Source organism: Grus americana, chromosome 3 (assembly GCF_028858705.1).
Source record: "Grus americana isolate bGruAme1 chromosome 3, bGruAme1.mat, whole genome shotgun sequence".
Taxonomy (NCBI): domain Eukaryota; kingdom Metazoa; phylum Chordata; class Aves; order Gruiformes; family Gruidae; genus Grus; species Grus americana.
Genome location: NC_072854.1, coordinates 100,783,324 through 100,893,395, shown reverse-complemented (window position 1 = coordinate 100,893,395; position 110,072 = coordinate 100,783,324). Strand labels below are relative to the sequence as shown.

General features: G+C 46.5%; 3 protein-coding genes and 1 long non-coding RNA gene across 12 annotated transcripts; 2 read left to right on the top strand and 2 right to left on the bottom strand.

Annotated features, from left to right (window-relative positions):
* The first annotated feature begins 5,754 nt into the window (after positions 1 to 5,754).
* Positions 5,755 to 8,616, top strand: LOC129205284 (uncharacterized). The gene is made up of 4 exons (XR_008576676.1): positions 5,755 to 6,002; positions 6,500 to 6,668; positions 7,673 to 8,213; positions 8,385 to 8,616. It is a non-coding gene; the product is annotated as an uncharacterized LOC129205284 (long non-coding RNA).
* A 37,219-nt stretch (positions 8,617 to 45,835) lies between these two features.
* On the top strand, positions 45,836 to 70,260 carry RD3 (RD3 regulator of GUCY2D). 2 transcript variants are annotated; one of them, XR_008576290.1, is made up of 4 exons: positions 45,836 to 45,965; positions 56,761 to 57,070; positions 64,823 to 65,902; positions 69,156 to 70,260. XR_008576290.1 is itself a non-coding variant. In XM_054819543.1 (3 exons), exons 2-3 carry the CDS (start codon positions 56,775 to 56,777, stop codon positions 65,118 to 65,120), a joined length of 594 nt encoding a protein of 197 aa, XP_054675518.1. In that variant the 5' UTR covers positions 45,836 to 45,965; positions 56,761 to 56,774; the 3' UTR covers positions 65,121 to 67,357. The 2 variants fall into 2 exon arrangements, 1 of the variants encoding a protein (XP_054675518.1); XM_054819543.1 differs by lacking the exon at positions 69,156 to 70,260 and having other exon boundaries at positions 64,823 to 67,357.
* A 4,531-nt stretch (positions 70,261 to 74,791) lies between these two features.
* On the bottom strand, positions 74,792 to 83,068 carry LOC129204142 (NKAP family protein CG6066-like). The gene is made up of 7 exons (XM_054819544.1): positions 82,946 to 83,068; positions 82,275 to 82,346; positions 81,920 to 82,051; positions 78,621 to 78,673; positions 77,912 to 77,995; positions 77,584 to 77,676; positions 74,792 to 76,095 (listed from the first exon to the last, which is right to left on the bottom strand). Exons 2-7 carry the CDS (start codon positions 82,342 to 82,344, stop codon positions 76,045 to 76,047), a joined length of 483 nt encoding a protein of 160 aa, XP_054675519.1. The 5' UTR covers positions 82,345 to 82,346; positions 82,946 to 83,068; the 3' UTR covers positions 74,792 to 76,044.
* Positions 83,069 to 84,301: 1,233 nt separating this feature from the next.
* Positions 84,302 to 109,202, bottom strand: TRAF5 (TNF receptor associated factor 5). 8 transcript variants are annotated; one of them, XM_054819536.1, is made up of 13 exons: positions 108,908 to 109,202; positions 101,850 to 101,996; positions 95,523 to 95,671; positions 94,784 to 95,159; positions 93,584 to 93,641; positions 92,228 to 92,329; positions 91,498 to 91,662; positions 91,110 to 91,187; positions 90,656 to 90,730; positions 90,286 to 90,378; positions 89,218 to 89,358; positions 88,413 to 88,581; positions 84,302 to 87,896 (listed from the first exon to the last, which is right to left on the bottom strand). In XM_054819536.1, exons 4-13 carry the CDS (start codon positions 94,996 to 94,998, stop codon positions 87,319 to 87,321), a joined length of 1,674 nt encoding a protein of 557 aa, XP_054675511.1. In that variant the 5' UTR covers positions 94,999 to 95,159; positions 95,523 to 95,671; positions 101,850 to 101,996; positions 108,908 to 109,202; the 3' UTR covers positions 84,302 to 87,318. The 8 variants fall into 8 exon arrangements, with proteins under 8 accessions (XP_054675511.1, XP_054675510.1, XP_054675514.1 ...); XM_054819535.1 differs by lacking the exon at positions 108,908 to 109,202 and adding an exon at positions 102,293 to 102,825; XM_054819539.1 differs by lacking the exon at positions 108,908 to 109,202 and adding an exon at positions 102,293 to 102,825 and having other exon boundaries at positions 95,523 to 95,667.
* Positions 109,203 to 110,072: the final 870 nt, after the last annotated feature.

Below are 110,072 nucleotides of genomic sequence, written 5' to 3'. Positions count from 1 at the left end.
CGAAGTACCAGGCTTAGCACACTGCTGTAAAAATGGCACAGAAAACCAGGTAACAGTAGTTTTGTGTCACACCTGAGCATATAAGAAGCAGCCTATATTAAGAGACTGCAGCTTGGCAAAAGTAATGTCTTGGCACAGAAGCTTTGTTGCTGGCAGTGGTTAACATCCTGATAGAGCAGTGTTTCACCAAGTGACTTAAGGTAAAATCAAATGCAGAGAGCCCTTATGCAATATGGAGTTCCCCTGTCGAAACAGCGGTTTTGAGAAAAGAAGTCATTGGTCTGGGCTAGGACAAGAATTGCTTAAACAAGATAAACAAGGGTGGACTGCTGCCATCTTTCCCTTCCCCTTTATCTCTAAACCTTAACCTTAAATTACAAATCTGAGGTTAGTAGAGTGCAGTGCACCTGCAACTACTGAAACCAGCTACATTTTAATAGATCTTCTTTATTTCAGTGATTATGAAGGTTCGAAAGTTCCTCTAGGTAACAGGAATATTACTATGCTTTTAAAGTTCAAATGCAAGTATTTTTTTAATATTAGTTAGAATGTTTTCAAATTAAATAATTAATTCTCCCGAAAAAGCGTTTCATAACCAACAAGAAAATGATTTACTAATTCTGTATCCTTGTTTCTAATCCAAGTAGTACACGCAACATAGAAATAAATTTCATTTTCACAAACCTGTCCAATTTTTGCAAGCATGGTATTTTTTAAATATCAGCTAGAAAGAAAGGAGGTCTCAGTCATAAAATCTGAGCAAACTACACAATCTCAGTAGCAGGTCACTCACCACTAACAAGTACTTTAGCACTGTGTAGAACTCTGAGCGGCTGTAGAACATGTTGCGAGAGCAGGGACCGCAGCAATAAAATAGGGTGGAAAAAGCTTTGCTTGAGCTCACAAAGAAGAAACTACTTCAGTGGTACGTAACAAAAGTTCTAAGCTGCATTTTTCCTTGTATTATACATAGTGTCCTGCAAAACTAACCCTTCAAGATACTGGTTAGGTGATGATGACTTTATTCCAGAAATACCAGATTAGGTCCTGTCCTGTGCAATGGCTTATCCTAACAGTGAAAGTATGGTAGGGAAGAGTGGAGAGCATGAAAGATGCGTTTCTGGACTGTACATCGCTCAGCTACTCCTTGGAATACATCTATTCCTTCTTTTAAATAATGTGAAAGCGTGTTTAGGATTTTACCCAAATCTGATCATCCTGGTTTTCAAACAACTTTGTTGTGACAGGTTCTTTTGGAAGGAGAGTCTCTTAACTAAACTGGCTTCAGAGTGCCTTGCCACGACAAAGCCTTTGGGTGCCACGTGCTGGCTGGTTGGGCCAGTGACACTGTATTTTCCTGTGCTCAGTAAGAATAAAAGACTCTGAACCAAGACACGTACTGAATGGAGAGTGTTAAAGACCTGGAAATATGGAAGAATGTGCTGAAGATGAGGCTAAATTAATTCTCAACACCTTTAGCCTTTGTTAAGAAAGAAGGGGGTTTTTTTCTGTAAATGTGATTAATCCCAAACAGAGCTGCTCATATTTAGAGGAAGAAAAGCTTAAGATTCACTGAAATTTCACCACGGCACTTTTTGGTAGGTCTAAGCTGTTTACTAAGTACATTGGGTAGGATGGTAGTGGTTGTTACAGAAGCCCTTAGAGCATGTTTTCCATCTCCTAGCATCTGTGATGAGTAGATTACAAATATAAGAGCCTGCCCTGGTACAGTGTTGGGAACTCTGACAGAGGTGAAAAGCGCTCTCTGTTCATAGCGCACATGGGGCTCTGACCCCGTCACACTTTTCATCCATCAAATGTCGCTAGATAGTGTTTAAAGAAATATGAAGTACTCTCTGAGACGAGAAAGTGTGACAGCTTACTTTACAGCGGTCTCATTTGTCTCCATATGGACTTCAGTTTCGCCAAAAAACTAACATTTCAGTTTTAGGATGACCTCAGAAATAGGGATGGGAGGCGGCTTGTAGAAATCTCCTGGGCATCCTGCAGGACTTACAGCCGTGCTAGGGAAGGAAGCCATCCTCCCTTCGACAGCACCCCGAGCAGACCCAACCTGAGCGATGGAAAACCAGCGGTCCTCGTGGGAGAAGCCCAGATTGCTGCTGCTGAAACTCCTGTTGCAAAACACCCACCTAACGACAAATGCACATACAGGGCTGTCCCTCAACGTTTAAAACTCTCCGTGTAGGAAAGGCCTCCAAATCAAGGCGGTGTATGGCGTAGGTGTAAGGGAGCGATGGGCTGGTGGAAACGGCACTGGCAGTGATGTAGCAACTCCGATACTGGGCTACCAGTCTGATTGTTCCTGGGATTAACGCCGCTGCCGAGTTTAGATCTGACAAACGAATCTTGAAACTCAGTTTATGCAGAAATGACTCCTTGGTTACTTCTTTCCTTGTGCAGGTGGCTTTTCTAGGTTGTCAGCTTTTCCCACGATGACTTCTAGGCACTGCTTGGGCAGGGGTTGTCCCCTCCCAGCATAGCACCGAGCACACAGGGGGGTATCCTCCAGGCAGGGCTGCTGGGTGCTTCCTAATCCGGTAATGGGGAAAAACACCCACCACGAGAGTTTGCAGCGCTCCGCTAAATAAGTAATAGATACTAAAGTCTCCGGGACCTTGGAATGACATGCACTCTGACTTTTCGTGCAATGCTATAAAGTGTTTAGGTAAAAGGTTAAAACTATACTTACTCTAAAATAAACTATAGTGTAACGCGGCGGCAGAAAGACAGAATTAGTACTGCTTCCTTCTTTAATAGGAGTCAAGCTGAGACAGATAAGGAGAGTTTATAATTGTTTTCTGTTTAGTTTTTTTCCTTTCCCACTTTGCATGACTTCTTGTTAGAAGGCTGGAAACAGACTTCTGTTAACTTTTGGTTATTAAAAAAAGCAAAGAGCAGTCTTGGAAAGAAATTGGGGTCTGAGAACACAGCAGGGTAATGGGAAACTTAATAAATATCCTGTTGTTATAACATCTGTCATTTTAGCATTAACAAGCTCATGACTTTAGCTGTTGTATGATCACAGCTCCATGCTGCAGATTAAGGGAAAGGCTGTTAGACCTTTCAAGTAAAAGATTTCTGCACGGCAGGATGCTTTAACCTCTTGTATCCTGAAGCTATTTAGCTAAAGCCGCCTGAAAGTGATATTGAGACAGACTTCTATGTGGGTCAATTAGGAGGGACACGGAAGCAGTTAGGCTCAAGGGTTTTCCTCATTTTGTTCTCTTTGATGTCCAGAAGAGCCAGAAGAAAAAAAAACAAACCCAAAACCAAAATGATGGGGGTTGGGCTTTGTTTATATTTTATTTTATTTTATTTTACTTTGATTTGGCCATACTTTGGTTCTCTTTAAGAGAGGAGATTTAAGAGACTGTCTTATTAAATGGATAAACATCACTGAGCAAAACTACGGTAGATGTCCATTGCTTTTAAGGCAGTAAATGTATACAGACTGCAAACACCGAGCGGTATTTTGGTTCATTTAAAACAGGCCTATGTAAGGACCAGAACAACTGTACAAATACTGAACTCCATACAGCATCTCTCACCACCTGTTTCTGTGATTTCTTTAGCCTGTTGACTCATATTTTTCTTTTCTGGAAGCTAAGGAAAATGCCTGCCACGCTGAAAATGCTCCTGATTTGGTTTTAATCTCGGACGAAGTTCATCCAAAACAGTTCCATGGTGATAATGTTTCTGACTTCTTTATTTTTTGCTTTTATGTGTCAGGTGGTGAAATGAGAGCCCTCCACGAGCTGTATGCAGCCCGTGCTGCAAAGATACAACAAACATCGCTCCCCCAGTACGCGGCTTCTTACGCAGGGAGGAGCAGAGGGGCTGAAAGAAGGAGGTTGTCCTGGTGCTCAGGAGAAGTCCGTAGCACGTCGGGTGCAGGCAAGAGCTGTGGTTTTAGTTGTCCTCCCTTGTTGTCCTCCCTCAGGGTGAGGAAGCGCTGCATCCAGCTCACAGCTGCCTCCGGGACCCGTGTCAGTCTACAGAAGTATCGGTGGACCACATCTCCCAGAATGAATGTAAGGACAAACCACCTTGTTCATATCCTGCTTAGATGATTCTGAAAAGCCCAGAGGCATCCGTTCGTGCTCCCAAATCCCTGCGTACTTTAGGAGCCTACATCCCAAGTAATTTTTCGTAGACTTTAGACTCCATAACTCATGTTTGGCATGTTAAGGCTCCTTAAAGTATGTTTCTTTGCTTTAAGCAGAACTGAGATTGTCTTGGAAATGCTACTATTCTTTTTTGGGGAAAAAACTCTTAGGAAGGAATAAGGTCAAGTGTACAGCAGAGATGCTATCTCGTGTGGCATGGCTGGAAAGCACAGACGGGGCACTGGGGCACACAAAGCCCTTGCTCAGGTCATTAATAAGCAGCTGGTTTACTTTGTGCGCTTTCAATTTCTCTTCCTTTTAGTGAAATTAAAGCAAGAGCAGCATACTACATCCTCCTCCCAAATTTTGAAAATACCAGCACAAATATTTCAGTAGCTGGTGGTGGTTTCGCTGTAGTGACAGACTCTGGGGAGACCTTTTTTTTTTGTAAAATAGTTTAACTTCCTAAAATATTTTTTTAAAAAACTGATTCTAAAACATTTTTCGTTTTTAAAAACTTTTCCCTTTTGTAAGTGAAATTACAAGTTCAAATTTTCACAATGTTTTGAGTAGAACAAAACATTTGGACCCCGGTAGCTTTTGCTAAAGACATTCAGAGCTGCTAACATCTAGAAAATCACTTATTTGCACGGGGCTAATTAGAACCCATCGAAGAATGAGAGAAACGAATCCCAACAATGCAGTTCCACAGTAGCGCTAAGATCTTGCAATTAAACTGTGCTGTAGGATTATGCATATTAGCACATGAATTACTCTTTAAATGATAAATGTTGAACCAAATAATGATCTACAGCTTCTGGGAAGGGATAATCAGTGAGGTTAGGCTGGCGAAACACAATGCTTTTCTTTTGCAAAATACAAATAGAAGTACAGCTTGCTGAAAACACAACAAATTGTTCCCCACGACTGAATTGCCAGGTTAAGCCACATTTCTTCTTTTTGAAATATGGGTGGCACGTTATGCTTTCTTCCCTTTAAAACCAGGCAAAATTAGAATAATCAAAACCTTGAGGAACGCCTACCAGATTTCCAGAGACTGACTGCAAAAACCTACGAAGGTGCTAATTTACGTCCTTCTCGCTCCAGCAAAGAGGGTGCTGGGAAGATCAGAGGCCGGCTGCGTGGCAGGGAGGGTGGCTGCGTGGGGATGTTGCTCTCCGTTTGACACCAGCATGGGCAAATGCAGCCTTGCTGCTGTGCCTGGGCTTGTGGGAGCCGGCTGCCTCCAGAGGGTCTGCACCTCTGCAATCCTCGTGCATGGCTGCGCTCACCATGCACCTCTGCAATCCCCGTGCATGGCTGTGCTCACCGTGCATGGCTGCAGGCCTTGTGCGTGGCTGCAGTCCTTGTGGATGGCTGCAAACCTCTTGCACGGCCGCGATACTTATGCACAGCTGCAATGCCTGTGCACGGCCGTGCTGGGGTGGCCCTGGGCAAGTGCAAGGGGATTGATTACAGGGGCTTGGCCGCTGGCGCGGGGGAAGCCCCACACTTATCTCCCAAAGCAGCCCGGCACCACCCTACCTCTCCCCTGGGCAGCAGGGCAGCCTGGGGACTGCTGCGCTTGGGCTTGAGCAGGGCCGGCCAGCAGCGGTGCGACACTTTGCCGGCCTCCACGTACAGCAGCAATTTACTGAGCCCTCCACCATCGCTCACTCGCCCAGGAAGTTTTAGCCCAGCTGCCTGCCCTGTGCCAGTGACCCCCAGGGGCATTGCCCACAGGATCAGTCCCGCTTTCTCCTGCTGGTGGGTCCCTGTCCAGAGCTGCCCCACAACCACCCCAAAAGACGCCAGCACCCTCCGATGCCGCTCCTCCTGAGCGCAGCCCACAGTGGAAACCAGAGCAAGGAGGTTTGTGGCAAATGGAGCGACAGCGAGGCTTGCTGCAGGGCCGCTGTACAACCCCAATGATGTGAGCGATTGCCCTCGCGCTATAAAATGCAATTTGTCAAAATGAAACCGCTCCGGCCGCAGGCACCCGACCGCAGCGTCTGAGCAGCGCTGGAATTGCCACCACCACAAGAAAACGGGCGGCCACCATTAGCAGGGAAATTCATCTTTTATCAGAGCCACAACGGGCTGTTAGCTTTTAACCAGGTTTTAGGGGTGGGAAACAGCTTTCCTGTTGGGCAAACCCTAACAAGGAAATAACTGGCTCCAAACATCCAGGGGCGGCGGGGAGTTCAGAGCAGAGTTAGCTCTGAACTCCGCAGCTTGAGCTCCTTGGTACAATGCAGCCGGCTCCTGCGCGTGGAGGAGCCGGTGGCGGAGCTGCAGGGAGCTGCCCTTATTTATTTGTTCCTACCGCACAGGCTGAGACAAGGACTGTGTTTTATGTTCCTCTGCAGGAAGGTGATAAAGTGCCTGGGAGCTGCTGAAAACCATTCACCAATAAATTCAAAGGGAAAGGCCATTTCTTGTGCCTTGGAAGGAGAGCTGAGGGATGCTGGAAGCAGAGAAGACCGAAACGGCGCATGGTGCGGCAGTGTGGCGGGAGGCACCGGAGCAATTTTTCTGGTTCGTTTCATTGCTTGGTTGGGTTTTTTTTTTCCCATCAATGATTTTTACTCCGCCTGTGGCTAGGCAATCAATATCTCTTTGCCACCAATAAATATTCCAGGCTTTTAAATGATGATGTATTCCAGGGTGAAACAAATTAAGTGTATGGTTGCTGCCCTCTTGTACTCAAACTAATTCTGTGGGTCTAAATGGAAACTCGGAGAGAGATTCCTGAACTGGATTCTCTGGTGCAGCAGATCTGAACAGGGGGAAAAACATCAGGTCTGGCTTCAGCTTGTCACTGATCCCTCTTCTTTCTTTCATTGAGCCAAAGCAGAGATTGGGGCGAGCTGTGTGAGCAGCTTCGCAGGCTGAATCCTTTGGGGAGATGCACGTGGCTGAGCGTCGGCCTGCCCAGAGCACCGCAGTGCCCGTGTTTCCCTTGGCAGAAGTCTGCGGAGCTGGGTATGGGTTCAACCACCTGGCCTGCCAAGCATAGACCGGGCTGAGCGGCACTGGCCGAAACGCCCGCGCCCCAGGGTGCCACACCAGCAGGGACTTCAGCTTTGATCTGTTGGTGCGGTGGCCGGTTAGGGACCATCCCTGAGGACCTGCTATTAAAAGCAACCCTTCCCTTCAATATCCATCCCAGGGAGCTGGGTGGGAACCTATCTGGAGTCCCCAAAAGTCTGCTGTGGCTGTGACAGCAACCGATCCCATCCCCACGTGTCCGAAGGACAGCAGATTGGCTTACTTTAGCACTGGGGAAGCAAGCTGGTTTGCTTCTTAAGTGGAGTTGGATGATTTGGTGCAAATAAATTGTTCTAGGATGTATTATTCTCTTTGGTTTCTCATGGTGTTTTGCTGGGGTGGTAGAGGGTTTGTGTAACGACTGCTGCTGTGTTTCTCTCGCAGTGTCACTGCTGCTTGAACCTTACAGCAGAGAAACTTTATGGGACAGTCCAGGAAATATTTGACTCTGTATCCCAACTTCTGCTACAACAAGAGCTATTGCTTTGCAGGATTAAGACAACTGCGGAAGACAGAGAGCAAAGACACTGGGCACCTTTGCTGGGAGCAGATATTGCATCATAAAACACAGCCAGCCCAGAGCAGGCGGACGCCTCACGTCGGTGACCAGCAGCCCCACTCGCTTGTCCCCCACACCCGTCACTGCCAGGTCGTGGCCTCCTGGGTGGGGGACGGGGATCCCCATGCAGGGTCGTCATTCTCTCCCCCTTCTTCTTCGGGGGGGAGGGTGCTGCTGTTTTAATAGTGGCCATAGTGTACTACCTGTGCATTAATCCTCATTAGCTTGTACGTGCATGCTGGGCCTTGGCATTTGCCATCAAGAAAATTAAGTCCTCCCAGTTTCAGGTCACCCTGTCCTGGTTTTGTACCAAAGCTTTTCATATCAACAGCCATTTCATTTCAATAAGCTAATAATAACCCCTGCAAAGCCTGTATATCAGCAAAAGGCTCTCCACAGCTGCAACTGTCAGCAAAACAGGAGCTAACGCTGCAGAAGGGCGAGTGCTGAGGAAGTCCGAGCCCTTGTCTGTGGTGAGTCTCAAGCAGCGTTCGCCAAGCCAGGCCCATCACGGGGCTTCGGCTCTGTCCTAGCCCCCCTCCGTCATGCTTGTGGTTGAGTTATCGCTTGGGAGAGGAGGGAGCAGTGCAAGACCAGGCTCCACAAATAATTACCAAAGTCTTTACTCATCCTTTCTCTCTAAGGAGAAGCCCCTGGACGCCAAAGGAGGCCAGAGGAATGCTTCGGGTCTTCCACTGCAACGGGAACCAGCTCCGAAAAAAATCTTCATTGGTGTCTGTCGGGAATATTTGGAGCACCAGGGCTGAGCCTGCTGCTTCTCATAGAAATCAGCAGGAATTTTGTTGCATGCTTCTCTGGCCCAACTCTGCTCCCATGGCTGGCAACTCCTGCTGAAGAAAAGCGGGGTTTGCTGCGGAAGGTATTTGAAGTGGAGGGTGCTGGGGAAGGGGCCGGCTGCCTGCTGGGAGGTGCTTTGGCCTGAGTGCCCCTGTAGCCCTGAGGCCTGATGTTCATTCTTCTCTCCCTTGGGTTTTGCCCAAGGTAGCCTGCAGGTTTGCCACTGGCCAGTGTGCAGTGCATGCAACGTGGGGCCCCGGGGCTGGGGATGAACTGGGGAGATAAGCTATCTGTGAGCATAAATGTGCCTTTAGCCTTGCACGCCTTGTAGGAAAAAGGAGAATTTCTGAAAAGGAGGACATGCTGAGAGAGGGGCTGGACAGTGCATGCCTTGTTTCTCACCCTCTTTCCAGCAGCACCCACTGCTGAGTCCTTTTGGAGGCAGGCTACAGAATGAAAGCCCTGTCAGAGCCAGTGCGATAGTCCCTAGGTGACAAAAATACAGGGATTTATGAACTGATGAACATGGGATACTTCTGACCCTGTGCAAATAGAAGAAATACCCTGCTTAGGGGCTAAGCCCTGAGATCTTCTAATGACCAGGGCACTTGTGGCTTTTTTCTTGCAGCTTCTGTATCTGGGTGCCCTGATATTCATCCATGTGCTGCAAGATTTGAAACACGTATCCTCAAGCCAGTGTGCTGTTCAAGAAGTAGTAATATGGGCAATTTTTCAATCCTCTAGCACAGTTTGGAGCATAACTCTCATGGGCTGCAGTGAAACTTCCAGGCAGGCAAGGTGGCTGAGCCAGTGGAGGTGTTGCAAGGTGCTGCTGAGCGCTGCCGCCGCAGCAAACCCCATGAGCAGCCAATGACTCAGGTCTCTGCTGTATTCCCTAGCGAAATGCTGACAGATCTGGTGTCTTTGTATTAATCACTGCAAACCCAGCTCTCCACTGTTAGTATCTTCCCAGGGTTTTGTGTATCTTGGCGTGTTTAGATAACCAAACGATTTTTTGAGTGCTCTGCTGAGGAAAAACACTGGTAGCAGACTCCTAGGAGGCAGCACCATGGGCTGAGTAAAAACCACGGAGCCGTTCTGTGTTACACTCGTTGCAAAGGGAAAAACCCGGGACCACTGCGCTGTTGCCATACACTGCGCCGTATTTCAAAATGAGCCTGACATGGATGGGCAAGCAGATCCTCAGCTGAGCAGAGTCTGTTTCCACTGTGCCCTGCAGTTTCTGTGAGCTCGGTGGCCTGCACAATGTGCTGATAAACGAGCAGCGTTCCCGCTAATTTAGCGTAATAACGCTCAGTACCTCCCTGAGAGGCTGTAAGGAATGAGCTGCATCTACTGCAGCCCAGGGGAGCTGCATCCTCCTCCTCGCCCCGCTGCCATTTCTGTGGTACCTTTTATGTCAGGTCCGAGATGGAGAGAAGCACCTGAGCACCGGGGATTTTATACCGCACGTGTTACTCCGCGAACCCCAGTCTTCACGGCTCCCTCTTTGGCCAGGGTGCTTTTAGGTCAGGTATGTAGCTCTGCCCACAGCCTGTACACCTACCTCAAGGTCTAACTTGCTGCGCTGCCTACTGCTTTTATTTGCACAAGTTTTCAAAAGTGTCACAGTGGCCAAACTTGATGGGTTGCCTGCCTGAAGTAGCTGGATGATCAGCTGAAGTGTTTATTTGGGCGTATCGTGTCCTAATATTTTAATTGCTGAGTTGAGCCTGCAAACTGTTTTGGGGAACTCTCTTTGGTATTCCCTGTTCCTGAAGTGAAAACCCCTTTGTCCGTACATTTCTTGCTTTCCTATATAAAGGAAGACAAGATTTTATGTTTGAATAAGTAGAATGTAAAGCACTATCCAGCAGGTCAGTTTAATGTGGGGCTGCTTTCTGCTGATGGGCAAGAACACACTTCTGTTTGTTTTTCTTCAGTTTTTGTGATATTCTTTTTCTGTGAAAAATGAGCACTGCCAAGAAGAGATGAAACTATGGCTTAGCTATGAAAGGAAAATACAGAAGGCTGACAATCCAGGAAAAATACCCTGCAAATACAGAGCTGTTTTTCGGGCTGATTTCCCCGAGCTGTGTGGTCGCTGGGGTGCTCACAGCCAGGCTCGTGGTTTCCTTAAAAGGCGCCCACACAGATTTCGTTTCCCTGCAACCCGCGTGCATGACCCTATGGTATTTCTGGCAAGTCCCCGTCACGTGCCTGCCAGCAGCTGCCAGCACGAAACATGACGGTCGGATGTGCCGCCAGCCTGGGGAGCCTGAAGTGTTCCTAAAGCACAAGCCTATGGATATTGAGGAAACAGTCAGGAAGCATCATCCCAGAAAACAGTCTTCAACAGAGCTAGACTCAGAGTTGGCATTTCTCTCCTCTCCCAAAGTCACCAGATGCAATTGCAGGTGCTGATGGGCTACCTGGCGTCGCCTGGCACAGAGCTGGAATGAGACGGGGACCCGGCGCTGCCATTGAGCTAGCGGCGGCATGCCAGGTATCTCCTCTTCTCCTGCTGCCAGAGAGGCGGGTAATTACCGTATCCATTTTAGAAATGAAGAAACTAACGCATGCATAGGCGGAAGGGTTGAGTTTTAAGAATATGTGGGTGTCTGAGATGCAAATGCTTTGGGAAACACCACGTCGCGCCTGATTTGCATCTCTAGGCATCTAAATACTTGTACCGATCTGACCCAGAGGGCCGCGTGTGAGGGCACAGGGAGCATGAGCAGTGGCACAGGGTGAGCTCCCTTGCTCCCTCGCTGGGGATTCCTCGCTCCTCACGGTGCCTGGGCCAGTCACTCCCCTGCCTTTGGACCCATTCCAAGGACAAGTGCTCCTGGGTTCCCCGGAATGGTAGCGATGATGGGGTGGGATGGGACAGGATGGAAGGGAATGGTTTCCCTCTTCACCCTGCAAGAGCAGCCCACATTGGCAGCCTCACTGATCCTCCCAGCTCCTCCTCCATGCTAGCTTTTTTATTTCAAATAGAAATCTATTTCAAAACTCAGCAGATTTATTTTGCTTCAGGAGTAGGAAACCTGTTGGTTTTGCCTGGCTGAATATTGCCCCAGCCCAGGCTGGATGCTGCGTGTCACCTGCCAGGCGCCGTCAATGCTCCTGGGCAGGAGGCAGAGCCGATGCCCCACGCTCGCCTCTCCCTGTCCCTGCAGGACTTTGGACGCTCCTCTTTATGATGATGACAGGGATGTTGAAAGCTATCGCCCAAGTTGAACTGCGAAAGAGTGAGGGAGATTACCTCAGTGGAAAAATAGATATAATTATCTGTAATACGCTCAGTAACTGTGTATGCAATCATTTCCTCCTGAAGACCTTGGTGCACTTGAGAAGAGAAGCTTCCTGGTTTCTGTGCAAAGAGTGTCGTCATGATTTATCATCAATGAACCATCCTGTTCCTAACCTTCGTTTTCCAGTTTTCGGTACACCTGTGGGATCATTTGCTCTAGAAAAAGAGCCAGAGTCCAGCTCAGATTTTTTGGGGAGCTTTGAGGGACAATTTTGTTAAAGATCAAGAAGTACATTTTCAGCTGCAGCCAAAGGCTTTTCCTTTCTTTCTGAGTCTAATCAGTGGGTTTCCTAGCTTTGTCATAGCTCTGAAGTCCACCTGCAGGCATCTGCTCGCCTGTTTCTGTTGAAGTGTGGTCCTGCCATTTCCCCAGAGGGCATCTAGATGGGCGGCTGGACCTGGCCCTCCCTTAGCATGGCCTTTCCACGTGCTTTCCCACTTTCGGTTTCTTCCATATGAGCAAACAAACAAAAGTCTTTGCTCCCAGGGCAGGGACTTAGCTTTATCCTCATGTGACAGGAAATGTAAAGTTGAAAAATGTTGAGTTTTTTTCCAAAGTCTTTACCATAATGGTGATAAAAAAAATCTAATTCGCTTCCCTGTGTGGCATGACCTTAGTACAATATTTGAATGAGGGTACCCTTTCACCCATGGCCACTTGCACTGGTCTGCTTTTTAAGGTCCAAAATGCAAGCCCTTTTTTCACAAGTAATAATAAGATGCTTTATTTAAAAAAAAACAACAACAACAACAACAACAAAAAAACCCACCCAAACCAAAACCTGAAGAAAAAAAATTCCTTTTCAGGAAAAAAGTAAGAAAACAAGTATGTGAGCAATATGATAGAAAACCACAGCCTTTTTGTGGGGTAGGTTTCTGCAGCTGAAATGCCAAATTCTGTATCAGTCTGAACTACTGCCGATCATCACTTAAACAAAAATATTTGTTTATTTCCGCAGCTGACTCCAGTTATTTTACACCCCTCCCCTGTAACTGGCAGGGGACTAACAGCAGTAGGAGCCCAGGAGGAGGCAGGTTTGGGGAAGAGGCACGAATGTCACGATAGCAGTGCCATAGGTGTCTGAGAAACAGCGTGCAGAAGAAACAAGAGCAGCCGGCACTGCTGCAAACGCCTGATCGCATGAGACTGGTAATGTGGGAGCCTCACACCAGCACAGGGAGTAAAATAAAAGGCCTCCCTGGTGAAAGTGGGAATCGTTAGAGGCTGACGTTCAACAGGGCGGTGGGATCAATGGGGGAGCTCTTGAGAAACGTGTGCTGTGACCTCTGACATTTCATCCCTTATCAGGTTTGAGTCAGTGTCTTTTGCAGCACAGTTATACAGTGAGACAAGGTGGGTTTGGTGACAATAAGTTTTTTATTCTAGTGGCCTTGGTTTTGGTTGAATGTCTTGGCTTGGACCTTTTGCTATTGCTAATATGTGTGCTGAGGAACGACACTGCAATGCTAAGAAGATGCCAATTAGAAAATCTGTGAGGTCATCTCACACCACCTTTTCCAAGCTCTTTGCCTAGGCTTCTCCAACCTCTAAAAACAAATTACAAATATGCTTAAATACTTACTCCCTGGGGCATGGGCCGTTTTGAAGGCTACCTGTCCTGCAGGAGCCAGAGCCCGTGCTGCAGGGCTTCAGCGTCACTTTGGGAGGGTTCAGGGGAATGGGCATTTACCTCTCGGTTCACAGTGGCTGTTATACAGAGGTGGCTGGGCAGGATGAACTGTGCCCTGGGGACACCCCGCGAGCCTTGGCTGGGGGTGCCCCTCGCATCTCTCAGGTCCCCGCTGCAGGCTAGAGGCCACAATGGGGCTGGAGGTGGCATGGTGGCCTGTGCGGAAAGGTTGCCCTGGCCACAGAGAAGGGGTGCCCTAGGTGCACATCGCTTCCTGGAAGTTTTTGGCACTGGCCCCTTGCTGTCTTAATCCCTTCCTTCCTGTCACTGGTAAAGCTCCTGCACTGAGAGTAGAGAGTGCTGCTCCTTCTCTCACCACCTCCCTCAGCAGCCTCTCCTTTCCTGTAACTGTTCTTGTCTTTGGGAAGCCTCCACCCTCCCCCACCCCTGATATTTAGCTGTATTTCCCTCTTACCTTTCATGTCCATTGTTGCTTCTTGTTGTCTTCTCTTTTTTGCTTTGCCTTGTTTGGAGCCTCTCTGCATGGACAGAGGGGCAGAGCTAGCATCTTCCCTCTTCTTCGCCTAGGACACGGCTCACATCATACATTTCCTTCAGTTCCTGGATGAATTTACTGTCAGACCATAGCACAACTGGGTGAAAACCCACACTCCAAGAGCAGTTATGTATAGCTCAGCATTAGACTCTCATAAATTTACTCGCTTTCAGGGTTTTCCTTAAAAAGTTAGTGATAGAGCAGTGAATACGCTACTTGTGGGTGCTTGGGGTTGGAAGAAGTTGTAACTCCCTTCTCAGGAGGAAAGACAAGCACAGGCTGAAACACCTAAGCTGCAATCAGTGGCAGAACATCACTCCAGGAAGCATCATGGCTCCTCAACGGGTGTTGGCTTTCTAAGGCACCGCACATACTCTGCCAGAGTAATTAGTAGTGATCTGAATCAGACATCGCTATGTACATGTCTGTCTACAATGGTGACATGTTTCGTCATACATCTGCAGTCAACAGCAGGTTTGAGGTGGATACACTGCCTAGCCCACAGTAATCGCCTGCCTTGTGCTCATTGTCACCCAGTGCGGGAGGTGTTTGTCCCAACGATCGGTCCTTCGGGTTCCTGCTCGGGGCAAAGCTTGGCCGCTCGTGGTGAGCACCGGTCTCTGTGGCTGAGCACTCCCAAAGCTGAGATCGCCCTTCATTTGTCTGCCTGGTATCTGCAAGAGGTCCTTGCTGTTTGCAGGGAGACAGTTGCTTTGCACAGGTCCTCGTGTTGTCTCCATGTCACTCTGGGAGTCCCAGGCTTGCTGGGGGCAGGGAATGAGAAGGGAAGGACAAAGCTGGGGGGAGATGCGCTTGGTTTAGCTGGGACAAGTCAGGCATTGCCTCTACCAAAGGAAAGAGCAGGTTTTGATCCCACTGTGTTTTATATTTGTTCTGAAGGAAAAAAATGAGTAGTTTATTGGTTGCAACACGGACATTTCACTCTCAGCCCAGTGGCTAGGTAAACACCTCCCAGTCAAACCCTTAAGTTTACCATAAGAAAGCTGGAAAATAGGGGATATAGTATTGCTCTTTCACCAAAAAATATTAATAACATGGACTCTGCCTTTTCTCTGACTACCCTGTAAAATGCCACCTATCAGGCTGTGGCATAGGTGTAAGTGTAGCAACAGTCGGTCAGGTCTAGACACCACCTCTTGCTCCGAGGGGCCAGGCTGAGGTCATGTCTCCATTCATTTTATTTTATTAATTTGTTTTTTAATTCTTTGCTTTCACAAAAGGCCTGTAATACATGATGGAAGGAGGGGAAAAATTAACCACTGAGCTTTCATGGCTTCTTTCTTGCTGTCTGCAAGAGCCTTTTGGAAGCCAGGAAGGTGCCACGAGGGATGCGGGTGTCCCTTGCCCCTTTGCAGTGCCAGCTGGGAACCATCCCAGGTGGAGAGCACCCATGGGTGGATCAGTGGCCCAGGGCTACCCAGCTGTGGAGGCCACCAGCAGTGGGGCCGGCGGGGAAGCCGGCATCCTTTGGCTCTTCCTTCACCTGGGGGACAAAAGGGAAACACCTCGGCAGGGAAGCACAAAATGGCGGCGGGGGAAAGGAAAGCATGCAAGGTGAAAAGGCTTATGCATCCTCAGGAGGAGAGAAAGGTGGGAAAGGCAGAGCAAGGAGACATGGGGAAATGTGAGGAGGAGGGGCTGGCACAAGGCGGAGGGGAAGGGTGAAAGGCCTCCTTTCCCAGAAGGGAGCTATGGAGATGCCAGCGCTGTGGAGCCAGCAGTTGGGGCAGGACGAGGGGTGTGGGTGAGAGGGAGGGAGACGCAGACCGGCGGTACCTGTTTTGTGCTGCTTCACCCGTGACTGCTCGTGCAACTCTTCAGACCTGCCTTTGTGCTTCATTTTTTTAATCAGCCCGCAGGATCTCAATGTAAACTCGCTCGTCTTACCCCAGCTAGGGCCAGCGCTCCTGTCTCTGTGCCCTCTGTGCCAGCCATGCTCTGTTTCCTTCCCCAGAAAGCTCACTTCCCTCTGCCAGCCCACGATGGTCGTCCACAGCAGAAGCATCCATCGGCTCCATCCAGGCAGCCTCTCCCCACCTCACCCCCTTCGGATGAAATGTGGGCACCTGCAGACAATGGTGTGATTTAGATCAGCCTCTGATACGGTCATGTTTCTCAGATGTCTGTGGCTTTCCAGATGCTTCTAGGAGAAGGACAAACATGTGCTCTGTGCCCGATGGAGCTTCCTGAGCCTTGGACAGAGTGAATGGTTTGCTACAAAGCGGCATATGACAATCCTGTCCTCGGTGGTGCCTTGGGTTGGTAGTTTTTTCTAGACTTGAAGCTTTGAGACATGGTATAGCAGTACAAAATGACGTGTGTGCTTGTGGTATATGTATCTGAAGCAAACGAGGATATCAGAAAGGAGGACTAGATGTCCTCATTTTCTGGAAGGGAGCTATCATTTGATGGAGGATCAGACAATCTCCTTTGAAACAGTACTAGTTTTCAGGGGAAGTATCGGATTTATGTTGGTTTGGTGTCTTGTTCTCTGTTGCATGTTCCTAGCAGGGACTGTGCTTGCCTGCAGTGCTGGTAGATCAAATTTATTCACATACCTCCTGTCTTGTGTTTCAGCTGCTTTGGCAGCTCTCTAACTCCCGGTCATGGTGGGACACCGCTGCGGGTGGGACATGCAGGGAGCATAACAAGGAATTTCACAGGCGTAGTGTCTCCCAGGACAGAGGATGGGGATGTCTAGGCACTGGGAAAAGGCAGTCAGCGGGAAGATGGCAGTGTCCCTTGTGTGAGCCAGGAAGGCTTCTGGCTCTGTCCGACCTCCAGGAGCCACACTGGGGATGATGGGCTGGGGGTCCCTGGTCCCCAGCCAGCTGAGGCCTCACCTTTTCACATCATGGAGCATCACTTGTGAGCGAGACCACAACAGCTGACCAGCTAATGGTCTCCTGCAGCCCCATGGGCACCCAGCCCCGTATGGAGAGTGGTGCCCATAGGCAGCTGAGACACCTGCTTACCAGGCAGGGAGCATTGCTCTGCCACAATGTCCCGAGCTGTAGCTTTCTTCAGCAAAATCACAGGAAATCACTTTTCTCTACCAAATATGGCCTTGTGAGCCCAGGGAGATGTGATGCTGGCAGGTGTCCTGCCCTGTTCCCAGGCTGCCTGGCCGCCAGGATGACTGCCATGGGGGTGATAACCCACCTTGTCTCTCAAGGGTGGCTCAGATTACAGCCAAAGAAAAGATGTTTTTGTCTGCTCCGCTGGTCTCCAGACCCAACACTTGTATGTGACATGTTGTCTGCTAGGTACTCCCATGTGACTCATGACCACAAAAGTAATAAAAAAACTAATGGGGAAGCTGGCCTAGAGGGTATTACTTGCTTGCTGTTATTGTCCGGGACTGGTGACTGTTGCTGAAGACCTTCTACTCTATAATTACAGCCCAACCTCAGCAGGTCTGCCAGTCCGTACGGCGCTGCTGAGTGGCGTGTGTGCCTCTTGCTTCCATGAGTGTGGCTCCAGATGATAATTACATACACAGGATGAGGACAGGATAGAAATCCAGTTGGGGGGATAAGGAGAACCTGCTCCGTCCCACCACGCGATTACATGCAAGAGCCCAGAATTGTCTGAAGAGAGAACAGTTGAGATACCATCAGCTACTCCTGTTATTACACCCCAGAATTCATCAAGGGCTGAAGACAAAGAGCTGGTTAATTATTTATGACATATGCATAAAAGGGGAAGGCAGGAACACGCAAAGGGCCATTTCATCATTTTTCAGCCTAGCGAGGCTGTTTGGTTCATAGTAACCAGCTCGTCTTCTTTTAAGTCTAATTTTGAAATTTGCCAACAAACTCTTCCCTTCTGGCAACTGTCAGGCCAGTGGTAAACTCAGATTTCTGCTCTGCTTGCTTAATTGGTACCTCTGAACCCGGGGTTTATTTTGCCTGCCTGCTTCAGCTTGTCTCAGGCCTTAATTGCGAGGTCTCTGGGGGAGGACTCGTTATGTATAACGGGCTAACGTTTTTCAAACGGCACAGCTTTTCCCTTTGGAAGAAGCTGATTCATCAGCGCGGAAACATTTTGCACAATGGTCTTGACTTCGCTTAAATTTCCAGTTAAAAGAATGATCAAAGTGCCTCATTTCGATATGGCCAAAAGCGTTTCCACTTGTCTCATGTTGCAGTGTGGCGCACTGGACCTACCTGCAGAGTCAGGGGCTGTGCTTCCCCAGAGGACGTGGGGGATTGTGCCCGTGAGTGGGCATGGGTGCTGCGGCCACTGTGGCGGCACAGTCCCGCGTTGCATCTGACACTGTGTGAAACCCCTCTTACCTTCAGCAAGGTTGGGAGCTGATGGGAACAGTGCTGAGCTTCAGGCCAGTCTCCCGCACTTCTCAGAGGTCCAGCTCAACCGTGGCCTTCTCCTGGGGACCCATCATGTGGCCCTCAGGCACCCTTTCCATCACGTGAGGTGTGTCCACAGGCCGGTAAAACGCATGTCTGCATGTTTTCCTCTGCTCAGGAACAGCTCTTGCTTTGCCTTCGAGCATTTTCCAGCAAGACTGAAGCACCTCCATCCTAGCGAAGGAGTGGTGTGTCTGACTGTGGATTCCTCTCTCCATCAATTAATTGTTGTGCTCTTGACCGTACCCCCTTTCTCAGACCCATTCCTCAAGAGCACTTTCATTGCAGTGTAACAGGAAGTTTTTAATGAGCACATTGTTGTTGGGATTCATAGAGCAAGGCTTTGTGCTGCTTCTGAAGAAAGTACATTTGGTAGAGATTATTTTTCTGGAATAATTTCAGTGGGCACATGGAGAGGAAGCTGAGCATGTCCCCACAGCAGTTTCCTTTCAGTATGAAGCTGCCAGAAGGGCTGGAGCCAAGGCCGGCCTGGCCCCACCATCTGAGAGTGCTTCAGGAGGGGCTCGTGGCCGAGCGGGTCAGAGAGGCTGACCTTTCCACCAGCAGAGACAGCAGCTTGCAAACAGTGCTCCCCGGTCCTCATTCCAAAGCGGTCAGCTCTGCCGTCCTCCCTGAGCACCCAGGAAGGGTGCCAGTATGTCACCATTGGGTTTCCCTTTGTGCAGCATGCTTTGGGGTTTTTTTAAGCAGTTCCAGCTATGGCCTCGTGGGCGGGTAAGGTGAGCGGCGTGCTGTGAGATGCAGAACTGAACATGATTTCAGATGGAGGCTGGGGTTGCAAACCACGCTATGAATTCAGCGGTAATCATCAAAGACTGCTAGCTTGCAGAGAGGAGCCAGCTCATTCCCACCTATCTGTAGCTACTGAGAAAACAGCTAGGGGAGAAAAAGTGAATTTTCAGTATGGCAGACACCACAGCATGGAACCGGGTCAGGGAGTCTTCCCTCCCAGGTCAGCCTGAGCAGAGGTTGTTTGGAACCAAACACTGCTGCATGTGTGATGGCTTTTTGCCTAGCGTGCGTGTTGGACACATCGGTTGGGAGTCCAAGTAAAAATAACCAGAGGTGAAGGAGTAGGAGATACAACATCCTCCTCATCCTTGGTGGCATCCTGTTTGTCTGAGGCCTGAAGAGATGGCTCAAGCCTCCTGCATACCTGATGAGTGGTTAATTTGACAAAATTGGAATTGGAGCCTGAATGTTTAAGCGACCCAAAAGCCAAAATCATGTCACCTGTTATTTCAGGAAGTCATGGGTTGAACAGCTGAACTTATGTGAACCTTCTCCTCAGCAGGGGATTTTGGCATGAAACCATAATATTTAAAATTTGGTGACTTACCAGCAGTTTGCTTCAGAAAGATCTATCCTGTCCTTAATTATGATCCTTAGATCCAGGACTTTTATTTTGTTTAGGTGAACAAATGTTGTGAAATGCCTTTGTGAATCAAATCTAATCAAGTCAGTATTCTCCAGCTGGAGCCTGGAAACCTGCCCAGAGTGCGTGGCAGGGGAGGACGGTGAGAGAGGCAAGGACTGATGACAACCTGCCAGAGGAGAGCTGAAAAAGGTGGAGCAGTGAACTGGCCCTAGCAGACAAGGAGATTTCCGCGCTTTTCTTCTCTAAAATGCCTGAACTCGAGGACACACTGGGTGTGTGAGTTTACACCAGCGAGCCCGAGGCAGTTTCAATTTATGCAACTGCTGTTTGCTCAGCAGATGAGAGGCCCAGCTCTCTCTGATGTTCAGAGAACAGACTCTTCTGTAGCTCTCTCCAGCATTCAGATGGGCATCTGCCCAATGCCAGGTGTGGATGCGTTTTGCATTTTTCCAAGCAATGTTTTTGAGGGGGCTTGAAAATCAGCATCCAAGGACCCCATAGAGACTTAGGACAAAGAAACAATTAGGATTCAAAGGACAGAGTGAGCAGAAGGAAGGGATGTGTTCCTGAGTTTTCATTCTGGATGTGTGATGGTGATTCACCTTCAGGGTTGGGGTGACGCATACCAAGGGGTCTTGGGCGCAGGGCTATGCAGCCTTGTCAGCCTCAGTGCTCTGACAGGGATTGCTGGTACGGTTGCAGTAGCATCTGGAAGGAGGACTGTCCTTCAGGGTCTCAGTGCATCCCCAGGCCTTTCCAGAGTGATCCGCAACAGCACATGAGCACACAGCAACATTTCTGGTCACTTTGGGGAAAACCTGGGATCCCAATCTCTGCAGAAGTTTGTGTCTGCAGTGTGGTGCAGCTCCACAGCTGTGTCATGTGCCGGCAGCATCTGCAAGCACCGGTGGGCTCGTTGGAGACGCTGGCAGTCCTGGCCCATCGCTCACACGGGGCAGGCTGGCCACAGAGGGAGCTGCGGCTACAAACTGGCAATTTGGGATGTGCTGATGTATCTATTCTATACTGATCTGCACAGCTGGAGCGACCAGCTCGACTTGACATATGCTGATCTGAGAGGCAGAGAGGAGTCCTCTTGTCTTCCCATGTCTCCTCATGGGAGTCTGTGGTGCTGGCACTACAGCGCTGTTCAGCATCAGCACTTACCACATGCTTATTAATGGGGAAATTAGGAGAAAGGTACTCAGCACGTCAGCTGTCACCGCCAGGCCGACAGCCTTCAGGAAATGCCTCGGTTCACAAAATTGAATGAGAAGACTGCATCAGCTCACCCCTCCTTCCCAGCAGACAAACAAATGGGTGCATCCTCTGGGTGAGCATTGTATCCACACGCTGTGTTGACGTGTCGTGCTGCACAGGGGTCTCAAGTCTTTTGGGGAGGGCAAGGAGCCAGAGCCCAGCAGTGTATGAGGCTGGAGAAGAACCATTGCTCTTCAGTATCGAATCCAAAGAGCTTGATGTGACCCAGAGCAGAATGTAGGACAGTCTTGCATCAGGCCCAAAGTACACACCTGCCTTTTAAAAACAATCAGCAAGTTGGATCACAGTGCAGCGCGGCAGCCTGAATGGGGATACAAACAGTATGACTGGTATTTATCATCGGGACTGTAATTATGCCTGCAGGTCCCATGCTGCCTGGGCCCCAGTGTGGTAAGGGTTGTACGAGATATGATAAAAGATCATCCCTGGCCTGAAGAAATTAGAATCTCATTTAAAACATCCCAGGAGGGCGAGCCAAATGGGGATGGTGTAAGGGATTGAGGTTGGGATAAAGCGGGGTGAGTTTGATTACAGATAAGGCTGCTTCCCGGAGGCTGCTGCTGAGCTGGGAGGGTTTGCTGGTACCTTTGCCGTGTGAAGTCGGCCTCGTGGAAATGGGCACGCGGGGTACAGAGGCAAGACATGGTGGCGTTACAGACTTTGACTCGAGGAGGAGGGAGGTGGGCTGCAGATATATATATGTGTGTGTGTGTGTGTACATACATATAAATACATATATATTCGGAGGGGGAGGAAGGCAAATGCTCCTTTTCTCAAGGCTGGTGGAGGATGAGGGCACACCGAGTCCTCTGCAAATAGCCGAGACCACTGTCCCCGGTTCAGCAGCACTCCCGCTCGTCGTGTGTCCCCGGCGCTCCCCTGGGCCAGCAGCACAGCTCCCCTTTGCCGGGGCGGGAGGCGACCGCCGGGTGCGGCGGGGCCGGTGCCGGTGCCGGTGCCCGCCGCGCGGTGTCACTGCCGGCCAGGCGGCCGCCGCAGCGGAGCCGGGGTGCGGGGAGGGGGGGTACGGGCTTGTAGCCCCCGGGGAGCCGGCAGAGCCCCTTCTCTCTCCCGCCTCTTAACCCCTGAAAATCCCGCGGGCGGGCGGACGCTCCGAGGGAACTCCCGGGAAGGAGCAAGCCGGAGGTTTGAACACCGGGAGGACGGCAGGCGCCCCTCACCCTTCCCGTGCCGCCCCGCCGGGTTGGAGCCAGCAGAAGTGATGAGCTGAGCCGGGAACAACCCCTGTCCCCGCCGGGGGCTGGCAGGCAGGAGAAGCCCCCCTCGATACTGCTCGGAGTGGGGCCCAGGCGGCCCGAGGAGACCAGCCAGAAGTGACTAATCCGAGCTTGGGGTAAAGCTCGGCTGAGTGCAAATGATCACTCTTTGATTTATTAGTCGTATTATTGATTTTTCACTTGTGCCTCAGCGCGGGCTTTAGCGCAGCTTCCAGCTGCTCCACAGGCCCCTACAGCCGCCGCCGCCTCACCTGCCCGCCGCAGCGTCCCCGTGCAGGAGGCGCTGCAAAGCTCGGGCCTCGCGTTTCTCTCGGTGCAGGCACATCGGGCATTCCTCGCCTTGCCGGCTGGTAATTAGTCACGCCGGACATGCTAAAAAATAATCATTTAAAACCCCCCACAACTTTCTGGTTACAGGCAGGGCTTTCACACTACCAGAAAGGAGTGGAGGACAGTTAATACTATTTTGGCATGTGCCGGATCCTCTTCTTTGGGTGGGGGAGGCTGAATTCTGCAGCCCCCAGGCTGAACACACTTTCCCCCACGTTTTACTTTAAAAAACAGTCCTCTGCAGGCTGCAGATTTGGCGAGCTCTGTTTGGGAATCTAGCCGCAGGGAGAAGGGAGGTCTCTCAATCTCCTGGCAATCTCCGTGAGCGTGGTATTAACCCGTTCACCGAGGAAAGCCGACTTTCCCCTTCTTGCCAGAAGCCTGTTCAGCAGGGCTGCTGCAGCTGAGTCCTTCCTCCTAACAAGCAGACATATCCGAGCCAGTAACCTTGCTCTCACAACGTACAAAGGGCAGCATTTAACCATGCTACATTTTCAAGCAATCTTAACTTAATTCTCCCTTGAGCAGATTTTAACAGCTTTCTCTGCTTCCTCTGGCTTCAGAATTTGCTTTGATAATTCGAGAGCCTGAGATTTCATATGTTTCTTTATGATGCCTGAAATTTCCTACAGAAATCCATTTTCTCCTCCAGTTTGACCAAGTTACCAGATCTAATGTGAGATGACAGGCAAGAATTTCATACAGCGGGGCATACACTGAACAACAGTGTCTCTGCAGGCTCCTGCCCTCTAATACAACTCACTCGAGGTAGCTTTGGAAGGAAAACCCCAGTATTTCCTGGGCACACTTAATCTCCAGCACCCCTGTATCATTTGTATTTCTGTGCACAAGTATTTTGGCATATATATTCAAAGCCCTTTGCAAGCAGTAGATCCCCGTCTTTGGGGGGCTGGGGGTGGCAGGTAATCAACCTGTAACTGATATTTGCTGTGGGTGCTGGTATGGCCAGCAGTCCCCCAGAGAGCAAAACACATGAGCAGCAAACCTCCTTCCTTCCTTAAGCTTCCTATTCCTCCATTCACTGGTCTTTTGCTCTTTAGGGGAATTTCTCAGTTTAAAATTCTCCCCCCTAGATGCAGGTATGTCTCAGTGTGAGTGATATGAGCTGCAGCAATACAGGCTGCTCTCATTGCCTCCATGCAAGGTCTCTCTTTGTTGTTCTCCCTGAGTACCACCATAGAATTATGGAATTCTGTGATAGTCTTGCTTTTGGGTTAAAAAAAAAAAAAATTCTAGCACTCATCTTTCTAGAAAGAAGCTTCACAACATAACTGGAGCACACCCAAGAGGCTGAAAATCAGAAGAGAAATGAAAATATCCCACATTCGATTTTATGTTAAAGCTGGCAATTTTGAAAGCACATTTTATGTGCAGGGGTGGGAAATGAGTGGATTTTGGAGTTGGAAATAGCTGTCTCAGTGCAGGTGGAAGTATTTGCTTCCACCACATGTCTAATGCAGAACTGGCCCGTGCATAAAACTATAGAGTAAATGATGGCTGCCAAGACTTGGCAGGACTGTTCTCATCTAAATTAGTTTTAGAGACATCTGGGTCCAGAGATGCAAGCTGGTGCTATCCTGGTTGTGCATTATGCCACCAAACCATCTCATGCAAAGCTCCCTTCCCACAGGTGGGTATTAACAAGCATCACTTGTTTCCGTGCTTGCTGGTGCCTTTCTTCGCTCCATCCTCTTCACCAGCTGTCAGTTTGCCAGATGATTTCTGAATGTGGCAGGTGGATGCAATTTCCCTTCCACCTTTGCAGCAGCTCACACAGATCCCACTTACTGCCCTTTTGGAAATACAGAATTAGGTGCTGGTGGGTAAAGTCCTGTGGAGCAGCAACGATTTTGAGGGGGTGGAGGATCTGCCTCCCAGAGCACAGCTTATGGATGCTTGAGGCCAGTGCCAGACCCCCGGCACTCAGGAGACTTCATGTGGCCCCTGGTGAGGGTGGTACCTCTGTCACCAGTCAACTTGGGCCTAAGCAGCACCACCCTGAGCATGGGACTGTCTGATGCCAAGGGGAAGGCTGAGCTGAGCAGGAAGAAACTTTCTGGAAACAAGGACCTGGCAGGGCTCCTTCTGCCTGGAGGAAGGTAGTGAGCAATTCACGAACGGTGGGTTTCTGTGGCATGAAGGGAGTAACGCAGCATCTGGAGAAAACATAAGCTGTGCAGTCATTTTAGCTGTGTTAATGCATATGGTCCTGCTTGTTTGAGGTATTTAGGAGATGAACAAATTCCTGCACTCCCACAGATAAATTAAATGATGCTGTGTACAACAAATATTTTATAACAAGTTTATTAAAGGCTGGAGAAGGCTTAGGCTGCTGTGAACAAAGATGTGGGCAGAGATGTGGATTGATTTGAATACATCTACATGATATTTTTGTGTATAGGGGTATTTTAAACCAGCTTTACAATTGGCAAAGTTGCCTTAAGTTGAAAAAAGAAGTCAGACTGGATACAAGGAAATGCTTTTTTCTCCTGTGACGACAGCTGAGCACTGGAGCAGGTTGCCTAGAGAGGTTGTGCAGCCTGTGTTCTCAGAAGTTCTCAAGACCCAGCTGTATAAAGCCCTGAGCAACCCGGTCTGGCCTCATCGCTGACCCTGCTGTGAGCAGGAGGTTGGGCTGAGACCTCCTGAGGTCCCTTCCAGCCTGAATTATCCCCAATCCGGCCTCCATTCCTGGAAGGATTGGGCTTTGCCATGCAGCCGCAGCTCCAATGGTCTCTGTGCGCACACCCACGCAGACACGAGCTCACGCAGACATGAGCTAACCCCTTCCCTCCCCCCCTCCTTCCCTGAGCAGCTGGTATTTTGTTGGTGGGTGATGTCATCCCATTTGCTTACTTAAGAGAGGCATCATTAGCCAGTAAGTAATTTATGTAATGCTGTTGCTAGTGCAAATTAAGATAGAGCCAGGTTAAGCAGGCCAGTGGCAAGGAGGGCACGCTGTGCATGGTGGGCTACAGAGAAAATTGCTGCAGGAGGCTAGCGGGCTGGATTACAGCAGATCAGAGGATTGTGGAATGCTGCATTTTCTTGCTATTCCTCATGCTCTGCACGGTAGAGGAGCTATGGGAGAGGGTTTTCAGTCTGTTGCCATAAGGGAGCTCGGTAAAGGCGTGATCCCTGGCAGTGCCCTTTACCCAAAAAGACCTGCCTTTGGAGATCAAATGCAGGCTCAGCTTTAAAAAAAAAAAAAAAAAAAGTTAAAAAAATCAATCACTGTTGTAAGATCACTTTTTCTCTCTGCCTGTTTAGCTTTCTGTACCAAACACCGGAGCTACCAAGGTGCCGTAGCAGCTAAGGACTACAGGTGGGGGGACCTACAGACCTCACGGCAACAGCTGAAGCTGCTCTGCAGACAAGAGGGAAAACTTGAAAGGCAAAGCTCAGGAAAAAAGGAAAGTTGCTGCTTGGAGGTTGTTTGAGCAGTAGATGCACCCTGGTGTTTTCTTCTCCACTCATGTACTGTTACTGCTTATACTCCAGCAGCACTTAGAAATGACAGCGCTGTTATGGAGCAGAATAGTGCACGACAGAGTATTTGCCACCAATGGCCTATCTCGGACCAACCAGAAAAGATGGCTAATGGAAGGGCAGCAGCTAGAGAGGGCTGCCCAGGGGACACAGCACCCTAAAGCACCTGTCTCCTGGCCATACCATACACCTCACCTGTGGAGTTGTGTGTCAGACTCTGGACTCTCCTAACCTCTGATGGAATTTGAGCATAGAGGGCTTACACCTGTCATAGGTCAGAGTCTGACCCTCCCCACCTCATGTAATTGAGCAGATGATGTTCCTGCCCAGCTTAGCCTATGCAACACTGATTTGCTCATGTTGCTATTGAAGGTCTGGTTTGGATGAGTACACAGGGCTAGGTGATCAAGAAGGAAAAGAAATGCAAAGATACAGCCCTTTGGTAAGCAGGATAATAATTGTTACTCACTGGCTCACTAACAAGGATCTTGCCACTGTAAAAGAATAACTGTTATTGAACAACATTCTAAGAACACCATTCCTTGTAAGGAAGGAGACCAGACTCATGGAAAAGGAAAATGTGAACCACGTGAACACTATTGATTTTCAGAGTTTTAAAATGTTATCAGGAGAGCTGTCAACATATCTTAGGTGACTGGAGAGAGGCGGGGGACAGCTTCCACTGGGATTCAGGGCAGCACAGTCTGTTCTGCTGATTGGAGACCCCTTGGTGGGAATCTGGCAGCCATGAGTGCGGGCTGAAGGCCTGACAAGTGCTACCGGTGCGAGCTGCAAGCCAGCAGAGCACTGCTGGGCATGCAGCTGGGCTGCAGGGTGCTCTGAGATGGATGTGACATGTTGGTCCCTCCTGCCAAAGCAGTGGGTGCTGCGGGAGCTAAGCTGCAAGCCCTGCGAAGAGGAATTGCAGTGGTCAAGCCTGTGTCATGAGTGCGTGTATTTCTGCTGAGAGACCCTGATGGGATCTAACGAAGGGATAATAGGAGACGAATACCTTTGAATTGTGTGAGCTTTCTCGGGCTTTCCTGGGAAATGAGGGGCTGAAAGGGCTGTGGAGGCTTGCCCTCTGCATCCACCTCCGCCTTATCCCTGCCAAGAGGCAGCTGGTGAGGAAAGAGGGGATCTTCATCCTGCCAGCATCTGCCACGCACTAAGTGTTTGCTATAACTGGGGCCAAGGACAAAGGATCCCCCGTTCAGCTGGGAGATTCCTGTTCCCAATGTAAATCACAGCGCAAGAGATACACAGCTGGTTATTAACCTAACCTTAAACCCCACCTTCAGCCTGACGTGGGCATGACCCCTACTAGCAGTTCTGTTTGTGCATTTGATCACAAGTTCATTTACCACTGGGGACTGATGCTGTCGCCTGAGCCTTTTGGGCACGGTTCCAATCAAAAGGGGAGCGCACCTTCATCCCCCAAGGCAGACCCCACCAAGAGTGTGATGCCCTCCCCTCTGTGAAGAGGATGGGCTTAGGACCTGGAAAGGACTCACCTTTTGCACTGATCCTGGCTGACGAACGCCATCCGCACCCTGCAGCACTGCCTGTTTTGGGAATCCAGGCTCTGTCCTTGGGGCCATCTGGCCAGGGAGAGCTGCTGTACCCCGAGGGCTGCAGACCAGTGTGTTCAGCCAAGCAGAGGGTGACTGAAACTGCGTGGAGGTAAAAAGTAAAATTATTTGTTACCACACAAACCTAAGTAAATGCACAGTTGTTGTACTACGTATTGTTTTCAAGGAAAGCTATTCTTATAATCACATTCACTGACAATTAAAAGTTTATATATGGAAATCTAGCTAAAGATACATATGCTACTTCTTGATTATAATGACAAATTGGAAAAAGAAAAAGTAGTTCTCTTTGTTCTGCCTCCCTTACCTGAAGTAAGAACCTGGTTAAATCAGTTAACTATTATCCTACACTTCAGAATAATGCTGCTAAAAATGAAACATAAAATTAGCCTGTCATTTTTCTGCTGCTCACTTGAGATTCGAGCTGTCCTTCTGCAAAGCTTTTAATTTCCACTAAGATACCTTGCGGTGGGTGTGTGGGATTTCAGCAGCAGCAGTGATCGACCCCAAACTGATCCAGCCCTTGCCTCCTTCCAGCACGCCCTGCCTGCTTACCGATCACAAAGACCCTCTTGTAGCAAATCTGGCTAGGAGCCCAGCCCCGCTCTCCTGCCTGTGGGTCCTAGCTGTGCTCCATGGGATGTCCAGCCCTTCCCTGCTGTGCCATGGTCACTCCATGGCCCCGGCATGGACAAGTGGGGCTGGTGGCCTGCCCCATCACAGTCTCCCACATCGCCCAGAGAACCGAGGTGGCCGCATGGCTGCCCTGCTGTGTGCTGGCGTAGGGAAACAGAGGGCTGCTCGGGGGGCTTTCCTGGAGCTTTGTGAGGCCCATGGGACCCTGCTGTGATCCTTGGTAGCGAGCCAGGGGAGGAGTCCAGATGTGAGCAAGAGCGATCTCCTCTCCTTCAGGGCAAGCCTCCGGTGCTGCGATGAAGCTGGCCTTGGTTCAGATGGCACAGAGAGCCCTGGCAGGAGCCCAGGCATCTGCACGAGATGGCCAGAGTGAGAAAGACAGATGGGCTGATGGTCTTGGCACATGCCGTAAGAAACCATCCTACTCTGGCGAAAGGGAGAGGTGCAGGTCAGCTCCAAGGCAGTACCACCCCCCTGACACCAGCGAGAGCCCCTCCGGAGACAGTGCTGGGATTTCTGCCGCAGGCAGAGACTCCTGTCAGATCTTGCAGCACATCACAGGTTACGAGTGTGCGTTATCTAATGGGTGGGAGGCAGCACTAGTTGGGTAGTAATACGCATTCTCATTTGGTTTGGCTATTTTGGTGCTGGAGAAAATTTTTTCTCTACTGGATCATGAAGAGGCCCGCACTGCTCCCATCTGTTCGAATAGTCAGTGTCTTTGATCAGTCGGCCAGGGAAACCGGCTAAACTCCCTCTGAGATTCTGCTCCTTTGGTGGTTTGCTTGTCACGAGCTTCTCAGTTTTATCTTTGAACAGCCAGGATCAAATGGAGAATTTTTAAAAGGCTGAGGAGAGTCTAGAAGTGCATTTGTTTCTAGTTTTAGCTGGAGGACTCCGTGCGTGTGCTGGCGAGCGCACAGCCGATGCACGAGCTCTGCCCAAAGCCAGCCGAAGCACTTCGCCCGATAGAAATTCTCAGTCTTATTTCTTCCATCCACAGGCTGCCATTCTGATTTTTCAGGTGGTCCCTCTGCTGAATGCTAATTTTAGGATTTCACCAGTAGTTTCTAGACCGAACTTGGCCTTGCTTTTCCTCCCCGGGTTGAAATGTCTATACATCACATCACTAGGACCAAAAAATATGTGCCAGTTGAAAACAGTTATTAGCCATAGCACAGTCTCCAAGTAGTCCTTGTGTGCAAGTTTTCATGCCAGGTTGAAGCAGGCATCATCCAGCATTAATAGCGGTGACCGTTCCTAAGGACAGACCTAAGGCAAAGCCGATCAGTATTTGCCATCACATCAACTCCTTCCAGACCACCAGTGCTTGAGGACATGACATTAGTAACCTGGTACAGACATGTTCAGGCACAGGTGGTGCCCGGGGATGAAATCTGAGTTCAGTTGTTCCTAGCAGTTCCGGTTAAATAGCTGTTACAGGCTCGAAGGTAACTGTGAACCGGGGTTTTTCCCAGTGGGGGAAATGGGCCGTGGGAGGAAGGGATGTCCTGGTGCGTACACTTCCCGCATTCAGAATGAGCAGTAGAAAATTTGAAACAGCTGAAAGTTTGTCCATGGTGCAGGGAGTGCATGGTCTAGCAGTAAAACCGCCTTGCTTCTAGTAATGCAGTTTCTGTTCCTGTTCATTTAAATGCTGCTGTGTGCCTTCTGTGCTTCTGACAGGGAGTGCTGGCCAGGGCCAAATCCTTCCTCCAGCTCTGTGCACCGGCTCACTTTTGACCTGTAATATTTGGTAAGCTTTTTTTTCAGCAGAAACTGTCAATCATGTTAAGCAATGTGGAGGTCATATGCTACTGACAGGCAGAGATCATCAAGATTTGGGACTGGTTTGCTTATTGTCACCTCTAACCCGAGATGCATCAGGAAAGGCTGCTCGCTCCTGGGCCCTGCCTGCTTCCTACGTAGGAAGAGATGTCAGCACTCCTGGCAGCTCACCTCTGCGTGCAGACATCAGCCCACACTTGATCCCAAACTCCCTTGGAGTGTAGGGAGCTTGGCTCCTCTGGTTTGATAGCTATTTTCCTTTCAAAGGCAGCGGTGACTCTAGTTGAAAGGGCACCGGTGTCTAAAATACACACACCCCCTTCCTTGAAAATACAGTTTTTAACTTTCTCAGAGAGCCTTGAAACTTCTGTTTAGAGTCACAGGAAGCAAAAGCAGCAATGTTAGGAATGAATGAATGGAAAGTGCCTCACTCACTGCTGAAGTTCATCTGTGCTCAGCGCTGTCATGCCTGGGATTCACCGGCCAGCCCATTGCGAGCCTTTGGGGTGAGCAGTGACTCATCCCCCTCATTCTGCTTTTTACACCTCCACACATCTGCCCATGTTTTTAAAGTTACACTCCAGTGAGAATAACAGTTCGTTTACTCGGTCAAGGCAACATTACCGGTGCCTCAAAGAGCTCTGCATGGTCCTGCTATTGGTGAACGGCACCGGCATTTTCCCGTAATGTGAAACTGTTTTGACATGCTGTCCAAAATATTATAAAGAAATAAATGGAGGGGTTTTGTCAACACTTGTGGTTTGACACAATTTGCATCCCTGTGGCTTGCAGGTTGCTGACCCCCTCTCCGACCAGCCCATACTGTATCCTGTTACTCTGCAGCACCGGGATCTGCGGTATTATGGAACCACCTCTCCCAGAAAAAACCTTTGGGAGGAGGGACTTTGTGAGATGCTGGAGGAAGAGAGACATTTCCTTTACATTTCCGTGGGCTAATGATTGTGACTTCCAGGTGACAGCTCCCTCCCAAAGGCCAGGAGGATACAGGACAGCTTTGTGTTAACTCGTGCGCCAGAGCAGAAACGTGCCAGCTTGGTCCCACAGGGATCCTTGCTGGAGGGATGCAGGTAAGTCCCGCCATGTCAGTGGTCCCCTCGCTGACCCTGGTGGGCTGGTGCTGGGCTGTCCTGTCTGCCAGGCCACAGATGCAGCTGTGCCCGGGAGCTGCTTTCCACACAGTTTCATTGGTTTAAGTCAAGCTCTTAATATGAAGCTGGGCGAGGCTGCTGGCTCCAGCGCAGTTTCAGCTGTCTGTAGCAGAGATGAGGTCTCCTCGCAGGACCGGCGCCTGGTGTAACTTCCTTGCAACCAGCGTGCAGAGTGAAAAGAGGGTTTGGCTTTCCACAACCATTTTTCTGAAGTGACCCACACACTCGCTTGGGGCAATGCCTGAGTAGATGCCTAATCTAAAAGCTGTTATTAAGCCAACAGGAGCACTGAGTTTTTAACTTTAAAGATATCAGACCATCTTATAGTTGAGCATCTTTTACTTCAGAGTCAGTAGCTTCCTCTTTATAAGTTACTTAATTGCACACTTATTAAAACCAGATGTCTGTGACCCTTATATTTTGCCCCCTTCAAGGTGACTGCTAAATACATGTTTAAAACCCCCCAGGTGTGTGTCTACAGGTTTGTGCAAGGCAGGGCAAGCGGGAGTGAGAGCTGCTAATAGAGGACAGCAGGACCTCTTGATTTCCTGCTCTTTCTATTGCTTTCAGATACTGCCATGCAGTGCAATCTGCAGCGATGAGACTCCACTCTATCTTTGTCATTTCAATTTCTTTCTTTTTTTGCTGACCTGAAAGACTAATTCCCTGCCTCTGTGCCTTGCTGTCATTCAATTCCTGCAGCACAACTTCCTGCAGTGCCTGGAATATAGTTTACCCAGTGACATGAGGTCTTATTCCTCAGCCCAAAGCCTAACCTAGAGGACAGCTTAATTTACATAATCAGCTCCCAAAATTGTTGTGTGTGGAATTCCCTTTCCTAGACACGTCATCATTAAATCATCCCAAACAATGCAAAGAGGGCACACAAACGTTTTCCTGCTATTACAGAAGAATCAGCCGTTACGGATTCCAGGACTTCATATTTCTCAGGCACGAGGTAAGCAACATGCTGGGCGCCAGCTGCGCACAAACTGTCATCTCTCACATCACACATCGCTTGCTGCGCACTGGTTGACCTCTGCCAAAACATTATCCCAGCAGTCACGCCACATTTGGCGGCGTAAGAGGTGCCAGTGCCCTCAGCCAAGCAGAAGACCGTAGCATTGCATCTGCTACGTGCAGGCTCAGAGCAGTGGCCAGATCCTTGGCTGCCATAAATTGTTAGGGTTGTGCTAACCTCGAAGGAGCTACCTGCATTTGCAGTGCATAATCACCATTTAGGAATCTGGGCCATTAATGGGGCAGATGGTCTTAATCCTCTTCTTACTGGATAGTTGTGCATATCACAAGTAAGACTTATTGGACTGTTACGAGCAATCAGCAGAGACCTCAAGGACTAAGTGTCCGTGGAAACTGAACGATTGCCGCCTCCGCAGCTGGTCCCTCCCAGCCAGGTTGGAGCAGATGGCAGGCGAGAAGCTCTCCGTATGGTATGTGTTCGGTCACTGAAAAGATGACCAGTCCTCAGGACAATTACAGCTTCCATAAAGAATAAATAAACCACCCACTGAGCTGAATAATAGCTCCAATAGCTGGGAAACACCTTAAAGAATAAATGTGCAGGTAAATGGTGTCATAGAGCCATCTGAATCAGGGTGCTGAAACTCCTGTGAGAGTTGACCAGCATGTTTCTGCTGAAAACAGCATTCCTCGCTGGCGTTAAGATTTTATTACAGTTGGTATCATAACTCAAAACCACATTTATCTGTCTTTGTCAAGCACCAGTATGGCATGACGGGGGAAAAAATAGAAGTGCTGTTGTACAAGCTCAGAGAACACTTTAGCTTACCACAACCCAATCTTTTTTTTTTTCTTCTTTCCCTTGTGGTACTGCCTCAGCCATTTTTGAGTGCTGGCCCTGCTGCTTTATAAAGTGTCATGGTGCCCACCACCACCTTCCAGCTTTCTCTTGTTAGCATACAAGGAACATCAGTTCAACGCCAAGGGTCGGGCCCCATGGGTCAGTGTGACTTTTTTTTTTTTTTTTTGGCCACTTTCTGTGGCCCTTTTCAAATTCATAGCAAAGCCTTTCAGTAGAGTTAATGAATTATTCTGCAGAGGCCAGGCAGTTTCTGGAACGCTGGACTCAGACATCACAGAACTAATCCTTCTGTAGACCTGTCACTGAAAACACACCAGCGTTTCTCCCCTTCAGCTTCCTTGCATTTCAGCTGCTGGTACAGGACCGGGTTCATTGTGGCTGAGCTGTTTTATGAATCATGGCAAGCCACTCCTTGCAGACATGATAATCATTCTAATCTTCTATCAGTATCTCCCAAGGCATCAGGAATGTGCTGGATAAATATTTGCAGCAAAAAAAGAGACCTCAACTCCCTGTGGCTGAGTTAAAATCTGACCTTCTGCTTTGAGCTCATCTCCAGTCAAAAGCTTGAGTGTGACAGGCACAGGTGATTTGTTCAGAGCAGGGCTGAAACAAGAGTAAAGAGAGGGTGAAGGATTCCCAAGCCAGCGTCTGCTCTGATGTACGCATGGGTTAGATCCCATGCTGGTGTGACCAGAGTGAAGTCAACACAACTGTGGTGGTATACCTTAAGCTGAATATCAAGTCCTTCAGGGTAATAGTTACTGAACTGTAGCCATCAGAAGTGTACATCATCAAAAGGAAAAAAAAAACCCTGAGACATTAAGTCACCAGGTCTGCTGTTTGACCTTCTAGAGTGGGACTCAGTCTCCCTCACATGCACCCATGCTCTCTTTCATGATAGCATACCAACTGCTGCTGCACTGTTTATTTTAGCCTATCTGCTCCTCCATAATCACTAGGTCAGCAACAAGATGTTAAGAAGACCTTTGCTCCACCTGCTCCTTCTGTACAGGGCAGTGCAGCCCTTTGCAAAATGGAGCAGCTTCACAGCTGTGCGGGACCCATCATTCCTGTGAGGTGGCCAGTCAGCATGGGCACCAGGGTCTGGCCCCAGAGCCTCTCCACACCATGTTTCATATGAGGATGTAGGGCTGAACTCTGAGGAGGAACCAGAGTCATCCGTGTCGTAACTCAGCACAGATCCCAAGGTCGTCATGGTCTGTCTCCAGGTTACCGGGAGGCCTTTAATGAGTCTTATGTTGTGAAAGACCAAGATGGAGGAAGACAGAACAACTGAGGAGCAGTGTCCCCATAGAGGCACTGAAGAGGTTGGGGCTGATATTTCTATACATCAAGACTGTTACTTTGTGATGGCAATATATTCACAAGCACATCAGAAAATCAAGGCAAAGTAGGCAGTGCCAAGGCTCTTTTCTCTGGCCTAGCTGTCCCAACAGATGCAGGGACCGGCTGGGGGGCCTGGCCAGGGAGATGTGCTCATGCCCCTGGGCTGCAGAGGGAGGCCAGTGCCACAAGCTGTGGTGTGCACATTCAGGGGCATGTACCCCTAAGGAAGACACACCCCTGCAAGGAGGCAGGCCGCCAGCCACTGAGCACCATAACCCAAGAAGTCAATCTGCTGCTGCCAAAGTGCAGCCTACTCCTCAGAGCCAGCATCCCGCACATTTGTGCAGCACCTTCACAGCCCACCACCAGCAGAATGGTTTGCTTTCTGGTGGGACCTAGCAGCAGCAGAAGGGAAAGCTAAGGTGGCAGTCTGACCCTCTGCTTTGAATGTTGTAGCTTGTTTGCCACTAAAAGCTTACTCTAGAAGTTACATTTTGCCTCAGCATTACATTTCTGTGTGCACCTGCCTATTAAAAGCACTCAGACCGTCAAAGCAAGCTGGTCACTGCCCACAGGAAGCTCTGCTGGACTCTGCTGACAAAACGAAGACAACACGAGCTGCCAGGCATGGACAACACACCGTACAGTTGTGTCCTCCTTGCTAACAGACAATTCCACTTTAGCAATAAGAAGCGGAAAGTGGAACAGGTCTTTGGTTTTGCGTTTTAGTTTTTGTCAGTAATTTTCCAAGGGAATCTCTAGTTCTGCTACCTGCTGTTAAAACAGGTCCTCAGAGGCAGCAGCACCTAGCCTGCCCTCTTCAAGAGAGTAGCCTGGCCATTCAGGTTTCTGTTTCATCTTTTGCTGGCACTGGAGGCTTGTCTGCATGATAAAAATAAGACAGCATTGAATATTACAGAATATATTATTTGAGAGAATTGGGAAAAAGCAGTCTCACAGCAGAATGCGAGTGTCCTTGCAGTAGCTGCTCTCAAATGAGACAGTCTCTTCCTCCTGGTAGGCAAGCTCTGAGCATGCTACCATTTCACAGTAATATCAGTACTCTGGAAAGAAAGGGCACTTTCATTTGTAAACCACTCCTTTCCAGCTCAGCCATGAGTTGAGAAAGTAACTGGTGTGAATTTAGCGCCGGCACCACTTGCGGACTGTCAGCCTTTGGGAAGCAGAGCTGCAGCATCCAACTCCAAACAGGCAGAGCCGTGGGAGAAGCTGTGCAGGTTTGCATGCCCACTGACACGAAGGACCTCCATCCCCTCCGAGGGGCTGGGCCCCGGCTCGAGAGTGCAGCTCAGTCCCCATGTCCAGCTCCACACCTGGCCTTTCTCTCCAGACCTGGAAATGCGAGCGCTGGAAATGGGGGGTGCAGAGAGCCACCCTCTCAGAGACTGGACCGGGAACAATACCCACCGTTGCACTTCAAAACTCTTTTTCAAGTCCATGGAGAGGCCAAGTGAGTACGGTAGGACAGACTGCCTTTTTACAGAGAATTAATTGAAGGCAATGTTGAACGGAGATGTTCAGTATTTTTTTGCTAACTTCCATGAGGGAATGGCTTGTCTTTTCTTGATATAAGGGGGTGGACAGCTTTTGCATATGAAAAGAACTTCTTGCTTCTACATTTTTCTCTCCAGACTGCCTCTGCTCTTGCTTGCAGAGCTGCCTGATCACCCAGTCCTCAGATTTTCAGCAGCTCCAGTCCCTTTATTTTCAACAAATGATCCCACCTACTAAACTAGTGTTTTTCACATTGGGCCTAAGGAACTGAGATCCCCCATGTCCTGGGATTTCCTGGTAGGTAAGGGACACAGGGAGCTCAGTGCCTCGCAAAATTAGGTCCTGCATATTCTGAATTTTCTTGCTGAGACACTAATCATAGAAAAGAAACAAAATTCTGTGGTACAGTGACTGCAATTTGCCTGGCTCATCTGCAAGGAGGAAATCTTCGATAAAGTCTGTATTCATTCCCATTTGTCCCTTCAAGTTCATGCAGATAATCCAGGATCGAATCTTCCTCTGAATTTGCAAACAGGTTATAGCTTCAGCTTGGGAGGACATGTACTATGTACTTTGGAGGCTTTGTGTGTGTATATATATATATGTGTGTGTGTGTGTCTAAATGGGTGGCCTGGGAGTTACGGTTGGCCCTGACTGCCTTTGTCTCACAAAAAGGCAGTGCTTTGGGGGGCATATTTCTCTGCTTTTGCAATGCCGTGCATTATGTCATTCCTCAAGCTAAGAATAGTTAGCCTTCATCTTGATGGCTGTTGAAACAGCATGGACCAGAACAGCAAATCTTAGTAATATGCAGGCCAAATCCTGCTCTCGGCAGCAGAGGCTTCTGTGCAACAATTTAAAAGTTAATGATGCACTAGGGACACTGTGGTGTAGATGAAGTACCATAACAAAGAAGTGCTGGTTGAAAAACCACTCTCAGAGCTCTCTCTGGTTCCTTTATCTCAGCATAGGAGGTAATTTCAAATAAGGTCTCACAGGGATATGCTATGAGCCTGGCTCTACTGGATATTTTTATTAGTGTCCAGTGGGACTGACTGGAGAATATATTTATATCATTTTGCAATGACCTTCTTGCCAGAAAGGACTGAAAAGACCTGGACTGAGGGCCTGAGTTAAAAATTATCTGGACTAACAGAGAAAATGGCCCAGAATGAAATTCAGTAATGATGAAGGTGCAATGATATATTTAGGAATGTACAACTACACAAGTGGCAGAAGTACTGCAAAGTAAGACCCAGGGGTCACAGCAGGCCATGAGATAAATACAAGTCACAGGTATGCTACTGTGGCAGCTCTTCTCCCCACCTCCTTGGTATAAGATGAGGATGAATCAGGTTAATTTGTGTGAAGGAGAACTTATGCTAGACATGAAGAAAAACGTTGTTACTGTGAAACTTGTGAAGCACAGCTAGTAGCCAAGGGAGGCCACAGGATCCTTGCCATTGTGGGTTTAAGAATAGATCAGACGAAGACCTGTCAGGGATGGCTGCTGTGTACTTCATGCTGCCCCAGCACCGGCGGTGGGTGAGGTGGGTGAGGTGACCTCCCTGGCCCCTGCAGCACTGTGCATGCTCAAGTCTGGGTCGCAAGTGCCTCGTGGCTTCTCCAGCAAAGTCCTTCCCCATGCTGGGGCCAGCCGATGATCCGGAGCTGCGAAGGGGGTACGCTGGGGAGGTGACACTGCTGCTGGGGGACCTGGGGAGGCCACCGGCACCAGCCGCTGCTGCTGGGAGGAGGCTTTGCCACCAGTGGCGGCCACCTGCAACACCTGAGCTTCCACGGCACAGGGATAGGCAAGTCAGCACCGTTTTGTTGGTTCCTCTTTGCTGTTTCACCGCTAGGCTTGGAGCTGGCCCTACTGTCATTTGGCAGCAAAGTGGACCTTATACTTAAATCCTTATTTGAAGGAATACACTTTCACCACACAAATAGTCCCTGAACGTCAGTGGGCAGCAAGATTACGGCCTGGAGGGACAGGATTCTTATTCTGCACAAATTGTGGGACAATTGCGCAAACTTGCTGAATTTCTCCATGTGGAAGAAGAGGTCATGAGAGGGTATTTCAGCCACCATGTGCCTGTAAGGTCCTATGTGGACTTTACAAAAAGAAAAGAGAAAGTGACAGTCTTGTTGCCGTATGTTAAGAAGAGACAAAAGAGCACTGACCAGGCTTTGAGAAAATAATTTAAGAGGATTGGATTTTGAAGCACTCATGTACACTTTGAACAACTCCTTCTCTGCTAAAATCCAAGATTATTTCATAAAGTTGCCAAGCAACACAGAGGCCATAGATTGTAAGACTATATAATCCAGCAACCTGCTTATTAAAAACGAAAACAGGATCTGAAGGACAGATCAGGAAAATCTTGCTTTTCTGAGCCTCTGCTGGGTTTCTTGTCCTTCTGCTCCTTCCACACACAGGCCCCCCATATTCCTTCCTTGCTTCATTTTCTGTATTGGGAAGGAGGAAAGAACAATGTGGTTAAAGAGACAACAAAAAACTATAACAAGAGGCAAAACTAAGTGTGCCAGCATCTCAGTAAATAAGGAAACACCAGTTAAGTTCGACATTAGCAATGCAGTTTGTATTTGAGCATTTCCAAATAGATCTTGATAAACGCAGCCCAGCTCTGCACCATTTACACACCCCCCCTTTGCCAAAAGGAACAAAGGTAGTTGCTGTAATGCTCACAGGAGAGGAAAAGGGGGAAACAGAGATGGATTTAATGGTATGCTTTTTGTCATTTTTTTACTATTTTTGGTTCTACTCTCTGAGGGAGCCAGTGAGTGAAAGGCTTTAAAGCAGCAGCCTGGCAATACTGTGTAATTGCTGGGGAAATGCATATCTTGTGTGTGTAGAGGGGTGGCAGGGACCTGTGCGTAGTTCCCACCGTGCTACTCCTTCATTTCTGCTCTGCAGACTAAGCCCTAGGAGCCCCTTCCTCTACATTCTGCATCACGCTCACTGTTTCCCTGTGTCACTGCCAAGTAATAATCGGGATACTCTCTTCTTTTTTGAAAATACAGATATTTTAAATATTGTTTTTCATAAACAGGTTGTTGGAAAAGTTGTTAGCCTCAGAAATGCAGTTAATCTTCGGACAAATAGACTTTAAATGGTGCGCTGTTGTCTAGCAACTATACTATAAACAGCCCTCCATTTGTCTTCTGTGGGTAATCACTGATTTCTCAGGGATTAAAGCTTAAGTAACACTCCAATCTAGGTGCGTGCATCAGACCACGGCGTATTACAGCAGATTACTCCTCCTAGTATACAGCTTGCTTAACCATTTAGAATCACAACAGAAAACCGATGGCTGCAATGATAAGAAAATGAGCACTAGCTTGTCAAATAATTAATATTTTGAGTTATGATGTGGAACATTTTACTGGCAGGCTCAAAAGGATTTCTATCATACAGAAGGGTGGGGTGGCAGATAAGCATGAAATTAGAAGATCTCATCTAGGCTGAGCCTGAGTTATTTCGGATATATCTTGATAGCTGCTGTCCGACAGCCTCTGCATGTTCTGTTGCATTTGCTGCCTCATGCCGCAGGTATGGAGTTTTACCTTCCAGTGGTGCGCAGGACCGTGACACAGTGAGATACTACAACTCACTTGTGGGCACAGAGGCTCAGGACTGATTGAACGGACTCTGTAGGTGTTGTGAATACAGTTTACTAGATGCATTTGCTTCCATAGATCACCGTCTGCTTAAGAGACTGAAAACATGTGCTATTGCTAAATCACTGCGTTTAACACCTTTCCCAGTGAAGCTCCCCTGCGGCACGTGCTGTCTTTGGCTGCTGATAGTCTCTGCGTAGTGCTGGGTGATGGATGAATGGGGTGGCCTGGTGCTGGCCGTAAGGAAAGAGCAATTGTTAGGTTGAATTTAAATGAAATTAAAAAAAAATTACAAAAATCACAGGCTCTAGATTTAGAACAAATCTCAGCATTTGTGGGATTAGAGTTTCAAATGTTGACCTCCCACACTGAAAGAAGTATGGGTCTGTGGGTGGGTAATGCTACATATCTTATGGAAAACGGGCGTTTAACTGAAGAAATTATGTTCAAGATATTTTTCTTAAGATTTACCTTAAGAATTCACATTTTAAAGAGAACAAGTTCGATATGACCTGAAAAATCAAACTCATGCTGGGGTTCCCCAGTTACCCACCCTCCCCTTGGAATCCTACTTTAATGGCTCGTTGGTGACCCACAAGCAGCAGCTGAAATCTCCCCTTGCCCCTGCAACACTCAGGCTCTCCAGGCTTTAAATGCGCAGTCAGGAGGCAGTATAGGCAACGCGCTCACTTAGTGTGTCAAAACCTTGTGTGCAGGAATGGGTAAGTTGCTGTGACTGCCCCCCACTTTTTCCAGCCCAGCTGAACCAGAGTGGCTCTTGCAGCTTCTGCGGCAGTGGACCCCTCCGTCTGCAGGCTCAAGTGGAGAAAGCATGGGGAAAACAGGGAGCAGCTTCCCTGAAGGGAAAGATCTTCCAGGGCCAAGCCAGTGTGAGGGTTGCAGTATGCCAGCTTTTGTTTCCAGCTGTGCCAAAAGGCATTTGGAGCTTATGGCCAGTGTTTAAGTTGGTGGAGCAGTGCAAGGAGCACCCCAAATGCTGGGTCGAAACCTACTTAGATACCAGTGCTTTCCAGGCGCTGTGTGAGTGATCTGGGAAAGAATCTGTGGATATAAATGATATCCCAGGGAATGTGGGCTTAATTCAAATGCCCACAGGGTGCTGCCCTCTGAAACACCACCATTTCAGAAACCTTTGTTTGTAGGCAGTTGTTGGCAATGGAGAAGGGGTGATCCTACTTCCATAACTGTGGGATGTAGGCTTTAACGTTTTAGGATATAGTGACAGGGAGATTTTGTACTCTGCATCTTTTGTTAAGTGTTTAAAAGAAGCATCTGTTGGACCCACTGAGGATACAGGCATCCTCCAGAGCTCGCTCTGCCTTGGAGTGGGAAGAGTTGGCAGAGCTTTCTTTGGGAGGCACTACACAAACAGTGTGGTCCCACCGGGACTTGTTTGAGTTTTCAGTTCTTGCCTCCGGAGGATCCTCCCGCTGTTGTGTCCTCCAGTCTCAAATCTCCAAAGCAGTTTCATAGGTATCCTTGTCTTCTTTCTTCCTACAGATCTCTCCTGAAGGGGATGTGTCTGATAAAGTTAGTATTTCTTTTATAATGCATCCCATAAACTTTCAATGGTACAATTAGGTTATACACTGTATGGATCAACAATTAGATTCCCTATATGCTCTGTATGTGTATTAAAAGAAACTACAGCATTATTATCTCCCTCCCTCCCCCCCTTTTTTTTAATTCCCTTCCAAATCAGCTCAAATCCCTCCATTGATTTCAGTAGATTCTGGAACAAACTCGAAGTATGGACAAAGCCTTGGTCCTGTTGAATTTAATGGCAAAACTCCTGTTGTACTGAATTTTGGACAGTAAGAAATTCATTTTTGGATGAAAGAGAACAAACAATTCAAAGCCCGCTGGGACTAATGAAAATTTGTCAATCGCTCTCAGTTAGATTTGCATCAAACAGTGTAAGAGAAAATAACACGTATTTAGGTAAGACAGAGGCAAAACCCCTGCAAATATGGTGTGAAAGCAGTTATGTCTCTAGTACCAGAGGAATTTTCATCACATAATGAACATTGATGCTTAAAAAATTATTACCCCTGTAAAGGTGACATTATGGACTGTGTCAACTTTTGAGGCGTGGTCATTTTAAAAGCCAACAACCTTGATAATGTCTGTTGGAGATTATTGTTTGTTAATAGTGTACATTAGGAATCAAGCAATCATAGAGAGTGCAATTAAGCGCATAATCACAGATATTGTTGACGTGTCTACTTTTAGGCTCCATGGCATTTTTTTTGCATATCCCCCCCTGCAGCCTAGTGTCTTCAATTAATTTATCATGACCATCTGTGTTGTAATTTTTGCTGCTCAGCTTGCCTTTCTACATCTGTTTTTTGGCCGAATATTTCATGACACTTCATCATTTTCACTCATAGAGCTAAAAATACGGAACTAATATTTGCTCAGTTAAGTTGCTCAGTTAAGATTATCAGCAATTAAACAGACCACTACACTTCTGCTAAATGACCCTTTATAATGGAGACCAGAAAGGCAAGAAGGAAGCACCAGCATTATAAAAACTGTGTATCAGGTTTTCTGGTGCTGCTTACCAGAGGTAAAACCATCGGTGGTTCTGCCAGCTGCTACGGTGCACGCTCTGAATCCCCAGCTTACAGGATGTTTCAGAGAGAAGGGGGTGTTGTCATGGCTGGAGGGTTATTTGATTACTGTGCTGTGGATAATCTCCACGAGTATAAGTGTTTTTGAGGGCCGTAGCCACCTACAGTCACCGCGTCAGGGTTAAGGATGCTCTGAAGTACACAAAGATCCGCGTACATCCAGCCTCTCTCCACTGACTACAGTATATCATCAGAAGGAATAAGCAGTTAAAGCTGACTGCACTGGGTGGGCAACACATGCAACAAAGAAGAAAGATTTGTAGGTTTTTACTTCCTAGTGCCATTGAGGTTAGGGGTATAGTGCTCCTAGTAGGTAACTCATTCCACCTCCCTACAGTGAAGCAAACAATTTGTATTGCTTTCCCAGAGTCCTTTGAAATGTTCAGCTTGGGGGCTCATCCACAATAAATATTTGGCCATGACACAAATCTTTTATCTGAAGTCACTGCTTCTACCTAATTTTCTTTCCTTAAATTTCTTCCTCTAGTTAATACTCATTTTAAGCAATCTTTTTCCACTCCTGGCATTGTAGCACCTTGTGATTCTGTTTTCTACGGCTTCAGGATCTCCAGGTTTTAGTAAACCATAGCAACTGTCATCTTCTAAAAGAAGGAAGGAGAGCAAAAAATCAACGTCAGAGCCTACTCAGATACAGTAAAACAGGCCTATCACTCAGGAGCTTGTATAAGGTGACAGGAGAAAGGCTGTTCACTTTAGCAAGAGCTATCCTTGCAAGAACATTATGGTACGTTTATCTGAAGACAGAAGTCCTTGATGACGTACAACCCTCTCGTAATAGACTTATCTGACAGGTTTTCCTGAGAAAGACCTGTATACCATGTTCTTCATCCAGCTGTGCCCTGGAACACAATATCCAAGTATCTTTGTCCTTCACTGACCCAGGATACTATTTTCTGAGTTAACTTTTTTTTTTAAACCTTCTGGATGGGTCCTCATCTGATGGCATACCTCTCAGGTAAGGTCACACCTGCAGCAGCTGAGGTATCTGCACCCATGACCCAGCAATAGCATGTGGAGGGAGAAAGGGGAAGCTTCACAGTGAGAGGGGAGAGAAAGAGAAATTTGCTGGAAGAGATACGGTACCATTGCCAGTTTTTCTCAAATGAGCCTCAGCTACGAAAAGGCTGGGGACTGCTGCTAAAGACTGAATGAACTTTCTCTTTTTCGCTCATAGTGCACTTCTGTGTGGGTGGGCTGACTGGATTTGAAGTAAACAGCAGGAAGAAGATCTTCCCAGTGAATGAAGAACTGCTTTGCTGAGAGAAAACAAGCACTACAAAAATATGACAAATAGCTCTGGAAGCAGCACTTTTCTAAGCAAGGTTTTAAGCCTATGAAAAAGGCAACGTTCCCTCTGTGAGCCCTGTTACATTCATTGACACACTTCAACAACTTAGCCAAAAAACAGCAGGCCCAGTATAACCCTACCACATTATACTTGCTTTTTGACAATGATTAAGTGAGATTATTTGCTTGTGGCTGGACCCATGCAGAAGATAGCGGCAGCATGATTGCTACCGATTGAAGAAGTCCACCTTTAGCGCCAGTGTCAGAAGTCTGTGACTGACACTGAAAAACGAAGGCTCTGCAGCTAACAATCACAGGGGCTGCAGCAGGGGTGTAAGTAATGTGCTCAGGTGAGTCAGGGCAGCATCTGATAAATCATAAAAAACCAGCAGTCCCAAAGGGGCAGCACTACAAATGACAATATGGTGAAACTTGATTGTCATGGCATGTCCTGGAAAATGTATTGCTGAGTGAAGCTTTACTCCATCTATGTTACTGGAGTGCTGCTACTAAGCAACTGATGATTTGACTGCTGACTGATCAGGTAAGTCATATCAGCACAACAGTATAAAAGCCCTTGGTTTCAACTGCTAAATAAGGTATAGGGGAGATGAATGATTTTACCATTGTGAGGCTTATATATCGGCAAATAAATGCTCCTGAAGATATTCCCCAGTCATCAGTGTCTCTGACTCATGGCAGGAATTGCCCAGGAATTCACTGCATTGAAAATATAACAACTCATTTACCTAGTACCTAAGTATGGGGTCTGTTCTGCATTAGTCAGAGTTGATGACTTTTGAAATGGTCTTTAGCCATGTAAGATGACTTTTAATTAAAATTCAACAATCCCGTGCTGAGCAGAGCATACCCATGATGTTATAAACCTCTGCAAACTGGGCAGTATGCTCGGTTGGAGCTGAAGCTCAGGACAGACACGTAATCCTCCACAAATAATTAGAGCAGAAAATGCTTCTAATCTCTTTGTTAGTCTGGTTGTGTTATTTGATCTAATAATAAACTAGACTTTAAAAAAAAACCCTCCTCATACATTTTAATTTAGACTGCAATGGGCATCTTTCAACCTGTAATTGTTCAGCTGGCCTGTTTTGAAATGTAGCTTCCTCCTTCTCTCTGTTTTGATTTATGCATGTACTGTACAGACGTACATGGTCTAAACCACCACTGTCCTCTGGCTGTCTGCGTACTGCATCACTACCAAGGCGTCAGAATGTGGGCCCTAACTGATGAAAGCTTTTCAGCAGGGACTCGGTGGACTTTACACACACACAGACACACTTAGGTTTCACACGTGCTTGAGTGGTGTCACCAGTCTGGCCGTAGCTCTGTGACCCTCTGGTGCAGCTTGACTCCCCTTGGACTCAGTGGGGGTTTGGCCAACGACACCGGGGGTGTCTCTGCGCATTTTCGCACTGTGGGAAGAGGCAGGGCGAGGAGCCATCAAGGGCACGAGGCTGGGACCGCGAGCGCGGCCCCGTCCCCTGACAGGAGGTGCTCCGCGAGGTGCGGGGGCCTGCTCCCTCACCGCCCACAGCCCCGTGGAATCGCCTGTCTCTCAGGTGGTCTGCAGGCCAGTTTTCACTGCTTTTCATGTCACTCACCTCTTACCAAATACAATCACTTCTCAGGATTTCCAGAATCCAGGCATCCCTCGCAACTCCTGGTGCTGCTTGTAACTGGCTTAATTCTCAGATGAAGTGCTACCCTCTGACCTGTCCTTCACCTTCGCGACCGCACAGCTCTCCCTCCTCGTCCTCTTCACCTCCTCCACACCCTTCCAGCTCCCATGCCAACCCCTCATCCTCCTTATCCTTCCAAACCCGGTGAAATCTGTGTGACTTCTGTGACTGAATCTCCTTGGACAGCTGTATCTATTACTGAAGGCCCTGGCGAGAAACAAAATAAATAGATCCATTTATTTATCCGTTATTTATTAGTGCAAATTTACTCTATAGAGGTAAATCCCTGCGGAGGGGCCGACGCCGTCCCGGGGCCGGGGCCGGGGCCGGGGCCGGGGCCGGGGCCGAGCGGACGCCCCGGCGGAGCGCACCGCCTCTGGCCAAATCGGTTTAGCGTAGTCGCTATGGCAACAGCGGCTGCCGGCGGGGGAGCGGCGGGCGCGCCTCCGCCCGACTGAAACCGGCGGCAGCGGCGGTTCCGCTCAACTTCGGCGAAGGGGCGGTGTTGAGGCGGCGCTGCCCCGGAGCGGCGCGGCCGCTCGCCTCAGCGTCGGCACGGGAGCGAGTGGCCCGCGGTAAGGAGGAGGGAACACTGCCGGCGACGGGCGGGGTGCTGTGGCCGTGGTGGTGCCCGGCGGGACGGAGGGGGTGCCAAGCGGAGGGGACAGCTGTGTTTCCCGGCCCTTTCCGCGAAGTGTCCGGAGTTGGGCTGCCCTCCGGGCAGTTTCTGTGTTTGCCGCTGGTGTGGTTATCGCTGCCCGGCCCGAGACGCTCCTGTGAGGGAGCGGCGGCCGCCTGCTTCCCGCTCTCCGCCGGGGCAGCGCCGTTAGAGCCAACGGCCACCCGGGGCCCCGGGCCGTGAGGCGCGGAGCTGGGGTGGGTGACGGCTGGGAGCTGGAGGTGCGGGGCGAAGGGAGTAACGCAGCGACCCTGCTTTAACGGCTTTAGAAAGGCGGAATTCCGTGAACTGCGTTCGTTTCTTCAAAGTGTCGGCTCCACTCGCTGCAGATTAGAAAACCCCACAAAGTTCTCAGGTTTTGGAGGGATTTTTAAACAGGTACCAAAGTCTGCCTAAGCCGAGAGGTGTTAGCTTCTTGGCGCTAGCTGTATCTTCCAGAGGTACTGGACCAAGCCCTAATGGCTTAAAAGCACTGCTGTAAGCCCAGCTGTTATCCCTCGTCATCAGAGCTAATCCATACCCCAATGTGGGTTTAAGCTTGCTGTGCTGGTTTAGAGGGCTTGACTTCAAGCCACATCCTCTATCTGGTGCCCTCTTTGCTCACCCTGGGTCCATCTGTCTGCACAAGCAGCAGGAGCGCAGCTGCCAAAGGTGAGGTGGGATGGGTGGCAGGGCCGGGGGCCGGGGTGCTCTGACAGCTTTCCCAGGCTGGGCTCGGACACAGTACCGCGGGGCTGCCTGCGTGGATTAGCGCTGGGCAACTGGTTACGTAAAGAACAGGCAGTCGAGGAGGAAAGCATGGTTTATGCTGTCTTATGCTTATGCCACTCCTGTTTAAGATCTCTCAGATTAGACACCTGCCCTGCTAAGTGTCTTCCGTGTGGAAGTCTGATGTGTAGTAACCCTGGTGTCATACCACTAAGGTCAGTCGGATAGCTTTGGAGTTATGGCTGTGTAACTGAGGATAGACTACACTGCACATTTCTTAATGCTAACACATTAATTAAAATCTGTCTCAAGACAGAGCTCTTCACCGCTTATATGGCTGCTCTCTGTGGATGGGCTGTAGGTGGGTCATACCTTCCTATTGCAGGAAGAAAAGCATGAGCTTTCCCTTTCTCTGCTGGTTGCTCCCTATGCTGTATGTGATCTCTACAAAGAGAGGCTTAAGTTTTCAAAGTGTAAACTTAGCATTCTTCTTCTGGGTGCTAATTTTAAAACAAAAGAGGTGTGAGTTGTGTGCATTTTTAAGTAATTCCTGTCACAAGGACCAAACTTTAACACTAGTCTTAGTATTTTCCAGTACAGGGAAAACTCCCACACAGGTTAATATTTTTGCAGTGAATTGAGACAGAGTAAGACTTGGGGATTTCTGGTAAATATTCTTTCTGATAGATACTGTAACCAAGGTTCAGAACTGAATACAAATGTACAGGTGTTTATTAAAATGTATTCTTACCTTATGATGCAATGAGTTACTCCTGCTTTCACAGCAGAATCAGTCCTCGGTCTGGATGGAGTACGTACATCTCACCCACCCATTTTCACAGCACTTAGTCTGGTCTATGCCACAACATATGAATAAGAAAATAATCTTCAGTAGATCTAGCAACAGGTGAAATATGCTTTCGGGTCTGAGTTTCAAGCTCTTATTTTATATAATTCTATAGATATAAATATCTGCCGTGAATGAGAGTATTAGAAACTCCAGTTTGTGATATTACTGCCTCCTTAATAACGTTGTGTAGTTACAATGACAGCAGAATAGGGAAAGATGAGCTGGGGATCTCTCCAAGTTTTAATTCTGAAAACCTTTTGTGTTGGAGATTTCCATCAGATGCTATTGCTGCTTTATTGCAGCAATACTTGTTTTGTGGTTTGAGTAGTTTTAATAACAGGAAAGCTATGTGTCTGTGTTACCTTCCAAACTCTCATTTACATGGCTGAATGAATAGTGAGGAATACTTCAGGTCCCTCTGTCCTGACTGGAAACCTGACTTTGTAGTCTGCGGAGATCAAAGTAAGATATGGAACTGAAGGTGTGTTTGATCCACCACAGCAAGATAGCTGTATCTGAGCAAAATATAGGAGTTTTAATAACAAGTTAGGCAAACAGAGCAAATCAGTGTGTTTTAACTTCCTGGCTTCAGTAGGTTTGGATAACAGTCCAGTATAAGTTGTGTATGATAGAGTGGTTTTGTGGTTGCTATTAGAAAAAATTGTTTAAAGCAGGAGTGGGAATTTGGCATGAAAATAGTCCTGTTTCTCAGCAGATGGAAATCATTTGCTCTGATAAGTAGACAAACTGTAAAATGTTACTCTGCTTCATAAGCAGATTTGAGTGACACCCACCCTTTTGCTTCTGCAGATAACACAAAGATTATCTTCTATAGAGAGTCCCAGCCATTAGTAGAGCTCTAGGCTATTGGTCCCTTCCTTCACTTTTTCTTTAAGATCTGTAGACTGGATTTTCATCTGGAGTTAATCAATACAGCTCTTCTACTTCAGTGAGGCAAATCTGTTTTATATTAGTGCAGCTCATGAAGCTGCACCAGTTAGATTAGCTACCTTTTCTCCTTATGTTTTGGCTAGCGATTGAGAAATACCTTTCTCATTCATACCTGAGCTTGGAGCTCAGTTCATGCTGAATTCATGTTTCTTTACCCCTCTTGCAATCAAAGTGCAGATGTAAAATTCATCAGATAGACTTGTTTTCTAAAAGGTTGAAGCTCTAAGAATGTATTACAAGCTGCACAAATGTTGGGGAGGTGAAAGCAGTATTTTTTGTGTGTTCTCAATTTTAAAGAGTTTCATTACAAAAAATCTTTTGAGGGCTACTACCTGTAGAAAATGTGATATACCCAGGTATACCATAACCGTTGCGGCATTTTCAGAAAGCCACTCAAGCTTTCCTTTGGTAGAAATGGTACCGCTTTTGTTTCTCTCTTGTCTTGCAGCGCCATGTGATACGCTCTGACTGTCCTCCTGTTATGCTACCTAGTGGCAATTTTTACAGTCGTGCACATTCACAAATGGCTTAAGTGGCTTGTAACTCTCTGTGGCAATTACACCAGACAAAGAGACAGCCCATTTCTATAATACTGAGAACGCAAAATCTGCTGGAGAAAAACTAATGCCAAAATTAGACTGTATGCCAAGTGACAGCATGGCTGTCGTGTTTTTGAGAGCACTTGTCATTCAGAAGCAGACCCGGGCAGCAGCAGGAGCTGTCAGCCTGCAGCAGGCTGGTCGGACTGTGAGCACCGCCCTGCTAGGGGCAGACAGGCGCTACCTGGCACGCAAGGGCCTGCTGGGTGCCGCAGTGCCCTGTCATGGTTAGCTCATTCTCAGACACTGCTGTGAGGCTCTTTTTGCTCTCCTTAATGAAGGAGAAGCCACGAAGACTTGGCAATAAATAATGTTTCATTTAAAGTGTTGTCTTGATCCCCACACTTCCGTTATTCAAAACTCCTTGCTACTTGTAACAGGGTCATGTCCCTGGATACATTTTAACCACTGTAACTTTTTTTTTTTTTTTGGAGGGGGAGGATGCCAGAAATAGCTGCTGTCCATCACAGCAAGAGAATTGGTATGCTCAAAGCAAAACACAGGTTCTCTGCTGTGGTCTGTAAGCAGACCCCTGAGTGTCCCCAAGAGTCCTCTCTATTCTGCAGGTCAGAATAAGGAATACTACTGTATTAATATCATGGCATTTGCATTGCTTTTAAGTTTCTTGATTGAAAAGCTCTATCTACTGCTTTTTCAGCATTAATGTTCTTGTAGCAACTTTGGGAGATAGATGTGGGCTCTCAGGCTGAGGTTCTCATAACTTTCACTGAGATTACAATTGCATGGCAAGTAGCTGTAAACACCATAGACTTCCATGTCACTAAACAAGAAGACAGATTCCAGACAGATAAGAAGTAGGGTTCTTCGGGCCCTGGTGAGGTAAAAGTCTCCGTACGGAGAGGATAATGGTAAGTAACTCTGCAGAAAAGCGGTGGAGAACAGGGATTCTTTTACAAAGCTACGATGGACTATATAAATAAAATTAGGAAGGTGTTGGCAGCAGTTTCTTAATTAGAACTCGCTAAGATTCTTTGTTTGGAACAAAATTAAAATATCTTTATCACAGGAGAAATAGAATTTGGGTTCATCTATGATGCTGTTGCTACTTAATGCTACTTCATGCAGATATAGCTAGCAGCGTAGCCATGATCGCAAATTCTTCCTGAGAAGCTGGTGAAACGTTGCATCAGTTAGCACATACAGACTTCTGAGATGGGTGTAGCCAAACCAGCTTTAATCTACCTATGAGTTGCAGTCCAGGGAGATACTAGATACCCTTTGCTATCCAAAGGACACTGAACTTTTCTAGATAATGTAATCCAAACTTAAATTATTTTTTTAATTTGCTTCTTTAGTTAATATGCTCTGCAGTTTCACATCATCTGTTTTCCCCATGACTGCATGTCTTTTTAAAAAGTACAACTATGAGTACAATTTGAGGATGGAGCTTGTCCCACTTCTTTTAGAAATAATTTTCCTTGTTTGTAACCCTCTGATCTGGCACATGTGGAAAAATGTTGGGTGAGTATCTTGCATGAACAAATTCTCTCTGCTGACTGTAGTAGTAAGAAACCATCACCCACAAGAAGGGAAGGCAGGCATTTCCCAGCTCCTCAGTCCAGTTTGTCAGTAAGCTTTGCCTGGATGACAACGGATTTCCTGGGACTCTATCTATAGCCAGTTGAATGACAAGATTTCCATTGACACCACTGGACTTTGGATTAGGCTCCTACTCATCCAGCCCCCTAAGACTTTTCTCCTTCTGCTCTGACACAACTACCATACCCCTAGGACTACTGAGAGTCACTAAGGATTGTCAGTAGTGCTCCCGAACTGACAGACTGTGAAAGCAAAGGCAAACCACAGGAGACTTGTCAAACTGAGGACATACCTTTATAGAGACTTCAGCTGTATTCTTGGGATTTTTTGATTTGTTGGCATTTTTTTGTTTTGGTTTGGTTTTGTGGGGGTTTTTGGTTGTTTTCTGTTTTTTCATAAATGCACATTTCTCACCTTCTGCCTATTCCTTTCCTGTCCTGGAGGGCGTTGGAAGCTGGGAATGAGGAAAAGGGTCAATGGAAAGGGAATTTTTTTATTCTCAGAAGTTCATCTTCTGCAAGGCAAACAGGTCCTGCTGATTGACTCATGGTTTACCATAAAGCAGCCCTGCTGTAACAAGCAAGTGGTGATCTAACCTGCAAGAGCCTGAAGGAGACTGATGTCTGTCGGGTTATACAAACAGTCTCCAGTTGGCCAAAGAACAGCCAGGGAGCAAGCTATGGAAACATATACCCTTTGTTAGTAAAAGAGCTAGGAAAGGCTGAAATCCTGTTTTAGGAAGGTGAAAAATCAAATAATGCATGTGGACTTTAATACTTCTGATGATTCTTTGGTGCATTCTCTGGAGCAAGAAGAGGAAATCACATGGATAAATATGGGGAGATGAGGTGAAATTGTACAGAACGTGCTGTGAGGAAAGAATGGAGAAAGCTGTAAAGTACGTGAGAAGGAGAAAAATGCAGGAATTGCTGACGATATGGAGAACAAAAATGAGACTGGGAGAGAGGCAAAAAGCTCCTTTAGAACTAAAGCTAACAGGAGACTTTTACATGAAAAAGTCTCAGGAACAATCACTAAAAATTGAAGAAACCCCTCACAGGCTGTGTGAGAGAGAGAAAGCGAGGTATTCCAGACTTTAAGTTTGCTAAATTATGCTTAAAACCTTGTGAGGTGGTTGGTCAGACTTGCAGTCAACAGTGTGAGGGGAAAGTTTGCCTTCTAGAGAAAGGTCTAGGGTCAATGAGGCAAAAGTCTTGAAACCCAGAACTGTTTCCAAAGTGGAACTTATGTAAACCATGCTGAAATTTTGCTTAAGTAACACCAGAGTAGTTCATCAACTGGATTAATGTCAGCTCCCAGGATAGCCTCTGACAGGGAACCAGAAAATGGACTAATTGTACAACATAAAGATCTGTATTCAGATCTCTTTCTCTTTCTTTTAATAATTTTAATATGAATGCTTGCAAAGCCTAAATTTGTCCTTTTCCCCAATAAGAAGGTCAGACTGAAACTTTTGCCTTCCTTTAGTTGCCCACATCCTGCTGATAGTCTTTGAATCTTTCCTAATAGGAAAGCCATTTTGAGTCATTTAATGATTAGCCTGCATGTGAACTTTAAATTAAAACCAGCAGCAACAATTAATGGAGCCCACAGTATCTTCTGCAGGCTGCAGAGACCAGTAGTGGGAAGAGTGGTAGCTTGTCAAGCCTGCTAAATAGAGATGGCCAGTTTCCAGCTCTCAAAAGCAGGAGATGATGGATGAGAGATGGGGAAGGAAACAATCTCATACAAACAAGACTCCCTTAGGAACAGCCAGCACAAGCTGCCAGTGAACATGAAATGCTCGGATAGGATTTTCCTTCATTTGAGAACAGGCCATTTAAACTGCAGATGAGGTGCCTTCCTTACTTTATAATCTTCTCATGTGGAAGTGGATTTTTCAGGTAACTTAAGGAAGACAAATGGAAGTCCTGTTCAGTGGTATCTATGTTCCCATGTCAAAAGCAAATCTGCCTGTTACCAGCGTTTTATGAAAGCTCCGGGATAGTGCAAAGCCTGGTTTCAGCAGGCCTTGCTCAGACAAGGCATCCAAAATATTTTTCTGATTGTCCTCTGCAATACTAGTTCTAGGCAAAACGGTTCTCCTCATGCAGAACTATTTGCTTTGAGGGAGACCTGTGAGATAAAAACATAAAGGCAGTAAGAACAGCCCAGGACCATGTAAAAGCCAGGGCAGGTCAAATGAGAGCCCAGGTCTCCTTGCCGCCTTTCCCTGTTCTGACCACTAAATTCCCTTCTTGCTCCTCTGGTGAGCTGGGAATAGCTGGAAGGATGGACATTCCTCAGCTTTACACTTATACTGCTTTATACTGATTTACCCTAATGCCACTGAAGTCAGCAGAGTTAAACCAATGTGAAACCAGGTCATAGCCAGAATAAAAGCCAAGTAAGCTAACCCTTTGCTGGTACAATACAGAAGGGCATGCTCACCTTCATCGGGTAAAGGCACAAATGGAGATAGCAATGATACCTTAATTGGTCAGATACCTGTAAAAGCTTGTGAAAAATTGCTATTGTCCCTCAAGCTGAAAAGAAACAGGAGACTTTTAAATCTGTTACAACAGTCCGTGGTCTGTTCTGCTACTCACTTTTGCTAGCAGAGTGTTCACCTATATGATACATAAGGGGTGGTAAGACTAAGGAAAAGGTCTTAAGTTTTAAGGATCTTCATCCTTAATAATGTGTAATGGTGAGTGGAAGGCCACCATGTAGCAAGATCCAGGTACATGTGAGGATGGTGGAATTATGGTGTTGAAGCTCTCAGCACATCAATTCCAGCCTGAGTTCATTCAAACGTCTTGGGCAAGTAAGTCAGTAGCAGGCAGCCAGAGCGCTGTGTGGTGATTTGAGAGCTGTTAGCTGGAGTCACCCTGGCGATGAAAGCAAATGAAAGGACCTGCTGCTCCTCCTCCTCCAGAGCACAGAAGTGAGATAGGAGCAGGATTACTTCCAGCAGCTGCTGACTATGGCTGCTGTCATAACGATAATCATAGCTGATACTCCAGGGCGAAAACAGTCACTACAGCGATCCCTCATGTATAAGCACTGTAAACTAGCAAAGGTGTTAATGTTTATATGGTCTCAGAAGACTACCTGTGGCCTTACACACCTAGGTAGCTAGATCTGTGTCCTGTGGAAGTATTCAGTCCTTCTATATCTTCCTTCTGAAGAAACTGGTATCATTTACTGGGAGAGGTAGGATGTAGGACTAGAGAAACTAGTTCTTTGATGCAGTTTGGCAAACTTCCTGATTCTAGAAAAGCCTAAGCATTAGACCCTGAAATTGTTTTGAACCTGGGGCACTGTACAGACTATCCAGGTTTTTGGAGCATTTTCCTTTAATGGTGTGATATATTGACATATGAACATTTTTGAAAGAGAACAAGGCTACGTTATGGCAAGTGATAAAGGCATGAAAGCAACTGAAGCACCCTTCTCGCCTCTTGCAGACGGTGACGGTTTTCCAGGCAGAATCCTATGGACCATTGCTCTTCTAGGGACTCTGGGAGCTCATGGCTCTTGGCTCTAGTGGGAGCACTAGTTATGAGCTTCTGGGCATTTGCACGGACACTAGAGGCTCTAGGCCTCAATATGGCAGCTTAAATCAAAAGCATATTTTTCTCCCTTTTATGTTTGTCTTCATGTCTGTGTCTCAGTAGTGAGGACTTGTTCAGGCCCTGCAGATTCAGGCTCTTTAATCCATTGCCCCCATGTTAACTTTTGATGCCATGTCCTGATTGGGCTACTGCCAGGAGTAGCCTTTTGGTAATCCCAGCTGCAACCATTATTTGGGCCACCCCTTCTCCCTGGGGGCTAATGGAAGGGAGCAACAAGGCACGTAAGCATGCTGTGTGAAGAAACAGATGCTGTTTTGCTCCTGTTCAGGTCCCTAGTGCCTGCTTTGGACTCCATTGTGTTTAAATACAATAGTTAATAACTTTGTTCCATGCATTGTCCTCTTGAAGTGAAGGGATTGGCTCAGTGGGGAGTTAATTCTGTCTTTTGCTGAGCTGATTGGTGCAGTTTGGTCTGCCTTCTACGTGCTGGGTAACTCCTCTACAGCAGCAACCTCTCACTTAGAGGTAGTTACAGTTTAAACCTTGGTATGCTGCTACTTCCCTTGCAGCTCAGCCTCAGTTCCCTTGGTGCTGACAGTAGCACCTAAGGTGTACTCTTCCCACATAGCTGATAGCTGAACTTCAGCTTGTAGATGGTGTAGCCTCTCCTCCTGCATGCAACAACACATTTGCTAAATAATGGTCAAAGCTCTGCCTGGCCTTGTAGTGAATGCAGCTATTGCTCCTGCCAATATGACCTAAGTATGTGTGAGCTCTACCACCTGTGTTACAGCAGCAGCAAACCTACCCAGGTGTATAGGGTTTGCATGGCCAGGTTTTGATAACAGGGGGGCTACAGGGGCAGCTTTTGTAGGAAGCTACTAGAAGTTTCCCCTGTGTCTGTCAGAGCCAATCCAGCTGGCTCCAAGATGGACCCGCTGCTGGCCAAGGCTGAGCCCATCAGTGATGGTGGTAGTGCCTCTGGGATAACAGATTTAAGAAGGGGGGGGGGGTGGGTGGGGAAAGGAGCAATTTGCAGCCAGAGAGAGGAGTGAGAATACAGGAAAGGAACAATTCTGCAGACACCAAGGTCAGTGAAGAAGGAAGGGGAGGAGGTGCTCCAAGTGCCAGAGCAGAGATCCCCCTGGAGAAGACCATGGTGAGGCAGGCTGTCCCCCTACAGCCCATGGAGGATGATGGTGGAGCAGATATCAACCTGCAGCCCATGGAGGACCCCACGCTGGAGCAGGTGGATACACCTGAAGGAGGCTGGGACCCCATGGGAAGCCCATGCTGGAGCAGGCTCATGGCAGGACCTGTGGCCCTTGTGGAGAGAGGTGCCTAGGCTGTAGCAGGTTTGCTGGCAGGACTTGTGACCCCATGGGAGACCCACGATGGAGCAGTCTGGTCCTGAAGGACTGCACCCTGTGGAAGGGACCCACACTGGAGCAGTTTGGTGAAGGACTGCAGCCTGTGGGAAGGACTCATGTTGGAGAAGTTGGTGGAGGACTGTCTCCTGTGGAAGGGACCCCATGCTGGAGCAGGGGAAGAGTGCGAGTTGTGAGACAATGTGTGATGGACTGACCGCAACCCTCATTCCCCATCCCCCTGTGCTGCTGGTGGGGAGGAGGTAGAGAAATCAGGAGTGAAGTTGAGCCCAGGAAGAAGGGAGGGGTGGGGAGAAGGTCGTTTAAGATTTGATTTTATTTCTTATTATCTTACTCTGATTTTGACTGGTAATAAACTAAACTAGTTTCCCCAAGATGAGTCTGTTTTGCATGTGATGGTAATTGACGAGTGATCTCCCTGTCCTTATCTCGACCCATGAGCCTTTTGTTATATTTTTCTCCCCTCCCTGTCCCAGCTGAGGAGGCAAAGTGACAGAGTGGCTTTGGTGGGCACCCAGCCTCCAGCCAGGGTCAGCCCACTGCACCAGGTCGCCTATCCTGTCCTCCTCCCTGAGGATCTCCTGCTGGCTGGAATGTTGCTACCAGCAATAGTTTGACTCCATGTGCTGAGTTTTTGCACGTAGGGTTGCTGCAAGGTGTGCCCTCCCATGAGGGTTCAGACAGGCAAGTCCTAGCCCCAGCTCTTCTGTGTGGGCAGGAGAACGCTTCCCCAGCCTAACCTGGAGGGATCAAGGTATCCTTATAACTTGACTTCAGACATACGACCTGTGACTGTCATTTTAATTACGTGGTGACTGCAAGTTCAAGGGAAACTGTGCCTCTTCACGCTTTGTCTCGCCCTCTGCACAAGTTGGCTGCTATGGGTGAGATTTCTCAAGGTGCTCAGCACCAGTTAGTTCTTAGTGACTGATCCAGTAGCACTTTTAGGTGCTACTCGAGGGGTGTGTGTGGGAGAATGTTCTCAGCTGAGGTGTGTTGATGATGGTGCTGTTCTTTTTTTTTCTCCCTCCCTCCCCTCAACCCACTCCCAATGAAGGCACACAGAGCACTATGTCACTGGCATCCTGGTTCAGGTGGAATGAGCCCCCAAACCGCGTTTCCCAGAGGAACCCCACAGAAATGGTGGTTGAGACGCTAATGATGGAGCTGAGCTGGCAGACCAAGCAGGCAGAGAAGCAGCAGCGAGAGCGGGAGAATGAGTATCGCAAGATCAAGACTGGGGTGGACTACGGCTGGCTGGTTAGCTATCCAAAGCAGAGCTATGATATCAGCCCAGGAGAACGGCTGCAGCTGGAGGATATGTGTACCAAAATACATCCTTCCTACTGTGGGCCTGTCATACTCAGGTACAGTAAAAGATCTTGATAGTACAGACCTTTCCTTTTCCCCCCCTCTATGATATGTGAGGAAGGAATGAGAGTTGTTAGGACCAACAGAACCAGAACTCGGCATCCTGTATCATAAGTCATGTTGGGACAGTGTCTTTGTGGAAGAAGGGAAATCTAATGTTTTGCATCATTTTAACATGGTATCCTTTCCTCCAAAACGTTACTAAATGCCATTTCCCTCTGAGACTGGCTTGAGTACTTTATGCTCCTGAGCAGCCAGAGCAGCTTTGTCTTGCCTGATAAACAGTTACCATGTCAGTATTGTGATGGCTTTTGCTTCAGTCTTTAGAATTTCAGAATAATTGAGGCTTAAGGGGACCTCTGGAGGTCTGTGCTTCAACCTCCTACTTGGAGTACAGCCAACTTCAAAGTTGATCAGGTTGCTCAGAGCCTTGTGCTGTCCATTGTTGAATATCTCAGAGTGAATATTGCACAGCCTCTGAACAACCTGATTTGGTGTTTATCCACTCTTATTGGAGCCTTCCTTCCTTGATTTAAGCTGCCCAGCAGGTCTGTTGAGGCATGTGACCCCAGTACCCAGACTAGCCAAAAGGTGCTATTGTGTTTTTCAGCCTGTGAGCCAGGTATTCCCAGAGAAAGGAGGGATTGCATGCTTCTCCTTCCCCTACCCGCCCTCCACACACTTGACATGGAGTAGGATGCAGGTGGGGCATGTAGCTGGCTTGAACAGCTAGGTAGTGTTTCTGCCTTCTGCAGATGTAGATGTAGATGTAGACACAGCCTCTTGGACTTGCTGTTGAGCCTTTCAAGTGTTAAGACATAGGATTGCTGCTTGCCAGCTGAGTAACCTGTAAGAATGCCTTCAAAAATAGATCCAAGCCTGCTGTAGCATGCAAACTGGAAGGGAGGGAGGTGACTCTTCCTTTGGGGGGGTCTTCTAAGTTAAACCCTCTTGCTTAGCACAGTGCAGGTGAGTGTGACCAGTGACTCTGAAGCCTACCTTAGCAAAAGCAAAGTTGTGAAATGGGCTTTTATAATCCACTTCCCTTCTTTCAACACATTTTTCAGCTGGGATTAGCAAGAAGACAGTCCTGGCAGGCCATGTACAATGGGGTGCTCAGCACCCTGCAGTCCCTCACTGCAAATGCTAGCACCTGTTTTCCCTTGAACAAATGAATCTACAGCTCCTGAACTACAACCATAAGAGGGCTGGAAATAGCTGGTCTTACAGTGGGGGTGGCCAGGAAAGGTTGCCAAAGCTACCTCTCTAGTTCCCATCTTGCCTGAGGCTGAACCTTGGAAGCAAGCTGGCGCAGGGCTTTGGCTTTTGCAAAGGTTGCCATGGTGGCAGAATCAGAGATTTGGGATCATTCAATGGCAGAGTTCTCTCCAGTGGAAGTTTGCTGGGAACAGCACCTGCCTTAATGTAACTCTGAGCTATACTGTAAACAAGGCACTACAGACCCCTTGGGGTTCAGAGTTATTTTCACCATCCCCAGGGCTGCTGAGCAAGGCCTGTCTGGCAAACAGGTTATTTCCATGAGAGCAGGTTTCAGTTGCTGGAGGTGGGAGGGGCCCCAAGGTTCATCCTCTCCGAAAAGAGTATTAAGCTGAGCCATATAGCAACTTGCTGCTGCTCTGCTTTTTTTTTTTTTTTTTTTTTTGCCTTTTAAACTGAGATCACACACGATGTGTGATTTCAGTGCAACTTGTAGTACTTGTTAGCTGTTGTTCAGGATTCAGGATATTGTTGACAGTAGATAAACATACTCGGCAACATTGGTGGGCTCTATGTGGGCATAATTGAAAAAGGATAAAACCATCCTCTTAAAAATTGTCTTATAAATTGCTATTATAGCCTACAATAAATTGTATTACAGTATGATTCAAGAACTGGCATGTTTTGGTTGTTCCATACTATGCAGTTTGCATGGTTAGCAGAGCCACATTAAAAAATTGAGGCTTGCATAACCTTTGTTGGTTCAATTTTGTGACTGAGAAGGGAATGTCATAGCCATGAAAATGACAGAATTGGATTGGGTCAAAGGTCTGTTTGATCTGATGTGCAATCTGTATGTGAGACGGTGGCCAGTAGCATCAGTGTAAGGAAAAGAGACAAGAAAAATGTAAGCAAATACAACAGTATGGGCAATTACAGTATCTTGTATATAGCCTCCAACTTACAGTGCCTTGTAACTTGGAGACTTTTGGAGCCAGAAGTGATCCTTCTGTCCATAATTGCTCTACAAGGCTTTTTCTTTCAGTAGGTTGTGGGGTTTTGCTTTTCTTTTTTGAATTCATGTAAACTTCTAGCATTTGTGGCACCCCATGGCAGAGTTCTACATCTGAACTACAACTCTGCTGTAGAAAACTGTATTTTGCTTGTCTCAAACTAACGTATAGTAGTTTTATTCGATAATCCCTTCTTGTGTTGGAAATGTGAACAGTTGACCCCTCTTCTACCTTCTAACTGAGAGCCCTGTGGTTCAGAAATCTTCATTGCTGACGTGGAAACAATGGAAAAGAATGGGGCTTGCCATGCTAGGACCTGCAAATGTACAGGAGAAATAAGGACAATGCAATCTAGCTAAAAGACAGTCAAAATGGTGTAACTTTTCCTCTCAGAAGGTGAGATAACATGGAAACTTCCCCAAAATTGCACAAGATGAGTATAACAGAAATTCAACTGAAACCTTCACATTTCCAGTGAAGTACTTTAATCGCATTGCACTCCTCATGTTTCCTCTTGAATACCCTGTGAGTTTCTAATATGTAGTAACTGTTAGAAAAAACTTCCACCAAAAAACCCCCTGTGATCTTGCATTTGGAAATTCAAATGCAGAGCACGCACCTTGCTGAAGCCCTTGGTTCTGTCTGAAATATTAAGCTTGTTCCTTCTCCTTCCATCTTACACATCTGAAAAGCTGAAGTCCTTTTTGATGTACTCGGCAAGCACGTAATGCTTAAATAACACAAGTAGCATGCATCTTGCAAGACCGCAGAGTTTGTTTTGTTTGTCATGCAAGGTCTCCTTCTTTGTGAGATTCTAAGCTCAGAGTCAAAGCCAGAACAAAACATTTTTGTAAGAGTTGTCAGAGATGTCACTTTAGTCTCCAAAGGTCTAAATGATTATCCAAATTGTCCTTTTTTTGTGGCTACAGTCGCATCTGTTGAGAGGCAGAGTTTCTCTAGATTTGTTTCTTTAGATGTAAAGGAGGCTGGAAAGGAGCACTGCTTAAACAGGAGGGGTTTTCTTCAGATCCTGTTTTGTATTTTTCTATTGGTCAATAGAAACTTTTGAGTCTCTTGAAATTTTTGAAGGATTCAAGTACACTGCAAATACCATCAGATATCTGGAGACTGATTCACCTCATATAAATAAAGCCACTGCATTCAGGTGTAACTTAGCTCTAGGTTACTGAGCTGGAGACCACTGACTATATTTAGAATTAAATCCTGGAGCCAACTGAAGGAAATGACAGTGATTTTGGTGAGGCCCTTAATACCAAACTGCCACAGTTAAACTGAATGAGTAGACTAGTAGCTTGCCAATACAGAATGCTAGATTTTTGCCATCTTTACTCAGAGCTTTAGCTCTAATCAGAGCTAGTTATGGTCTGTTTAATTTTTTTTTGTTTCAGCAAAAGTGAAACAGTGGGTGTCTGTCCTCCTCTGCACAGAGAGAAACAAACAAAAAACCCTAATATGGAAATGTAAACCTGCATTTTGGTGATCTGAGATGTTATTAATACCACAGGCTAAGGACTGTAATTTTCTAAGGATTGTGTGTAGCTGAATTGGACTTCCTAGTGTAGCTTGAATATAAGACAAATTACTAAAATCAGAAATTATTTAAAATTATGAACTTAAGTTTGACGTGATGTGACATGAGCGTTGCAGTTAGTGTAAATGCCATAGTCCTTTGGGAATCAAGTAGCCTTCTCTAGCAAAGATAGTCATGGCTTTACAATATAACCAGAATCCCTGCTCAAAATAGAGATTCAGGAGTCAGCAGTTAATTATTAGCACTAAGCACCCCACGTTTTCTTCAAATGACTAAATCTACTTAGAGCTCCCAGTTCAGACAGGCACTCAGGAATACACTGAACTATAAGCATATTGTTTAAGTCCACGGACTTCCATTGGATTTAACAGGTCTTTAAAGTTCAGGATGTACTTAGGAAACCTACTGAACTGAGGACCTACAGAATAACATAGGCAGGTGACAGCACTTTAAAAAAAAGCAGTGCCAGTATGAGCCAAGTGCAGCCAGATTCTTAAAATCTAATGGCTGTATGAGGAAATGAAAGGGTCACAATTTAAAGAACAAATTTGTTTGAACTGTGATTAAAACACAGCCTGGACTGGGAAATGTGCTTGTCCCTATATGTGCATATACATGCTCCCCAGGCTTCTGTGCTGGCTCACGGTGAGTTTTATTGACAGTCATGTCTAAGACTGGGTGACTTGCATAATATATTACATGTTAGCTACCAGTAGTATCATAACTTATTTCACAACTAAGACAAATAGGTATACTTTTCTGATGAGTAAGGAAACCCTGTTGAGGATTTCTAGATATGGTTGTGCAGTTGCCTAGTTTGAAACCATTCCATGAAAACTGTAAGGGTGTTAACCTGTGCTAGAAGATAGGTGAGCCTTGTGTAATTTTGTGTGCTTAATTCCACTGAGCAGCTTTGTGTGGAGTTTGTTTCCCAGGATACAACCCCATATTCCTTGATTCCTGTTTTTATATGTTGTGTGTTTTGTGCAGAGAGCAGACTGCTGGATCATCCAGCATATCTAGAAGGGGGCCTGCAAGAAAGCTGGAGAGGGACTGTTTACAAGGGCATGTAGTGATAGGACAAGGGGTAATGGCTTTAGGCTGACAGAGGGTAGATTTAGATTAGATATTAGGAAGAAATTTTTCACTATGAGGGTGGTGAGGCACTGGAACAGGTTGCCCAGAGAGGTTGTGGATGCCCCCTCCCTGGAAGTGCTCAAGGCCAGGTTGGATGGGGCTTTGGGCAACGTGGTCTAGTGGAGGGTGTCCCTGCCCATGGCAGGGGGGTTGGAACTAGATGGTCTTTGAGATTCCTTCCAACCCAAACCACCCTATGATTCTGTGATTCCATGATATCAACTGGCTTTCATTGATAGCTTGGGAAGATGGCTTCAATTATGTGTAGGTGGCTGCAGCAAACCATCTATTTTCTGACACACAGACTGGTTTAACTAGACCTCAGCCCCTGATAATCTGTCCATCCTTTCTGCTGAGAAATATTTGTGGCATGCACACCTTTTGGATTTCATACATGGGCTGTCCCTTAGACATGCTGATACTGAAGTTACGTGAGGATTAATAAAGGGGCAAAGTTAGTTCATCCTACTGGGGGAGAGGAAAGGCTCCCCTTTCCCTTCTCTATCTGAATGAGAGGGCTTTTCTTTGGGTGATTGGCAGACAGTCTGTTGGATTGCTTTCTCTTTATTTCTTACACCTACTAAAATCCATATGAAGTAATTTTTGTGTTCGTCCTGCAAAGTCAGAGGTAAATCTTTAACAGCAAAAGCAGAGTTCACAGAACAATTCTTGCTGCCATGGCTAAGGAGAATGCAAACAGGCAGATAACTATGAAGGTTGAAAATTACACTGATTTTAGAAAACTTTCGGCTAGATTGGTTGGGAGTGTTCCTAGCATTAGAGCTCTGTGCTCAGGGGGAAATTTGCCATCATACCACTTATTTTTCCCTCTTGTTCCCACAGCCAGTCACTGGTCCAGCAACAGCCTGACACATGCTGCTACCTGCTCTGGAGCCACAATGCAGCAGTATGACACACAGCCTCTAAAACTGGACACACTGATGAGGCATTTTGGGTGCAGAATTGCCAATACAAAAGAAGAGGATGTACTGATAGAGAGAGAGATATATATAAAGTATGCCAACATCTCTCTTTAAAATACACATGGAGATAAAAGAACAGAATGACTCATTCAGTTCACCTCTGCAATAAAAGTCCTTTGAAGGTGCTTTCCCTGGTATAATAAGTAATGTTGTGAAGACTTGGGTTTCAGTGGACTCATCTGTCTATGCTTCTGACTAGGATAAAGGGAAAAGCGTATTTATTGTGAAAACTGTATTTTTGGCTGACAACTGAAGGGCCCCTCAGAAGGCAGAAAGGATGTTTGCAACGGACAACAAATCTGTCACCACTGTTATGTGCTAACCCTCAGCAAGACCTAGTCTCTTAGAGGCTCTGCACAATTCAGTTTAGCATCATTGTGTATGTACTTATGTACCAGTGTGAACTGCAGTGCCTCAGAAGCTTTTTGCACGCAAATGTTCAAAATTTATATTTTTTGTGGGGGTGGGGGAAGGAGATTAGGAATTCATTCAAAGCAACTGAAATGGTTAAGGAACATCTTGGTGACTTTGGTAGGTTTTGTGCCAAACTCCTCTAGCTTGACCCTGAAAGGGACTGGTGCTTCTGCTGATACTGAGTTCCCTCAGCATGAGGTACTGGTGTCTCCGCAGCTGTACACGTAGCTGCCAATACTTGTTGTGAGAGAAGCACACTGAAATATCTGGGATATAGCATAATGTTAAGATATATGTCCAAACCAGGTCTCCACAGTGAATCAAAAGGCATAAATGTACAAAGACTCTTTTTTGGTTTACCTCTGGTTTTCTTTCTGTCCTTATTATCTTGGGTACCATTTGGTACACCATTAAGCAGTGCAATTCCATGGTGCGCTAAACTCCTTGTTACATTCCTAGGGCTTATCAAAAAAACAAGAGGCAGGATCTTATTATATCAGCTTCTGCTGTATTAGGCTTATTTAAATGCAATCCTACTGTTTTCCATCCTCGTTCAGTACTGTTGGAGAAAAATATCAAATGCTTACAGACCTTAGACGCTTTAGCTTTCATTAAGTATAACTGCCTGGATTTTAGTGAAGTACTCTTTTAGCTCTGTGTCTGCTTGTAGATATAACTTTTATGTTAAGGACTGAATATTTATTAGAAGAGTAGCCATATTACCATCCGTCATAAACGCATACTATTACAGAACAACTAGAATATCGGTGTGACCAGTGAGTGAGCCTGGGGAGTGGATCCCACATTCTCCAGGCTGGGGACCAAATCACCCAACAAGTTGTCAGGAATGGTATGTTCTCTTCCCGGCCCAGCCAGTGGGACTTTTGTTTGTCTAGTGGCCAATGGGTAATGCTATGGGGAATGAGAACTGGAAACAGGAGAAAGTCTAGTGGGACTTTCCCTGGTTTATCCTCAGCTTCTGGTAAGCAGCAGTTCAGGAACTACTTGAGCAAGGATTTGCATTTGGACAATCACGTATAATCAGCAGTGATGGGGACATTTTCCACAAACTTGTCTAATCATTTTGTTTCTTAAGCTATTGATAGCACTGAGTTCTGATTTAATAGGTGGTGTGTGAAAAGAGCACTTCCTTTGGTTTCAAACTTGCCACCTTCCAGCTTTGTTTGGTGTTCCCTATTATTTCTTGTGCTTATGAGAAATGGTGATTCATTGCTTCCTTACATTCTCTGGCTTGCTTGTGATTTTAGAGACCTTGAGCATATCTTCATGGCTCCTCCCTGTTGTTGTTCCCTTCAGTCCAGGGAGTCCCATTTTGCAGGAAAGTGCAAGTTCCAAGCCTCACACAGTGACTTGGCAGCAATCCCTAATTTGATGTTTTTAATCAAAGCTGTGCCTTGACTGTACTTTCAGATTCCGGCAACTTGTTGCTGAATATGAACCAGAAGTGCAGGAAGTATCCCGGCTCTTCCGCTCTGTCCTGCAGGAAGCTGCTGAGAAGATCAAAGAGGAGGAAGAGGCCAAGAAGCTTGCCAGGCAATGGAACACAAAGAACAAAACCAGCCTCTCCTTAACAACGTTTAAATCCCGGTCCAGGATTTCCCCATTCATCAGTGACATCAAGACCATCTCTGAAGATGTGGAACGGGGCACCCAGCCCACCAGGAGGGTTTGGAGCATGCCAGAATTTCGGAATACCAAGGATTACTGACTCTATACTGAACAAGGTTTTTAGAGTGATCTTTCAAAATCCCAGTTAACCCTTTTCTAGCTCTACTGTTTCTTCTTTGCTCCAGCTCTCTCTTCCTGCCTGTCTCTCTCTTGGAAGCTGTGTCCATAGTAACTGCTGCTGATGCCCATGGTGTGTGACACAATTTATTACCAAACATGTTAGCCTTTCCTTTAATTTAGTAGTTATTCAGTAACCTTAAGGGGAAGGCTCACTTACTGTCTTATTTTTATTACTGCTTTCTTGTGGAAAATGAATTACTTTTGTGATGTCTGTCTTCTCCCTTTCCCCTCCTAGCCTGGATGCAGTTTTTGGCCCAAGCTAGTGAGAGCTGCTGTCTGGACCAATTTTGCTGAAAGCAAGACAGCCACTTACATGAATAAGGCTTGCAGGATCAGGCCTGTGAGTTAAAGCTAGTATCTGATTTGGAACTGAACTTCCTTTTGCAACTAATAACCTTCCTCAGTGCTAGAAGAAACTTTACAGGTAACCTCAGCACTGTTCTTGATCAGCTTTTTGCTGACAATTAGCGATCAAACCTAAATAGAAACAGACTCAAGCTTTTTGTGATGAAAGACCAATATTATTCCACAGCAACCAGCTTATGCATGCTCAGGTGTCTTGGGTATTTTCTCTTTTGTGCAGGCAGAACCCCCTGAAATTTGCACCTGCAGAGTAGATGATAGAAATTTAACAACCTGCTGTTGTTATACAGGCGGATACATCAGTGCTGTTCTTGGTCCTCAGTGTTCTGTGTTGCTGAGGTAAGTGTTCCACCCTGCATCCCAATAATATGTCAGTGGGCTGAAATTAATGTTTATGGCTAAGCCTGAAAGAGGACCGAAGTATCATATCAATGTACAGGGAAGGGTGAAAGAAATCAGCATTTATCTGCAGGGCTCTCTGTACAGCTGCAATAGTTGAGATAATTTTAAGAAGCTGCTGCTGTGAGTGACTGAAGGGCTCTGGTAGATGAAGATCTGTGCCCTCAGTCTTCTCTCATGAGTGCTCACAAGAGAGTTTTCCAGTATCACAGGCTGCTGGCCAGTGAGTTGACATTATTACAAGTTTCTTTAATGCAAACTGAGTAGCTTATAGGCCAGCATGGTTCTGCTGAGACCCTGAAGAAACAGGAAAAGGCTGCTGAGGAAAAGCTACTGGGGCTCTAACTCAGCATCTGTATGGAGAACTGTCACCAGCAAAGATGACAATGGCATGCTGTAAAAAATCATGGGTCCTGCAGAGAAGCCAAGGATTCTTTGTGGTGACTGCTTAGGATGCTTTGTGGTGACTAACAGGAGATGGGGATTTCCCTCTATGACTGGCTTTTGGGGAATCATCCCAGTGGGGTACAGCCTCCTGAAGGACCCTGTAGCTTTGTTGTTCTTTTGCCTGTTTCCCACTCTTCTCCCTGGGGATCTTTGCAGCAGCACATGGGTACTACAGCCAAGATAAAACCCTTTGAAGCTGTGCCAACTCTGGGAAGAATTCCAACATGTGAAATCTATCCTAGAGTAGAAATGTGCAGTTTCTTCCAGAGATGGGGGAGGGCAGCATAAAAAAAAAATCAAGATCAAACCCTTAAGAGCTCTCCAAGACACTGGGATTCTGGCTCTTCCTCTCTCCCCTTTGGGCTATCTAAGATTGAACACAAGGCTTTCTTACTAGCACCAGGCTGTAGTTTCTAGTCCCTTGATAAACTCTGTTGCCAGCAACCCTCCTAGGGACAGAAAGCAGAAGCTCACTTTTAATTAAAAACTCAGGGCTTCCAATTACAGCTTCCAGTTTGGGATGGGCTATTTCAACTCTAGGTCCATGAGAGAGAGTTTAAAGCCTTCCGACAATCAGCTTGGTGTTTTTTAGCTGTATGTCCTTGTGAAGTAATGTGATTGTGTATATGAAGTAAAAACAAAGGCTTGACTTAGCATAGCCTTAGCTGTCTAGAAGATGTGGGATCTCTAGCAAGGGATCACAATTTGTAGAAAAATTCTCATTTGGAAAAGAGTTAACTATCTTTTTTTATATTTGCAAGCCACTTGTATGGCACTGAAGGCTGAGATGGGTTAATGAATTTCATGCTACAGCTCTGTAGTCATTTTACTTGCACTCACATTCTATTTTGACACTTTCAGTATTGACTGTATTGATGCAGTATTTGACGGACTGCTGGGAGAGATGGGACATTCTGACACACTGACATAAAGCTCTTTGTTACAGTACAGTGTCTGTAGTGTGTTCAGTGTTTCTTAAGGAGAATCAGGAGTAACTAGCTTCCCTATCCCCATGTACAAAGCCAAGGAACTCACATGAAGGGTATTCACCCTATCACAGCAGCCTGTGATCATACTGTGTCCTTCATTAACAGCCTCCAGCTAGCAGATACCATTCTCATTTAACAGCCAGGAAAGGGAGACAAATCTGCCCTTTGGTCAAAGCCACACATGGTATGGAGGCCAGGCTGTGGCAGTGCCTGCAACAGCTGTTGTGCCTCAGCTTACCTAGAAATTCTACTTCCACAATAAAATGTAATCCAAACTTTTAAACAGTATCATTCTCTCAGTACCTCTTCTGCAAGTTACATTGGGCTCACAGTAGCATCTGACGATAAGGGGATATTCAGATACCAAGCTATGAGGTTTCTATTCTTACTATATGCTAATACTCTTAAAGGTATATTAGTAGTATCATGTTTGCCTGTAGCCAGCTGCTTGGAGACTGACTGTGACCTTCTGTGTTGTGTGTACACCAGCAGGTACTGAAGTAGAGCTAGGGAGGTGGTTAGGATGCAGAACTGCTGCACTGTTCTTGGGGTGCTCATTTTTCTTGGGAATGCTGTAGACTGAACCACATGGTCACAGCAAGTGTCAACAACTACCCACCCATGTTTGCCTTGTCCCAATTCCACATTTTGTGTGGCTAAATTAGCCCTTTAGTTAAAATCAGGAGCATGCAACTCCTGATAGCACAGTAGGTTGGGACAATGGTCCATGGTGCTGGGCAGGCACACTAGATTTCTTCTGGATGAAGCTAACTCAAATGATCCACTGCAGCTGGTTCACAGACCATAAAGCTGGACTAATGCTGGTCTGAATTAAACCGTCATGACACTTGCACGGTGTGAACGACAGATCCTCACTGATAACCTGTCTGACACTACAGCCCTGTTCCTCCTGGGCTGCACTATTTGCTAGCACAGAAAAAGACCCAAACAGCCAGCAAACCAAAACATTTCTACACAGCTCTGATGAGGCTCTCTGATCTGTTAGCCCCTCCTGAGAACTAGTCCAGTGTCTCAATTTTTTAAGAAGAATAAAAAGTGAAATAGCAGCACATCATCATTAACAAACAAACAAGTAAACTGAGTAAGATTCATTCTAAATCCTCAACCATTCTCTTAAAACTGAGCAAGGAGATTTTGGTAGCAGCCCAGAGCATTGCTGTTGCCCCACTGCTGATAGTGTTATGCTGTCCAAAGGACACTTTCATACCCAGGAAAAAAAGCAGTCCTAGACTTACTATACACTCTAACAAGTAATGGCAACACCTCTATGGCAACTTGGCTTCAAGGGGCTAACACTCCTCAGAGTTGCTACTCACCCACAAGAGACTGTGCAGCCCTGCTTCTATGGCTTCTACAGACGAGCCTGGCCCACAGGCTGTAGTAGCCAGCAAAGGTGTGCAGGAGGTGAGGTTCCTCACCCATATCAGCATGTAGTTCAGACAACTATCACGCCATGGGGAACTGGAGTAAGCTTTGCAGGAAATACCTGTCTGCTGAGATTGAGATTATACATTTCATCACAGAACCTCAGAGAATTAAAGCAAAGCTGTGAAATAGAAAACAATTTTTTGTACTTGTCTTTAATTAAAGATCTCCTGAAATACTAATTGTCCACATCTAGCCAAACACAAGAGCTGTTCCACTGCCCTACTGTGCACTGTGTAAGTATCAAAGGAGAAAGGCAAGAATGGTAAAGGCACTTGATCTAAACAAGAAACCCCATCCTCTCTCTACAGGCCACAAATGCAGCTGCCTACCTTCGATCTTGCTACCTCTACAAACAGATCCCAAGATTTAAGGTGATAAATAACCAGGATTAAACAACTGCAAAGGTCTGAAATTCTCTGAATCTAAGTGGTTTACAGATACAACCTTGAATTGAAGTCTTCTTCAATGTGCTTCCAAACATGTCTTACATTAAACAGTATTACCACAAAATGAGAAGATATAAGTGACAAAATGGATGTTTTGTCTCCAGATACTTTTGAGTCACTCCTGTTGATTCTGTACCTGATTCTGGGTACTACACCACCTTAATATCAGCAGATGGTCCCAGATGGCTCAGGGCTCCCTGTGCTAAGCATCGTACCTGCAAAGTATGCATACGTTAAACAAAAGAAAGTAATTTTTTTCCCCACACAAAGTATTACTGAAGTATGGATTGCATTGCTCAGCACATTCTGGAGATCAGACAGATGAGTGGTTCCAAAAGGGGACTACATGAGTTCAGAGGATTAGTAAACCACAGTGGTCAGGATGCGGCCTACAGCCCAGGGCTTAAGTCACTCCTTGCCAGAAGCTGTGGACAAAACAAATCTCTGTGTTGTTACTTACACTACTTCCTCAAAACATTGCTATAGGCCTATAGACAGCTAGGTCTTGACTGGATGGCCATTCTGATATTCCTGTGTTCTGCTGCACCTCCCTGAGGTACAGGACACTGCACTGTAGTTATGCCCAAAAGCATTCTGAGAAGCACCAGACTGATGAACCACAGCCTTTTCGGTTGTGCCCTGAAATAGAGAAAAGGGCTATCGAGCTTCCCTCAGTTCTACCCACTCATGCCAGGCAGAGACATCGTAATCACAGTGTCTTTCCCTGGTACTGCCATCCATGGTGTGGGCTGTCAGCACAAACGGACCCTCTTGTTCCCTTTGTATGATCAGACAAGCCACATTTCAAGCTGGCTTACATCAGAAAGATACTGTGTTGGCCCTGAGAGTTGGGTCTCAGGCCTAGGTCTCCCAATGACTGCCATTTATTTTCTGTGCAGTTGTTGCACAAAGATATTGTCAAACTAAGATCTCATCCTCCAAAGATTTTCCCTTAGTATAAATAACAGAAAGGAAAGGTCTACAAGAAGCGCAGTGAATTATGTGGCTGTTTATGGTCATCTGTGTATACTGTAGACCTCATAAAAATATGAATTTCTAGGGTCTTGGCTACATAACCAGATTATAGCATCTCACCTCTATACTTTAGTCACAATTACATTTTGCCTCTACCCAGTAAGTCAAGCAAGACCCAGTAGCAGATACTGCAGAAGTGTGGGAAAGAGCATGTGTGTTTTCTATATCAGACTATCTACTCTCAGAATGTAATTACTGTTACACCTGTTTAGTGATCACAATGCTGTATTCTCAGAGGCCTCTATCAGGTCACAGTCCATGTGCAGTACCTTTTACAACCTTACTCTCTGCAGTGTCAGGTTGCCTAAAACAACAGATTGCACCTGATTTAGTCTGAAGACTATTTAAATAACCAGATGTGGTATGAAGCAGTGACAGTGAAATGCTCCTCAGGTATTTTTTTCTAGATTCTGGCACTGCAGACCTGAAATTATTTAAGAGATGGAGAATAGTAGAGTGCAGTTTCTGAAGAACTCAGCAGCCCCAGGTAGGGACAGTGCAAGAACACCTGGTCCTTCCAGGTCCCTACTGGCTCTCAGCAACTTGCTCCTATTGCATTCAGCTACTTAGAAGTTAAAGGCTTCCTTCTGCCTTTGGCACACAAGCACCAGCAGGAGGGACTATTGTCTGTCCACAGCACAGCCAAGAGCAAGGAGCAAAGACTGGATCAAATTCATAGGACAGCAGTAACAAATGTTCCCCATAAACAATACATAATTAGGTCTTTGCAGGCTAATTATAGGGTTTCAGAATAAGAAAGTGCAAAGCCAATGTCCAAAGGTTAAAAAAAAAATTAAATAAACTTCTGTGCAGCTGGAGAGCAATGCCACCTGCCGGCAGATTTCCCAGCACCGATTAACCAGGAAACAGGCAGCAACTTTCAAACCAGGCCTCTCCCAACAAATACAGATTCCTCACTCTCACGCTACCTTTCCCTCACACCACTGTCACCCAGAGAACAGCTCGTGAACAGTTAGCTATAGTGTTTAGCACCTTATTGGAAGACAGCACCAGTGGCCAGCACACTGGTATCAGAACAGTTGTCATCTTAAATGTTGTGCCTCTGTGATCGATGTACACTTATCAGACTGGATGTTAGTGATGTTCTTCAAACCATGCTTTCTAAGGGCCCTCAGCACCACGTCCTGCTCTCCCCTCAGAGAACACTAGGTATTTCATACTCCTTGTGAATCACAATTTAAGACTGAAATTGAACAGGCAGGAAAAAAATACCTGCTGTCAACAGCTAAATAAATCATAATCTCTGCACTGGACAGTAATTTTGATGATTCATTTTGTCCAGAGATGGAAATATAAGGCCAGGTATTTGCCAATAATTTTAAGAAAAGCTCCTCAAAAGCTTTTCACCCTACAGCTTCAAATAGAACCAAGTAGCAGACTGGAAGATTTTCAGGTGTGCCCAGGACCTCATATCCTTCAGGAGGACCCACTACCACTTAAAATCCAGCCATTTCACAGAGTGCCCAAATGTGTGGGGCTCCCAACCTTGAGAGCAGAGCAGGAACTTTGGAAACCTGTTTCTGAATATGCACAGCAAAGACCAGGAGAAGTACGTTTAACATAGACAACAAAGCATATCAGAGCTCCACCCAGTGGTCAAGGCCCCCACCAGCACCTCACCAGGGCAAGTTCAGCAGGCGACTCCAGGGCAAGTTACTGCAGCCTCCCTAACCTCTGCCTTTCCCCTGCATATAAAGCTTACTCAGTTTTCCCTGCTGCAAAGGATGACTGGGAAGCTTATATATTCCTGCAGCATGAAATGTCCGAGTACATTAAAACAGCATAACAGAACAACTAAGTTTAACCATACTAAATTTTGAACAGGTATCAAAATTGCAGGCTGTGCTAAGCACTGCAGGATGATACATCTTAGTTCAATGGAGGCAAGTACTTCCAAGACAAAGTGGTATTTATAAGTATTTTCTCATCTTGATCTCCTGTACATTTTTGCATGGGCAAAGGAGTCAAGTTCAGGCAAATCACAAAGGAAACAATAACAAAGAATTGTATTGCCCATGAGAACTGGCTGAATCACTTAATTACTCGCATCTACCATTCTTTCATGTTTGGGTTTTTGCCTGTTTTCCCTACATAAGAAAAGTAACTTATATAACTGTGCTCCATACCCTTCAGATAACTGAGATTTGAGACTACTACCAGCTGTAACGATTGTGGAGAGATCTTTAGGAATACCTGGCTCCTTTCCTGTCTCATGACAATTACTCACTTGATCCAGGGGGTCCAAACGAGCACCCTCCACCATGGGACCGATGAAAACCACACAGCCATTTTACATTTCTGCCTGCCTAACTGCACCACACGCAGGAGGTAGGACTAGCATGGTAACAAGGGTTTAAAGAGCAAAAGGCATAAATCCTAAGGCACCAAGTCTTATCAATTCTGCTGCTTGTGGCACAATTTCTTGTAAATGGGACAGAATACTTAGAACAGTGCCAGGGAGGATGGGCATGGTGGCAGCAGCTCAGAGAATATATCCTTCCCCTCCTTCTCACTCCAGTGACTTCTTGTTTCTGGAATTTCTGTTGTTAAAAAAAAAAATATATATATATATAAAAAAAAAAATCAGTTGAGTTCTGCCTGATTCCCAGAATGGAAAGTGGTGCAGGGACACAGAAAATGGGTGTGATAGGGAAGACTGTCACTCACAGACACACAAAAAAAGTAGGTTTCACATCTGACAGACTTCTATTATTCAGCATTTTAGCAAGAATCTCAACTTGTCCAGCCAGGTAAGCTTCTGCAGCCCTTTGCTTATCATCTGACCTCTGTCCCACTCCATAACTTCTGACAGCAGCAGTCTCCCTCCATCCCTACATCATACCATTTCCATTGTTCCAGCATTCATCTTCCCCCCCACGATATGCACTTTTTTGAGACCTGGTAGCAAGGCTCCCTATCAGCCATTTGCATATCAGGTCAACATCCCACACTGCTTGACAGTTTCCTCATGCAAATTTCTCTACCTGTATTTCATCACATTCCTCTACATCTCTTACCTTACTACCATAACCTTCACATCTGGTTCAGTCTTTGGTTCAGCTGCCACAACAGTAACCTGAAGCAGTATTAAGAAGCTATGCTTTAGTGAAAAAGTCAACAAAATTAATTTCTTTCCTGAGGCAGCAAGGCATAAACAATTATTCTGACTGTATAAGCCTGTGCTCACTAGCGAGATTGCAATCTGTTGGCCAGCTCCAAACAGCAGTCTCAAAGATACTCAGTCCCAAGATGATGCACGTGACCTCAGTGCTTGTGGGGAAAGATGAGGAGGGAAGGATGCAACATGAACTTAAACCTGACCAGAAACCCAAGAACCTAATGGAGATGAGTAGGAAAGGAGGCTTCTAAAAGCAGCAACTGCTGGGAAATTTAGACAGCACTCATAACTGACTGGACAGGAGAGAATAAAACTGAATCAATGGCAAAGAACTTAAGCATTTCTTCTAAAAGAAATGATAGCTTAGAAGTAAATGCTGGCATAGAAATACTTTAAAGTGTCACCAAAACATATCCAGCATGTCTAAACTGAACAGAAAAAATTTCTCTGTTCTGAAACAGCAATTTATTTTTTTAGGGGTTTTTTTTTTTTAAAGAAAAAGTGGTCTGACTCATTTTTGTACAGTCAGAGTTGGCAACTACCAAAACCCTGAAAGAGGAACAGACCACATCATATTACTAAAGGTCCTTTGCCTTTTCCATACTAGCCTGGAACAATGAAGGAGTTTTACTATCTTGACCAATCTTGAATAAGGCAGCAAAAAGCAGATTATTTCAATTAAGTCTGAACCTTCCAATTAACACAGTTCTTTACAAGTGAGATCTCTTGGGTTTCCCATTCCTGTTTGCCCTGTCTTCCCAATTTCTACTTCCCCCCCAAACTTTCAGGAAATGATACTATCTTTACATATAATATAACCTAGGGAATGGCAAGGATGCTAGTGTCTTCTAAGTGTGTTTGGGATTAACCTTGTTAAGAGAAGTCCAGAGATAAAATCCGCTTATCTGGGCAAGAGGCTTTGCCATCTCTAGCTAGAAGATACCAAAGTAGCATAAATCAAAGATTGGTCCCCATGAAGCAAAGGGGGAGGATTTTGTTTGTTTTTTTCCCTACTGACATTTCTGAACAGTGCTTCCAAATAAAGCTTCCATCACCAGATTAAAAGTCAAGGAAACTCCAGTTCTTACCTACGTGTTCTCATGTTTTATATCCTTCTGAACATAAGGACTTCTTTATGGGGATCAGGGCTTTTGACTCTAAAGAGTTACATCTCTGCAACAATTGCAAAATGTTTCACAAAAACAAAAGACAGGATTCTAGCATCTTCAGAAGGTTTCACACATCAAAATAGTTTTAAAATTATCCCTTGAACAATTGTACAAATCCTCAGATTTACTTAAAACACCACGGCAGACACAAAGAGTTTTCTGTTTGCTTTTTAATGAACTCCCCACACTCTGACCACCGTACACCTGATACTCTTGTCAAAGTCAACTACCCTTGACTCCTTTCTTCAGGCATTCCTAAATGGTGGTTCCTGAGGAACACTTGCTACTCAGGGGATTCATGTGGAATTCCCACGTCAGGGTTATGTACAGAAGGGCCTGCTGGGTAGTCAAAAGTCAAGGCTTTAGAAGGAAGTGAGCAAGCACCAAGGAAACTACTGTGGCTAAGACACACACACAAGTTATGCTGGGGTCCAGCTGTGTATCCAGACCTGTCTCATCTCACAGTAGACTGTCAACACACCTGGAGGGTCACTGTCACTGCCTGCCTCGGCATCATTCCTATGGCTCTTTCTATTAGACTACGATAGGCCATATGTGCTGTGTCGCACTGCAGATAGAGGAAGATTTGATACACAGCTCGTGGCATCAGAAAGGCAGGCCAGAACTCAAGAGTTTTTAGGTCTAGGAACTGCAACTCCAGATGTGTGGGGGTAAACTGTCTATTGTGATCTGCCTTTGAATAGCTGATCCAGATAAACAAACAAAACCAGAGACTGTCCCGGCTTCTATTTTGGGATAAAAATCATTCAGCTACCATTATTGCTCTGCAGTACTTTACCGTTACACTTTGTAGTGAGAGAGAACAATAAACTGTCCAGAGAAAGATCATACCTCAAACTCTGGAAGAAAAATACTATATTAGTGAATGAACTGTCAAAAAATCATTTATGTAAAAGCATGTTCTATTTACAAAGGTCAACTTGCTCTTTGGAACAAGTAAAACCACTGCTGGAAAAAATACACATATGGAAATGCCTCATCTTTCAAATAGACATTTACAAATATTCTGTTTTGCTTAAAACTACTAGAAACATTAAGACATTTGAAATTAAGAGTGTGTTCTGCATGCAGTTAGGATAGAAATTACATTATTGGACTTGAGTGTGTCATTTCTTATCATTGTCAACAACACACTCTTAGGCTCTTCTAAAACACCACAGCCTGGCTATTACCTTAGGATCTCAAAAGGACATGGATCTTCATTAACAAGTTATCAGTTACCCTCCATTTTGCCATTAAAAAAGGACATCCCGATTGTCTTCTCAGCAGGAGGGTCTGGTCTTGTCAAACCTGGCGTCCTTTTCCCTGAGTTTCCCTTTAGCATTTTGCTAGGCATGATGATCATTGGCTTGGTATATTTACAAGTCCTTGGTCAATACTCTTCCCGTTATAAGGCAGAGTTCAGAAATTCAAGGAGTTCTGCGCGGTTCCGGTCTCTCTGTAAAGCAAAAAAGCAGAAGCAGCAGTTCAACAGACTTGTACTCAGCGGACCAAAGCTGCATAATCCTGCTTTCCGTGGGGCTTTCACACCTCAGCATGCTGCACGACAAACACTACCACATTCAAACAGCTGGATACAACTAGCTACCGGTAAGGCATGAGTGCCTGGAGGAAGTGCCAGGCAACGGGCGCTTGGGAGAGATGCTATAGGAGACAAGCTGTCACTGTCACTGTTCTGTGATACATTTTCTAAGTGGCTCCCTGGTGGAGGCTCCATTGGGTTGTCATCGTGTAGCTCATAGCCTGCTCAGGAGGGAACTCACAAGCAGAACAGATGCAATTCTCTGGCGTCTGAGGCAACTTTCACTGTACGCACAGCAAGTCTTGTGCTTTGGGAAGTATAAATTTTTTTCTGTGTACAAAGCAGAAGCTTACAGCATAATAGAAAGGGAACCATGAATTTAGGTTCTTTCTTTGCATAAGAGATGGCCCAAAGAGTCAAAACACTCATTTCTAGTGGTTTTAAAAATCACAATCTTAATTCTTATGAAGAATGGATGTTGTTCAATTCAGTATGTTCATGATCATAGACACCAAATCAAAAAAGGACAAACATCAAATATTTGATATCAAAAATTGTAACAAGCAGGTTACTGGGATAAGGCTAGCAAGCGTTCAGCATCATTTAACATGAACTTCAGTGCCATAGAAAAAAAGATAACATATTTTTGATCAAATTTAACTTGGAATGCTTAGGTCTGCTTTGGTAGTTATAGAATGAACTGTTACAGCCAAATTAGAATCCGCCAAACTGGATACCTCAGCAAAGTAATGCTTTTAACACATATTGACTAGTACCAGAAGCCTCCTGCAGATCACTCTAAGATGTGGAAAGTGCTGAAAAAAGTGAACGTATTATTTAAGCGCTTAGTCCAAACACCCATAGCAATAGCACAAAATGCTATTCATGATATCTGTTTCCCTGGGTATCTCAGCAAAAACAGCTGACTGCTTTGAGAGAATGCATGAGCACGTGGTCCTAATACTACTATTGTCTTTCTTTTAATTCCTCTCTAAATAATGGCGAGTCTCACATGCACACAGAAGACACCAGTAAAGCAGCAATTACCACAATTGATCACAAGAGACTGGAAGAAGATGAGGACAATTAAAAACAGTGCAAATTAAATCTGCAGAGAAACCCATGAATCAGCTAAACATTACAGACTGAAATTCTAAGAACCTACACAAGCATCCCTTGGTTTATCTACACATGCCTGAGTATTCCAAGCCCACTCATAGCACAAAACTTGCCAAAAGAATGAATTAGAATTTCTCAGATGGCATCATAGCCACATTAAAAGCTACAATCAATTTACAACTCCTAACTGTAAGATCTACTCTTCTACAAAAGACTACTATTACAAAAAATGTTAAAAGATACAGTATTTTCCCTAAGGGACATACAGACTATTTTAACTCTTACCTCTTTATCCTTCTTGGTCTTCTTTATTTTCATCTTAATTTTCTTTCCAGTTATCATGCTGTAGTTTTCATTCTTCTTTTTGTTTTTAAAGAACTAAAAAGAGATCACACATTAGAAAGATGTAAGCTTTGCTTTATTTTGTAATGTTACAAATCTTAACTAAAATTACAGACAATAACCTTTTATACTTCCTAACTGTCCAAAACAATAGAGATAGGTTTCTATTTGCTGATGACAAAACTGGTGGTATTTTGAATGTTTTTATGACAGGACAGATTAAATGTTTTGATAAGAAATTTAATGGGACTTCAGACTCACACAAACATACCTTGGAAAGCTGGACAGGTCCTGTTTTCTCTCTCTTTTTCTTCTTTTCTTTCTTTTTCTTCATTTTGTTCTCTTTTTTCCTTTTCTACAAGTATAAAAGACATATACTCTTATGCTTACAGATTTACAAGGGCAAAAAAAGAAAACCCACAAGTACCTCGTAACACCCCAGCTAGTCAAGACAGCCACTACTGCTTGCCCTTACCACTGCTGAATAGGTACTATTTGAAGCACACAGCAGGGTTAGCAACCCTTGACATCTTGAGAAAGAGAAGTGGTCTGAACCCTGATTCTCTCTCTTTTAATGGAACCCCAATATACATAAAAAAAATAAATCACTGAATAAATCCTAATAAAATGAAAAAGAAAAATAACAGCAAGAATCTACTACTCTCACTGACTAAAGTTTCTTCTAACAGAAATCCTATAAAGTCATCAAGATTCCCCACTTCTCTCTTCTTCAGAGGCTACTCTAAGTTCTAGCTGAACCAACCACGATTGGCAAAAGGAACCTTTAAATTATTTCTCCTTTAGCGTACAGTCGAGTATGCGCCAACCTGTCAGCTTACCTGCTGCAAGCCTAAAAGCATGATCCAGATTTACATAGTCACAGACAAAAGCATTACATCTTACATGACAGTGAAGGTTATCAAAATACAAAGAACTATTTTCTGTTTGTTAACTACTTATTTCTCTTAGTAAACATTTACCTTTTTGTTGTGTTTTTCTTTTTTCTTTTTCTTTGATTTAGACTTAGGAGAATCTAAAAAAAAAAAACAAAAAAAAAAACCAGAACAAAACAAAACCCTGTATGTTTAACATTCTGAAAAAGGCACTTGGTTTTATAGATAAGGCATATAGAAGTGTAAAACATAAGAAGAAAATGCTTTAATTCAGCTATATATATTAATGCTGGTTGAAACTAACCCTGAGAAAAGCAACACATTAACTTACTGCCACTTACTGGTCTAATGTGGAAACTCAAAACACCTGATTTACTCTGTGATTACTTATACCAATACATTGTATTGATAGAGGCAATATTTCTCTCTTCTTTCTGCAGCTGTGCTCAACAGATTGCAAACATCTGTTTTATAGCCAGGGATTCTGACTCACAAAGCAGACAACAAAAAGTACAGTTGGGGCTGACAAACCACAGAAAATATTATCACTGCTCAAGGCAAATGAAAAGCTTTTCCTACTGACTCAAGTCACCTTCCAACTTCAAGGTTTTTAGTACATTTTCTACAGCAGAAACTCCTAAGTTCTATAAGCTAATCATAGATTTTAAAGAAAATACTGTGACAGTATGTGAGGAAGTTCATTTTGAAGCACCAGCTTTAACTATGGGACTGTAAATCCAGAGAGATTGTGAAACATCTTTCTGGTCTTCCAAGAGACTGCCTTCAAGCTATCAGCCCTCCAGATTCTTTACAATAAATTCCAAGCAAAAGATAACATTATAGGAATATACCAGAGCACAGCCAGACTCAAAAGTTAGAAAAGTCTAAGGTGAGGCTGCCTAAGCAATCTTCCTTTGGCCTCCTAATGACAAATGCAGCACAAGCATGTCAGAAGAAACAAGGGAAGTGGTAATTTTATCACCACATTCAGTCTCTTGGTAACAATGGATTGGGTTAAGTGCCCACAGGGGATGGTATATCTGGCCAGAGGACTTTTGCAAGTGTTTGCCAACATCAGGAAAGGGGTACATTCAAGAACGCTGGGTTTTCTTCCAGACCCTGAAAACTGGTACACTATGGTGAACAGAAACTTGCCCAGTTTTATCCCTTTGCCCACATCTCTTCTAGATTCGTTTTTTATCTCCCACCATCCCAACCACAGTTCTTGTGGCAAACCCTAGAAGAACTTCTCTAGACTTCTGCACTGAACCCTGGACTTCCTAGGCTAAGCCAGGCCATCTTTTCCTCCTGTTTACTCTTTCTGAGTTGCCATCCCTCACCGGCTCAATCTGTTTCCATACTCGGCCACCCTACCTCCCTAGCTTGAGTACCGATTTGCCTGCTTGTCTCCTGTCTGAGGGGAACCCCCTTCCCAGCTCCAGCTAACAAGCTGCAGTCCCAGTTTCTGTAACCCAGTGTCTCTTTTTCCCACAGCAAAGTGTGTCCTTTCCGCACTCAAGTTAGCTTCATTTTCCATATAACCTATGTTACCAGCAAAGTTGGAGAAGGTGGGTGGAGGATACAACTCAGAGAGCAGAAGACAGTTTCCCCCACTCTCCTCTCAGTTTTCCCAGCCACTGCCCAGTGTCTAACAACCAGAGTTACAGCTGTACTCACTAAACAAGAGAAACACAGATTAAAAAAATGCCAGAAAAAAATCTCCATTTTACTATCCCCAAGGAACGTTAACTCCATCTCTGTTATAGCCAACACATCAGACTGGGGCAACTTTCCTCTAACTGCAGGTTAGGCAAGCAATTTCACTGCTCTGCTGCTAGGATGTATTTTACTAGATCGAATTCAAATCCCTCCTGTTGCAATTTAAGATCATTTTCCCTTGCTCAGAAAGTCACAGAAAGATTTTTCACTCCCTCTCCATGGTAGCCACTACCTAAACCTATATATCTGTCTTAGCTCAATTACCTCGCATCTCTTCTTCTCTAGATGGAGTAAGTTGAGTTGTTTAAACATGCCCTTATAGGGCATTTTTACTAGATTTTCTGCTCTCCTCTGTGAATGGGAAACCTTAGGGAATTTTTAGCTGTAAAGTTTCAGCAAATCTCTGAGCAGGCAGACTGACAACTTGGCCCTAATTCAGAATGATTTTTTCCTCTGATATATGTTTCTTGACACTCCTCCAAAAGATGAACCAGAAAGCATGCCAAGCATGTTCACACAGTCAGTGGCTGGCATGACACTTTAATTCTTTTTAGAAATGTTAGAGTGTATGACATAGGACAAAATTCATTCAAGAAGAAAGGAAGAGCCCCCCAACCAAATGTACAAGTTCATAGATTTGAACATTTTCAGAATATATTTATGTCATTGAATCAAGCCACTGAAGTATGAGAACAAGTAATATTTCCATACAGATGTAAATGCACTTCAAAAGAAGCAGAACTAAGTCTTTGTTAAACTGCCAGATACACAATCACAAATATGAGGTCCTATACCACACTGAAAACTCTTTAACTTCAGAGTTGGGTGAAGTTTCACATCAGGAGAACTCTATTTCTCCTAGAGTTCTAGCTCAAATGAGAGTTCCTCCCAAACACAGTAAAAAAAAAAAAAAAAAAAAAAGATAAAGATAAAATATACTTCAGCGTTTAGCCTAACACATTCTACTAAAAATAGAATGGCAATTTGGTCATCTTACCTGCAATGATACCAAATATTTTGATACAGAATATCAAAGCAATACAGTCTTGATATAATCAGCAATACACTCCCCTTGAGGTCACAAGTTACACCCATAGAAAAAAATCTGCACTTCATCCCATATAGTACCTTTAAAAACAACCCAAACAAACTACCTCAAGTCCTTTTAAGTAAGCAGCAGCTTAGTATGGGGTGTCTTAACCCTGCAATTCTTGCATACGTGTTCCCATTGAACTCTGTCATTGGTATTAATAAACTTCACGTGCGCCCTCAGAGTTAAATGCTTGGAGCTTTAAGATCAAAGAAAGACTAAATCAAAAACTGCAACACTGGTCTAGAGGAGTGAAGCAGAAAAAGATCTGTATTCATTATACTTTCAAAACACAGAGTTTTAAATATAAACAACATATTGTTACAAAGTAACATTTCTTTGAATGGCCATTTCTATTTTGAGGTAATTTAAACTAACACAGGAAGGTCGCATGCTGTGTTTAAAGAGGTACCTTAAAACAGAAAAGGGTTATGAGAGAAACACTCTGAACATGCAGTACTGGTATGCTACACTGTCACTTTTCGGTGCTTTACCCACATTTAAAATAAGCTTTAAATGTTTCTAAGAGTGCTATCAAATCTGGCAAACATCATGTGCACACACGGAGGTAGCTTACCTCTACTACTTGATGATGACCTTGATGATGAGTGTGACGAGGAGGAAGAAGCAGATGTAGTGCTGGAAGACGATGTGGATGAAATGGATGATGATCTGCTTCTACTGCGTTTTCGTTTCCTTTTTTCTTTTCCTTTGCATAACACAAGGCAACGGTGACAAGCATGCTAGTAACTATGGTCTACAAAAATAAGTCTTCACAAAACTTAAGCACAATGAACTCCTGTGTCGAGAGTGTCCCATGGTTAATTACCATTCTCGAGTGACAATGCTCGACATCAGGGTCAAACATGGTAACTGAGATAAGGACAATACACCCAATGCCATAACCGCTGAAACGGATTACCAATGCCTACCTTGGACTTTCAGCTCTTCCTGTGAAGTTGCACACAGCGTCCTATGTTTTTCATCCTTCCTGTTATCCATATCTAGTGAGAGACAACACTACAGTCAGTAACATCACTTCCAAAATACTTTGGCAGAAAAAAAAAGGGCAGCGCAGAGACAGAGGACCCCAGGGAGCACAGCCACACCACCGCTCCTATCAAACCGCATCGCACTATGGTGAAGCGCAAGCTTAGGCTCTCATCCTCTTGCACCTGGAACCCGAGGCCAAGCCCCTGTTTTCGTGTCATTTCCGACGAACGCACCGTTAACACTGACGCAGATTTTTGCCGCAGCAGCTATCGGCGGCTTACGGGGTCCTGCCCAGCGCGGAAGCCCTCGGGGCTGCACCCAGCCTGCAGCCGCCGGCAAGGCCCCGACCCGCCCTACACCCGCCGCGCCGGCACTCACCCACCCGCTCAGGACCGCACACCAGCCCCGCCGGCCGCCCGCGGCCCGGGAGCGGCTCCCCCGCCAACCGGGCCGGACCGAGCTGAGCCGCTAATCGGCATAGGGGCGCGGACAGGCCGCGCCGCCATTTCCCGGAGGAAGACTGTCTCCCGCCCCCCTGCTGACCCCCCTGCACCGACCCACCGCGGGAGCGCCGACAGCCACTGCCGCTCCGGCCGCCTCCCGCCCTTACCAAGGGCCGGCCCGGGCCCCGCCGCGACCCGGAAGTGCTGGCGCGGCCCGGGCACCGCCCGCCGCCACTTCCTGCGCGAGGAGCCGGCGGTGCCGGGAGGCGGTTGCTCGGCCCGCGCCTCTCCTCGGGCCTGAGGGCTTCCAGGGGCCGAGGCGCCTCTGCCCTTGGTCTTCCCCGCGCTTGGGTGGGTGCCTTGGGCCGAGCTTCACACCGTGGCCGCGCAAAGGGGCCCTGCCAGCCAGCCCCCGCCACCCCAAAGCCCAGGGGCTCCTGCACGGTGCTGGGCCAGGCGCCTCCTGCGAAGGAGAGGACACAAGCCCAAACTTACCTGCTCGTGAACTCCTACCTGACCCACGCACTGAGCTTGAATGGGTGCTTTGAAGCCTTTGCTGAACCTCGCCTGCGACTGAAGCAAAAGTTACTTATTCCAGGTACCCGTTAAGAAAGTTAACGGCTCCTGCCACAGGAGCCTGAGCCAAACAAGGGTGCTGCCCTGCTGTTCGGCTCTGCAGTTAGCCCTGACGGGCCGTAGCCCTGCACGGACTTCCCACAGCTCCCAAGGAACCGCTCTGGGTGAGCCACGTCCAGCTGCGGCTCTTGCAATGGAGACCCCTCCCCGGCCCAAACCTCCCCCGCCACCCTGTTGCTGTGCACCCGTAGGCAGACGCAGCCCTTCTGCGTGTCTGCATCTCCATGCGCACAGATGCGAGTCAAGCGTTGGCTGTAAATCAACTAAGGGAGCTCGCGTCCTGCCCTGGGACCTCACTTGCCTCTGGCAGCGTGAGGGCTGCTCTCGGGGGAAGGCTGTCCGTCACCCCCATCCTGCCTGCCGTATTTACTGGGACGCCCCGTGGCACCGAGTGAGTGTTTGAGCTCTCACACAGGAACGGGAGTCAGATGCTAACATTTTTCCCAAGCTCATTTCCAACACTTTGGACTTAACCCCACCAAGCCTTCCATTCCCATTTTTAAAATACCATGTTCTCAAGCATCAAGTAACCATGGGATATGAAACAAGTCCTCTATTACTGGCCTGAACTGAAACAAATCCAACCTCAGCTGAACCCAAACCTGCTCCAAACAGAAATAATGTCCCGCTTTGATCCCCATGGATCCTCGGACCTCGTGGATCTTTGTCTGATCTAGCTTAGCTTAGAATTTACTGTACTTCTGTGTGCAGCTGCTTTACGATATTCAAGTATAAACCAAAGTATCTATGAAGCACGTTGCTTCTTAATCCAAAGCAGTGTTGGGTGGGGTTTTTTTGGTTTGTAAAAAAATATCCAGTACTCCACATCCTTCTAAAGTCTGCTTAAATTCAGCCAAAAGGAATATATGCCACACTCACTCCAGAAGGATGGTAAAATTATTTATTCTTACATTAGTTTACATATACAGTGATAACATTTGGCTAGAAAAATGCCCGTATCATAGTAAGACATATTTAAACAACTACAAACTGTCAATAAATACATTAAAAACATCCTGTATGCTGATGTAGAAATACCCTACGCTCTTTTGGTTATTTACCCAGTACACTATAATTGAAAAGTTTTTTTGGTGTTTTTCATGCAACATCAAAATTCTTCCCGACAATTCATGCTATATGACATTTTTTCTTTATTAGGAATGGGATGAAATTTAAAATCCTGTTTACAAGTAGTAAAAATTGCTGAAAATTTTAACATAAATCTCTCAATTGCTGTAATAAAAAGAACCAATTTAAAGAAGGTTGTCTTTAAAAAAAATAATTTTCTCAACTAATTCTTTATAAAACAGGCAGTATTTCAAAAGGGATGTTTCCTTCACCCAGGATGAATCATTTGTGCTTCAAAATTTTAGAAGGAATATTCGTGGCTAAAAGCTAAACCCAACTGGTAGATAGAGGAGCGATTGCAGTACAGACTGGCTAAAACCAAACATGCTTTCAGAATCTGCCCAGGAACACACTAAACACTTATCCACGTCACTATGCCATCACCTACTCTAACAATTAGAAATGGAGTTTTAATAATACTTAGCTCTTTTCATGCTCAAAATTCTTCACAAACATTTAAATAGTCCTAACACTTCTGCAAGTATTATTATCCCCATTTTACGCTTGGGGTGTTGGAGGTGGAGAGGGCTGGGAATTTGCCGGGATACAGACCGCATCCTTTCCCTCCTTGCCTCCCTTGATTCTGCGGGTTCTTTATCGCTTTCTGTATTTTACACTCAATGTACTGGAGAGTCCCAGGAAACATGGGTGGTACGTTTCCGTCAGTTAGTAGTGGTTATTATGCTAGTTGTGCCACTTTGAGAGTTACATGACAAATATTAAAGTAATAATCGACATGAAGTCCACGTCCGAGGCTTGGGATCGATGTCCTAGAATGCCACACCATTTTCAAACCAAGCTTGCTCTTTCTGTAACAAAGTGTTAGGGACATGACACCTAATTCTCTCTGTTGTACGGCCAAAATGAGTCTTAAAGTCAGTCATGGCCATACAAAAGAATAAAATCTGGCCCTTACCATCTGTCCCTGGGAACACAGAAAGCCCCTACAGTGGCCCAGTACATCCTAACATCGTACAACAAAAAGGACATCTAGATCAAAAGGAAGATTTTGGATGTGCTAACCCACCATAAGGTACAGATAACTAAGGTCTCTTCCCTCCCGCCCCTGAATTTTAAAATAGTTGTGTCTGAATTATGTCCTAGAAACTGTCTGGGAAAATAAATGCCTAGCAATGAGACAAAATACGGTATTTTGCCTTCCTCTTAGTATCGATCCCCGAATCGTATCGTTTCAGTTGATATCAACCTCCTGCACAGACAGGGCATTTTTGATTTTGCCACATTTGCCCTCTTGAATTTTCTACCTTATACCTTGCAGTCTGTGCCCAGTTTTGATTTTTATCCTGCCTAGTTTGCTCTTACTCTAAACCCAGCTTGGTTTCTTGCTGCCTCTTGACAAGCTCCAGGTTTGCTCTGCCGGTGGACTGCAGGAGCAATGGATAACGTTGCGGTGTTTCACTACCTGATCCGTGAGAGACGACAGACACAATATTCTGTCACTTGTACTAACAAAATGACCGAGTGTGCAAAATTACATCCCTCTTACAGGCACCCAAGAGGCTTTAGAAAGGCACATGGATTCTTTGTCACTTGTTCCTCAGTGCCTGATCTTGGTGGTTTTAGTGTGTCTCAATAAACCCCATAACAATGCACACATTGCCTTGGGGAGAACTTGGAATAAAAATGAAGATCTTCAGACGTACTTCATAGTTAGCCATCGTTACTCAGCAGCTGTATTGCTCTTTAACGAACACTACAGCTGCACTACCTGTGAGAACTGGGTTCTTACAGCAACCTCACTCCCTAATCCATTTTCCCCCTCCTTTCCCAAGCATCCAAATTTCTAGCAGAGGGGAACAGTGCATGTTACGTGGGTTTTTCCCCAAGCAGATATCCAAAGCTCTTCCTGCCTTCTGTAGAGCTGGTAGGCCAGAAAACATCTCTTTTTGTGCAGATGTTGGAGCAAAAGCACAGGATTTTTGCCTCCCTTCCTCCAGCAGCGCAGCCAAGAGCTGGCAGGCTGGCCGAGTACCCCGCTTCTGGCCGTGTCCTGAGAGGTGAGAAGCGCCTGCGGCTTCTTTTGATTTCAGGTGGGGACTGTGGATGTTTACCACCAACGGAAATCAGTCCCAAGGCACTAGGCAGGAACGGAAAGGAGATAACAAAGCTATTGTGACCTGGGGGTACTCTATACAGCTGACATATCAGGCTAGAAAAGTAAGAGGCATTGGCATCTTCCTCTGGGCTTTCTGGAAAAAGCAATAAAGCAAAAATAAAAGATGCAAGATCCCAGGCAAATGTTTTCCCTGCCTGCCTGCGGCCATTCTCCCAGCTTCAAAAATCCAGGAGATGGAGGGATCAGAATACATTGATTCAAATGTGCCAATGTTGAAATGTTTCCATTTCAGACAGGTGAAATGCAGTTGCACGCTCGGGCATGGCTTCAATTCTGTGTGAGGGACGGGAGCCCACAGGCCTGCTTGGGCTCCAGGGGGCTTACTGGAGGAGTTTCATCTCCAAACACCAGTCTGGTGGTGGGAGCCAGGCATTCCCACCAGCCTGGACTGGGCCAAGCCTGGATTGAATGCATGTTCGCATCAAACTGGACTTCTAGCTGCCTTAAAAATGCAGTCTTGAAGAAAAGGCTAAAAAAGGAAAGGCTGATGCTTTGGTGATTCATTATCTGTTACACGGTCCAAAAGCCTCAAAACATTATCAGTAGCTTGACTAGTGGCAATTCACAATTGCATGTCTGGTAGTTACCAAGAAAGCGTTTCTCAACGGTTAAAGCTGTCACATTGATTGGGCACGTTTTTCACAATTCCTCCAGATCGGTTAAATCCACAACCACTTTCAAAAACAGAGTGTCATCTCTGATGTAGGTGTTCTTTGTGTTCTCCAGGACCGTGTGTGGCACAAAGCGCGGACATCCGGAGGCAATGTTCATTTCTCCGTCCGGCCTTTTGAAACTGCTGCTATTGGGGTCAGCTCTAAAAACTTCCACGATGTGATTTTTTTTCCCGCTTTGGTCCAGAAGCATAAGCGTAACTTTTTGCTTGAAAGGCCACAGCAGCAGCGAGTCAAACTCCCCTCTCATCACTACGAAGTAGAGAGAGACGTGTGTTCCCTTTCCTGAGCCATCCCCGTTCAGGTAGGCTCTCGCACACAACCTGTACCCGCAGCGGCTGGTATAAAAGGGCTGGCTGAATATGGAGAGCACACGGCCTTCCACCGCTTCTTTTTTCTTCATCTTGTAGTCTGTGATTTTCCAGATTAATTTCCCATTGTAGCATGTGCCTTCCAAAAGCTTAAATCGTTCTTCGTTTTTATTGAGCTGTGCTTTGTGAATATTGATCTGGAGATCATGTTTGCTGGACTGACCTTCCAAAACAACTTGGGGTGGGGGGGAGGGTAGTGGGGTGGGAAAGAGAGAGAAACATTTGGTAAAATAAAACTGCTGGAGGGCTAGATACAAAACCAGACTCAAGCTGGCAAGACTGAACTACTCAAGCCTGAGTACAGGCTGCTAACTGGTGTTACTACACCTGTTAACTTTTTTTTTAATTGTAATTGCAGCTGGTAGGGGAATAAGGAAACCCAGTAACTACAGGCAAGATTTAATGCCAGACTATGGCTAGTACCACTGCCTCCATCACAGTGCACCAGCCTGACCAAGCCCAGCTCTCTGGTCCTGCAGCGTCCCAGGAATTCGGGAGACATTGTGGAGTAGGGGAAGGCAGGAGGGCACAGTGCGCACCACCACAGCTTGTTCTTAGAAAGCAAGAAGAAAGCCCTTTCTGGCTAATAGCTTCAAGTGACTGACTGCAGCACCAGAGCCTCTACTTCGCCATCGGTAAATCACAAAAAACCCCACGCCCGTGCAGAAAAGAAATGAAAATCCCAACACACCCAAGCGCTGATCGTATGTCTCCATCAGGGCAATCTTCTGTTTTACATTTTCAATTGTGTCAAACAGGGGTCGCAAGTCTAATTTACTTTGCTGCTGGTTTGCCATCTGTATTAGCTGCTTCACTTGTGATTCCAGGCGTGCAGACTTATCCAGGTGACTGGCCAGCGCCTTCCCAGTTCATGTCATTGCAAGAGGGCGGAAGCGGAGACAAGACACGTTCATAAAATAAGCCATTTCATTTCAAATAAGAAAAAGAAGCCCTTAGCATGTCAGCAATATCAACTGTATGGTGTATTTGAAAGTATTCTGCTGGCTTAGGAACATATCCAAATGCTCCTTCACAATTGATTTGGCCATCCAGGTTGGATGAGGCTTTGGGCAACGTGGTCTAGTGGAGGGTGTCCCTGCCTGTAGCAGGGGGGTTGGAACTAGATGATCTTTGAGGTCCCTTCCAACGCAAACCATTCTATGATTCTATGATTTAGTGACTGAGAAGCCATCCCTTACTCAGATCCATTTGTACTGCATCACTGCATTCAACTGATTATTCAAATTTACATTTGCCATGAGGATCTGGCCGTGAGGATTTATACAGTGCTTTTTGCCTAGATCAGATATCCAAACTTCTTTGTCGGTTAAAAGGAAAAGACAATACTGTATTGGGAAAAACCAAGAAGGGCTTGCAAAGTGTCTGGGAGACATTAATAGCAGGGCAATAACAAATACTAACAACTATTACTGGATAAACACATTCAAGGATACAAGAAAGCAATTGGCCAAAAAAAGATAAAGTTAATGTCTCACCTGCGTGCTTACCATCAAGTTGCTATTTTTACCAAACAGTTGCGTAAACTGTCTGAATTCTTTCTCACACTTTTTAATGGCCTCTGCTAGCTGCTGGATTTTAATCTCTTTACATTCCAGGCTCTTATACAGGTCAGATATCTACAGATGGAAAAACCAGTAAAAAATGCTAAGGCACACCAAAATATACAATGATCAAATTAAAACATATGTGACTATATAGGAGAAAGTGGAAAAGTTGACAATGCAAAGCCTCTAGCTTAGCTAGATATAGCACTACTTAATTCACAATTCGTGGATAAGCACTGACAGGAATGGAACATAAGGTAGTCATATTCTTTAATAGATCTGTGTGGCAACAAGTGCAAAGAGATGTGTATCTCTAATCCCCATCATGACGATCCACTTGGCTTTATAAGGGGATAATACATACTTACAAGCACACATGGGCATGTGTGGATTTTTTTCTTCCCCTCTACTGAGGTCTAACGAGTAAAAGAGATGAGTCAGTGAGGGATACTAACTCCAAACCCAAGCTGGAGCACTTTGGGGCACTTATTTTTAACATAAACAAGCAGCAGAGTAAGTCAACCATCAGTTTGGATGCATCCACCTTAGTAGGATTGGGCACGCACCCAGAAAAGATCGTGAGCGGAAACGTGCTTGTGACTCGCTCTGCACTACTCCGTGCTGCCTCTACAGAGGGAGTGACTTGGGCATCTAAAGGCTCCTTGTCAGAGCAATCTGACTGGCCTCTGAAACTTTAAAATGGTGTACTTCCAAACCTCGTATCCGCTGTAAGCAGAGACTGAAGGCAAATGATGTGAGCAACGGCAACGAGCCTCCCACCGTGCTTGGTGGAGAATATATGTGCCTGAGCACAGAGAGGTTTCCATCTAATTGACTGACTTCACTAGAAGAGCTTATTCTGACTTCTGAGATGTGCAAAGACGGTAAAAACAGTCCTTTAAAATGTAGCTGAGCTAAACCAGGCAACAAATGCAGAATCTCGTATCATCCTCCAACCAGCCAAGCACTGCTGAAGAGTGCTTGTTAAATACGATTTACCTGTTCTTCCAACCGGGAGTTCTTGTCTAAAATCTGCAGCATGTGTTCCCTCAGGGCACTGTTTTCATGTTCAGCAAGTTTCCCTCTTTTAACCTGAGTGAGGTAGAGGGGGAAGTGAAGGAATAAAATAATAATAAGATACACAGATTTTTGAAGCTGTTAGTAAAAAAATGTATTGACGCAAGCATTTAAAATGTCTCCTCTGTGCTTTGAAATGGGGGAATGGCAGTCCTGATTCTCTAGAACAGCATCTTAGCCAATACTAGAAATGGTTGTGAAAGAACAAAAATTGGTTATTTTGATTAATTACTCCGATTGGTTTGGGAGACAAATTCCACTCCCAGTACAAACAAGATCTATAAAACAGTACCTTTACAAGACAGCCGTACTGCTTATACGGGCAGTCCACTTCTGCCTCAGGACACACAGCATGGTGCTTTTCAATCTGCATGTATTAACAAAGAAACTTGCAATGAAATAAATGTTAAGGAACTTGCCGCACTGATCAAAATCTGAATGCCTGCATAAAGGGTGAATAAAGGCCAATGTCATGACACCACTGAGCACGTAAAGAAGAAAATGAGTATTCAGAGTCAATAAGCAAGCCAGATATTTTCTCCATGCTGCAAAATGCCAATGCTTTGCAGTGACCGAATACTTCGCTTGTAAGATGGGTCATAGATCACTTCTAGGACCAAAGAAAGAATATACTCAGAGCAATGTAGTTTTATTGGCATGGGCCGATGTGGTCTGCAACGTAATTTTCAGTTTTCATAAACGTGCGTGATCTGCTAAATCCCAGCATGTGAAAAAAACAATAGTACCTCCTTTTTCAGAATTATTTGTGAACAGTTTTGGAGACAAGGCACAGGATAGTCAGGACAGTCATTTTTCTCATGATTCTGGGGAAAAAGAAACAAAACAAGGCAATGGTTTGCATTTTTGTAGTGTAGCATACGTAGAGGAAGCTATTAATTCTGGCATGCAAAAAGTAATCCCAAACATACACGTGCAAGCCCCATATCACACTTGTTCATAAGAAAGCAGCAGTAATCGGTATTATTTAAAGCACATTTCTACTTTCTCCTTCAGCTACTCAGCCAAATTTTGTTTCAGTCGTCAAGCCCCATTGCAATGCTGGAAACTTTTCGTTCAGCAACATTAAGAGGAAACACGTGCTATGGATTCCCAGGGAATGGTTTATAATCTTACCTTTATGTTAATTAACACCACATATTTATTACAGTACTGACACATTTCTTCTCGAAATTTACAGTGCCGGCTCAAGTGCTCTTTCAAGTCTTTCCGAAGAATTTGATCACAGCATCCATCATTAGTGCATTGCACGCTTTCAAACAAACACTGCTGAAGATGCTCCTGCAACAGGCAACAGCAAATTAAACCCCACAGTGTTTCACTGCATCTGCAGGTGCCCAACAGACCCACAGAAACGTTCTGCAGTTTGGTAACAAACAAAACTCCAAACGCTCTTTCCTCCTTAAACTTTTTCCTTCTCCAACCTCAGAACTAAAGTGAACATGAAAATTTGGAGAGTCCTTTGTATGACTCCCACTTTTTATTCAGTTGATACCCCAAAAAAGGCCCAAATGGCCAGTATGTCTTGGCAACTTACCTCGAATCAACCATGACGTGGCGCCTAAGCATACAGAAGGTATGTATAGACGCTATGGATATACTAAAGCTACATAAAGCAAACGGTTCTTATTAAACAAATGACCTAAGACAAAGCTGGAACAAGCTAGCAGCCATAATATTTTGAGCTTAACATTTGTTACTTACAGTGTATAGCTAGTCATAATCTTTGTACTGAAACCACATTGCTACAATAGCTCTGAAGAAGACAGAAACACTGGAATTTAGCTTATAATAAATACACAGAGTTCGCATGAAAATAAAGGCTTCAAAATTTGATCAAACTAACCTGATATCGTCCCAGAATTATTTTTGAATTGCAGTCAGGAATGTTTTTGCAGAACACATGCAAGTTGAGAACTTCTCTTTTACAGCAGTTGTCTTTGAATACCTGTAAAGGAAACAAACCAGCCTTCATATTGCAGCCACACAGGATGTTATACAGAGTATAAAAGAGCAAAACATCGCAACAAATCTTTTAAGCACACAAGTGTAGACTCCATAATTGTGAGTATGGTTCTTGACAATTCCTATTGAAAATGTATACTAAAAATATGAATTAACTCTAATAAGCATAGGGGGTTTTCCCCACATAGTTATTCCACAGATGCTGATCCATCCCACAGCCAGCAGAATTAGTAGCTCAGCAGCTCCAAACCCGCTGCCAGAGCCCGCCTGTATCTAGAAGAAAGCAGCTGGAGGTAACGCGCCCCAAAGGCCAAACCTGCTCTGTGCGCGCTCCTCCGGTGTTTGAGCAGTGCAGAGCGCCTTTGGGATGGAGATGGTGCTGAGATATCCCTCCTATAGACTCTGAGAAACAGCACTGTTCCCAGTTGTGTATGCAGAAGCAAATTAAGCCCCCAGAGCAAACTTTCAGTCTTAATTAGAGATCTTCCTGTAACAAGCATTATAAAGCTGCTCACATTGCACCACTGCCATCAAAATTTGCACAGAGTAGAAGAAAGCGAGTGAAAAACGAAAATCACGTGGACAGTCTGATTACAATTTCCTATCAGGAGAAGGAGAGAAAGAGGAAAGAAACATTTGATTTTCACTGGAAAATTCATTCTGGCAGGACCAAGTACGTAGCATACTTGGCATATAAACAAGGACAAATGAATCCCTTACAAAAAAATCAGTAGCTTCCAAAACAAGAAGCCTGGACTTGTCTTTCCTTCTAAAAAGCTACCAAAAAGTAGATTAAGTCTGCAGGATTAATGAAATATAATGGAAATGGTTAAGGCAGCATATTATAACCAAGTGAAACCCAAGACAATCAAATAAACAAGATCCCCCAGCAAGATGGGGCATTAAAAAGGCAAGTCAATAAACTCTCTACTAAAAAAGACGTCTGACGGCTAGGGAAGATTTAACGCTTTGTGAAAATCTTTGACACTTTACTGGGAAAACAGAGGACTAAACCGAAATAACTTCAGAACATAAGGTATAAAATAAAGCTTTAGCTATACATTCGTACTGCCTTTCTGGGAGAGCATCACTGAATACCCCGCTTCCCTTAGCATCGTTTCAGAGACAAAAACTGCTCTGCCCCTGGGGACTTGCAGACCAAGAGCCACCTTGTTCTCAGCTGCCTTGCCTTTTCCATGCAGATGTTGACTGCTGAAGCAAAACTACAGCCACTTACCTCGTGCATTTTTATTGTTTCTTTGTCGACAGGACAGGTGGGTACTGCATTCAATTCTCTAGATCAAAAGAAGAGTCATGTTAATCCACAGAAAACTTAATTGATTTTATGAAATTGGGCTATGCTAGAACCTGACTCTGGCAGAGGTCAGTACTAGATACCATAAAACCCCAAAAAGTGCTTCAAAACCACTTTCATCTGGCAATGACACAGCCAAATTCTGCCCACAGCTCTAAGAGGGTATTAAGCTGCAACAGCAAATATGTAACAGAAAGCAGAGTTTGTCCTATGAGCGTTAATAAGATGGTTTTTAATTATGAGGACTTTGTCAGTCTCTGGCCATCTGCTGCTCACAAATGTCATCTCTGAAAAACTCCCATCGCGTGCATTAAACCCAGCCTTTGCCTTGCGCAAACAGCGCGCTCCTTCCTATGCCCGTAAAAGAAGATCTAACGGCTCCTGTCTTAAAAGGCTTCCAGAAGTCCTACGATAAAGGACAATAAAACACTTTTTGAGGCAGTGCAAAAAGCAGGCAACCCAGGGAGAGAAAGCAGCAAACACAAAGCATCTAAAATTCATAAAAGGTAAATGGAGACATCCATCCACACAACGGGGGTTCTCTGCAGCCTTCCCGGGCCAAATCCTGCCCTCAGGTGCACCAAACAGTACGTAATGAGTTTCCAGACAGGTCTGCAGGGTAAACTCATTTGTACCTGCAGGTAAATCCCAAGCAGATGGATGCCAGCAGCCTCGCGGTCCGACCGTAGTATCGGGTAATACTAACATCAGTTTTATAACTCCACTAACATCAAAGAAATCATACAGAAGCAAATGAAAACAGCTTAATCTAACCACCAGTGCCAACACCGTGAGACATTAATGGAACAAATTCACCTGAACGGCACAATACGAGACAGACAGAGACTGCCTCTCACGCAGTAGTGCTTGAGCTTACATCAAAAATTTCTTTACGCTGACTTCCCTGCAGTTGCCAGCACCGGGTAAGGTCTTGAAAGACACCTTTAAAACACTGAGCTCACAGTCATCGAGTTCAACAGAGTCTTTCCCTTGACTCCTTCAGCGTTTTATCAGATCAATGCTATCATTATGGCGCTCACTGCTGATTTACAGAAGGCGTTGAATTCTTTTTAGGAAGGGGAGGACGGGGAGCTTGTGGATGCAGAAGGGGTTTGCACTGACCTCAGAGAAAGAATGCACTGCTGGCAAAATCGGTGGCCGCATCCCGTCTGGTGGGGATTGCGAAGGACGAGGTGGCAGTAGGTGCACTTGTACCGTTCTTCTAAGGTTTCGACAAACTTGTAGTCGGCGTCAGGCTCAAAGTCCAGAGAGATGGCGCTGGCAGAGTTCTGGCGCGTGAAGATGCCCGAGAGACCCGCGGGTTCGTCACAGGCCATGGGAGCTGCACTGGGAACCAGGCGCAGGGAGAATCCCTTCAAATATTCACCGGCAGCGAGGCCGCCTCGCTACCCCTTGCAGCAGGCTGTGGCTGTCGCTCGCGGGGGGGCTGGCATCTGCAGCAGGGTGCGACAGATCTCCAGGGAAAATGTGGTGCCAGCTGTGGAAGAACAACAAAATGCTCAGTGAACCACGAAGCGATGGTTATGCGACAAGCACCAAAGCACACTTCTTCAGAAAAGAGTTTCACGATCTGAAAATTATTCCCCAGAATAAAGATATCTTATGTTTTTTTTAAATTTTCTCGAAGGAGCTCTTAGTCTCAAAAAAAGTACAAGTCACAGACAAGGTTGGGGAAAGCAGAGGCCAAGTCTTGGCCCCAGCATCCACCAGGAAAGACTACAGTTAACGTAGAGGCCACCCACATGACTTTATGAGTTCATTGCTCTGGTTCAAGCAAGAGATGGCTTTGTGGTTTACAGCAAGGAACATAAAAAAAAAAAAAGCAGCAAGGGGATTTTACCTTCAGTTTAGGTGTGACAGGAGTCAGAGCCTCTTAACTTGACATCTTTCTTTTCTCAGTTGATCACTCATTTATAGCAGTAAACTCTAATCCTGTTCTTTGAAAGTTTTACTTGTTTATGTGCAAGTTCTTGGCTATATTAATCCTACCTGAAAGAAATGTTGGAGGGGAAAAAAAAAAAAGGCAAAATTGCAATCAGAAGTGTGATCTAAGTTTTTTTCGCGACCTATCAAAGCTCATACACACCACAGAATACAGTCTTAGTTTTCTAATAGGAAAAATCAGCAACATTTGTTTCCAGCCCTAAGTCACAGACCTTGAGATTTTCCACTGGTCCCTCAATCTTGCAATACTTTTTCTGCAAGTAGCTGAAGACCTAGAACCACTCCGGTGTGGTGGGTTGACCCTGGCTGGGGGCCAGGTGCCCGCCAGAGCCGCTCTCTCACTCCCCTCATTCACTAAACAGGGGAGAAAAGGCATAACAAAATGCTTGCAGGTCGAGATAAGGACAGGGAGAGATCACTCACTAATTATCGTCACGAGCAAAACAGACCGAACTTAGAGAGGGAATTCATCTAATTTATTACTAGGCAAAACAGAGTAGAGGAATGAGAAATAAAATCAACTCTTAAAACACCTCCCCCCACCCCTCCCATCTTCCCGGGCTCAACTTCACTCCCGGCTTCAACCTTCCCCCCCTCAGCGGCACAGGGGGAAGGGGGAATGGGGGTTACGGTCAGTTCATCTCACGGTGTTTCTGCCGCTTCTTCATCCTCAGGGGGAGGACTCCTCTCATCGTTCCCCTGCTCCAGCATGGAGTCCCTCTCACGGGGTGCAGACCTTCAGGAGCAAACTGCTCCAGCGTGGGTCCCCCACGGGGTCACAAGTCCTGCCAGCAAACCTGCCCTGGCGTGGGCTCCCCTCTTCACGGGTCCACCGGTCCGGCCTGGAACTTGCTCCAGCGTGGGCTTCCCACGGGCCGCAGCCTCCTTCAGGTGCCTCCACCTGCTCCGGCGTGGGGTCCTCCACGGGCTGCAGGTGGAATCGCTACACCCCCTCATCCTTCCTCCATGGGCTGCAGGGGGACAGCCTGCTTCACCATGGCCTTCACCACGGGCTGCAGGGGGATCTCTGCTCTGGCACCTGGAGCTCCTCCTCCCCCTCCATCTGCACTGACCTTGGTGTCTGCAGAGTTTCTTACATCTTCTCACTCCTCTCTCCGGCTGCAAAAGCTCTCTCTCTAAGTGTTTTTCTTCTTCTTAAATATGTTATCACAGAGGCGCTGATTGGCTTGGCCTTGGCCAGCGGCGGGCCTGTCTTGGAGCCGGCTGGCATTGGCTCTATCAGACACAGGGGAAGCTTCTAGCAGCTTCTCGCAGAAGCCGCCCCTGTAGCCCCCCTGCTACCAAAACCTTGCCACGCAAACCCAACACATCCGGTTTTCATTTCTTGCGGCTTTGCATTCAGAAGATATTTTTTCCTTACAGGATGTGTACAAAAGCGCAACGCACCTGAGCTCTCAGATCGTTTCACAGGGGGAAGTGCTCAATTTTATCGCTGTGCTGCAGGAAGCTGCTTCTCCCCTGTGTGCATCACCCTCCCTGTCAGTCACTCGAGTCACTCTTACTGGCACCAGCACCTCTCCGAGAGCTCTGACTCAGCTCCGTAGGGTCACCAAGGGTACCTGCTGCTTTCCTAGGGAAGCAGGGCCAGCTCATCACCAGTAATAACCTTACGGTTGGCATTAAACCGTATGCCAACTACTGATATACTGCCCTACCTCCTTGCTGCAACGGATTCCTGGCCCACGAAAGCAGTGATTAGTATTGCGCTACGCAGAGCGTAAGCACTGCCACACGCCTCCTGGCCTTCGGAAAGCAACATCCATTTTCCTTGTTGTTGTAAAATCCCATACTGGGCAAGGAAATTCTGTCGCCAGGTAAAGTACCTGTTTCAAAATCAAGCCAAAGCACTTAACCAGTGAAAGCGTATTTCACAACAAACATTTACGTGCCTCTTACTCAGCACGCTTGTTCTGGGCTGTACGCGGTATTTACCTGCCCAGCTTGTGAGAGCCTCCCTGCCCTCCACCAGGCTGAATGTCAGACTTACCCCAGCACAACTCATGTTGGTAACCCATAGGAACGTGAGCCCTAATCATATTCCAGGCATAAAGACTTATTATTCCAACTGGAGTTTGCAAATTACCCTGTTCGCTCCCTCCAAATGAACAGCCTTCTGCTTCAGACCAGAAATGATTGTCCATGTTGGTTCTTGGTTCTCTGACGCTTAATAAAGAGCGATTTTATTTTCCTCACGTCAACCAGAGATGCCAAAATGCAGCCCGAGGTATTACTAGCCTCGTGCCTGGGCTGCCTCCGTAGCAGACGCCAGCAGCAGAGCGTGCCTGCTGCTTCAAAGGCAGACGGAGAGCTGCCACCTTAACTTCCACAGCACAGACTACCTGCAGGACAAATTTCCTACAAATTCATTCTGTCGTTGGTTGGTGAGAACCCCGAAACACGTTTCCTTCCTCTCTCTTACTACTGCTCTCTCCCACTTATGTGGCATCCAATTTCCCGAGTCCTGTTACACTCCAGGAGTTATATCATCTGATGGCATGGTTTAGCAAGTTAATGCTGCACTGTGTAAAAACATGTAAAAAACCACCACCGCCACCACCACAACAATCTATGTTTTACCCACTTTTGCTTTTAAGGGTCTACCTTAAGTCATGAAGTAGTTCCAGCTGGGGTGAACAATGTTACAAACGTTACGAAGAAACATTAAGAAGAAGCATTAAGAAGAAACACAGTCACCAGCCCAAAATCCCATCCCGAAACTCCTTCAGAGCTCTCGCTGCTAATCAAATCAAGCACATTCATTCCCATCTCTTTCTGCAAGGAGCACTCCGCTGTGGTGCAACGTCCTCCAGCTCTCTTGCCGAAATGAGAACTTTTATCTCCTTAAACACCTTCATAACGCACTGATATCCCCAACCCAGATCCCATTCCTGAAAAAGGAGGCTCTCGGTATCTCCAGGAAAGCGTCTCCTCCACCTCAGCCTCGCTCAGGAGCACGTTGCACAGCTGAGGGCACCTCGGGGCGCAGGGAAGAGCACTTCAGGCAACGGGCGAGCCTGCCTGCTCCCGGGGCAGAACGCAAACCTCCGGGTGCCCAGAAGACTGGGGACGGTTGCCGCCGCTGCCAGCCTTGCGGGGGGTTTGCAGCTGTTTTGCTGGAGGAAAGGGGCTGCCTCAGGAGAAGGCCTGTGGATGGCGATGCTTCGCCCAAGCTGGAGAGGTGCCCGTGGGAATCAGCGGGGGAGACAGGCTCAGAGGAGCCGAGAAAGGGCAGCCCTGTGCCAAACCTACCGCCGGCCAGCGCTCGGCGGGATGGGATCCAAACCATCGCCGGAGGCGTGTAACTCCCAGCCCAGCACCCACGGGTGACTCAGGGCAGATTGCAGAAGCTCTTCTTCCACTTCTGGCCTCCCGCGCCTGTGCTCTCTGAACTGAAACCAAAGGGAAATCGTCAGGGAAAAAAGTTTTTTTTTATGACAGCCAGAGCACGCCGATGGTTAACTGAATCAATTTCCTGCTTACGCTAATGTCTGGCCTGCGTAGGAGACGAGGTACGCTTTCACTTCTGCCTGTTCACAGCTAAGAGCAACGGGAAGGCATCCTTTCTTTGTGTACACTGCGATTTTTCAGCACGTGTGTCAACTGTAATGCTGTTTTAAAATATTAGAGAGCGGCGGACTCATGCTGCATAATGATGCTCTTGTGGCAGATGCACAATGCAGGTGGCAAAGGGATATTCATTGTGACAGCACGCGCGTGAAAACCCCCCATCTATGGACACGGAAAATCTACACCCCCCCCCAAAAAAAAAAAAAAAAGGATTTCCATATACTGAGATAAAGAGAATTCATTCTGACCGCACATAGAAAAGCACTTTGAATCACTAGCAGCTAAGCCTGAGCCCTGCAAACAGCTACCCAAGAGTGGGAGCTCAATGGCGGCACAGCACAAAACTCCCAGCTGCACCCTCCTGCCGTTTCAGCACCCCAGCCCTGCCTGCACCGACAGCAGCGCACACGAAACGCTTCTGGAACAACTCTTTCTATAACTGCGTTGTACGCAGATGCTTTAACCTCACTAGAAAGAATCCAAGGGGGAGAATTTTCGTAATAAAAATAAACTTTCTTAAATGTGGGCTATCCTGTTTTAACTACCACCACCCCAAACTGAGCCCAAACGTTTTCCATTGAAATGCTCCACACTTAGTATATCTTACCGTTTAGAAACTGAGTAAGAGACAAGCAAAACATGATAATAAGGAGAAAAATCAGCATGGACTTACAATAATATAGCCATTATGATAACATTTGCAAAGCCACCTTCAAACAGTTCCCCTCCGGCAGTGCTGCTGCCTATCTACACCGCCGGCAGTCAAGATGGAGAGAAGTGGTGCGCAACACCGACATCACATTGAACTGCTGTGGACAGGTTAACTTGTCTCAGCCACGAAAACATACTTACTGCACACAGGGAAAAACATCCCTATAATGTGGTGGTTCTTTTTAAAGAGAATATGTTTTTCATGTTTTCTCTCTTGTTATCACAGATTTGGTGATCACGCATGGACAAGAAGACGGGACCCTTGGTCCTGCTGCCCAGCAAATAGGGGCTGAGAGCATGGCTTCTCTCGGGTCACCATGTGATGGGAGGGTAACGCTCGGCTCCCCTCCAGAATTGGGGGATTGTTCAGTAAAAAGCACTGTGATCGCTTCCTTACGTACCATGCCTCCATGAAACACATATAAGAGGCATGGAAAAAACTTATATACCTATATTCCTACAATCCTGGTTCTAGTTCAGCTCCATTCCTTTGCCCTTAGGGACTTGGTAAGGACAAGTCTTAAAAGATGCCCTGTCCCTCCCTCTGAAAATTATTTACCTTTTATCGCATGTCAGAACTGGAAGCCTGTCTTAGTCATGATGGGGAAAGTTTTGTCAAATTCGACATACGTTAGAGGTCTAAGATCAATTCATTTCATTGGGAGCTGACAGGGAGAAATATGATGGAGGGGAACATATATTGCATTAAAATGATCCTCTCCGAGCTGCCTTATAAACCAGGTAGATTAGCTGCCTCCAGAATTTTTTAATTAAAATAACAAAGTTATATGGTGAACTATTAAAATACGGTCCTTCACAAAAGCTCTGCATTTTGGCGACAAGAAACGTATGCCCCAACTCTTAACATACAGAGCGGAACGGGTGACAGAGTCTGCTAAAGAATGACTGTAAATACCTACACACTTTAAAATACATATTTAAGATACGGCAGTTTATATGGAGTCATGTGAAAACAGCAGGTGATGACACCTAACATCACTGTGGGATCATCTAAGCCAGAAAGGGTTAAAACATTTTGACTGCTGACAATGAAACGCACTTGCAGAGTGCCCGCGGTGGAGAAGGACCCCGGCTGCACCATCTGTGCCCCCCCAGCCCAGGGGGAAAGGATGCCCTGTTGCACCAACGCAGACCCACCACTGAGATGCCGGGCTCGCTCCTACTTCACCTGGCAGCAAGTCAGCCTCGGGAGCTGCTCTGCTGTTGTCCTAGTCGCTTAAAAACCACGGTGCAGTGACCAGCTGGTACCCAGGAGAGATTATTTCTAACAGTCATAATTTCCTATTGGATTTGTGCCTGAGGCCCCACAGGGGATGTTGCTGCAGAGGACAACAGAACAAATTTGTCTTCTTTTCTATACAGACAATATTACCCAATTCAAATTCCAGCACTACCTTATTCTCAAAGCACAGTAAAACCTTACTAAGCAAGCATCGATTTGCTAATCTCCATAGGCAAATTTTCACTAGGCAGAGTAAGATGGTAGGGCTTCCTTTGCATAGAGTTACAGTCAAGCATTACAATAAATTCCCATAAGACTAGACTTCATTGGGTTTTTTAAGGCATAGATTACAACACAGATAGCATTTAAAAAAAAATATTTAAGCCAATACGCTCTTACAACTAACAAAGTGTGTCTGGCACTGAAGTAGATTTGATTTTATGGACACCTTGCTTGTTTGCTACATCTGCTGTTTTCCCTGGATCTCTTAATCATTCATTAATTTATTTTATATTATCCAGAAAACTCTTTACATCTAATCAACACAATATTATTACAGTAATACGGAAAAATTTTGTCTTAAAATAATCTCATTCACGGCTGGAAAATAATTTTATTCCCAGCACTTCTGTAACGTTTTACCGCCAACAGAAATTTTAGTTAGAAGGCACCGCCACTCACCTCTACGACACCCCAGCACCCCGGCACCACTTTGCCGATTCAAGGGGTGAACTCGGTTCCTGAGACGTTTCGGGGTCTGCAGCCTTCCCCTAACGCAGCCCCGCGCCGCTCACACCCCCGTGTGCCACAGCTCACGCCTGAAAAGCCCTTCAGAGATGAGAAATAATTCTAACAACGGTAGGTTCCTGCCGGCATTAACAAGACACGTTTCGGTAAAGCCGTACCTGAAAACTGTAGCTGGTCCTCAATGGGGAGAAAATGAGAGAGAGAGAGCAAGAGAGAGAGTGCGCCAGTGTAAGCTTTGTGGTTAAAACAACAGTACGAGCATTTTAAAACAGCAAGGGAGTGGAAATCCCCCAGCGTAGCTTTGAAAAGATCACATCTAAAAACGTTTCAAAACTGTTAGGAGAAAAGGCAAGCCATTGAAAAGTATTTTCTCTTACTGCGTTGATGTAGGGACTGCAGATTTTACCAGCTGGAGCAACACAAGGTCACCAAGAACTTTTCTTCGAGTTTTTGTCCGAGACACAGAGGAGTTTTCGCCTTTCACAAAAGTGGCAAGTGATGTAACCACAGAAAAAATACACGGGCAGCAGGAAACACGTAAGGATGTAAGGAAAACCCAGGTCCAACCCTGCAAATCCCTCCACAGTAGCCCTGGCGAGCCCGGGGGGACCCGCTCGCTGCAGGAAGCGAAGGGACGGCTCACGGAGGAAACGGCACCGGCTGGGGCACAGCGACTGCATCAACTCACACCACAGGCTGCACGGGCATTTCGCATTTACACCAGAACTCTCCGACTGAGATAAAATCCATTTTAAGAAAATACTCGTTTATATTTGGAGTTTTAATAATTTAAGTGGACATAAGCCCTAATGATTTTGTAGCCTGCACTTAATTGTGCACACAGGATTCCTGGCGGCTTTCATCTCCACTGACTCAGAGAGTGTGTGTGTCTGTGTGTCTGTCTGTGTGTCTGTGAGCCTCCTTCCCCAGCGCAGCACGTGCTGCCCTTGCGGCAGTGCCACAGGCTCCATCTCTAACCCCACTCTTTCCTTGTTCTCCTCTGCCCCCTCCCTTGGCTTTCTAGTCTCTTTTTTTTTTTGCCCCTCCCCTAAAGTAAAGTATCTTATTTTCTATAAAAGCAATAATTTTTAGGTCTCCTGTTATTTAAAGTACTAGTTTTCCAAAGAAAGCTTCTATTCAACTTGTAGTTAATGCCACACATACCCTCTTTAGCCTTTTCCCTTTAAACAGCTTGCTCCCGGGGCATTTCTAACCTGGTGCAGTTTCCATCTCCCCTCTCCCAGGAGGCATCTCAACCTACTGCGTGTTTTCCTGAGCCTTCCCCGAAGGTCTGGCACAGACAAGTCATTGCTGAAGTCGGTGGCAAAGGGAAAGGCATCGATTCGAAGCCACGCTGCTTCTTTATGGGATCAATTAAATTGATCCAAGTTGGATTTCTTGATGCAGCCTAAGCTCAACTTCTACAGTCGAGCTTTTCAAACCAGAAGATATTCTTTCGTCCTTGCCATGAACTCATGTCCTCAGAGTGCATCCTGGTCAAGCTGTCGGCAACCTCTGCACAGGTTGACCTCAGAACAGCAGAGCTGCTCGTACGTGGGCTTGCCTTGAACCTGGCAGCTCTGGAGGCACGAGGGATCTGGCCGGTTTCGTGGGGAGAAGGCAGCGCTGCAGAAGCGTAGTGCTCTGCGAGCGTGGCTCCAGGAAGCGCCATCTGCTTCTGGGAAGCTTTGGGGAAAACCCCAAATGGAGAAGTTGAGTAGGAGCAGGAGCTTAATTTTAAACAATTTCACTCTGCAGATGAGTAGAGAGCATTAGGCCGGTGTTACTGTTGGTGGGCAGCCCTCGATCTCCTCCAGCGCCAACTGCGGTCCTGAAACCCTGACCAAGCTTCAAGCAGGCTCAAGGGGATGAAGGTGAGTGAAAGGACAGACAGCAACAGCATTTAGGAAACAGTGAAGAAAGAGAGAAACAAAAACAACATAAAGAAACAAAAGCGACTGAAAAGAGGTTACAGTAAGGGACGGAGAGCAAGACAACTAATGGGTTGTTTCGGGTTTGTTTTATTCTTTTAGTGTATTTTAACCCAAGTGGCATCCTCACTTTTCCTAACAAACAATAGGCCATTACGCATTTTGCAGAACTAGGTTTTAGGGGCTTTTAAGTTTACGTCTCCTTCCCTGCCCCAAGGGGACGCGCTATCCAGGACTTCAGTTGCTTCGACCATTCAGTTGGTTTGGCCATGAATACCTACTCAAGGCATAAGACAGTCTTGGTTGTAATTTTCCATGCCCCTGGCCCTTTGACTTAGTCTAAATTAAGAACTTAATCAGCATGTATATGGAAACCTATGAATCAACTCAATGGTTATTCGTCTGAATTACTAGGATGAACTCAACCTTTGGTGAGGCCACACCTTTCCTCTGACGCATTCCCTTAGGTCCAGGGATTCCCCCCGCTGCGGCCTCAGGAATTCATGAGCTCAGTGGATTTTTTCTCTAATGCGCATATGTATTTGATGACATATGGACACACGTTTTTCTAGTCACAGTCCTCACTGAAAGGTAACTGCTAAGTCAAAACCCAAATGCTATCGGGGTCCCCATGAACTTGCTGTTGGGAAAGCAGTGACAGAAAAGATTGTCACCATGTTCTTTTCCTAAAAAGACCAGGGAGAAGGATGTGTTCCTAAGAAGTCCTTCCCATGAGATCAAACAGGACCGGCTGGAGACTTACGGAGGTACAAACTGAGGTGGCGCTTTCACGCAGCCCCTTCTCTAAATCCAGCCTGCAGTTGAAAACCGCTGCCGCCTGTCCGTGCACGCTGCCGCAGCCAGGCACAGCAAGCCCTGCCGCTGCCACCGGCCTGGACGAGTGCGGGAGCAAGGCGCAGGGACCTGCGGTGGGCAGAACCATCCCTTTTGGCATCAGGCGAGATGCCGCGTAGGAAGGATACTAACACGCTGTGGGTGGCATCCAACCCCGCTCTCGCTGTCGGCACCGGTTTTAGCCTTATTGCTCCTAGCAGTGAACAACGTCACTGGTTTTAGCGGCCTCAAGGTGCATCTCAGGCGTCACCAAGGAGCACGTTCATAATTCCCCAGTAAAAGACTGCCATGACACAAGGGTTTATGTTGATGACGGTGACACAGACAAATGGGCAAGATTTTTTTCTTTGCAGATAGCGCCCAGTAGCCTTCCATGATATCTTTCATTGAATACGTGACCTGGCAACTGTTTGTCCCTGCTGTCGCTAAGGCAATGTTAAGAAACTAACCCCTTGATTTTTGCTTCTTTCGTAGTTAGTAAGGGCCGCATTCCAATTTCAAGTGCACGGATATAGCGGACAAGACTGAAAACCGTTTGACTTAGCACAGGTCTGAGCATCGTGTGCCTCGCAGCGACTACTTCAGGAAAAACTGCTTTGCAGATTGTTCCTCTCCTTGAGGTTTGGTTAGTCACTGGGTGGCTTTGTGCAATAACAACAATAAAAAAAAAACCTTTTACATTTCGATATTATCTTCTGCAAAATAAGCACACAGCAACACATCCTTAGAGACTCCCTGTATGCAAATGCCAGTATGTTACATACAAAAACTTGCTTCATCAGTCCCCCTCGCAGAGACAAGCATGCTTAACTACAGAGCACTCCGGGTAGTCCCATATTAAAACCACTGTGGTTTAGAGCACAGACATTTTCTCACACACTTATTTATTTGTTGCAAGGCCGAGCTGGGGAGACCATGGAAATTTTTGCAACATTTTTATTAACAATGTGCATGACTCAAGTTTTCTCACCTTCCTGAGCCCAGCCACGCACCGGGGTAAAGAGGTTAGCTTCTCTCCTGGGCTGAGGGAAGAGGGTGGAACAACTGCACGTTGCAACCCAAGCTAGCGCAGATAAGGGAATGACGACTAACAGCGTGAATATTAACTCCTCGCGGTCATTCGCCAAGAAACTTGGACAGAAAAGGTCCAGAAAGCAAAAGAAGAGGTTCTGAAATCCCCACCACCATCCCCTCGGGCTGGCGTGCTGCTCCGGGCAGGCCGCTAACCGCCGCTGAGAACCGCACGTCTGCGAGATGAAAGAAACTCCCTGTATCACTGCAGCCACCACAAACTGCTCTCAAGAAGATCAAGGACCCCAAGAAATGTTATAACTCCTACAGATTCCCTGGAAAGCCAGAGAGAGGAACACCTCTCCATAGTCAGTTATTTATTGATGATAAATAGCATCTATTTATGTAAAAACAAAGGGTTTGGGCAAAGAATTGGAGAAGACAGAGGGCTACAGGTTAGCTTAAAGACAGGCCACAAATAAAGCCTGGGAGATCAAGCACCCTACAAGGCCGCAGCTGCCCACCGAAGGGACGTGGCAAAGTGACCCAAACTATACGCAGCGCAGACCGAAGAGCTCCTGAGCCGGCCCACAGCTCTGCGCTTTGATGGCTATGCAAAAACTATGCTCCTGTCTTAGCGAGACTGATTAGGGAGCCCGAGGGGTGAAATAAAGAGCTGTCTGGTTTCTGCTCTTTGCACTCATTTGAAATGCCTTTTGTCAAAGTCTCCAACAGCAGCTTTCCAGCTTTAAAATCTTTTCCCTTCCCGGATGTCATTTCTCATCCTCTCTAAACTCCGCAATTACTCCTTTGGCTCAACCTCCCGTGCCCTCCACAGTTTCTGTGAGTGCCACAAGCTTTTCTTTCTTCCTTCCTGATGTTACTCTGAATCTTATCTCAGCAGCTTACATGTCTTCAGCCAAAGTTTCCTGCCAACTACTCACAGACGTGCCCTATTGCCACAGACCACCTTCCTGCAGAAGCTGAGCTCTCAGCCTCTCCTCCAGCATCTGGGCCATGGATGACTACCAGCTCGGGGGTAGCCAGCTCCCCCCCCCCTTTCCCCAACAGGCCTTCTTCTGCACAGCCCCTCGGTGTCCAAACCCGACACAGCCAGCCCGTATTCCACTTGGGTCCATAACCTTCATCTCTCTCTCTCAGGCTTAAAGCATTAGAGCTTCACAATGTCTCACCAACTTGTCCTGCTTCATATGTCTGTATGACGCTATTTCTTGTCCACTTACACAAATAAAACTCTTTGTCCATCATCATCATCATCATTATCTTCTGGTTTTCCAAATGCTCGTTTCTCTTAAAATGCAATCTTTTACTTATTTACTCACCCAGGGTGCTGCCGCAGGGATCATTTTTCAAAGCCACAGCTAAAACCACATCACCTCTCTGTCTGTCCCTCCACTTCCTCACTGGACCAAAACCTCTTGACTTTCAAAGCCTGTTCTAATCTCCCTCCACTTGCCTCTGCATCACCTCCGGTGGTTTGAAAGGGCTGGTTTCATCTCACGATGATACCAGGCTCCCCTGCCTTCTTGTTACGTATTTGAGCAAACGCATACTGGGAGGGCAGATTTTTTTTGGTGGGATATTAGCCAGATTTTCTACTTCAAATCTCTTCTGTCAGATCTCCTTTGCCAATCAGCTGGGAACAACTGCCTTCTGATAAGCTGTGACCACCAACTATCACACCGGCCCGGAGGGTCCCACTGTCTCCTATCGCTCTTGGACATAGGCGCATCCCTCCCTCCCTCCTCGAGCTATAAATCCCCTTCAGCCAAGGGCTGTGATTTTGCCCTCAGCTCATGCAGCTCCCGGCACACCGGGGTCCTCATCCACGACAAACACATCCCCACGTGACAAAAGTAAAAAAGATAATCAAGGCTAACAGCAAAGGAAGTTACTCTGGGTGGGTTTAGGACAAGCGTAACACACAACCACCACGGCTGGCACTAAGATCAAAAGCAACAATGCAACGCAGTCCTCAGACGAAACAAGATGAAGCGCAATACCAGCCAGGCCCGTACTCCTGCACGGGAGTGTCCCGGAGCCCCTCAATTTTACGTTCATCGTTAAATCCGCGTGCTCTGTGTAGAATCAGCTGGGGCGGTTTAAAAATACGACCACGGTACTGCTGCCAGTCTGGAGACATGCCTGACCTGAATACACCCAGCTATTTTTAGTGCATCGCTGCACTCCTTTCAGCCATCCCATATTTATAAAACGGAAGTTATGAGGAAAGTTGTTCTTGGCTGGCACCGGGAAGGCGCAGCCAAGCTAACAATAGGCAAAGCAATTCAAGAAGCGTAACAATAGGAGCTCTCCATTTTTCCTTCTAAATCTTAAGAGTGTTGAAAGTATTTAGTGAAAGCCTAGTGCCTCAGTGCGCTCCCGGAGCGCTGGGAATGAGGGGAAAGTCAGAGGGCTGGCTGGGTCTCACGGCACACACACAGAGGGGAAATTCCCTCCCCCCGGCAGAACGCAATTAACACCAGCGGGGATACTTGTTACGGTTCCCTGCCATTTAAAAAGATGAGAGCCGCCGCAAAGGCGTTCGTCCAAGCAGTCGCTGCTTCTTTGTTTCCTCCTCAGCTTCCAAAATTTCAGCCCTGCCGGCCCGGGAGGCATGCACCGGGCCTACACCTCCCTACGGCACCGCCGGGGGAAGGCGGCGTCGGTGCATCCCTCCCTGAAAGGAGAGGGGAGCTCCCGCTGCCAGCCCGCGCCGGAGCCCGCCAGGCAGGGGCTGGGCTCAGCTCTGGAGACCGGAGGAAACCCCCAGCGCCATGAGAGAGGGGCTCTTCCACACCAGCGCACAACTCCCGGGGGGCACCAAGTTCACGTTTTCTACACGAGCATCCTTTTTATGCGAGAAAAAGCGCCGCAAAAAGAAAAGCGCCGCGCAGACTTCCCCCCGCCCTGACCCGAGGGGGCGGGAAGGCAGCCTTCAGAGAGGGTGTCACCCACCGCCCGGGGCCTCCCGCCACCCGGGGCCGCGCCCGGCCAGCCCCCACCGCCACCGCCCCGCGCAGCCCCGGCCCCGCTCCCCGACACACCCCCGGCCTCGGCGGCGGCACCTGCCGGGCCCGACCCCGACCCCGGCCCCCGGCGTGACCCCCGCACCCGCGGCACGGCCACGGCACCGCCTGCTCCGTGCTCCCCCCCTCCCCCGCCCCGCCGCACCTGCGCCGGCGCTCGCTGCCCTCCGGGCGGGGGCCGTGGCGGGGCCGCGGTGGCCGCCGCCGCCGCCGGCGGGGCGCGGGAGGTGCGGGGCCGCCCCTGGCTGCGCGGGGCGCGGCTCCGTGCGGGGGGGCGCGGCGAGGAAGCGCTAGTGCCGCCGCCCCCGGCTGCCGCCGCCGCCCCCGCGGGCGGGAGCTGCTTTCGGTTTCATGGCAACCCCCGGGCGGGGAGACCCCGGCGGCGGGGCGGCCCCGCCCGCAGGGCCGGGGGACAGCACCGCGCCGCTCCGGAGGCCGGCGGCGTTCCCGGGTTGGAAAGGAAGCGGCGGTGTTCCCCCTGCGTCCTCGGAAACGGCACCGCCGCTTAGCTTGAACGTAAGACCGGAGCTCCGGGCCGCCGTGGTGCAGGAAGGCTCCCCGGCAGCCCCCCCCCGCCCTTCGCCGCCCGCGCGGAGTTCACCACGGGGCTCCGCAGCCTCCCAAACGCTCCGGAAGGTTTGATAAAGCCAGGACACAAGTCCTCCGCAGGCTGCGGAGTTGGTTTTCCAGGAAGGGCTAATGAGAGTCCGTGGCGAGGAGCAGCGCTGTGTTGGCAGGGAGCAGCAGACCTCACCCGCTCCTCCTTTGGGAGATACACCCTACTCGCATCTCTGCCTGCATACCTGCAATAGTTACTCTTTTTTATTATTTACATCTACGGTACTGAAAATGGCAAAACAAACCCATGGTAAATACACAAAGAACACAGACATTAGCCATTACCACATTCCAGTATTATTTGCTAATTACTCAAGGCATACCGAAGGACTTTTTACAACACATCCGTCCTCCAGCCAACAGTAGGGCCACAATTGTTTCACCGCTCGCTCCCCATCACCTACTGCAGCACTTTGTTCTCTCTTTCGCATTAAACCGCCTCTAGAAAAGCCAGTCCCTAAGGAAAACACCATACTAGCACATGCACAAAAGCACTAAGGCTGACGAAAAAGAAACGATTGGGCTGTGTGATCCAGGTTGTCTTAAGATGAGCTCTAAAAATAATAGTAATAAAATGGTTTCAGGAAGACTCTTCTTTTGCTGATATGACTCAGACTTGCCACTCCCCAGGGCGTCAGTCCATATTGCATTGATTCTGGGAGTCCAGCAAAGGCCTGGAGGCTGTTACTACG

Bases quoted from the DNA above. Each gene is read 5' to 3' on its own strand.
- RD3 (XM_054819543.1), top strand. From the start codon at position 56,775: ATGTCACTGGCATCCTGGTTCAGGTGGAATGAGCCCCCAAACCGCGTT. The intron at 57,071-64,822 runs GTACAGTAAAAG...CTGTACTTTCAG, and splicing joins TGTGGGCCTGTCATACTCAG to ATTCCGGCAACTTGTTGCTG.
- LOC129204142 (XM_054819544.1), bottom strand. From the start codon at position 82,344: ATGGATAACAGGAAGGATGAAAAACATAGGACGCTGTGTGCAACTTCA. The intron at 82,052-82,274 runs GTAGGCATTGGT...TGTTATGCAAAG, and splicing joins GGAAGAGCTGAAAGTCCAAG to GAAAAGAAAAAAGGAAACGA. The intron at 78,674-81,919 runs GTAAGCTACCTC...TTTTTTTTTTAG, and splicing joins GTCATCATCAAGTAGTAGAG to ATTCTCCTAAGTCTAAATCA.
- TRAF5 (XM_054819536.1), bottom strand. From the start codon at position 94,998: ATGGCCTGTGACGAACCCGCGGGTCTCTCGGGCATCTTCACGCGCCAG. The intron at 91,663-92,227 runs GTTAGTTTGATC...TGCCTGTTGCAG, and splicing joins TAATTCTGGGACGATATCAG to GAGCATCTTCAGCAGTGTTT. The intron at 89,359-90,285 runs GTAAATCGTATT...TTCCATCTGTAG, and splicing joins ACTCCCGGTTGGAAGAACAG to ATATCTGACCTGTATAAGAG.